At 39.8% G+C, this 144,179-nt stretch overlaps 2 protein-coding genes across 3 annotated transcripts; one reads left to right on the forward strand and one right to left on the reverse strand.

Moving 5' to 3' along the window:
* Nucleotides 1-23,858: 23,858 nt before the first annotated feature.
* Nucleotides 23,859-97,482, reverse strand: LOC114644865 (uncharacterized). Of its 2 annotated transcripts, none has more exons than XM_028792847.2 (6): nucleotides 97,314-97,482; nucleotides 43,800-43,872; nucleotides 28,765-28,794; nucleotides 28,513-28,650; nucleotides 24,377-24,531; nucleotides 23,859-24,297 (listed from the first exon to the last, which is right to left on the reverse strand). In XM_028792847.2, the coding sequence occupies exons 2-6, from the start codon at nucleotides 43,864-43,866 to the stop codon at nucleotides 24,049-24,051; spliced, it is 639 nt and encodes a 212-aa protein (XP_028648680.1). In that variant the 5' UTR covers nucleotides 43,867-43,872; nucleotides 97,314-97,482; the 3' UTR covers nucleotides 23,859-24,048. The 2 variants fall into 2 exon arrangements, with proteins under 2 accessions (XP_028648680.1, XP_028648679.1); XM_028792846.2 differs by having other exon boundaries at nucleotides 23,859-24,300; nucleotides 97,314-97,472.
* LOC127529230 (paraneoplastic antigen Ma1 homolog) lies at nucleotides 61,134-63,417 on the forward strand (the record flags this gene model as incomplete). The annotated part of the gene is made up of 3 exons (XM_051932242.1): nucleotides 61,134-62,007; nucleotides 62,102-62,174; nucleotides 63,387-63,417. Coding segments are annotated over exons 1-3 (978 nt in total), but the record flags the coding sequence as incomplete, so codon positions are not given.
* Nucleotides 97,483-144,179: the final 46,697 nt, after the last annotated feature.

Below are 144,179 nucleotides of genomic sequence, written 5' to 3' on the forward strand. Positions count from 1 at the left end.
TTGGCTTATTGTTTTTTGATTTCTTAAGTACTGTTTTCTCAGCAGCTTCTCTGTTGGTTTGTATGAAGGAGTTGATCAATCCTGTAGCTGGCGGTGCTTCTCCTGCTGAAATCAGTGCTGCCAATCTGTTTCTGACTTCTACTGAATACTGATTTCAGAAGTCTTTGTTATTTATGAGCCCAGACCAATCATAGCTGTTGACTTTGCACGTTGATTTGTTTTTGTGCAAACCTCGCCTAATCTCAGTGGTCACAGTCCTGTGGTCAGATCCAATACAGCTAAACGTGTTATAAGCTTCAAAGTTTGTTGCACTGTTGTTCTGCTTTTTGTTAAGAATGATGTAGTGCCGGGGTCCCCAACTCCATTCCTGGAGGGCCGCAGTGGCTGCAGGCTTTCATTGTAACCCTTTTCTTAATTAGTGACCTGTTTTTGCTGCTCAGTAACATCTTTTGAACTAATTTGAATTGACTTGCTCTTGAAGACTCAGACCCCTTAATTGTTTCTTTTTCCTTAAATAGCAGCAAAACAATAATGAGGTACAGAATGAGCCAAAACATGACCAGCAAATTGTGTCTCTCATATAATATCTGAAAATAAAGAAAGGTGAAGGTCTCAGGAATGTTCATCTGCGCAGGTCCACAAAACATTTTACCAGTGCTCTTAGAAAATCAACAGGTAGCAGTCCGGTGCTGCTCAGATTCACACCACTGTAGGGACGGTGATTTGTTTTTGTTTTTGTTTTTGGTGGGGGATCGCAAGCACACACGCAGCCTTGGCCTGACTCGCACCACTCACACACACAGACACGAAATAACAGCAAATCAAATAAATAGCTATGGTGTATTAAACAAAAACATAAGCAACAAATAAACAGATAACCCTCCCTACTCCCCTACGGTGACAACACAACAAACACCTAACAATAAACGCCAACAACCAAGGCCATAAACCATCCAAGTGCAGCAGTAGTGGATGAAGTGAAATTGGAGGAAAAGATGACGATCAAGAAAACAACTTTCTGTAAGTAATATATTAAACAGTCCTACCTGTAGTCCTGGTGCAGTGAGGAGTGATCAGATTTGGGGAGCATGCCCTCCTATGATGCACGATGACCAATCCAACACTACTCACATGACAGGCAGGCACGAGACCATCAATACATTCTTACAGGTTTGACAATCCAGGATAGAAACGATATTCCACGGGTGGTACTGCAGACGAGACAGATGAGTGAACATGAGCACAAAACAATAGGACTTATTTCACTGTTTAGCCAGCTCCCTTTTAAAGTTCCCGTCGGCCCTTCTTGTCTCCATCAGCCCCAGCACCCGTTGTAGACATCCAATCAGGGCAGCTAGGAAATGGAGTCCTTTTAATCCGTAGCACTGCTACATTCAATTTCGGAAATGTATGCTATTGCACAATGACAGCAGTACCAAGTCAAGGAATTAAAGAACGGGTTTAATTAACAACAAGAATCAATGCCTAATTAAGCAGCTGGTTGGAGTTTTAGGCCCGACTTAGTTGGTCTTCTGTTGGCTCACTCACTTCACATTTCATTTCTGTTTGGGTGCCATTTAAGGAAAGAAATGAAGAAATTCGGGGGAACAAATATTTAAAAAAAAGTAAATTAAAATGAATTCAAAAGAAATTAATTAGCAGCAAAAACAGGTCACTAATTAAAAAAAATGTTAGAATGAAAACCATCGGCAACTGTGGTCCTCCAGAACCAGAGTTTGGGACCCCTAATGTTTTCAGTCTGTGACATGTTGCCATCAGGATTCCTGGAAGTCCATAGCTTGCCCTTCCACTTTCAGAATCTTTGATTAAGTTACGTCACATTTTGCATCAGTGTTACTGTTAAACTTAGATCTTTTACGATTGCTTTTGTGATAGAAATTTAACATCTTATTAAAGAAAGAAAACATCCTCTAACAGGACAATTTAGTAATCGGGCTGTTCATTGTATCTTTTAATTACTCCTCAGCAAAATGCCTTAGTGGGAGCATTCTTCAAAAGCAGTCTGTTACAGAGAAACAAAGAATTTACATACAGTGTCGATCAATGCACACATTTTACTTTGGTTGGTTTGTTGGTTTACACCAAATTATTTATATAAAATAAAAGTCTATTATGTTATATTCTGGTTCTTCTTATACCTTTTGAGGTGAGCCACCACCCTTGAAATTTCTGTGCATATAACAACTGTCCATTTTCGTTTATAAGACATTTCCTGGTTTCTTATTCATCTCTTAGTCATCCTTCAGTACATTTTGTATATTACATCAACCTTTCTTCTGGTACATTCTTTATTTACTTGACCATCTCATTACGTTTCCTAAACCAATTCTTATATTTCAGCGTACATTTTTTGTTATTCACTTAACCTTTATCTGGTTTCCTGGTGTGTCTGAACAGGTTTCTGACATTTATTAACCCTTTATGCTGTTTCTTTAAGATGAGTGCTATGTTACCCTAAAATTATTCTTCAATACTTTGTGCAATTTTTTTGTTCATATTTCCTCCAATGACTTTAACATTATGAACTGGGGTACCCTGATAACATTAGCCACATCATCATAGAACTGTCACCTCATATCTTCTACATTCACATTTGTTGGACTATAGCAGGAGATAATGGTCTTGGGATTGCCATTGAAAATGATTCTTGAGTTTACACTTTCATCCAACTTTAGACATCGATTAGAAATAGACTCATCAGTATGCCCACATCACTGAAGGATGCATTTGCAGCGTTTCTCTCTGCAGATCCCGTGATGAACATCCACTTGTTTGTAGAACCATGATATTGAATCTCTTGGTTCAACCCTACTGCACCACAATTATTATACTCCTGTACAGGTATAGTCCAAACCTGCTTAGTCTAATGTATGATCTTGAGCAGCCTATCCTGGTCATCACCACTGCAAATCTAATCAGCCTAGTATAAAGATGAACCACACTGCCTAACGTGACCTGCTTTGAAATACAGGAGGAAAACTTGCTTTCCAATATACCAGAAATGTAAGTATCCCACTTTTTGCCTTACTCTAACTCCAAAAGGTTTATTTCCATAGTGAAGTATGCTTAAAAAAAACTCCGCCTCAGTTTAGTATGTTGTATCAGCTAGAAATGAAGAGTGTTTCTTGTCAGAAGTAGAAGAGAGATTCATGTCCACCTTGAAGAAGGGCTTTACAAAGTACTTCATCTGCCAATTTTTAATTTGATCCTCAACTCTCTAGATTATTGTTGCAAGAAGCTGCTAGGAACCATTTCTGGACAGGATGGCAGTCCAAAGATGAAGATACTTTAAGACTTTCCATACTCATTTGGAGAGCAGGGATGTGAGGGATTTACGTCCATTTCTCAACCACGGGTCATGTGTTTAGGCAAACTGCAAACAGCCCTATGGTAGACATTTAATTAGAACTCAGTGGCTTGGTGGTGCAGTAGGTAGTGTTGTTGTCTGTTCTCCCTATGTCTTTTCTGCATGCTCTGTTATTTTTTCCTCTCCCACATCATAAAGCCAGATGTATTAGATTATTTGGAGAATCCAGATTGTCCACATTGTGGAAGTGTGTGTTTGTGTGTGTGTGTGTGTGTGTCTGAATGAGTCTTTCTATTGACTAGCATTCCTCCCATGGTTGACTATTGCTTTGTGCCTACTGTTGCTCCATCTATGTGAATTTGAGCGAGTCTGAGGATGTGATACATGAATCAGGAGTGGCAGCTCTTTCCAGGAGCTCCAGTTTCCTTCCAAAATCCAGACATGTGGTTACTAAATTATCATAGTGTAATCCCAGCTACAAAGTTGAGTTCTTTGCTAGGCTGGATTGATATTTCAGTTCATGAGAACTCTGAACTGAACTCTGAAAATAAAGAGATGATAGAATATATGATTTTGACACATTCTTGGAATATGAACAACCGTTCTTGGTCATCTAGACCAGGGGTCACCAACTGGTCCTGGAGAACCACTGTGGCTGCAGGTTTTCATTCTAACCCTTTTTTTAATGCGTGTCCTGCTTGTCTTATTAATTAACTTCTTGAATTCATTTTAATTGAATTTCTTTTTGAAGATACTGTATGTTCCCCTGAATTTCTTCATCGTTCATCTTTATTGCTTCATTTCTTTCCTTAAATGAAATCTAATCAGAAAGGAAATATGAAGTGAGTGAGGCAACAGAAGAACAACTAAGTCAGGGCCTCAAACTCCAACCAATTTCACTCCAACCAGCTGCTTAATTAGGTGCCAATTCTTGTCGTTAATTAAACCCGTTCTTTAATTCCGTGGCTTGTTGCTGCTCTCTTGGTGCATTAGCAGACATTTCTGAAATTGTTGATTTTCTCTTTTTAAGAGCACTGTTAAAATGTTTTGGGGACCTGAGTAGGCCAACATTCCTGAGACCTTCATCTTTCTTTATTTTCAGATATTGTATGATGGACACCAGTTGTTTTGGCTCATTTTGTATCTCATTATTGTTTGGCTACTAATTAAAGAAAAAACAATTAAGGGGTCTAAGCCTTCAAGAGCAAATCAATTAAAATTAGATCAAAAAGTTAATTAGCAGCAAAAACAGGTCACTAATTAAGGAAAAGGGTTAGAATGAAAACCTGCAGTCACGGTGGTCCTCCAGGACCAGAGTTGGTGACCCCTGCTCTAGACAAGTGGTTTCCAAACTCAGTCCTGGGGACCCCCACTGTGGCTGCAGGTTTTTGTTCCAACCAGATTCACAATAGTTGTTTACGATTGATCTCATTTAGTTAGCTGATCTTTTTTCTCTCATTCTGCATTCAGAAAAGCACAGCAGTATGATTTTTACATTTTTAAGACATACAGAAATATTTAAATTTTTTGTTTTCCTATTATTTTCCCTTATTCTGTGTAGTCTGCTCCAGGTTGAGGAGACCCTGGAGAGGTGGAGATGTGCTCTAGAGAGGAGAGGAATGAAGGTCAGTAGGAACAAGAAAGAATACACGTGTGTAAATGAGAGGGAGGTCAGTGGAATGGTGAGGATGCAGGGAGTAGAGTTGGCGAAGGTGGATGAGTTTAAATACTTGGGATCAACAGTACAGAGTAATGGGAATTGTGGAAGAGAGGTGAAAAAGAGAGTGCAGGGAGGGTGGAATGGGCGGAGAAGAGTGTCAGGAGTAATTTGTGACAGACGGGTATCAGCAAGAGTGAAAGGGAAGGTCTACAGGACGGTAGTGAGACCAGCTATGTTATATGGGTTGGAGACGGTGGCACTGACCAGAAAGCAGGAGACAGAGCTGGAGGTAGCAGTGTTAAAGATGCTAAGATTTGCACTGGGTGTGGCGAGGATGGATAGGATTAGAAATGAGTACATTAGAGGGTCAGTTCAAGTTGGACGGTTGGGAGACAGAGGTGAGATTGTGTTGGTTTGGACATGTGCAGAGGAGAGATGCTGGATATATTGGCAGAAGGATGCTAAGGATAGAGCTGCCAGGGAAGAGAAAAAGGGAAAGGCCTAAGCGAAGGTTTATGGATGTGGTGAGAGAGGACATGCAGGTGATGGGTGTAACAGAGCAAGATGCAGAGGACAGAAAGATATGGAAGAAGATGATCCGCTGTGACGACCCCTAATAGGAGCAGCCAAAAGAAGATTCTGTATTGTCTGCTCCTTTCCTTGTATCCTAATAATGACCATTAAAAACAAGTAAAGCAGACACCAGGGTGAACAGCACTAAATGATGAAAGTCGCCAACTCATGACTCGGGCGCTGCCGCGAGTGGCAGCCTTTCCAGCAGCTTCGTGTACGACTTTATTTTTCTACCTTTTTCTCTATTTCTCTGATCGCTCCTACCACTTTCTTTTATGTGGACTCATTTCCTGGACACTTTTTACTACTTGGACATGGATTTTTCCTCGCCGAGACTCGTCTATTCAGGTAGTCAACTTCAAACGCTGAGAACAAAGGCCCGTGCAGGTATGGTTCCCTATTTACCCGATGAGGTAAGAAGGTCGTATCGTGGCAGCAGAGCCGGAGCTAAGCTAAAGGCTAAGCGGCTAGAGAAAAAGTGGTGATACAAACCTTCGGTGTCTTCTGTGATCCTGGGAAATGTGAACTCACTACCAAATAAGATCGACGAACTGGCTGCGCTGGTGAAAAATGTCAGGACCTACAGAGAACGCAGTTTGTTGTGTTTTTGTGAAACGTGGCTAACAACTAACATCCCAGATGCTAACGTGAAGCTACCCAGGTTTAGCACAGTTAGAGCGGACAGAGACGCAAATACCTGCGGAAAGGAGGAGGACTCCCTCTCTATGTGAATACAAGGTGGTGCAACTCTGGACATGTAAATGTCAATCTCAACTTGCTGCAGGGACATCGAACTGTTGGCTGTAAGTCTGCGTCCCTATTACTTGCCCAGAGAGTTTGGACACGTCATTATTTTTATTGTTTACATCCCTCCTCGGGTGGACGTGGATTTAGTGGGTGACATCATCCACTCCGCTGTTGCTAAACTACAAACACAGCACCCCGAGGCGCTTGTGCTAATCTCTGGAGACTTTAACCATGTAACGCTGGACAAAACATTACCTGCCTTCTTCCAGCATGTGGATTGTAACACCTGGAGAAATAGGACTATTGATCTACTGTATGCAAACGTTAAAGACGCAATACAGTGCCACCCCGCTACCTGCGCTTTGGAAAGCACATCATAACCTGGTTCTGCTTCAGCCTCATTATAAACCAAGAGTGAGGGTCCTACCTACAACCACACACTCATTCAGGAAGTGGTCCCCTGAGGCAGAGCAGGCTCTGAGAGACTGCTTTGGAACTATGGACTGGGATATCCTGCAGGGATCTTATACTGAGAACATTGAGGAGGTTGTTGACTACACTACTGACTACATCAACTTCTGTATGTACATTGTAGTTCCAGTAAGAACAGTACGCTACTATGCTAACAACAAGCCATGGATTACAAGTGACATCAAGGGCCTTTTGAACCAGAAGAAAAGGGCTTTTAAAGGCGGTGATCAGCATGAGCTCAAGCGCGTGCAGAAGGAACTCTGAGTCCAGCTCAGGGTGGCGAAGGAGCAGTACAAGAGAAAGCTGGAGCAGAAGTTGAAGAATAACAGCACGAAGGAAGTGTGGGATGGGACGAAGATCATCACTGGATGCAGCTCGAAGCGGGGTGCCACCATTGACAGAGACGTGGAGAGAGCAAACCAGATGAACAACTTCTTTAACAGTTTTGACCACCCTAACCCACTCTCGCCTCAGAGTACTGCACCCTCCACCCATCCTTCTGCTGATACCAGCATAGGATAGAGTTTCCCCCCACCCCCAATTATAGCAGCCCCGGTAAGCAGAGAGCTGAGGAGACCTCGTTCGAGCAAAGCAGCGGGTCCAGATGGAGTATCGCCACAACTGCTGAAGGCCTGTGTGTTGGAACCGGGGAGTCCTCTACAGAGAGTCCCGAGGCTTTGGAAAACCTCTTGCATCACCCCAGTCCCAAAGGTATCATGTCCTAGTGAGCTGAATGACTTCCGGCCTGTTGCTCTGACATCACGTGATGAAGACCATGGAGCAGCTGCTGCTTCACCACCTGAGGCCACAGGTCTGCCATGCCCTTGACCCTCTGCAGTTCACATACCAGGAGAAGATGGGAGCGGAGGATGCCATCTATATGCTACACCGATCCCTCTCCCACTTGGACTGAGGCAGTGGTGCAGTAAGAATTATGTTTCTGGACTTCTCTAGCACCTTCAACACCATCCAACCTCTGCTCCTTAGGGACAAGCTGACAGAGATGGAAGTAGATTCATACCTGATGGCATGGATCTTGGACTATCTTACAGTCGGACCTCAGTATGTGCGTCTCAGGAACTGCAGGTCCAACATTGTGGTCAGGAGCACCGCAGGGGACTGTACTTTCTCCGGTCCTGTTCAGCCTGTATACATTGGACTTCCAATACAACTCGGAGTCCTGCCACGTGCAAAAGTTCGTTGACGACACTGCTATCATGGGCTGCATCAGGAGTGGGCAGAAGGAGTAGTATAGGAACCTAATCAAGGACTTTCTTAAATGGTGCGACTCAAACCACTTACAACTGAACACTAGCAAAACCAAGGAGCTGGTGGTAGATTTTAGGAGGACCAAGACCCTCCTGGACCCCGTGATCATCAGAGGTGACTGTGTGCCGAGGGTGCAGACCTATAAATACCTAGGAGTGCAGCTGGATGATAAATTGGACCAGACTGCCAATACTGATGCTCTGTGCAAGAGTGGACAGAGCCGACTATACTTCCTTAGAAGGCTGGCGTCCTTCAACATCTGCAATAAGATGCTGCAGATGTTCTATCAGACGGTTGTGGCGAGAGCCCTCTTCTATGGGAAGGCAGCATAAAGAAGAGGGACGCCTCACACCTGGACAAACTGGTGAGGAAGGCAGGCTCTATTGTAGGCATGGAGCTGGACAGATTGACATCTGTGGCAGAGCAACGGGCGCTCAGCAGGCTCCTGTCAATCATGGAGAATCCACTGCATCCACTAAACAGTTTCATCTCCAGACAGAACAGCAGCTTCAGCGACAGACTGCTGTAACTGTCCTGCTCCACGGACAGACTGAGGAGATCGTTCCTCCCCCACACTATGCGACTCTTCAATTCCACTCTCGGGGGTAAACGTTAACATTATTCAGTTATTGTCTGTTACACCTGCATTTTTATCACTCTTTAATTTTAATATTGTTTTTTATCAGTATGATGCTGCTGGAGTATGTGAATTTCCGCTTGGGATTAATAAAGTATCTATTTTCTTTTTAGGGAACCACTGATCTAGACTGAATGTGAACATGGCCAAAGTCACACTTTTTTAAAAAAGAGACGGTGAGCTCCTTTTGTATTCAAGTACCACTAACCTCTTATTCCTGTCTTAGTTTAAATATTCATTTTGTTTTATTTTGTGTGAATGTAAAGGAACTTTTCAGTTCGTTCTTTTCCTTTTTATAAAGGAAAGGCTGCAAAAGTACTATTGCAGCTGCTTGGTGAATAAGGCAGGATCAGGCATGGGCCAAACGTGCACCAAAATAAACTCCTCATATCTCTTCAGCGACAGACTGCTGTCACTGTCCTGCTCCACTGACAGATTGAGGAGATCGTTCCTCCCCCAAACTGTGACTCTTCAATTCCACCCGGGGGGGTAAACGTTAACATTATACAAAGTTATTGTCTGTTTTTTTACCTTCATTATTATCAATCTTTAATTTAATATTGTTTATTGTATCCGTATGCTGCTGCTGGAGAATGTGAATTTCCCATTGGGATTAATAAAGTATCTATCTATCTAAAAGAAATCTCAGTACAAAAAAGTTCATTTGAAAAAGGTTTGGTGAAATTTCAAAGCAAACAGTCCACACAAGAATAGAGAAGTTGTTGCACACGCAGAATAAATGGCAACAAAAAGAAAAAATGTTTCTTCTTGTTAAACTTCAATTGTTTCTACAATTAAGGATGAGTTATTTCTCTATACTTTACGTCCTACACGTACGGCCCTGCACATATCACTGAGCGTGTTAAGGCACATTTTGAAACCGTGTGCCCTTCATGCCTTACTCACAGCAAAGTAGATCACTAACTGAGACTAATCTGCAATCAGAGGGACATGAAACCGAATATTCCATTTCAATTCAGCTTGTGCGGGTTATAAGAACCTCCCATATACTATGCACTAATTTATAGGCAAACATTTAACATAACTAAGAAAATACTTCTATCAACTTAACATGACCTAAATAATTGGCAAATGGCTGTTAGTCACAGCCTGTTACAAATATGAAGTTGCGCCACTGTAGGAAGTGGTCAGACTTCTGCTTGCCATCTGCTTTGATGGGCTTTATTTCTAAACAATGGAGGTTACCATCTTAAAGAAGAAGGTGTTTTAAGTTGAGTAACTAACAAATGAGGCTTTTTTCAATAGATTAGGAAAACCACTTAACCATCTTCCCACGCTAAGACTGATAGGTAACCATTTTGTAATAATATTTAAGTTTACTGTATTTCTCTGAGTGCTGAAAATCTGCACAGCATACCTCCCCATATCTCTTCAGGGTACATAAAGCCAAGGTCATCATGTACATTTGCTCCTAAAGCCAATCAACATCATATTATTTGCCCCAGGTGTCTTTACAAGCTACCCTAAGATCCTTCTATTTCTTCACAGTGGGAGGCTTCACTTTAAGGAGTTCACATTCAGAAAATACTTCAGCATTTTAAAGTCATTGAAGACACAATAAACCTTATATGACATTGTGTGTGTGGTCACTTTGATAGAAGTTCCTTTGTGGTGCAGATGGATGCTTCATTGTATCGGCTAAGCCTCCCACTTCTGGACATGTTGGTGCATCTCTTCTGTCCCATATGCCGTGAAGTCCATTTTACGATTGTGCTGCCCTCCTTCTTTTCTGCATTCTTTTGTTTGATGTACATCATGAGCAGCACTTTCATGTTACTGTAATGGAAGGAAAGATGGAGTGCAATTCATAAATTCCAAGTACAACACTGATTACATCTTGCCTGAAGAAGGGGCCTCAGTTGTCTCGAAAGCTTGCATATTGTAATCTTTTTAGTTAACTAATAAAAGATGTCATTTTGCTTGACTTTTCACTAAGTACAAAATGAAAAAGTCAAGCAGCAGAACATATGCCACTACCTAAGTGGTCAATTTCAATGCATGGGACCTTAGCCATGATTTGACTGCAAGTAACTGTGGGGTTTCAAAAATGGACGGAAGAAAGTCGGGACACCAAAGAGATACCTGGAGTCTTGTGTCAAGTTTTAGGGTACCAAATCCAAATGTTTTCATTTGGCTTACTGGTTTACATGGGAACAAGAGGCCTACACAAGTTCTTTCTGGGGTTGGATTTGAGAGGTTTGGCAATGAGAAGCAGGCTTGAACCTGGGGTAGAGTAGCCAACAGTAGGTTTGTCTTCTCATTTTACATGCCCAGCTATGGTGCCATTTTAAGACTTGCTTTTCCTGCTCCTTTATGGATTTGCAGGACATAACCCACAGGAAGAGAGTCTGCTTGTGGAGAGCAGACATCACTACTCGTCAATGTTGGGGTCTGTGACCCCCCGCCTTCTCCCCATACCTGGGAATGGTTCGACTTGGGACATTAGATAGTAGTCACACCGATGATGAACCACAGAGTGAGTGAGTGAGGCACAGACAAGATGTTGCAAAAATAGACAGTTCCTTATTTAAAAAAGCAAAAACACAAGTGATACAAAAAGATCAAGTGTGTCCAGTTTGTTTACAGAGTGAGAGCGAGAGAGATACTTATGAACGAGTGAAATCATTTCCAGATTATTTGTTAAGTGATACAAAAAAAACAAAACGTAAAAGAACACCAGAACTCTAGTCTGTCTCTCTTCTTTCTTTTTAAATAATGCAGAAATGACTACCCAGGATTTTCAGAGTCCCCAAAAACAACATGTACTAGAAGTCCCACACATACCCCCTTCACCATGTGTCAGGCTCCTCCAGGGACCCTCAAGGACTTCCTCCACCCAGACACAACTAGAAATAAAACGAACATCCAGTGCATCCCTTTGTTTATCTCCACTCTCTCAGCAGTTCTAGGGGATAAAACCAAGAGTATGTGTGCTGCCTCCGGAGTCACTACGGTACACCCCTCCACTTGACAGACTCGACCTCAGAATTCTCCTCTCCTCTTCTCCTCCAGTGCCCATTCTCTCATCTTCTCCACCCCATGGCATTCCGTCCCCCAGTCATATTAACCATCTCACCAAGCTCCTTGTGTTACTTGCCTCTGTCTCCGGCACCACTTTGTGTTGTGATTCACTTTTTTTTCTTTTTAGTTGTAAGACGAAGGCCACACAATCATTTTATGACCAAGGCACAGTTTGCTAGAATTTTACACTTGTAGAAGAGATTGGGGTGTTACTGAAACTCTAATTCCTAGCTAAGCTTTTATTTTGAAAAGACTGCCAGCCGTAATGTGAACACAGGAAGGACTTTTATGTTGACGCAAAGTGTAACGGGAAGCTCATCATCCTGAGGAAGGTAGGAAAAAAAAAAAGAAAAACTGGAAAAGAATAAAAGAGAGAGGAGATCCGCCATCTTGGAGAAAACAGGCCTGGAAAGTAGGCTGTTGGGACTGGTGTTAAGGTTTACAAAGCACTACAAAGTGTCCAGATAATTAATTTAATGGATTATGTTTACTGGATGTTCCCTGACTCTTGAAAAAGTAAAAAAAAAACAGCCAACATTGCGTGAAGTTAAGAAGGTCCACATGGAATGGGTGAGATCAATCCTACTTTGTAAATAAAACAGAGACTATTCCCTCGTTTGGTGGAAAAGTTGAAAATAAGACTCATTTTTCTTGAGTTTATTCTAACATTTTATGTCTGTATACAAAGATATGTATGTTCCAGTATCTGTAGTTGTTGATGAGAAATCTTAATTCTAAATATATTTTGTTTTTTTCACACCGTAAATTAAAGTGGTATAGTTTTTTTTTTTTTGAAAAGTCTAGAATTCAATCTTGGTGTGTTAGTAACTCAGCTTGGTGATAGTTGATTGTTACAATTTGTCCCCCTCTCCTATTAGTTTACTTCTCTGGCTGTAGCATAAAATGAAAAAAGGGTCTTAGCATTTGGATATCCTTACAGTGACCATTACAGAACTGCTTTTCATTTTAAGGAAACGTAAAAGGTTTTTAACTAACATACCTGGAACATAAAATGTAAAAAAGGGTCTCGGCATTTGGATACCCTGTAATACAAAATATGTACATTTGATATTAAAATATGAGGGGATGAAACACTATATGGGGAAAAAAAACTAAAAGAAAAGAAAAACCTCACCTCACAGTGGCCATCACAGAACTGAGAGTATGCCCAATCTAACCAGCTTTTTCTTTCTTTTGGAAAGGTCCTTTTACATGGCTGGGGTGTCTGTGTTAATTATCTCTCAAATTAAACTTAAAGAAAATATCACTGGGCTTTTTTTATTAGCCAATAAAATCAAAGAAAAACAATATATATATCCTGTAAATAAATTGGATTAAACTCTGTTACACTTGCATCCACCTAAGCACACCATGTCGTGACCTGCATAAAGCTTTGCTGACCTTGGACCAGCACGGACACTCTGTATCGGACCACCCTTCGGTAAGTAGCCTATTCTAATTTGTGGGTCCTCCTAGTTCACGATGAAACTTTTTTTATTTTTCCTTCACAGCACAGCATCTGTTGCTTAGATGCTCCCGCATGTCCTGGCCTGGTTTGAGTGGAGTAGCACTCCTCCACTCGCCCCCATATCCCCGCCATGGTCATGTGCGCTCACACAGCTGGATCACCATTTCCCGCTCCACTGGAGACCTGTAGGCAGTTGCCAGATGTCCCGATTTAAGCAGGACTGTCCCAAGTTCAACAGACAAATCCCGAGTCCCACATTGCCTCTGAAAATCCCGACTGAAAAAAAATTGTATGTAGAAAAAAATCTTAATTCAGTTTTTAAATTGAATATCCAGTTAAACACGCTTGCCAAATTTTTGTAGAAAGTTTGGCTTTCATGAATAAAATTTGTAACTGTCAGCTGAATCCCAGTGTTTGAATCGTGTGTGTTCATGTGCTCGTGTCGCTGTACGTTTGCTGTGAATGACCATTCAAAGTGTACAGTTTTGGCAGTGACAGAAATGTTGTGTTTTGCAAAATTTGCGGTTTCAGTTTTTGTGGTGGCAATTCACATTGCTTTTATATTATTGTGCAGAGTGACCAGATATATATTAATTAATTTCAAACAGCTTTATTAGAATAAAAAGTTATCACAAAAACCCACTTTCACTTCTTTTGGCGCTGGCACAAAATGATCAGCTAAAAAGTGTCCAGCAAGCACCAGGACTATTGCCTCCTGAGGAGTCAGCTACACAGTCGTGCAAAGCTTGCTTAGTATTGACAACGGGTGGGAGTGAGTGTAATCCAAATCATATTATGTGATATCAGTCAGTCAGTCATCATCCAACCCGCTATATCCTAACACAGGGTCACGGGGGTCTGCTAGAGCCAATCCCAGCCAATACAAGGCGCAAGGCAGAAACAAACCCAGGGCAGGGCGCCAGCCCACCACAGGACACACACACACACCAAGTACACACTAGGGACAATTTAGGATGCACCTAACCTGCATGTCTTTGGACTGTGGGAGGAAACCCACGCAGACACGGGGAGAACATGCAAACTCCACGCAGGGAGGACCCGGGAAGTGAACCCAGGTCTCCTAACTGCGAGGCAGCAGCACTTCCCACTGCGCCACCGTGCTGCCCTATGTGATATCATCTACTGTTAAATTCTGCTTTGTACTGTACTTGTAATGTTTTTATTTTACTATCATACTGTAATGCATCCATGTCTCGCAAGACAAGAAGCACCAGGACTCTAAAGCCTCGGACCTTCATCCTTTTGCAGAGATATGGGGAGCGCCACCCACCCGTTTCCTACGACATCATGACACCCCATGCTCTCCCAATCTATCTATTGACTTCATAGGAAGAGTCACCAGAGACATGAATGTCACTGCCAAGGTAAGCAAACCTCTCGACAACATCGACACTCTCTCCGAAGACAGACAAACTGCTGATGGCTGTGTTTAAGAGGTATTTAAAGGCCTGGATCTTGGTTTTTATCCAGGACACTCGCAAGCCCAGACACTCAGACTCCTTGCTCAGTCTCTCGAGTGACCCGATCAGAGCCCCCATGGACTCTACGAAGATCACAGCATCGTCGGCAAAGCCAAGATCCGTGAATCTTTCTTTGCCAACAGATACCCCACAGCCACTGGACCCCACGACCTTGCCCAACACCAGTCCATGCAAGCATTGAACAAAGTAGGAGCAAGAACACATCCCTGAAAAACCCCAGACTCAACTTGGAAAAACGCAGAGGTTCTGCCTCCATTCTGCACAGCACTCACAGTACCAGTGCACAGTCCAGCCATGATATCCTGCAACCTTGAGGGGATCCCATGAAGTCTCAGGATGTCCCACAGCGCAGCTCAATAAACTGAATCGAACGTTTTATGAAGATTGACAAAGGCTGCAAAGAAACTCTGCCGATATTTACATTTGCGCTCCATGAGAACCCTCAGTGCCAGGATGCGGTTGATGGTAGACTTGTTATGTATAAAACCAGACTGCTCTGGTCGCTGGTAGGTGAACAAGTGATCATGAATCCTATTGAGAACGACCCTAACAAGGACCTTACCCAGCACCAAGAGCAGTGTTATGCCCCTATAGTTGCCACAATCCAGGCAATCACCCTTCCCTTTCCAGGTAGTGATGACAAGTCCTGTTTTCCAGTCAGTTGGAATGACGCCAAATGGAAGCAAAGATTGCTTGCAATGCCATGAGGACAGCCTTACCACCAGCCTGCAAAAGTTCGCCCCAGATGCCACAGATCCCTGCAGTCTTCCCTACCCTAAGCTGTTTCACCACCTGTGCAATCTCAGTGAGATTGGGTGGTTCACAGCTAACTGGAGAATCAGCCTCAAGAACTGTGGACCCGGAGATGCCCAACGTCCTTGCCAGTGGATCAGCTTTGAACAGCTACTCAAAGTAGCCAGCCCAGCGGGTCACAACTGCAGTGTCACCCGTAAGGATCGTTCCATCAGAACTGGTGGTTATTTTTTCGGATGAATCCTTCTTCCGACTGTTTGGGACATCTGGAAAATTGATTGTCCGGATAAGGAAAAGGAGAGGGGTTCCATGAGTCCTGTGTCGTGCCAACACTGAAGCATGTGGAGACAATCCATGTGTGGGGTTGTTTATTATTCAAGGGAGTGAGCCCACTCACAATTCTGCCCAAGAACATTGCCTTAAATAAAGAAAAAACATCCTCCAAGAGCAACTTCTCCCAACAATCCAGGAGCAATTTGATGATGATCTGTGCATTTTCCATGGAGCACCATGTCATAAGGCAAAAGTGATAACGAAATGGCTCGGAGATCATAACATTGAAAGTTTGGACCCTTGGCCAGGAAAATCCCCAGATCATAATCCCATTGAAAACCTGTGTTCAGTTCTCAAAAAGCAAGTGTGCAACAGAAGCCCACAAATTGTGATCAACTCCAAGCACTAAAAAGGCAAGAATGGATCACCACCATCAGGATTTGGCCCAGAAGGTGATACCAAGCATGCCAGAGTGAAATGCAAAAGTTATGAACAAGTTTTCCCTAGGAAAATTTTATGTCCGTCCTATACACCTACTTTAAAGATACTTTACTTTAAAGAGTAACACACAGACGACCCCAAAACAGGAATGGTTTAACAGGTGGAGGCCACTGACATTTCTCCTTCCTCATCTTTTTTGACTGTTTTTTCACTAGTTTTGCATTTGGCTACGGTCCGTGTCACTACTGGTAGAATGAGGTGATACCTGGACCCTACAGAGGTTACACAGGTAGTCCAACTTCTCCAGGATGGCACATCGATATGTGCCATTGCCAGAAGGTTTGCTGTGTCTCCCAACACAGTCTCAAGGGCATGGCAGAGATTCCAGGAGACAGGCAGTTACTCTCGGAGAGCTGGACAGGGCCATAGAAGGTCCTTAACCCGACCGGTATCTGCTCCTTTGGGCAAGGAGGAACAGGATGTGCACTGCCAGAGTCCTACAAAATGACCTCCAGCAGGCCACTGGTGTGAATGTCTCTAACCAAACAATCAGAAACAGACTTCATGAGGGTGGCCTGAGGGCCTGATGTCCTCTAGTGGGCACTGTGCTCACTGCCCGACACCATGGATGTGATGTGATGTGTGTACTAAGGAAAAATTTGTCAACAACAAAAATAAGAAACCTGATGCTAAAGCTTGTGTGCCCTTAGCGTTGGTACATACTGATTTAGCAGGTCCAATTGATCTAGTTGCTACAGGTGGATTTAGATATATATTTACAGATGACTTCTCAGGGGTAGTGTTTGTCTACTTCCTTAAAAACACATCAGAAACAGTGTTGGCAGCAAAGAGATTCCTGGCAGATTGTGCACCCTATGGTGAAGTCAAATGTATAAGGTCAGATAATGGTACTGAGTACATGGGAGAAACGTTTCAATCACTCTTGAGGAATAAAGGAATTAGACACGAGACCTCATCCCTTTATTCTCCCCCATCAGAATGGCACAGCAGAACGATACAGGAGAATCCTTATTGCTAGCAAAGGGTTTACCTAAAACTTTGTTGGCCATATGATGTCCAGAATGCTGCACACATCCGTAATCAGTGCTACAATGACAAAACTAAAAATACACCCTCCTTCATGCTGACAGGGAAAAAGCTTGACCTGTCTAAAATGTGGATATTTGGGTCATATTATTAGGCATACAAGCACAATCACAACAAACTGGATTCCAGATGTGTAAATGGTATATTCCTGAGGTATGACAAGAACAGTCTGGCATATCTAGTTTATTACCCAACCAAACAAAGTATTTAGACACAAACTGATTGTTTTGCAGAAATTCAAGAATACGTATATAGTCAAGAAAGTAACAGAAACCAAAACGGGGAGAGCCAAGGAGAGGACTGATGACTTAAAACAAAATGTGATGGGGGAAAAACAGTCCAAAATGTGGGGGAGAATTGTGACCCAAATCTGAATCACATTCAAAACTATCGCTACCCAAGAAGGGGGAGAAAGGCTCTAAAACATTTAAATGGTTATGTAGTTGATTTTGAAGAAGACTCGGTTAATATCACAATTGACTACTGCTATGGGATGATATATGGTACTCCCCAAACTTACAGGGAAGCCCTAAATTCTTCCGAATCACCAGGGTGGGTATGTGCAATGGAGGAAGAATTCCACTCACTTAAAGAAAATGACACATTCAAGTTAACCACCTTACCTGAAGGTAGAGACGCAGTTTGGAGGGTACATGGGTTTATGCCATAAAAGAAAATGGACAGAGGGCAAAAAATCTTTAATCTTTTTGTTGCTAAAGTCAAGTGGAGGGATTAGATTATCAAGAAACTTTCTCGCCTATAGCCAGCATCACATCAGTTCAAGCATTAATGCAGTTAGCAATGCAGAATGACCTTACAGTTCACCAAATTGACATTAAAACAGCATACTTGCATGCCCCAACAGATGCTAAAATTTACTTAGAACAACCTGAAGGCTTCATGATTGAATCTAAGACTGGAGAAAAACTTGTGTACAGGTTAAAGAAATCTCTCTATGGTCTGAAACAGTCTGGCAGAAACCGATACATGGTTTTGAATGATCACCTAGTATAAAAGAACTTCCAGAAAAATCAAGCAGATTATTGTGTGTATAACAAATTGGAAATTAACTAATCATATTGATCATTTGGGTTGATGACATAATCATAGAAGTAAGTAGTAACAAACTACTTAGTGAATTCAAAAAGAACATGAAATGTCAGTTCAGCATGAAAGATTTAGGAAAGATGTTGAGCAAAAGGACAGAGAGATCAAGATGACTCAGAAGAACTATATCCTTGAAATGCTTGAAAGGTTTGGTATGACAAATTGCAAGCCAAGGTTTACCCCATGCGAGTGAAAGATAGATGACGACGTCCAGGGTACCGTTAATCACAATGAATACCAAGAAATTGTGGGGATCCTAATATATGCAATGATGTGTACCAGACCTGACATTTGCTGAATACACAATCATTAGAAAGTCCCCAAACATGTGCTAAGTAGGGGTCCCCAACCCCCGGTCCGTGGCCCACTACCGGGCCGCAGCCGTCTGACAGCCGAGCCGCGAGAGAACTGCCGGCAACAGTGACTCACTCAGACTTTTCAGAACGCTTGGCGGGCGGGGCTTTGCAGTGGCGCAGATAGAGGAGAGAGACCGAGGTGAGAGACTATTACAACAAAGTATTTTTATGGTCCCGACAAATTCCCCATATGACACGAGTCTATAGAAATCACGTTACTACGAAGTACATTCAGCAGATACTTTCATTACAACGAAGTGACCTTGAAATGCTTGAACGAATCATCCACAGAGCAGTTAGATCTGTGGTCGCAGCTCAGTTGTACACATTTGCACAACGATCCCCAAACAGAAACATTGTAAAAAAAAAGACTCTTTCTTCGAACTTTCCTCGTACTGATTTTTTTTTTTTGCTGTTTTTGTTTTCTGTTGTTTTCAGTGATACCTTTTGCTTATTGCTTGTCAACATTTGAAAAACATCCATTGGAATTTAACTCAGTCACCCTCCTATAGAAACGGCAGACATGAAAAAGTGATAACAGTGTTAATGTTTGTGATGTGCAATCTGTTGGAATGACAAATGCAAAGCATATGTCTTTGTTATATGCAAAAAAAGAAGAAAAATCTCGGGTTGCAAACGTATTCGAACTGCTTAATAACTTAATAATAATAGAAATGTTATGTAAATTGTGTATAAAACTGCACAACCTCCCCCCCGACCGGTCTAATAAAGTGTTCCTTGCTGTCAAAAAGGTTGGGGACCACTGTGCTAAGGTATCTAAAGTGTACTATAGACTATGAGCTTTGTTTCAGGAAATCTGAGGAAAACTTGGTTCTAATTACTTTCAGCGAGTCCGATATAGTGCAGACACAGCACTACTGGTTATTGTTTCACTCTGACCAATCATGGCCTTCTTATTTCATGGAAGTCCAAGAAACAAGCCACTGTAGCACTGTCTACATGTAAGGCTGAATACAAAGGATTATCATCCACATCCCAAGAAAGCATATATTTAATCCATCCATTCTCCAACCCGCTATATCCTAACTACAGGGTCACAGGGGTCTGCTTGAGCCAATCCCAGCCAACACAGGGCGCAAGGCAGGAAACAAACCCCGGGCAGGGCGCCAGCCCACCGCAGGGCACACACACCAAGCACACACTAGGGACAATTTAGAATTGCCAATGCACCTAACCTGCAAGTCTTTGGACTGTGTGAGGAAACCCACGCAGACACGGGGAGAACCAGCATATATTTAATCCAGCTGTTAAATAGGTATGGACAGGAAAAGTTACGACAAAAGCTGCACGAAAATCAATGGTGACAATCAAGGAGCTATTTAATAGGTAAGAACCCAGTGAACAGACAAAGGTACAAGCACACAGATATTAGGTATTACTTTATTTGTAACATGAATAATGAGGGGCAAATAGAAATTTGACTCTCTTATGTACACGACAGACTTGTTCATTTTTCCTTATATTTATTTTTTGTTTGTGAAATGGAAACTGGAGTAACAGATATTCATGACATTAAAAAATGCTGAAATCAAATTGAGTGGCAGCCAGCTAAAGACACTCTCTTGGTGGAATTTTTGGAACCAGACATTAAATGTTTTTATCATAGTTAAAAAATATGCTCCAGTGAGGGTTTGCATTTATACATGAAAATGAGACAGCTACTGGTTAGTAATTCAATATTTATTACAGGATACAAGTATAAAAAAGTAATTATTAAGACTAAAAACAGCTTAAACACAAAGCTCATTTGAAATGGACCGAGATAAAGTGGAAAACTGTTCTCTGGTCAGCTGAATCAAAATTTGAAATTATTCTTGAAAAACACATGCCACATCCTTAGGACTAAAGAGTAGAGTGTCCATCTGGCTTCTCAGTTCAAAAGTGTGCACCTCTGATGGTATGGGGGTGAATTGGCAGCTTGCACATCTGGAAAGGCACCATCAATGCTGAAATGTATATACAGGTTTTAAAGGAACATATGCTCCCATCCAGACGACGTCTTTTTCAGGGAAGGCCTGGCATATTTCAGCAAGACAATGCTAAACCACATACTGCATTTATTACAACAGCATGGCTTTGTGGTAGAAAAATCCGGGAGTTGAATTGGTCTGCCTGCAGTAAAGACCTTTCACTAATTGAAAACATTTGGAGAATCATTAAATGAAAAATAGGACAAAGCAGACCTAGGACTGTTGAGCAGCTAGAATTCAATTTCAAACAAGAATAGGACAGCATTCCTCTCCCAAAAGTCCATCAACTGTTCTCCTCATTTCCCAGATGTTGTTAAAAAGGGGATGCTACACAGTGGTAAACTTGGCCCTGTCCCAACTTTTGAGAGACATGTTGCTGCCATCAAATGACCTTTTTCTTTTCTTAAAAATGGTATATTTTCTCAGTTTAAACATTTGATATGTTTTCTGTGTTTTATTGTGTATTGTTTTTATTTATATTTTACACAGCATCCCAACTTTTTAGAAACTGGGGTCATAAGTCACAATCAATTACTGTATTTCTCAAATTTTACACCAAACTTTCAACACCTTCACAATAAGTGAAGTAATATGCAGATTAATACATATTCCTACCATTTCATGTGGAGTAATGTTAAAGCAAGTTGCAGTTATGCAAATCAACACACACATAAAATCATTGCCCCAAGTGTGGATGAGCAAGTGATATGACAGTAACAACACACAGGTGGTCATAGATGCAAGCAGTACTGCTGTAGGCAGCATGTTACCCTGAAGAAAGACAGGTCAGGATAGGGGATTGAAAGATGAAATGTCACACAAGTATGCGGAGCTCAGCTTTCCATGAAGCCCTAGAACAGGGGTACTCAATCACAGTCCTGGAGGTCCGCAGTGGCTGCAGGTTTTTGTTCTAACCCGGTTGCTTAATTAGAAAGCAATTCTTGCCAATAATTTAATTCCATGGCTCGTTAGTGCTTTTACTCTGCTATGTCAGGTCATTCTCATATCCTGGATTTTCTTCCTCTTTCTAAGGATATCATCCGAATGATTTGAACGCTAAAATGGATGAGTGATTCTTAGTCCTTCACTTTTTTCTCTTCACTTTCCTTCCAAATATTTAATTAAACCAATTAGTGCACGATAAATACAGAGGTGTAAATGGTAACAAGCTAAATGGAGATATGCTGGTCTCTTTTGTCATTTGCATGTTACTGCTAATAAGGAGCAATTAAAAACCAAGACTAGAGCTGTTTAGGACTAAAATAAGCAATAAGGGTTCAAAATCTTAACGAGCAAGACAACTAAAGTGAAGCAGAAGTGTTACTTGAGCAGTAAGTGCTTCTTATTAAGCAATTGCGTTGGAGCAAAAACCTGCAGCCACTGCGGACCTCCAGGACCGGGATTGAGTACCCCTGCCCTAGAACATTCACATTACACTTTATAAAATTGTCAAAGAAGACAGGCAGAAAGTCCCAGAGCACTGGACAAATTGAGCCTCACAGAAGATAAGGAGGGGATCATGGAAAGGCACAGCACAGCAGAAGACAACTGGAAACACTGAAAAAGTGAACATGACTTCAGAAACTGCGGCATGGCTAGTTTCTGTACAATTTATTTTTTATGAGGCATTGCCTATGACCATAAAAGCTGAAAGGCAATTCTTCAGAAAGTACAGCTGTGGATCATCTTAATATATAATTCGCCTGCCTCCTCCCTCACTCACTCACTCACGTCCGTCCGAAGCCGAATGCGCAGTCGCCTTCTGCGCACGTCCGAAGCCGAATGCGCAGTCGCCTTCTGCGCAGCTGCCCAAAAAAACCTTACGAGACCGACATCCAACCCCAACATCACGGCAGGCAGCGGATTTACGGCCGCAAAAATTCAAAGAGAAAGGCGACTTCGATTAAAGCTCTAGAGGCCTGAAAGGCGATTTCGACTACAGCTCGAGGCCTAATTACGCATTCATTCAATACACCTATATCAGGTTTGTGGTGCTTATACTTATTACTATTCCATATTGTACTGGAACATTCATCATTCAATATTATACTATAGGCCTGGAAAATTCATCAACTAACAGTACAAGACTGTACAGTAATGAGTAAAGCGGTCTACAATCATTACAAAACAACTTCTTCGTTACTTATCATTTGTTCTTCATACACTGCAGACACAACTCGTGCCCGTTTCATCTTACGTTGTCGAAACGGGCTCTTTGTCTAGTTTATTAAATAAATGTGCACATTATTAGGTTTTACTGCTATTTGATGTGTGTCCACCTTGGTGCTTCATATGGTATTATTCTTGATGGTGTTGTGAAGTGGAAACAATTACATGCAGGTTAGCGCAATAACCAACTTTATTATGTTTTCATCCTTCTTTGAATATTATTATTATTATTTGTGTGGTGAAGCTTAGCCTAAGTATCTATATAAATAAAATGTAGTATTATTATCATTATCTGAAAACTATAAAGCATCCTCATGACGTCCAAGGAAACTACAAAATATCATCATGAGTACCACTTGGAAGCACGGGTGCGTAATAATAATAAGCGTAGTGGTAGTGCTGCTGCTTTGCAGTAAGGAGATTGTGGGTTCGCTTCCCAGGTCCTCCGTGTGGAGAGCACTTTGAATAGTGAGAAAAGCGCTATATAAATGTAAAGCAATATTATCATTATTATTATTAAACTTGAACTCCTAATGGGAGTGAAAGTATAAATACTTCTCATGTCTTACTCTAGGGTAGGACAAATCCTTATCGTAGTCAGAATTTTAGTGCAATATTCTTAAGAGTAATTTTGAGATGCTTCATAGATATGGGCACTGATCTATATTACTGTATCCTCAACTCCTAAAAGAGAGTATAATTTGGATTCATCTAATTTTGACTGACAGCAACACTTTGTTAGACCTGACAATTGTGCCCTCTCTCTGTTTTTCAGTATGAATAAGCACAATGGAATGATTGAGAAGCAATCAGATGTGACCACATTCAGGTTATACTGATAAAAGGAAGGATTTTTGTTCTCCTCTGGTTTTTCCTTTTTATATACCCCTACTGCATTTACTCATTAATACTCCTAACAAATGCCCTAATGATGTCCTCATCTGGAGGTATGAAACACAATAGCACAAAAGTGTCATTTCTTAAACCATTTTCACGTCTACTGAATGTCAGTCTGGGTCCAGGTAGATGAGGAGGGACAGGCGATTATCCTCAGCCTACTGGAAATAATCCTGCATGTAAAGGAAAAGTAGGTAAACGATGTACTAGAAAGCTGAAACAATGTGAATTTTGCTCAAGCATTTGACAGTAGCAATCTAGGAAGTGTTGCCTGTTTCATCTTCTATTGTCAAGTGGCTGTATTCTTTGTTTGAGTCTACCTCATCTGTCCCTATTTGTTTTACTGTCAGCTTGTAGAGTTCAGGGTTGGTTTGCTTCTCACAAGCTAAGAACCACCGATCCCACTTTGCAGATTCAAACTGGTAAGTGCCGACCAAGTGAGAAACTGATTTTAGATGGAAGATAACATCATAGGAATCACTCTTGATGCTGGTGGGGATGCTCTCCTTCTGAAACAGAACAGAGGAATTAGACATGATCACAGGTATCTGGTCCTTCTACTGTTTGTCTCAGCTATAGGCATACCTTCAACGAGACTTTTTTATTGTTACCATCTTCAACACAGGCAATGGTGTATGTGATGCAGTCTTTGGTCACCTGAACTGTCACTGGTATGCCTTTGTGTTTTGTGGGAGAGCTATCCGTGGATCGGTACTTCTGAATCTTGAATTTGTTTGTTTCTGCAAATGTAAAGAATAAGATACCAGTTTCTAAAATCAATTTATCTCTCTGACATGACATACTGCATCTTCTGCTTTTGGAAATTTATAAATCCCAAATACACAATTGTAGAGTAAGAGATTGGCATCATATTGTATATAGCATTAGCTTACATTATAACTGAGCACGAACATAGTCCCACAAACCTATGAAAACAAAAAAAGAGAATGTAGCCGACACATCTGTGCTGAAATATAAAGTGTTTTTGTACATTTGCTTAGATATTAGAAGTAATACACTTTTGAGATTTAAGCAACTACACTTTAATTAGGTGATCCATTAATTGTGGCAGAATTCAAGCCAACAGCCATTTTAGCAGTGATTAGTGTGTTTGTACTACCATGGTGGAAGTTCATGCTATTTTTGTTAAACAAATAAATATGCTAGTGAACAACATCTCAAAGAGCAGCATATCCAAGAATGTACTGTATGTTTTATTTTTTATAAAGTCATTACATAAGCATCAACTCCAGCATATCATTTTAGGAAAGAAAAAAAAATATCAGTCACTTTCAAGAGTACTAGAATATTTCTTCTTATCTATTGAAGACATTGGCTATCTAAAGCATTCACTTATTTACCTACTCACTTATTTCCTGTTTTCTCATTATGCCTTATGGTTTTTGGATCTTGAACCATTGATAATACAGGTATTTTATTACATCATTCGCCAGGGTCTCCATTTGTTCCATGGTCATCCTTCCCTTTCTGGCTGCTTCTTTGACATTTTCTTCTCATACTCTTCTAGGTCTTCCCCAAAGTCTTTTTCCCTTCAAACTTAATTTCAAACACCTTCCTGGGATGTTTAGTTTCAATCATCTTTATTAAATGTCCATAGCAGTGTAGCTGTTTTAACTCTAGAAATTTCACAAGTGAGTGTGTTTCCAATTCTTCATGGATTCTATTATTTCTTATCCTGCCTCTTTATGTTTTACCTACCATTCACCTAAAATAGTTAATTTTAATTGCTGTTACTTTAAATCTTTCTTTGCCAGTATAACCCAAGCTTCTACAGTGTATAATCTTTTTGGTGACTATACACAATTGGTCAAAAGTTTAATTTCAGCCAGAACTTTTCATGTTTGAAATAGAAATTGATACCCTTTTAATCAGGATAGCATTAAACTTATTTAAGAATACAACCAATGCAATGATAGTGTTTATAATGGCTATTACAGCTTGAAATTATTGATTTTTAATGTATTTTTCATATATGCCTGCAAAGCCCTATTTTCAGCAGCAATTCCTTCAGTGTCCAAATGGTCAAATCCTTTAGCTTATCCTTAATTTGTCATATTTACAAGCTAATTGGTTATTAGAGAAACTTTTGCAATAGCATTTGCTATTCACTTGCACTGCAAGGTACTGGCATTCCTTACGTTCAGTTCTGGGTTCAAAAATGGCCAAAATTGAACAACTTTCTCAAGAGACAGTCAGTCTGTTTTTTTTTTTTTTTTTTTTGCAGACTAAAGGCTATTCCATGTGACAGATTGCCAAAAAACTGAAGATTTCATACAAAGGAGTCAATTACTGTCCTGAGAAATGAGGGTGAACTGATCTAACCAGGACAGAAAAAGAAAGGGCAAGCCCAAATGGACAACTGCGTAAGAGGATAAGGACATTGGAGTCTATAATTTGAGAAACAAACACCTTACAGGTCCTCTGTTGACTTCTTCACTAAATACAAACCAGATACCGGTGTCATCTGCAACACACAAAAGACGACTCCAGGATTCTGAAGATAAAACATATTTTCATTCTTCTTCTATTCTATGGCTGGGTTCATTTGCCGATTTTTGTCCTTCCTTTCTATTTGCCAGTTTCACATATGGCATTTTCTTTAAAACTCTGCTTCTAAGGCCAGTATCCTAGAATCGTCTTTTTCTCTAGCTTGGAAAATGTCAACTATTTAAAATGTACTATTTTATTACTGTTTCTTTGTTTCTTGCTCATCTTCACTTTTGTAAAGTACTATTTTATTACAATTTTTGTTTCTTGCTCCTCTTCCTTTTCTCCATTATGAGATAAAAAAATATATCCAATCCTATAAAGTTTACCTTTTTAAACATATAGGCTTGTGCTCTGTATACACTGAAGTAGAGTAAAATTTCCTAATGCACTTTTAATAGGACATCCTTTGTTTTTTGATGATGTACTTCTGTATTAGGAAAAAAAGGTTAAAGGTTACTTCCATGCTGAAAAGAATGTTAAAGACTCAACATTTTGGAAGTATAGGCTTCATCAGGAGTTCAGCTGAAAAGGAAAACCAGGTGGAAGGCAAGAACAATGTCAGTACCGATGAAAGGAGAAAGAGTGAGAATAGGTGAGAAAAAGCTGCCATCAGAGAAGATGACGGGAGAGACTTTTTATTTGAAAAGTGTCTTTTAATCCTTGAGAAAGAGCACAAATAGTCAGTGTGGAGGAGATTGAGGAAATGTGAAGTGTTCTATAATAGGCTTTATAAAGTCTTTAAATTTTAATGGCTGGCATGTGTTCCCTAAAACTGTCTGCTAGCCACCTCCCTGTTTCCCCTATGTAGATTGCAAGAGACCTTTTGTTTAATATCTGATTTACCCAAGGGACCAGATACAAGGGTATAGTTGGGGACATATTCGTAAGTGACACAGTGGCTCCTGTTACAGCTCAAAGTGCCTAGTAAGGAACATGGCTTTCCTCTGAAGTGAGCTGCAGACAAGAAGTTATGTGGTTGAATGAAAGATCAAGGGAGGGTTAGGAGAAAAAAAAACCTCCTGTGGAACAATCAGTGTGCAAAATGGGGGAATTTTGTTTGACAACCTGTAGGAGAGACAGAGCATTAGGATGGAATAGGAGGACAAGTGGGATGTAGGTTTCACTATTGGGATTCCTCTTACAGAGTGGATGTTACTCCTCATTCCGAGTACTTCGGAGTCTAAGGAAAACTGAAAGAGGTACAGAGTTTTTAGTATGCCTTTGACGGAAGACACTGGAGGGAACTTATGTTTTGAGTCAGTTCGCTTGTAATAAACAGAGATTTTAAGTCCTTAAAAATAGTAAAGTTGTAGTGGAATTGTTGACTGTAAATCTGAGAAATGGTTGAAAAATCATTAATGAATTCCTGCAGTTGGCTTCTGGAGCAAGAGGCAGCACCAAAACAATTGTCGGTACAGTACATCTTTTGTACAGGTTTGACTCAAAGTCTAAGCAGGAAGAAAAGAAATGCTCTTCAATTAGGCCGACAAAAATGTTTGTATAGATTGGTCCCATTCTAGTACTCACTGTAGCTCCAGTCGTAGTGAAAAAAATTGTTAACAAAAGAGAAAGTATTAAGGGTAAGAACCAGTTCTTCCAGTATGATGATCCTGGTCTGGACATCTGTTGACTGCCTCTCTGAGGGCAATGAGACCTTAATCATAAATAACAATTTTGTACAAAGAGGTGTGATATCCATGTTAAAGATAAAGCAATCAAGACTGTGAAAGCTGTCAATCGACTGGAAAACTGTTGTTTTAAATTAGTCACACACACAGCTACAAGTGACATTTCATTATCTGATTCTCGGTTTAAATAAATGAAATGCTCTGCAAATACACATACATATTATGTATTTATTAAACACAATTTTCTTTCACCCATGAAAGTTGAATATTTGCTTAGCAGGTTCAATTACCCAAAGTAAATTACAGAATATAATCAAGGAAACATCAGTCTAGGGGACTGTTTAGGATCAAGTGTTACAGAACAATGTTACAAAATTGATCACCAGTGAAGTAACTTAGAACAAAATGCAAGCAAGCAAGTTATAATTCTACAATCCTATTACTGAAATCAGTTAGTCAGAAACAACAGAGTCTTCAAACACTTAGCAGTCAACAAATGTTTCCTCATTATATGCACTTAAGATAGCCTAAATTTGGACGTATTCATAATTTTGAATGTAAAATCTGCTCTAGATTTCTTACCCGATTTAGATTCCATAACAGTCCTGTCCTGGAAAATTAGATCTGCATTATCAAGCATCAGAATTTGTTCTCTTCCATTTCTAATTATTTTGCAAACTGGACCCGAGTCACACCTATTGAAGTCATCTGGTTGCAGTTCTGGTTAAAAACATTAATTCAGGACATTAAAATGATATACTGTATCCACTCTCACCTTACACAAATAATAAAAGTAAGAATTAGACTCATTATGTTCACTATTGTTTCTCTTACCATAATCTTCGTCATCACCACAAGGTGTTTCTATAAAAAGAAAAAATAAACAAAACAGCAAATTGATGAATACATTTTATATTTTTAGAGGATATAAAATTTTACTTAAGTTACAATGCATTATAAATAAAATAGTATACTCCTTCAGCTCCAGCTCTATAATGGGTTTAAGCAAGTGAAGCCAGAATTAAGTACCAGTATGGTAAGTATATGCAATGGCATAAAAAAATAAGCCATATAAACATATTAATGTTCAAAACTAACAATACTGAAATGTCCTTTAATCAATGCAAAAAAATTAAAAAATGGACTGGAAAAAACTCAGAATGTGAACTGTGGGAACAAACACTAATTAACTTGGGATAAAAGAATCCAGAGATTAAAATTGTGTTCATACTAATGACAAGGTTAAACACACACTGTGTATATTTTTAAAGAACTGCCACAGATTGATTTTAAATTCTGTATCTTTACTGACTCGATCCTTTGTTAAAAAAGGAAGAAAGAAAGGAAGAGCAGAGCAGGAGAGAGAAAAGCAAGGAGAGACGAGAAGGAGAAGAGTCCAAAGAAATTGACAGGACCTCTTCAGGCTTAATATCAAGGTGAAGCAACTCTTCACCCAGACTTTAAGACTCCTCTTCCATCACCTTAATTTTCTGCATAAGTATTTTTAAGAAGACTTTTTCAAATACATTTCATAATCTTTAAAATCTCTTTTCAAATACATTTCCTACTTTACTGTGTTTTTATTAATGTTGCTTTATAATATTAATTTTATACTGTTTGATTGTGTCAAGGTACAGTATATTGTTAAGGGCATCTGGTGTGGGTGATTGCCATATTCCCACAGGGGTTAGCAGCTGATAAGAGATGTCTTTAAAGCAGCTCTGGTGTAGCTCTGGTCTGAAGACAATCGTTTGCTCTGCTTGTGCATAGCCAGTAAGTCTCTTTGCTTGATGCTGTTGTCCATATGCAGGTAAGGCTGTAAACATGGGGCAGTATAAAGTAGATACCTAATATTCATATAAACCAGGGGGCTCTGCCCCATGCTCACTTCGCTCGCCAACCCCTGGGCGGGTGCTATGCGGTAGCCACTATGAGGCCTCTACCGCTCGCGTATGGGGAAGTGGGTGTACAATTTAAACAGATTGTTATTTTCATGGGAACTGTTACATATGCATAATAGAACTATTTTACATTACAGCAAGTAATTAACCATAGTAAAAAAAATAAAACGTAATAAATTGAAGGAAAATTGTTTCATGTTGCATTAGAGGTATTCATTGCGTTACATATATTCCTTCTGTTAAACATTTTAACAGTAAAACTTCAGTAAAAACAATATTTGGAATTAACTTTTCTTCAATATTGCAATGAATTTTGATTCCGTTTTTGGACTTTCATTGTGACAATGCAACGTATAACTGCCCGTGAGCGAATATCGTTTCTTTCTCTTTTTCAAATGTTTGTCTCTGTGATTTGTTAATTGTCATGGCAAAAGCTATTCTAACGGGAAACTGTAAACGTTTTAATATGAATGGCATATCAAGATCTTTTGGTGTCTAATGTTATCCCTGGAATACCTGTATGTACTACATTACCTTTCTTGTTGCCTGTTAAAATTTTACGTTAGAATTGTTCGACCAATTTTCAAAACAACTAATCTTGTCCAACTGCATAGCCCATCACTCATACATAAACATTACGATACATCCTTCTTTCAACAGTAATTCGGCCGATGGAAGATCAGACGGTGTGAACAGTTGTAGATATTCTACGAGATCTTGTAAGTTGACGTCTTCATCTTCCGCACAATCATCACCAACTTTTTCAGCATAGTCTATTGATACATTTTTAACCAATTTGCCATTTACCGATCAACAATTTTCTCGTTAACTCATTTGACCATCATTTCTCGGTGCTAGCATTGGCCATGTACTCATTTCTTCTGTTGATAAACCTTCAGGATGACCTTCTTCAATAATATTTGGACATAATAATCCTTCTGGTACCGTGTTTCCCCGAAAATAGGACCGGGTCTTATATTAATTTTTGCTCCAAAAGATGCACTAGGGCTTATATTCAGGGTATAGCTTATATTTATTCGTGTACAACAATATTCTTCTGGAATATCGTCATAACTCTCTACATTCAAACCCTGAATTCCAGCCTGAATTACCTGCTACCCCAGCCGCTTTTAGGATCCTACAGGATCAATCTGCCTGCTTCAGTGTTTGATAAATGGTTCGATGTGGTGAAGCAAAATGGTGCTTTTATATTCAAGCATCACATATTCCCCAAAGTAATGACACGATATATTTTAAAAGTCTCACATACCATCTTCTGTGCAGTCTTTTTTTTTTTTTTTTTTTTGTACCTTGTACCATCAGAATGTACGGCAGAGTATTTGAGCCACAGAGGAAAAAAAAAAATAAGGACATAATGAAAATGTCTATTTTGTGATTAAAGTGGAAATTTCAGCTTTAAACTCGAAATGTCCACTTTATAACCTCGTTTTATCATTAAAGTAGACTGCTGTAAACGTCATCTTAAAACCGACCCAGTTGTTACTCGCTTCTGGTTTTTCCACCTGACCTGACAGCAGCGGCAAGCAGCAATAGATCGCCACACAGAACACATTCAATTTTTGATATTCCAGCTCTCTGCACATTTAGAATTCTTAGATTTATACTTGATATCACTTTCATGATAAAATGCATTAAAAAATGTATGTTACATTTTATAGATAAATCGTTAAATTTGTGTAAATAATGAATACTGTTAATAGTTACACATATGGGGATGGCAAAGTGGTAGTGCTGCTGTCTCGCAGGGAGTCACGTCCCTTGTGATCCCTGCCTGGAGTTTGTTTGTTTTCCTGGTGGTTTCCACAGTGTGCTCGGTTTTCCATCCTAAGACATGAAGGTTTGGGGATTTGGTGAAGCTACAATGACGTTTGTGTATGTGTGTGCTTGTGTTCACCTTGCGATAAGCTGATGCCCCATCCAGGGATTTTGTTTCTGTCTTGTGCCGATGCTGCTGGAATGGGCGCATCCCCTAATTGATAGATGTAATCATAACATCCTTTTCAGAGATAATGTGGCAAGGTGTCCTCGGAATTTAATGGATGTTTCGGGTACACGCGTCACATCGCGTGGCGCCTTACTTTAAGCGGACAATCTTGACGAGGGCTTATTTGTGGGGTAGAGCTTATATTATAGAGCAGCCTGAAAAATTATGCTAGGGCTTATTTTTGGAGTAGGTCTTATTTTCGGGGAAGCACAGTATTGTGAACTTAAAGTGAGGAAAACGTAAAAATTTATAAGAGCTGAGAGCGCAGGAACTGTGTCTGACAAAAGCATTCAAACAAATGAGACATGAGAGGGCCATGGCAATGGGTCGGTAACCGGAAGTGGTTGAGAGGAGGGAGAGACCCGCTCTACCAACTTGAAAAAAATCTCTTGGCAATAGTCTTGTCTCAAGATTTTCTTTTATAATAGAGACACAATATAGTTAACCAAAATAATGAACACAGGAATCTTTATAATAATATATTCAAGGTATAGTGAGAAGAGCACCTGGGGCCTCATGTATAAACGGTGCATACGCACAAAAATGTTGCGTACGCCCATTTCCACGCTCACATTGTGATGTATAAAAACTAAACTTGGCATAAAGCCACACACATTTTCACACCAGCTCAATCCCTGCTGTACGCAAGTTCTCCGCTCGGTTTTGCAACCTGGCAGCACCCAGCGTCAAAGCAGTGCTACTGTTCCAGTGTTTCCCTTCTTTTTTAGATCCACATCCCTGACGTGACTTTATCAAATAAACAATATGTGGTTAATTTCAGTGTATTAGTTTAAGGCATCTCATTGTAATTAACCTGCAACAATATAATGGTCCACGGAATGGCCAAACTATTCCAAATACCATAGTTGCTTTAGGCCCTCCAACCTGCAGGGAAAAACTTGGGGGTTGGTGGCAGAATTGGCACTCCAGCCACCATAAAAAAACCTCACACTGTTCCACGCCATCTGAACTAGTGTGCTGCTGAGATGTCACCCATTGCATGGTTGCACTCGGGTCCTAATCTGGGATCCTGAGTTCGTTTGTCGTGTGGTGTGTGCGGCAATGTGCTGTATCAACGCATGCTCCTAACCTCTCTCCTCTCTCTACTTCAGTGTGGAATCGCAGCTCTATGGCAGCTGATCAGAAAGAGAATTATCAGTATACAGCATCAAGCACACGCGGCCTCAGCCATGTGCTATTTGAACTGCTCCCTTACGGCAAACACTTCAGAGCCTTTCCTGTAGGGCCATCGTGGTTCAGAAACAGTTTCATCCCAAGAACTATAAACACACTCAATCAGTCCATGAAGTGCTCCTTGTAGAACTGTTTGTACTTGTTAGTACAATCACCTCACTGTAAACTTGCACTACAGTTATACTATTGCATAACCTGAGCCACTTTATAAAGCACGTATTTACATATCATGACGATATCATTTTTAAGATGAAATGCAGCAAAATATGTTTATTACATTATAAAATGTTAACATTTAAATTATCTATATTGTTAATAATTAAACATGTGAGGACACAGTGTCGCAGCGCTGGCGGCGAGCTGGCGCCCTGTTCAGGGATTGTTCCTGCCTCACGCTGTATTCTTGCTGGGGCTGACATGACACTGGATGGATAGATGAATAGAATAATTAAACATGTACTACAAAGATATTTCAATGTTCCTTAAAAGTTTTGAAGAATCAGCGTTCTAAGCTTACAGATGGCTTGACATGTATTACGGAGCTAATTGTGTGGCGATTGGGTACTTGGAGAAGGAAAAGGAAGGACAGGAATTGGGGGTTCATACGTTCAAAAGAGACAGTACTGCTGCAATAAGTTATTTCATCGAAGGTCGTGCACAGTGCAGCAAGCATCTTGCGGAAGGCAGGAACATCTCTGGATGGGGGTGCCAGCTCGTCACTATCACTGTGCCACTGTGTCTCCATGTTTAAGAACATGCTTTAATTCCTATCATCATGAAAATGATATCAAGTATACATCTCAGTATTTAAATTATTCAGAGAGCCGTAATATCATGAATGTAATGGATTCTGTGTCCTGTTGGAGGAAGAGAAAGCCCGTTTAAGAAGCACGTAGTGATTCACACACACAGAGCACATAGAAGAACACATACAATACAAAGCATTTAATGTGATACTTTAGTTACGATGGTATTTGAGAAACTTGTAAATTAAACGATTTTAAGATGAGGTTTATGATGTTCTACTTTAATGACAAACTAAACTACGTGATTAAAGTGGAAATTTCAAGATTAAAAGTTGACATTTCAAGCTTTTTTTCTCCACTGTGTGCCTATTTTCTCCTTTTCTCTGCGCCCTAATAAGCTTCCATATGACTCAGACAGTGGGCTACGACTCGCCTTTTCACGGTGACTTTGATATCTGACAACTTCTTTTTAATTTCGGGCACTGTGCGACTTTGTGAACTTGAGCTTTCGAGTTTCTCCAACCCTCAATGTCACTCGATCAACTTCCTTTTGTTGTTTATACCACTGTTTAAACCTACAAATAGTACGTTTTTCCTTTCCCCAACTTGGTATTTGCTGAAATTCTTCTATTTTCCCCCCGTTCTTTTGCCATTGTCTTTTCACAAGAACGCGGAGTTTAAGGCCTATTTATATTGATTTGCATATTCAAAGAGGCGTAATTCTGGGAGGAGTTGGGGAGTGGCAGAAGAGGGCGTGCACGTGTGTTACTTTTCATGTTGACCGTGATATGTAGCGGATGAATGTGGAAGTTGGCGTATGCACAGATTTATGCATCTACCTTTTGAGTACGCACATTTCCGCTTTTGTCCATACACCATGTTTTGGTGTGAATTCTACGCACAGCATTATGCATGAGGCCCCTGGTGTGGGTGACTGCCATATTCCTACAGGGGTAGCAACCGAGTTAAAGACTTTGTTTTCCAACAGTAGCAGCACGGTGAGTGGGCACCTGCTTTGGCAATTGGCACAGGTGTTGCTTAGCTGTTTGGTCTTCTTATGCTGAGCCATTAAGTCTCTTTGCTTAAAGCAGATAAGACTTTACATGTGAGGCACTATAAAGCAGCCATATTATAACAAAATTCCATGATAAAACAACATAACAAACAAAAATTTCGGAAACATGACAAAGCTTACCATTCTTCATACTCTTCACATATAAAATTAATTTCATAAGAATGTTTCAAACCAGTTAGAAACTCCATATTGTTACAAAATAAAATGTTTGAACTACAATTAGGAATGTTTACTTAAACTTGATGCTCCAGTCTAAACATCTTGATACTGATCCTGAGTATTATTAACAGTTAAGGTTGGTGCAAAGCACTGATGGGAATAATTTTATTAAAAAGAAAACAGACTTCCAACAGCAGCAATAGAAAAAGACGACAATAATTTCTTGTTAAATAAGATGTATGTTTTGTGTAAAATTACTGCAAAATTACATTTTATTAACTATACTAGCCAACGCCCGCCGTAGCATATGGCTGTGTAAGAATAGGAACGGAAAACGGGGAGAAAGGAATTCAGAAATCAAAAAGATATAAATACTTCTTGAAAGACGCAGTGTGCATGTAGAATTTCCGGCCAAGTAGGATTACATGTGAAAGTGATAAATAAATCAGGCTTTCCGAATTTACGTACTATGGCCATGGCATCGTGATATTTTTGTTGCATGTATCTTGGACTTCCTGGAAATGTGGACAGTAATATGATCATTTTGCCTAGAAGTACGTTGTTATTTTCAGCGTTTGCTTGCAGTGCGTCCGATAGTTCCACGCGCAGATCTTGTAGACGTAATCTGAGATAGTTGAGACACGCGCCCTCTGTTTTAATGTACGCATCTACGATGTACTGTTGGAACAGTTTGCCGCTGGAGTGCAAAATACTAAATGTATTCATCATTGCTAATCTGTTGCCTATGGCAGGGGGTGGGCAGATTCAGTCCTGGAGGGCCGCAGTGGCTACAGGTTTTTGTTCCAACCCAATTGCTTAATAAGAAGCACTTATTGCTCAAGTAATACTTCTGCTTCACTTTAGTCATCTCGCTTGTTAAGATTTTGAACCCTTATTGCTTATTTAGTCTTAAACAGCTGTAGTCTCAGTTTTTAATTGCTCCTTATTAGCAATAAGATGCAAATTACAAAAGAAACCAGCATTTCTCCATTTAGCTTGTTTCCATTTACACCTGTGTGTATTTATCATGCACTGTTGGGTTTAATTAAATACTTGGAAGGAAACTGAAAAGGAAAAAGTGAAGCACTGAGAATAACTCGTCTGTTTTAGACTTCAAATCATTTGGATGATATCCTTAGAAAGGAAAAAAAATCTAGGATATGAGAATGACCTGACATGGCAGAGTTAAAGCACTAGCAAGCCATGAAATTACATAATTGACAAGGATTGTATTTTAATTAAGCAACTGGGTTGGAACAAAAACCTGCAACCCCTGCGGCCCTCCAGGACTGAATCTGCCCACCCCTGGCCTATGGGATAGATGCAAATGTCCCTTTCGGAAGGCGTTTCGCAATCTTCTACGACGAAAATCGCTGCAACATCGATGTGACATGGTCGGGGCATTGTATCACTGTAAATCTTGCCTAGGGTTTTCCTTGAAAACCATTCGTACAGATGCTGTTGGATTGGACTGAGCGATTTCAAGCATGTGTTTGTATGATTTAGTGAAGGGGCTGATGGTTCTGAGCATGGAATCTAGCTGGAGAAGTACATTTTCACTGCATGCAGAGTTTGCTTTACTTTCTAAGCGTACTTCAGTAGCTTGCGCTGTGTCAAAAACATACAACTGGCCATATCCTGGAAAGGTAGAAGTGTTAGCGGATAGTGGAAAGATTTGGTGATAAATTTGCCCGTGCATTTTAAAACAGTATGGTCTGTGGCCAGGAGGTTGAATTATCTGTGCACCCATGGAAGCAAACACTAGAGAAGAGTTGTATTCTCGAATGTGTTCACAATAATTTGCTGTGTAAGAAGCTGTTGTAAAGACACAGGTGGCTCTCACAAAGGTGGTAAAGCTACTTTACCATTGTGGCAGCACCTCGAGTACTTGTTGGATGTATTACGCCCAGCAGGCCAGTATAGTGCATGACATGGAAGAGGACGAACAGGAATCAAAAATGCTGTGTCGGCTGCGTGTGGGCGGGACCGGTTTTGAAGTGGAAGCAGGACGAACCAGAAGAGAAATATATATAAGAGATATTCATCAATATTTTCAGTTTATAAAAAAGGCAGGCTCAGTTAATGGGATGCATTCTGGACCCCCAGGAGGTAGTCGTAAAGAAGAGAATAAAAACAAAACTGACAGCCATTATGAACAATACTACACATCTGTCTCTGACACACTAACACAGTACTTTCAGCCAAGGAATAATTCAGTAGAATTGTGTCAGAAAACTTAACTGGGACTTCTGTATACCAACAGAAATACACCAACACCTGCATAATAGGTCCACTCTTGAACTTCACAGTTGAATACATGTTTTTTTTCCTTCAAATGCTTCTTGTTTTTTTCTCCAAATAAACCTTTTGTGGTTCAATTTAAACTTCATCAGTCTGTAACATGTGCTTCAAAATGCCTCTGCGTTATGTAGATGTTGTTCTGCATACCTAAGTTATCATTTTTTGTGATAATATTGCAGATAAGGGTTCCTCTTGATGGCTCTTCACACAGGCCATGTCTATGTAAGTAATGCTGCACAGCACAGCATCACCACTGCTTTCTCAGATCAACCAGCCTACAGGCCCTTCACATAAGGGGGTTTTGCTGTGCCTTTCTGCACAATCTGTCATTTTCCTTCTAGATCCTGCCTTGACCTTCATGGTTCCCAGTATGTGCCATTTCTTAATGACATTTTGGACAGTGGATATTGCTAGCTGACAGCAGTTTGATTATCTTTTTATAGCTGTTTCATAGGCATCAGTTTAATTTTCAGAAACTCAGAAGAGCTCACAGTTTGTGAACGTTGAGTTTGAAGAGTCATACAATTTATTAGGCTCTGAAACGGTCATCATCAGATAATTTCTCATGACAATTCTTAACCAGACTAACGTCCCAATGAGTTTTGAGACCTTACAGCTGAAAGGGTGCCCAAACATTTGCAAATGCTACATTCACTGTTTTATTTTTTAAGATTTGTCTCAGTTAATCAAATAAATTGTTACTGTACATTACATTTTTGCATATATGCTACTGTTTAGTTTGTTTGCTGTTGAAGTTACATTTATACCATTTTTTTTTTACCTCAAATGTCAGCAAAAATATGTAACTTGGTCTGGGGTGTCCAAACTCTTAAATGGAACTGCATGACCATGACAGAATAACTAAATCTAAATCTATTGTCTATCTGACATTTTAATTCCAATGCTTAATCAGTTCTGTAAAATTTGACACATGAACCAGTAAACAGTATTTAGGATGCTTAAATTTGCACAAAAAAAAAAAAAATGTAAAGCTGCATTTTATGCAAACGCTAAGTCAAGTTTGTCATTTTTTATTAAAAAAAAAAAATAGGTGATTAATAAAGGTTAAGGAGGTCTCTGTTTTTCAATCCATTACTTAAGAACCTCCGCCAACACTGACTTTCTTTATTTGTTCTCAAAGCATCTCACATTAGGTGATCAGATGTTCTGCTACTACTTATGCCTATGCACTTATAGAGAATTTCCCCTATAACTGGACTGACTTTTCAATTTATAGTGGAAAACACAAATACAACATGTTCGGCAGACAAATCGTGCAATTCACAACTCAACCCCCACCTGACTCAGACTAAGTTAAACTGAGCCTCATCTAAATTACAACAAATAAAAGGTAACAAGTTTAAAGCATAGGTCTGTAGTGCTTACTTTTTAATTACATTAATGAATTCCTCTCAAAATTCAGAAAAAATTCTGAACAGATTTTCATGAAGAGACTTAAGACTGTTTATCCTATTAAATAAAGAATGTACAGTATCTAACTTCAAATTATATAAAGTGGATTAGGATTCTTCCAATTGAGCAATATATGCCTTTGTGAAAGTAGTGTGTTTTGGGATATCACAACAGATTTTTCATAACACAGTGTTATCACATCTAGTATTACTCTGAAAATTGCTGTGAAGATTTAGGAGTGATTTCATATCCAAGGCTATCTAAGAAATATATAAAAATATTTGCTCAAAATGGTTTGCGTTAATAATACAGTAATCCCTCGCTATATCGCGCTTCGCCTTTCGCGGCTTCACTCCATCGCGGATTTTATATGTAAGCATATTTAAATATATATCGCGGGATTTTTTGCTGGTTCGCGGAATTTCTGCGGACAATGGGTCTTTTAATTTCTGGTCCATGCTTCCTCAGTTGTTTTGCTTAGTTGATTTCATACAAGGGACGCTATTGGCAGATGGCTGAGAAGCTACCCAACTTACTTTTCTCTCTCTCTTGCGCTGACTTTCTCTGATCCTGACGTAGGGGGATTGAGCAGGGGGGCTGTTCGCACACCTAGACGATACGGACGCTCGTCTAAAAATGCTGAAAGATTATCTTCACGTTGCTACCTTCTGTGCAGCTGCTTCCTGAAGTGACATGCTGGACGGTGCTTCGCATACTTAAAAGCTCGAAGGGCACGTATTGATTTTGATTGAAAAACAAACTCTGTCTCTCTCTATCTCTCTTTCTCTGTTCCTGATGGAGGGGGTGTGAGCTGCCGCCTTCAACAGCTTTGTGCCGCGGTGCTTCGCATACTTAAAAGCCAAACAGCCCTATTGATTTGTTTGCTTTTCTCTATCTCTCTGACAGTCACTGCTCCTGACGCGCACTCTTTGAAGAGGAAGATATGTTTGCATTCTTTTAATTGTGAGACAGAACTATCATCTCTGTCTTGTCATGGAGCACAGTTTAAACTTTTGAAAAAGAGACAAATGTTTGTTTGCAGTGTTTGAATAACGTTCCTGTCTCTCTACAACCTCCTGTGTTTCTGCGCAAATCTGTGACCCAAGCATGACAATATAAAAATAACCATATAAACATATGGTTTCTACTTCGCGGATTTTCTTATTTCGCGGGTGGCTCTGGAACGCAACCCCCGCGATGGAGGAGGGATTACTGTATTCCGAAAGCACATAATTTCATTGGATCATGCGCTGTGTATATAAATTATACATGCTTTAAAATTATATGATATACATGATTATACATGATATAAATTAAACATGAGTTTTCTGTTGATTTATTGCATGGTACATATTGAACTAGAATGTACTTTGTGAATGGTTGAATTCTATTCCTTCTCTTATAATATAGACGTCTAGTATTCCCAAAATGTGTTAGTTATTTCTTTATGATCCATAATAGGACTGGCTTAACTGCATTGACAAACTGCCCATCTATATATACTTGTCGTATCAGTCAGCATCTAAGTTGCTCCTACACTACTCAAATATCTTACCAGCCATCATCACATTTCAGTTGTGCTTACAGACACTGCATGGTCTTCAACAACCCATAAATTCAGATTTATTTCTAGCACTAAAGTAGTCCATTTTAGTAGCCCAATTAAATGTAAATCACTATGAGGAAGAGTATGACCTAAGAGTGTCTGGCCGGCCTGGAAAGTTTTAAACCAATTGTAAGTTTCTTTTGGATTGAGACTGCTGATACAGCAATGATACTTTCCATAGTAGGGTAAAAAATTTGCCTCAATTTTTATTTTCTATAAATATAGATCCATTACATTCATAAGATAAATTACACATTCTGTATTCTTACCTTGGTAAAATGATTGCCATAAAATCCTGGATGCTTCCAACTGATCAATTGGTCACGTAATAAAACACTCAAACCATGTGCAAAAATATGCATTTTTATTTCTGAACTTTAATTGTGAGTGGATAATATTACAAATAACTTTAGGATTTTACTGCAATTTTTGTCTTGTAAGAGAGCAGCAAGATATTATCTATTTTAGTAGCTGAGCTATGATCCTCGCAATTCCACATTTTAATTCAAGCCCATTAAATGTCTTAACATTTACCCTACTTTGGATACAAATTTTCCTAACAAAAAGTACATTTCAAAAAGCCCAATAGTAAATTTTAGTTAAATTCCATCAAAATAAAAACACTACGTAACTGACAAGATCAGAACATATAGTACATCAGAGCATTCTCAGGTGCAAAATGAATAATCAAAATAAATATTAATAAATTACCTGCTGTGCATCCTCTGTGGAAATATACTGAAGCAGGAGTATGTTCTGAAGCCATTTTGACATAGCATAATGTATCTATCTTTACTAATAACATTAAAAAAATAAAATGGACAAACTATCCCCATAAGCACATGCAAAGTGCTTCTCTACCCTGGATTGTAAGGCCAAAGACTTTTTCTCCCTAAAATAATCTAAAAAAGTGAGAGGTCACTGATAAACACTTAATATTTTGATTTTTGCATCACATTTTAAATTAAACCAGCTCATCCTCAGAGCAGCACACCACTATAGCCAGCAGGATTGAAATTTATCTACACTTCTCTCGCACTGAGTACCTTTACATGCACACACATAACCAGATTAAGGTGAATAACCTGGTTAACACAGAAAACTGGCTTCTTCTAAATCAGCACTTACATGCACAAGTAATCTTCTTGACTTCTCCTTTGTCAACATGCCCCAATGTCATTAAAAAGCACAAAAAACTATTAAAGCATCATCATCAGCCACCATGAGTACATTAATATGCATGACGCCCGTGACAGTTTTCTTGTATTTTATAAATATGTTTAGTCAAATTGAGGCTTTATTTATAGGTTTCTGTTCAGGATTGCATGCAGCAGACTCTTTTCTCTTTGGTTGTGAGATTAAGCCTTGCAAAGGACCTGGAAAGTATGTTTCTTGCTTTATACCCAGAGCTGGTAGAATAACAATGATGCAGGTATTTTTTACTTCAGTAAGATACATGTTTGATTACTTTTTAAAGTAGCAAGTAACCTAACTATGTAACACACATCATTTTGAATATGTTACCCTAGATCTTCGAGTTTGTATTGATGAGTTTAGCAGTATGATTTCAGCTAATAAACATACAATTAGCAATTTCTGAAAAATTGAGACCAATTATTTCAGCCTAGAGAGAGAATAATGTGATTGCCCAAACATTTGCCTCTGGAAATGTATTTTGTGGATGCTTCTACCCTTGGCCGCTAAAGCATGGGCGAAGCAAATACATGAGCAAGGACATGCGCAGACTACAATGTCCTTAACAATAACCTGGTTAAGAGTTTACATGGTCACAAAAATCGGATTATTCTTGGAGGAATCCACCTCTATTAATCAGGTTTCTCAGAGAACAATGGCCTGGTTTCTGTAACCGGAATAAGGGTTTACATGGCACTTTAGATACCAGGTTTCTATGAATAACCAGGTTATTGAGCATGTAAATGTGCCTATTGTCTAAAGACATGCAGTTAGAGTTACTAATACTTCTAGTTTGGATTACTATAACTCAGTATCCTAGGTAATTGGCTAGTACCCTGTCTGAAGTTGGTTTCTGTATCAGCTCGGGCTTCCTTATTAATGCATTGAATAAGCAGATTAGGAAAACAGCAATACTGTAGAATGGAATCGGAGTAAACAACCTACCAGTGTATCAAAACTGACAGCTTAATTAAATACTAAGCTACATTTACAGTTATTCACCATAACATTCTGTGCTTCTTTGTAATTTTCATTCACATTATTCTAATAAAACAATACTTAAAGTTTTAAATCTTGTACAACACAGAAAGAAGTATTCATGTTCCTGTCTCTGATTTTTTCTTGCCTTTCTAGCTCTTTTTAGTGAAGTGTAACATTATGACACTACTGTTCATGCTGCTGACCAAATCTCATAAACTGCAAGATTCCTGTAATCAAAGTTAGTAGCATGTTGTATTTGTTAAACAAATTGCACTTAATCCAGAGCTTTGGTGAGTCTAATGTAAATGAAAAAAAATTATATACTGTATTATATATATATAAAAAAAACAGATGTCTTATGTAATATGTATATTTACATACTGCACACAAATTGCCTCCTGGAAAGAGGTTAGCTAAATTGAGGTCACTAGGCTGACCCAAGATGGTGGAAGTTCCAGCAGAAATCTCCAATGACACAGAGAGAACCACACTGGCAGCATGTATATCATTTGATGATAGTGGCGAAAAATATACATTAAGAAGTAATGCATATCTTGTTAATGGAGCCTTGAAAGTACAACCTCTGAGAATACAAGAGAAAGAAGAGGTCTTGACAGCCCAATGGAAGAAACTGTAAAGATTTTCCTAACATGCTAGCAGTCAAGCAAACTAACAAAAAGTGTGAGACCATAAAGGGCAAGAGAAGGCAGCAAAGACTTTTTATCTAATGGCGTTTACACAGGGAAGCTAGTCATTCAGAGTCAGAAGACAGACACAGACAGAATGAATGAAAAGAGTGTTTGTTTTTTTGAGAGGTGGCTCCCATGGTTATTTACTTTTATTTCTTTTAGTACATCATGTTTGCATTTTTATCCTTTGTGTGCTTTATGTTCAATCAACAAACATATAAGAGAGAATCTTTTTGTCATGACATTATTCTAGGTGTATAGATACATCAGGAAGAAACTCTCGTTAGAAAATTATTAAAATACACCTATATACAGTATATATTCTGTGTAAGAAATATAAATGGGATTTTCCCAGCTTACTTTGTAAAAATTCTGTTTGCCTAGAATTACATTCCTCATTTATTATTTTCTTTAAAAACCTCTCAAACAAACATTAATTGACTACTTATAAATCAGACACAGGTAGAAAAGGCAGTGTTATGTACAACAGATTTAATTGAAACCAGGCACTTCTTTCCTTTTTTTTTTTTTTATGAAAACCCAATGTATTAATCCCTTTTCTGTAGATCCTGTGTGCATATACAGTAATGCGTTTGAAAACTTACCTTCAAAGATTAACTCATTGTCTTCTGTCACATCAACAAACTTAAGGCAGATCTGTTCTTCCGACATTGTTACCTGTGCACAAAAAAATAAACCTGTGATTTTACAGATTTTGTATACTTGGAATATAAGAAAAGGTGTGAAAAAGCATCAAACGTCTGGTTGATCTTAAAACAACATCAAGAAAACTGCAGGCCTCCTTCACTTCAGACAGGTATAAGGTCCACATGCCAACCATCAAGTATTCTATTAGGATAGTGTGGCAGGTTCCAAAATGATCACTGCATGCTTGAAAACCGAGAAATGTAATAGAACTGAAACAGTTATGCAAGGAGGGGTATACTGTCGTAAATGATGGGGATCATTACTGTTCATAATGCTCAAACAATACAAAAAACCTGGAGAAGTGGGTCCAAGTTCCAAAATGCAACAAGGGGAAATCAATAAGGTTAAGTTATTTTAACACAACACAATGCATCAGAAATGCTTGAATTTCATATGTTGCTTTTAAATATGATTGCAGTTGCATGACCGTTAAGTTAATGGTAAGACTAAAATCTGGCTTCAACTCTAAGGGATTATGTACAGTATGTTATCATAAAATGAGTGAAGAAGCCACAACATCCCTTTTTCCTGGCAGCTGTAATTACACACATGAACATACTGCTCATTATTTAATGGACCAGAGCCATAACACCTGGCAATAATACGAAATTTAAGTCAAAGCTATCATACGTAAAAATATACTACCTTAAGGCTACAAAATGTAAGCCAAACTTCAGAAGTCATGTTTTTATGACCAAACAGTGAACTTTGTGAGCGGGAATGTCAAAAGTCTCAATCACAAATTAAAGAGAAAGAAAGTATTCACTCACTTAACAAGTTTGAATGCCATGATTATATTTTTACAGGAGACTCACATAAGTAGTAAAGACCAATTTTGGTTGCAAATGGACTGGATTGGCCAAATTTTTCACTCCAGCTATTCAATGAAAACTAGGAGTGTGGGAATCTTAATACACAGAATTATCCCATTTGTAGTGTCAGACATAATATGTGATCCTGAAGGACCATATGTCATGGTGATGGGCAATTTATTTTATTATAATGATAAATTTTATTATAAAGTGATTCTGATAAATAAATATGCACATAACGTGGATGACAGAGATTTCATCCAAAATGTTTTCACATCTATTCCTGATGTCAACACTCATAAAATTATAATGAATGGAAACTTTGTGTTTTAAATATAGACCTGGATAGGTCTTCAGCTATAGCGGCAATAACATCTAATACTACTTAAATAATTACAAAGTTTGTAATGGATCAGAACTTATCAGACCCATGGAAGTTTTTAAATCCTAACCTTAGAGCATATTCCTTCTTCACTCAAGTTTATCATTGTTAATCAAGAATTGATTATTTCTTCATAGCCAATAATTTTTTGCACATTAACAAATCGTTTAAAGTAGGACGTAATTGTTATCTTTGATCATGCCCCTCTGATCATGGAGCTTAACTTACTAACCCCTACACACTCATCTTGTAGCTGGCATCTTAAGCCCCTGTCATTAGCTGATGAGCTCTGTACAGAATTCATATCCAAGCAAATTGATTATTTTCTGGAGACAAGAGGTATCTGCAATACTCTGGGAAACTCTGAAGGCATTTTTAAGAGGACAAATTATTTCATATCGTGCTCACAAACATAAATTAGAAACCAAGAAGGCATCTGAGTTAATCAGCAAAATTATCAGAATAGATCAAGAATACACCAGGTTTCCAAATGAGGCACTTTAAAGGAAAAGACAGGTTTTGCAATCACAATTTAACCTCTTGACTACTAAAGAAACAGAACAGCTCATCTTTAAATTACATCATAATTATGAACACAGAGAAAAGAACAATAAGATTTTAGATCAATAAATCCACAAGCAGGAATTCCACAATGCAATAACAGTAATTACCAAAACAGATGATGATAAAAATCATACACCATAAAAAAATAACCCACACATTTAGAACGTACTAAAAATCCTTATATACTGTACTACTCATTAGAGGTGGGCGGTATGACCAAAATTCTATATCACGGTATTTTTCTAAATTCTGCCGGTTTCACAGTATTAGACAGTATTTTTTTCCCCATGCATGAGTGGATGTTAACCACATTTTCCACTGCAATTACTGCAGCAGACTGGCTAAGAATAACCTATTAGACTGTTATGAGAATTGTACATCGTACAAAAAGACATTTTAATGTGCACACAAGTATTAATCCAGGTTTGCATGGCTCCATAAAGTGATAGTTTTCAAGGGGGTGGCACTAAAGAGAAGGAAGGACATTGCATGACAGATGCAGTCAAAATATAGAACCTTTAATTGAACAAAATTTTGCAAAAGCTTAAACTATGATTTTGACAACATATTTTCAACCATCCAAAGAGGCATTTAGACTTAGTAAAATATCCAGAGGTGTTTGTCAAAAGTTGGATTGCACTGAACACATCTTAGAAAAGGAATAAATAGAAAATATTTTTTGTAAACCAACTACACTTTCTGTTAATGTTAACAATCTCTGTCCACTGACACGTTAAAGTGACTTTTTAAACAATTTTACCATCATTAAACTGCATAATATTTAAACTAATAAATAATAACAATAAAATACATAATAGTATTACTGATAGTTGCACCATTACTTCAAAGCTTCAAGCCCAGGTGCATTACACAGTATTCACCAAATTAAAATAAAATAAAACAAGTGGAACTTGGTGATGACATCTTACCAACTGTACCATCATTTAGGCAAACTGCATTAATATGGACCTTGCTTCAAGCTAAGCTATATACATAAATAATAAAAACTGCAACTTGCATTTATAATGCTGTTTGTGGTATAGCCCTATGGAAGCGCATTAGGGCCACTGTGAAGAAAAAAAAATATGGACACGGAAGAAAAAAACAAACTATGTCGAGAATAAATTCGACATGTTGACTATGTCAAGATTAAAGTCGACATTTCCACTTTATTCTCATAGTTTATTGTATAATTAAAGTAGAATGTTGTAAACTAAACTTCATCCTAAAATCAATGTTTAATTTACTAGATTTTCTCAAACCCCGTCACAAGTTAATGCAGCACATCAAATACTTTGTGTTAAGTGTTCCCCGACCCAGTCGTTAATCACTACGCTTCTTAAACTGACTTCCTCCGCACTAAGAGCAGGCGCCTGCAGCAATCACCGCACAGAATCCATTCACTTCATGATATTCCTGCTCTCTACCAAAACCCCAGTTCCTATCTTTCCTTTTTCTTTCTCCACATTACCAATCACCACACGATAAACGTCTTTGTGAAATTAAAACTAGTTATTAACTTAGCCGACGGAGTGTTCAGAACTTAAAAAATATCTTCGTTATACATGTTTAATTATGCCATCCATTCAGAGTTGCGCCCATCTCTGAACGAGTCGCCAGCACAGGATGAATACAAGCAAAACATACACTAGCAAGTACAAAAACAAGTACAACTTGGCTTGCAGTATTATCCAGTAGTATAGAAACAGTATTTACACATCTGACCTTTTAAAACTAAAGTATCTCCAGGCGACGGACGTGACTCCTTTTTTTCGGGAAAAGTTCTTCTGTTCAACTTTTAGTTCAGTTTTGGAATGCTCTCTGTCCATTTTCACCGCGCGGAATACCTATGCTACCACCCACTATTTGGTGGTGTAGCAGTGAAAAAGAGCCCTAGTGCAACAAATCTGTGTTTAGCGGTGTAGCAGTGAAAAAGGTCCCCACTTGAACTGTTTCCCGCTGCGCCATGTTCCGAACGTCGTTTAGGCAATTTAAACCGGTGTTGCGGTATAAGAAAAATCCATATCATAAAAAAAATAAAAAACGGTTTTTGGTATGAACCGGCATACCGCCCAGCACTACTACTCATCCTAAAGACGACATAGTCTAATGTATTCTTTGACTCATTACACATACCACAGCTAGAATCTCTTAGTTGTGGAACTGGATAAGCCTATGGCACTCTCAGACTTACTAGACACTATAAACTCACTTCAAAGTGAGAAAGCAGCAGACCCTGATGGCTACCCAGTGGAATTTTATTAAACAAATTTAAATAAGTTAGCTCCACGATTATTAGCAACATTTATATAAGCTAAACACTTTTCACCAAGCATTAATTTCCATCTTTCCTAAGAAAAACAAGGACTGACTACTATGTGTATCACAGACCAATCTCAGTCCTGAATAATGAGGTTATGATACTCTCCGAAGTTCTAGCTAAAAGGATTGAGAAAGTGCCTTCTTCTATAATATCACAAGACCAAACCAGATTTATTGAAGGAAGACACTTAGCTTCTAATCTTTGACGTTTGTTTAATATAATATATTCACCAGTTAAATCTAACATTCCAGAGGTCTTACTATCTTTGGATCCAGATAATGCATTTGATATGGACTACCTATTCACCATATTGCACAAATTTAGGTTTGGCACAAACATATGTGCATGGATGAAACTACTCTATACTAGTTCAGAAGCCTCAGTTCCTAATAACAACATTATTTCAGAGAACTTCAAACTATATTGCGGTACTTGACGAGGATGTCCCCTATCACCTTTTTACTTTCTAAATGCATCAGAGATAAAGGGGATTTTTCAGAGAAGGACTTGAACAGAAATTATCACTATATTCAAATGATATGGTACTGTATACAGTATATCTTACCCACAACATTCTGTCCCAGCAGTCCTGAAAGCACTAGCAAATTTTCAAAAGATATGTAGACTCAAAATTAATTTGAATATAAGTGTGCTTTTTCCAGTGAACTATCTAGCACACTACTAGATTGGATGTCTGTCCATTTATCTTAGCAGATCAGTTTAAATATCTAGAGTTAAATATCACATGTAAATATAAAGCTCTTTTTCAACAAAAATTTTCTGTCTGCATGGAAAGACTTAAAACAAGATGTGACTAGATGGTCTACCTTTCATTTCACATTAGCAGGGGGAATCCACACTATCAAGATCAACATCCTTCCCAAGCTTCTTTTTCTAAATCAAACCATCCCCATATACATTAACAAACCTTTTTTTAAGAAATTATTGATACAATAATTTATTTGGAATTCGGAACATCCAATCATCCAGAGAGCGATTCTACAATGACCTAAAGCTGTAGGGAGCACTGGTGTCATAATCACTCCTAACCCATTAACAGCTGTGTTTGGTGTACTCCCAAAAATGTAATTAAACTGTCTGATGCTGTGAGCTGGATGGGTTTAAAAATGGATGAATAGGTGAAATAAATTTAGAACTTTCTGAAGTACCCAGCATTAGCTTGGTATACAGTATATGTATAATTAAAAGCAAGACATTGTGTTTTTTTTTTTTAATATTGACCCTTCTATTTTAGCTAGCAGTGACAGAAGTATCCAATCTTTCATCCACACTGCCTCTCTGATAACTATAAAATTTCTCTACTCTCATGAATTAAGAATTTGTGTAGGTTTGGATTCCATAATTGTGGTACCTACAGTGGTGTGAAAAACTATTTGCCCCCTTCCTGATTTCTTATTCTTTTGCATGTTTGTCACACAAAATGTTTCTGATCATCAAACACATTTAACCATTAGTCAAATATAACACAAGTAAACACAAAATGCAGTTTTTAAATGATGGTTTTTTATTATTTAGGGAGAAAAAAAATCCAAACCTACATGGCCCTGTGTGAAAAAGTAATTGCCCCCCTGTTAAAAAATAACCTAACTGTGGTGTATCACACCTGAGTTCAATTTCCGTAGCCACCCCCAGGCCTGATTACTGCCACACCTGTTTCAATCAAGAAATCACTTAAACAGGAGCTGCCTGACACAGGGAAGTAGACCAAAAGCACCTCAAAAGCTAGACATCATGCCAAGATCCAAAGAAATTCAGGAACAAATGAGAACAGAAGTAATTGAGATCTATCAGTCTGGTAAAGGTTATAAAGCCATTTCTAAAGCTTTGGGACTCCAGCGAACCACAGTGAGAGCCATTATCCACAAATGGCAAAAACATGGAACAGTGGTGAACCTTCCCAGGAGTGGCCGGCCGACCAAAATTACCCCAAGAGCGCAGAGACGACTCATCCGAGAGGTCACAAAAGACCCCAGGACAACGTCTAAAGAACTGCAGGCCTCACTTGCCGCAATTAAGGTCAGTGTTCACGACTCCACCATAAGAAAGAGACTGGGCAAAAACGGCCTGCATGGCAGATTTCCAAGACGCAAACCACTGTTAAGCAAAAAGAACATTAGGGCTCGTCTCAATTTTGCTAAGAAACATCTCAATGATTGCCACGACTTTTGGGAAAATACCTTGTGGACTGATGAGACAAAAGTTGAACTTTTTGGAAGGCAAATGTCCCGTTACATCTGGCGTAAAAGGAACACAGCATTTCAGAAAAAGAACATCATACCAACAGTAAAATATGGTGGTGGTAGTGTGATGGTCTGGGGTTGTTTTGCTGCTTCAGGACCTGGAAGGCTTGCTGTGATAGATGGAACCATGAATTCTACTGTCTACCAAAAAATCCTGAAGGAGAATGTCCGGCCATCTGTTCGTCAACTCAAGCTGAAGCGATCTTGGGTGCTGCAACAGGACAATGACCCAAAACACACCAGCAAATCCACCTCTGAATGGCTGAAGAAAAACAAAATGAAGACTTGAGTGGCCTAGTCAAAGTCCTGACCTGAATCCAATTGAGATGCTATGGCATGACCTTAAAAAGGCGGTTCATGCTAGAAAACCCTCAAATAAAGCTGAATTACAACAATTTTGCAAAGATGAGTGGGCCAAAATTCCTCCAGAGCGCTGTAATAGACTCATTGCAAGTTATCGCAAACGCTTGATTGCAGTTATTGCTGCTAAGGGTGGCCCAACCAGTTATTAGGTTCAGGGGGCAATTACTTTTTCACACAGGGCCATGTAGGTTTGGATTTTTTTTTCTCCCTAAATAATAAAAACCACCATTTACAAACTGCATTTTGTGTTTACTTGTGTTATATCTGACTAATGGTTAAATGTGTTTGATGATCAGAAACATTTTGTGTGACAAACATGCAAAAGAATAAGAAATCAGGAAGGGGGCAAATAGTTTTTCACACCACTGTACTTGCTGGTTTGGAAATATGAACTTGACTTTGTATCTCCTTGTTTACAACAACAGATGTTTAATCCCACATTGAGAAACTGAATAGCTTTTTGAATATTTGAAATACTGATACGGCATGTAAGTCTGGTAAAACAACCGTTTTTTATGTTGTTCCCTCTATCAAGCTCCTATTCATGATGAAACCTCAGAAACTGTGTTAAGTTGGGTTAATTGTAATATACATGCGAAATTTCATAAACATCCATTCAGCTGTGGTTTTTATGGAGTTGGCCTTCCCATTTTGACTCCCAAAAAAATTCTTGAAACGCCACTAAAGCTTTATTTTAAATCACATGAACAATAATTTATTATATTTTGTGAAAGTAGACATAGTCATTTTTAAGCAATGTGTGATTTTTTTGCATTGGTTCTCAATTACACCACAACCAACATCATTTCCACTGAGTCACTAATGTGGAATCAGCCTTCACTGTAAGCCGGGTGAAACCTAAACAACATGCCAGATTCATTACCATTAGCTGAACAGCGTATGTGATGAAATTTCTGAAATGCTAGGTAGCCATGATTTTAAGTTTCTTCAGCTTTATGATGCATGCAAAATTTTATTAAAATCGACTTTGGAATAATGCATAATTTTTAAGTCCCAAACCCCCAATAAAAATTTTAATGATGGACCAATGGCAACCTACATGCAAAACTACATAATTTTGTAAAAATCAGTTCAGCCATTTTGTGATTAGAGTACAGTAATTCTAATTGGTTGGTTGCCGAATGCCCTCTCTATCAATCACATTGGTCGTTAACTGTGGTGAGTAGTTTCAGACTCCGGACATTTGGAGCCGTAACAACGAGGGCATGGGAGAATTGAGACACAGGCAATGATAACTGTTCAAAAAAATATATTTACGGTAATCTCTTGCAAATATATACAGTTCAATGTCAGAATGTTAACAAAAACAAGGCAAATAAGTGCAGGTGTTATATATAATAATTAGTGACTCTAAAACAAAATGTGATGAGAAAAAAAAAATCCAACAAAAATAAGCAAAAGGACAATCAGAAAATTAAAGAAGAACAAAAAGTGAAAAAAATATGCACAAAGACCCTGATGAAAACAATGAGTACCCACAAACACAGATTACTTCCACCCAATAATATATACAAACTGGAAGTAAACTGTCCTCACTAATATATACAAACTTAAAACCTCTTCTCTCTGCTCTACCAGCTCAACAGCAAAGAAGTGTCTGCAAGCCCAAAACACAACCCCTGGTGGTCTGGACATTGGTTTTATACTTCTGTCTAGCCCATCATAATTTACGTCTCCCAGGGTCCTTCAATAGCAAGCAAGGTCAAGTCACACACCCTCCGTTCTCTGATAAGGTGCAGCGTTACTATTTTAAACCTTCCCTTCCCTACAGACGCATAAGTATTTGTAACCATGTTGCACTGTGTACTCAATCAACTCTACCAGTAAGTTACACGGTGAACCTTCACCTACTTTCCCTCTCTGCACATGTATTCTCTTTTAAATCGCAGAGCTCTGTTCTTTGCCTTCTAGTGGTGGCTTCTGGCATGCGCCTTGGCGTGGTGCTAGTTCAAACCCAAAGAATGATGACTTGCAGGCCTTCAAGTCAGGGGACAGCTCGGAAGAGGGCACTAAACACAGGTGCGGCATTGCCCCACCACCCCATTCTCACTTGCTAAAGAGCTAAAAACCGTGATAAACTATAATAATCTCTACCTTTCAACTGTCCTCGAACTTGGCTTATCACAGTATCATACCAACGAGGTACATGCGCTTCATGTGATTTCCTCTGGCTGCTTACTAGCTGCATATATTTTCTTGCATGTGCTTCCAATATTTGTATCCCAGCATAAGATCACAAGGTTTGCAGCAAGCTGCATCACCAATAATCCCAAGTGGATGTAAAGTATGTGTAGCGTGCTTCATTTTCACTGAATGCATCTATTCAGATCTACTGTAAAACAATCTGACATGAAGCTGAAATATTGCCAATATACATTTATTTAAAATAAAGTAATTTAAATTAATTCTGATAAGATTATTTGATTTAAACTCTTACTGTAAATTAATCAAGTAACCATTAATCATTAACATCCTATTAGCAATTCCTTCTGGTCCTCTGTAATTGTTATGTCAATCATACTTCCATACACTCCAAGAGGATATTTCCATTCTCTACTCATATAAGCCAAAATGCAAGAGTAATGTTAAATTGTTACCCAGTTGCTTTCATTCCATTCTCTTAGCTACCTCCATAACTATGTTTTCAACCAATCAGAATCCTCCTGCTACACTTAATTAGACCTTAAGTGATTTGGCTGGCTTAGTTTTACTCAGTTACAGCTCCTTCTACAAGACTCAGTTAAAAAGCCTTATGATTTACTTTCAAATACAGTAATCCCTCCTCCATCGCGGGGGTTGCGTTCCAGAGCCACCCGTGAAATAAGAAAATCCGCGAAGTAGAAACCATATGTTTATATGGTTATTTTTATATTGTCATGCTTGGGTCACAGATTTGCGCAGAAACACAGGAGGTTGTAGAGAGACAGGAACGTTATTTAAACACTGCAAACAAACATTTGTCTCTTTTTCAAAAGTTTAAACTGTGCTCCATGACAAGACAGAGATGACACTTCAGTCTCACAATTAAAAGAATGCAAACATATCTTCCTCTTCAAAAGAGCAAACAAATCAATAGGGCTGTTTGGCTTTTAAGTATGCGAAGCACCGCGGCACAAAGCTGTTGAAGGTGGCAGCTCACACCCCCTCCGTCAGGAGCAGAGAGAGAGAGAGAGACAGATAAAAAAATCAATACGTGCCCTTCGTGCTTTTAAGTATGCGAAGCACAGTGCAGCACGTCGCTTCACGAAGCAGCTGCACAGAAGGTAGCCAACGTGAAGATAATCTTTCAGCATTTTTTGACAAGCGTCCGTATCGTCTAGGTGTGCGAACAGCCCCCCTGCTCAATCCCCCTACGTCAGGATCAGAAAAAGTCAGCGCAAGAGAGAGAGAGAGAGAGAGAGAGAGAGAGAAAGTAAGTTGGGTAGCTTCTCAGCCATCTGCCAATAGCGTCCCTTGTATGAAATCAACTGGGCAAACCAACTGAGGAAGCATGTACCAGAAGTAAAAAGACCCATTGTCAGCAGAAATCCGTGAACCAGCAAAAAATCCGCAATATATATTTAAATATGCTTACATATAAAATCCGCGATAGAGTGAAGCCGCGAAAGGCGAAGCGCGATATAGCGAGGGATCACTGTAAATTACTTTTTGCACCTCAAATGTATTTTGTATAAATTAATTACAGTACCTCCCTCACTTAATTCTCTTTGTACTTTTAATTATTGTACTTTACTGTTTAAGCATATAAATATGTACAGATCATTTTAAACACTTTACATATATAAAAGACATAAAAACAGTACATACAATGTATTCAGACCCCTTCATTTTCTGCACGCTTGAATGTGTTTTACATTTAATTTTAAATAAATTTTGCCATTTTTACCCAATAATCTATACTCAGTAGCCCATAATGACAATGTGAAAACAAGATTTCAAAACACAAAATTATTAAAAGATAAAAAAACAGAAATCTCTCATTCATATAAGTATTCAGACCCTTAATTTAGTTATCTGTAGAAGCCCCTTTGGCAGCAATTACAGTTTTGCAATTTCTTGGGATAAGTGTCCTCAAGCTTTGCACACCTGGATTTGGGCATTTTATCCCATTCTTACTGGCAGAGCCTATTAATGAATCAGACACTGTGTTTAACTATAGTGACTACAGCAACTATTTCTATGTCTACAAATTCTTGCCTTTAGTGATTGGTAATGCTTCCTCAATGGTCATAACTGATAGAGATGCTTGCTCTGGTGAGTGTAGTCTTTGATTATATTTCCAGCCCGTTGCCAGACCTATGATGTATACAAGACCTCAGTGAAGTCCAATTTAAGGCCTATAATCTTTTCTGCTGTCTGAATATCTTGCTGAAGTTTATGTTTCAAGATAGCAGGCACATTGCAATACCAGACTGTTATGAATAAAGTGATGATGCTTTCAATAACAGCTCTATAAAGCTGTACCATAACTCATTGGGACAGGTTAAAGTTTTAAGATGATGGAGATAAAACATTCACTGCTGAGCTTTTTTGATAAAGGTCAGTGATATTTTCATCCTAGACTGAATGATATTTTCCCAAGAAATTTAAATGATTTCACTCTGTTGACAGTGACATCATTGCTAATTAAGGGAGTACGTGAAGAGTGCTCCTAAAATCCATAATATTTTTTACTGTTTCCAGGGAATTCAAGTTAAGATTTATCATGGACACCAAGCATGGGCTGGCATTCCAGCCAGAATGGTTTAAGGTCACTTACCTGCTTGGGAGGCCTGTATAATGGAGGGACAGGCGGAGACCACCCACATGGACTATTTGCTCCCACGATACAATAGGTAGCAGTTTCTTAGGGCTACAATGCCTGCATGGATACCTGCAGGGCAGGCTGGGAATTGCAGTCCTGTGAGAAAGCCCTGCTGGGTTTCATGGGCGCTGACAGGGGGAGCTGCAGGGACACAACGCCCCTACTTCTGCCTGACTCGGAAGTGCTTCCAATGGGCAGCCCTGACACACTGGAAGTACTCCCGGGTCTGGCATAAAAGGGGTCAGATGCCTCACCTCAGGGAGTCAGAGTCAGAAGGAAGTGTACGAAGCTCACCTGGAGGAATGGAAGGAGAGGAAGAAAGAGAGGGAGAGAAGAGATTTATGTTTGGGAGCTTTTGTATGCTATAAAAGAAATCATTGGTGAAGGTATTTACTAAAGTAATTTATAATTTGAACCTGGGACTTGTGTTGGTGGTGATGTGTTGGAGGGCTTGGGGCTCACTGGTGCTCACCTACAGGTCACAGATTGTTGATGGTGCACCAGCTGGCCAGCTGATCCAATATCTGACCCATCTGTGATCAGGCCAATCAGGGTGGTGTCATCAGTAAACTTTAGCTGTTCCACCAATAAGTCACTGGTGATTCAACTCCTTTTCTTTCTGTACACAATTGAGTGCGACAGAACACAGCCCTGAGGGATCTGTGATTGATATTCCTCCACTATTCTGCACTGTCTGATGTCTGTTCCTTAGAAACCCAGAGATCCAGAGACATGTAGCGTAGTGAAGGTGGCACTATAGTGTCCTATTTTCTTTACTGCTGTTTTGCAAACAGATTCTGTCCGTGCTTTTTCCTTGCCAAAAACACATATAAAAGGATATCTGAAAGTGTATGGGGCTTACTGCCCAGCAATAGGTGGAATGTAGAATCAGTCTTAGATGAAACAATGGTCATCTTCAGAGTGCCAATATACTAGCATCTGCAATCAGAGATAACAGTTAATATAAAAGCACATGCATGAATCATGAAAGAAAGCAAAGGTTCCCAGAAGAAACCAAAAGGGATATGTTTAGAAAATTATAGACTAGAAGGTTTCTTAGTAAGGAATGGGGCAAAAAATTGTTTGAATCCAAACTGATGATCTTAACATCAGATCTATACAAAACAGGGGATTCATGCTGAAGTACATCACTTCTAAGATTTGCAACCTCTCCTTGGTGGTTAACAATTTATCATATTTTATAAATGCATTTCCAGTACTGAACGGTTACTATCTACACAGTTTAGAAATGTCACTCCCTACTTAATCCAACTCAGGGTTGCATGGGTCCAAAGTCTTTCTAAGCAGCACTGGGAGAATGACTCACCAAGGCATACACTCACACTGAAACAATTCTGACTTGCAAATTAACCTATGCTGTATGTCCTTTGGGGATGTTGGAGAGACACATGAAAAACATGCAACTCCATGCAGGCAACCCTTTAATGACCCAGCATGAGATTCAAATCTAAGGTGCTGGACTAATGAACTAAAAAAAAAAAGAAAAACAAAGAGTAGGTGAACCACTGTGTTACCATGCTATCCTGCCTGGTCACAGTTAATCTACATCAACCAAAAAGTATCTAACTTTTCCTAGATGTCAGTTGCAAAAAACTGAATTATTCAATTACAATGTTAACTTTGAGACTATGATCTTAAATGTAACACTGATGCAGGCTGTGCAATTTATTCTATACTAGTTGTGCTGCTCTTTTAAGATGGGTTGAAATTTAAGTAATCAACGCAGACCTCAGCATTAATGTTTGCAGTGTACCATGCAATGCATATTTGCCTTCTGTTATGAGATTTGTGATGCACCATCTATTGAAAGGATAAGTGCAATGCATTTTATTACAAAACTGTTTGTGAAGCACCATTTTCTATAATGACAGATGCAATGCATTACTAAACCATTTTTATGATGCATCATCTGTTACAATGGCAGAGACATTCAGCAACATAAATCAGCCTATAACAATAAAAGATTGCCTTACAAGCAAAAATGGACTTGCAGTCCTCTATAAACAATTGGATTAAATAAAGTGCACTTGTTTACAGATGACATAAACATTTTCCTTTGATACTTGATCAGTTTTCAGAGTTGGTACATTCATATTTTGTGTCAATGCAAGACTCTCTTCCATCTCTCTGGTTATTAATTTTGCACAGTTTAGCTGGCCATGTAATGTTATTCCACACTTAATGGATTTTATAGATTAACAGTACATTACTGGATTTAAAAAAATCCACATATCTTGATATTTTCAGTGGCAATTTTCCTTTTTCAGTTGGATGCAATGTTATTTCATGTAATTCAACATCCAAAAATCTAATCTATATGGCATGGTTTCCAGTTACTGACCATTATCAGGAGTGACATAACTTCTAGGATACAGCAGTGAGTGAAACTGAGCTCATAACAGGCAGAAGCAAATAATATTAAAAACAATACAGTACAGCTAATTCCCAATATAACAGGAAGTGCTATTTGGATGCATTAACTATAAACAGCAAAACAGAGCTGAGGAGACAGCGCGACAAATTCTGTCAAGCAATTTGGAATTTTTAATCATTCAGGTGAATACAGAATATGACTTTTTTCCTGAGTTTTTCAGAGGCATAAAAGTTGGTGCTTCCCTGATTAAAAGTAATGTTTTTAATTTTCATTAACAACATGACATATTAGCACAGCTGGGGAACATTACTTTTAAAAGTAACTCATTACTCACAAAAAGTAACTATATCTGTTATATAGTTAGTAATAAAATGTAATGAGTTTGTGTGTTTCTTTTGCATAACTTTCTTCTATTGTATGAAAAACTGCACATTTCACTGGTCAGCATTTGTTAATAAATCCTGAGCCCATATATGAACCTTAAGGAAACTGAACTGTTACACAGCCAAACTTGATCATTTTCTTGTGTTTTATAATTATGTTTAGTCATTCATGTGGTGTGAAGTACAAAACATCCATCCCTTTTTCCCCATCCCCAACGCAGATCCCAAAGACGTGTGGTATGAACACTACCCACTGATGTACCACCAGATCACAATGTCTCAACATATCTCTATCAAATAGCTGGATGACACTTTATTAATAGGCTTCTGTTACTGGATTTCATGTATCACACGCTTTTCTGCTTGGCTGTGCTGTTAAGCCCTACAAAGGACCGCCAGATCGTCTGCAATATTTGCTTCTTACCCTACACCCAGTGCTTCTGAGTGTCACTGGATCCCAATGACCGTAAACTGGACTGATGAAAGTTTACCCCTCAGCACATGCAGGATTAAATTTATACCTACTAGGGGGCTCTGCCCCTTGCTCGCTTCGCTCGCCCACCCCCAGGTTTGGTTAACCAGATATACATCAATATGCAGACAACAATACAAATTTCCATACTGGATCGGTTGAGCCCCGGGTTAACAACGACCTCCACTAGTACTGTTAGCCAACAGGGTACTGGCAGAAATAGGGCTACTGTTGGCCGAAGAAGAAGGAGAAGAAGAGGGGGGAGATATGTCCGGAGGCAGGAGGAGAGGAGGAAAGTAAAGAGAGTGGAACTGAGGGTAGGAACTTTGAATGTTGGCAGTATGACTGGTAAGGGGAGAGACTTAGCAGATATGATGGAGAGAAGAAAGGTTGATATATTGTGCGTGCAAGAGACTAAATGGAAGGGGAGTAAGGCCAGGTGGATCACAGGTAGATTCAAATTGTTCTATCATGGTTTAGATGGGAGGAGAAATGGGGTAGGAGTTATTCTGAAGGAACAGTATGTGTTTTGGAGGTGAAAAGAGTGTCAGGCAGAGTAATGATTATGAAGCTGGAAATTGGAGGTGTGATGAAGAATGTTGTTAGTGCATATGCACCACAAGTTGGGTGTGCAATGGGTGAGAAAGATTTTTGGCGTGAGTTGGATGAAGTGATGAACAGTGTACCCAAGGGACAGAAAGTGGTGATTGGAGTGGATTTCAATGGACAAGTTGGTGAAGGGAACAGAGGAGACGAGGAGGTGATGGGTAGGTATGGTGTCAAGGAGAGGAATGAAGAAGGTCAGAGGATAGTGGATTTTGCCAAAAGGATGGACATGGCTGTGGTGAATATGTATTTTAAGAAGAGGGAGGAACACAGGGTTACGTACAAGAGTGGAGGAAGATGCACACAGGTAGATTACATCTTATGCAGAAGAGATGACCTGAAGGAGATTGAAGACTGCAAAGTGGTTTCAGGGGAGAGTGTAGTTAAGCAGCATAGGATGGTGGTCTGTAGGATGACGTTGGCGATCACAAAGAGGAAGAGAGTGAGGGCAGAGCCAAGTGTAACCTGGGTCAGGTTTCAAAAGGAATATATATAACTGCGAGTTTTGTGTAAATAAAGTTTATTGAAGTTGAGTATATATGTAGGTGTCCTCAGATTGGTTGGGATGGGAGACGCCATGTAAGAGAGATGTAAGATAGTTAAACAAGAGATGTAAGATAGTTCGGAAGAGTTGCGGTACGAAGAGGAGAAGACGGGAGTGGTGAGAGAGAAAGAACAAAGAAAAGAGAGCTTCAGGCAAAACGCCGAAGCGAGAAGAAAGAGAGAGCTTCAGGCAAAACGCCGAGGCCAGAAGAAAGAAAGTTTCAGGCAAAACGCCGAGACCAGAAGAAAGAAAGTTTCAGGCAAAACGCCGAGACCAGAAGAAAGAGAGTTTTAGGCAGCACGCTGAAACAAGACGGAGAAAGAACTAGAACGAGAGTCGCTGTTGAGGTAGCACGCCGAAGCAAGACTGACAGAACGAAAGAGGAAGTTGTAGTTGAGGCAGCACGTCGAAGAAAGACGGACTGAAAGAGAATCGCAGTTGAAGCAAAACGCCGATGCAAGACAGAGAGAAAGAAAGAAGGACTAAATGTAGCAAGCGGATAAAACAAAAAGAAGAGTTGTTGGATAAAGAGAAAGAGGGCAGGCAGGACACAAGTGCAGAAATGGTGATCAGTGAGTAAAGAGAGTGGTTGAGAAAGAAGGAGAAGGAAGAATATACAAAACAAGGTCGGTGTGTTTTTTTTGTTTATTTGTTTTAAAGTGGCTTGAGTAAATTCTCAAGTGAAGGGGCCAGTTTCTGTTTTGTTTGTTTGGCCACTACGCACCCGAGCTACGTTTGGGGCCCCCAACGGAGTGAGTAATATTCATTGACTGGAAATATGTCCGGGTGAGCTCACCAATAGTGTCGGGACCAAAATATATATATCGGGTTATAAATAAGTTACTGCTTGTATTTTATGTATAGTGTATATATTGTAAATTAAAAAAAAAAGAAAAAGAACTTCACTTTCAATTTAGTAAAGAGAGGTTTTGTTTATATATTGGAGTAACTGAGTTGATTATTGATTATAAGGCTGAAGGTGGGCGACAATGTACATTCCCACAATAGAGGTGGCGACACCATTATAAAAGAGCTCAGGACCTTGCATACCGATAACGGAAGGGTGTTGCAAGGGGGTTACACATGGAGGCACCGCTGGGATATTTTATTTAAGATTTACGTTGGATACCTAAGGGTTCACTTTAAGTTTTCTTTCTTTCTATTTAAAGTATATGTTCTGTGATATTATTGTGAAACTTGTATATTGTGTAATGTTCAAATTTTGAATTTTATGCTGGTCTGATTCTTGAGTGGTTTAATACATTGCTAGGTGAGACACAGGATTGTTTGTGTGTGTAAGCATGGAGGATGCAGAAGGGAGTAATCTCTTGTCGGTTGACTTGCGCAACTGGTGCAGAGGCGAAGGTATAGACCCTGCTCATGCTGTAATGTTAACTGGTATAAGAGAAGACACTGAGATAGCACATATTGAGGAAGCCTTGCATGGTATTAAAGTTTTAGGATGTGTCCAAGTAAGGGGCAAAATGTACAGCCCTACACAGAGGAGTTTAAAGGTGCTTTGCGAATGCCAAGCTGAGGTGGATACAGAAGCACTCCCCCCAGAAGTCTTACCTAATGGTGGGGAGGGGGGTGTTTGGAAACTAGTGACTACCAATAGAGTGGGTGGTAGCCCAGAAAGTTTCGCTGAAAAATTTGAAAAACTACTTAAAGATGAAGGGATGACTATGGACAATGTACAAGCTCTGTACATGCGTGATAAGTCTGGTCAAAGTAACCCAGAGTCTATTATTCGGGCTGTTGGGGAGCTGATAGGAAAGACAGTCAGGCCCTCAAATGAAAATAATGCCTATAGGCGTTTAAGGGTTTTTTCTGGTGTGAGTCCCACACCTGCAGGTGAAGAAGGCTTAGATGTTTGGGCTGATCAAGCAAGGCTTATGGTGGAGGAATGTGACTGCTCCGATAGAGAAAAACGGAGGAGGTTGATTGAGAGTCTGAAAGGGCCAGCTTTAGAAGTCATTCAAGCCGTAAGAGTGGCTAATCCTGATGCTCGGCCTGCAGAATATATTGAGGCTGTAGAAAATATATTTGGGACAACTGAGTCAGGGGAAGACTTGTACATTGCATTTAGGATGCTACGTCAGCAACGAGGGGAACTATTGTCCGCGTTCCTTAGGAGGTTAGAGAAGTTGCTTGCTAAAGCAGTGCGGAAAGGAGGTCTTTCGGCTGATCTAGCAGATAAAGCCCGGGTGGAACAGTTATTAAGAGGGGCTACTGAGTCTGAAATTATGCTGTTACATCTCAGGCTAAGGGAGAGAAAGCCAAACCCCCCCATCTTTTTTGAAGCTGCTCACCGAAATTCGTGAGGAGGAGGAATGGGAAGAGCGTAGACAACAGTCCAGTTGGAGCATAAAGCAACCCCGAGTTCGCTCAGCTCGTGTGCAGGAAGAGGTTAATCCTGGGTCATTTGACTTTAACAGATTAAAAGCGGAAATTTCCGATTTGAAAGTACAGTTAGCGAAGACTCCTAGATTGGCACAGTCCCATGCTGCAAGTGTCCCTACTGAGGCAAAAAAAAAAGACAAAAAACATGAAGTTTGAGAAAGATGCTGAACTGCAGGCATTACAGAAACAAGTGTTGGACCTGCAGAGGGAGCTAAAAGTGTTAACTGTACGACAATTTAGAGAGGGGAGCTGTTCCTAGTATGAGTGATTCACGGGAAGGGGCAGGAACTGTGACTGCCCATTATCCGTCTAACTTACGACCGTATGGGGGAGCCAACTGATGTGCCTTTGACTGTGATACACCAGGGAATAGTTTTACAGATTGGAGGTGAACCAGAGGTTCAGGAGGTTGAGAAATACAAAGGTTCATCTCACTATGTAAATTCATGTGCTACTTGTTGTGCTAGGTTTGTGCCTTACCCCCTTAGTGGAATTGGGGAAAGGAGTCTGATGAGGACATCTAGACTTTAGATGGGGGAGGGTGTAACCTGGGTCAGGTTTCAAAAGGAATATATATAACTGCGAGTTTTGTGTAAATAAAGTTTATTGAAGTTGAGTATATATGTAGGTGTCCTCGGATTGGTTGGGGTGGGAGACGCCATGTAAGAGAGATGTAAGATAGTTAAACAAGAGATGTAAGATAGTTCGGAAGAGTTGCGGTACGAAGAGGAGAAGACGGGAGTGGTGAGAGAGAAAGAACAAAGAAAAGAGAGCTTCAGGCAAAACGCCGAAGCGAGAAGAAAGAGAGAGCTTCAGGCAAAACGCCGAGGCCAGAAGAAAGAAAGTTTCAGGCAAAACGCCAAGACCAGAAGAAAGAAAGTTTCAGGCAAAACGCCGAGACCAGAAGAAAGAGAGTTTTAGGCAGCACGCCGAAACAAGACGGAGAAAGAACTAGAACGAGAGTCGCTGTTGAGGTAGCACGCCGAAGCAAGACGGACAGAACGAAAGAGGAAGTTGTAGTTGAGGCAGCACGTCGAAGAAAGACGGACTGAAAGAGAAAAGAGAATCGCAGTTGAAGCAAAACGCCGATGCAAGACAGAGAGAAAGAAAGAAGGACTAAATGTAGCAAGCGGATAAAACAAAAAGAAGAGTTGTTGGATAAAGAGAAAGAGGGCAGGCAGGACACAAGTGCAGAAATGGTGATCAGTGAGTAAAGAGAGTGGTTGAGAAAGAAGGAGAAGGAAGAATATACAAAACAAGGTCGGTGTGTTTTTTTTGTTTATTTGTTTTAAAGTGGCTTGAGTAAATTCTCAAGTGAAGGGGCCAGTTTCTGTTTGGTTTGTTTGGCCACTACGCACCCGAGCTACGTTTGGGGCCCCCAACGGAGTGAGTAATATTCATTGACTGGAAATATGTCCGGGTGAGCTCACCAATAGTGTCGGGACCAAAATATATATATCGGGTTATAAATAAGTTACTGCTTGTATTTTATGTATAGTGTATATATTGTAAATTAAAAAAAAAAGAAAAAGAACTTCACTTTCAATTTAGTAAAGAGAGGTTTTGTTTATATATTGGAGCAACTGAGTTGATTATTAATTATAAGGCTGAAGGTGGGCGACAATGTACATTCCCACAATAGAGGTGGCGACACCATTATAAAAGAGCTCAGGACCTTGCATACCGATAACGGAAGGGTGTTGCAAGGGGGTTACACAAGGATCAAATGGTGGAAGTTGAAAAAGGAAGACTGCAAGGTTGAGTTTAGGGAGAAGGTGAGACAAGCACTGGGTGGCAGTGAAGAGTTACCAGACAGCTGGGAAACTACAGCAGATGTAGTAAGGGTGACAGCAAGAAAGGTGCTTGGCGTGACATCTGGAAAGAGGAAGGAGGAAAAGGAAACCTGGTGGTGGAATGAGGAAATACAGGAGAGTATACAGAGGAAGAGGATGGCAAAGAAGAAGTGGGATAGTCAGAGAGATGCAGAAAGTAGACACGAGTATAAGGAGATAAGGCGTAAGGTGAAGAGAGAGGTGGTGAAGGCTAAGGAAAAGTCGTATGATGAGTTGTACGAGAGGTTGGACACTAAGGAGGTAGAAAAGGACCTGTACCGATTGGCTAGACAGATGGACCAAGCTGGGAATGATGTGCAGCAGGTTAGGGTGATAAAGGATAAAGATGGAAATGTACTCACAAGCAAGGAGAGTGTGTTGAGCAGATGGAAAGAGTACTTTGAGAGGCTGATGAATGAAGAGAACGAGAGAGAGAAGAGGTTGAATGATGTGGAGATAGTGAATCAGGAATTGCAACGGATTTGCAAGGAGGAAGTAAGGACAGCTATAAAGAGGATGAAAAATGGAAAGGCTGTTGGTCCATATGGCATACCTATGGAAGCATGGAGGTGTTTAGGAGAGATGGCAGTGGAGTTTTTAAAAGGATTGTTTAATGGAATCTTGGAAAGTGAGAGGATGCCTGAGGATTGAAGAAGAAGTGTACTGGTCCCGATATTTAAGAATAAGGGGGATGTGCAAGACTGCAATAACTACAGGGGAATAAAACTGATGAGCCACAACATGAAGTTATGGGGAAGAGTAGTGGCAGCTAGGTTAAGAAGTGAGGTGATGATTAGTGAGCAGCAGTATGGTTTCATTCCAAGAAAAAGCACCACAGATGCAATGTTTGCTCGGAGGAGGTTGATAGAGAAGTTTAGAGAAGGCCAGAAGGAGTTGCATTGCGTCTTTGTGGACCTGGAGAAAGCAGCTGTGGTATTGTATGAGGAAGTTGGGAGTAGCAGAGAAGTATGTAAGAGTTGGATATGTATGAGGGAAGTTTGACAGTGGTGAGGTCTGCTGTAGGAGTGACGGATGCATTCAAGGTGGAGGTGGGATTACATCAGGGATCAGCTCTGAGCCCTTTCTTATTTGCAATGGTGATGGACAGGTTGACAGACGAGATTAGACAGGAGTCCCCATAGACTATGATGTTTGCTGATGACATTGTGATCTGTAGCGATAGTAGGGAGCAGGTTGAGGAGACCCTGGAGAGGTGGAGATATGCTCTAGAGAGGAGAGGAATGAAGGTCAGAAGGAACAAGACAGAATACATGTGTGTAAATGAGAGGGAGGTCATTGGAATGGTGAGGATACAGGGAGTAGAGTTGGCGAAGGTGGATAAGTTTAAATACTTGGGATCAACAGTACAGGGTAATGGGGATTGTGGAAGAGAGGTGAAAAAGAGAGTGCAGGCAGGGTGGAATGGGTGGTGAAGAGTGTCAGGAGTAATTTGTGACAGACGGGTATCAGCAAGAGTAAAAGGGAAGGTCTGCAGGACGGTAGTGAGACCAGCTATGTTATATGGGTTGGAGACGGTGGCACTGACCAGAAAGCAGGAGACAGAGCTGGAGGTAGCAGAGTTAAAGATGTTAAGATTTGCACTGGGTATGACGAGGATGGATAGGATTAGAAATGAGTACATTAGAGGGTCAGCCCAAGTTGGACAGTTGGGATACAAAGTCAGACAGGCGAGATTGCATTTGTTTGGACATGTGCAGAGGAGAGATGCTAGGTATATTGGGAGAAGGATGCTAAGGATTGAGCTGCCAGGGAAGAGGAAAAGAGGAAGGCCTAAGCGAAGGTTTATGGATGTGGTGAGAGGACATGCAGGTGATGGGTGTAACAGAGCAAGATGCAGAGGACAGAAAGATATGGAAGAAGATGATCTGCTGTGGCAACCCCTAACGGGAGCAGCCGAAAGAAGAAGAAGAGTTATTTTCATGGAAATTGTTACATATGCATTATTTTCACTTTTACTTTAAAACTTTAGTAAAAACAATATTTGGAATTAAATTTTCTTCAAGATCGCATTGAATTTTGATTCCATGTTTGGACTTGCATCATGACAACGCAACATATAACTGCCAGTGAGTAAGTATCGTTTCTTTCTCTCTAATAAATAAAAACTTTTTTGAATGTTTGTCCATGCTTTTTCTTCTTCATTTAGTTGTTGACGTGTCATCTAGAACGTATAAAATTATTGTCCTGATAAAACTCCGTCTCAAGGGACTTCACACCACACCAACGTTTATGGAATCTTTTCATTCTCACTGGCAACACGAATTAGACAATCTACAAGTCTCTGACTTAAAGTTTGAATCCGAACAATATATTTGATTTCATTTTGCTGTTCCGTTATTTCACCAAGTAATAATTTCCGTTTGTTTGCGCTAATGCGAGCTTTCCTATCCTTTTTTTGAGACTTTCAAATTGTCGGACTTCCACTATCTCTAACCTGCTCTGCATGTGTACCACACCAACATTTTTGAATTCTTTACAACGCTCTACTTTGTCATCTACTCTTTGTCCTCTATTTCTGGCCCCGTGTGTGGACTCGTCTCGCGGGATGTATAAGTGTCTCTACAAGAAAATCAAGTCTCGTCTCCTTCCAAGATTTTTTTTTTTTTTTTTTTTTATAAGAGAGAGATCACGTTTGTTCAGTTATTTTAGCTTGATTACATGCTATGCACATGTTTAACCCCTTCCTCTCAAGTCACACACATTCCTGTCAACAAGATGATGTTCTTCCGGGGCCAAATATAATTCCCAAATGAGAATACATTCTCATTACATCTGGAACCTACCGGTTAAAAAAATTGAAGTGAATATCCGTGAAATCCACCACTACGCTCACAGGGTTCACCCTAAAACACCTGCCCCCAATTCCTTCAGTCTACATATTAAACTGTTGGGGTTCAGAGAGAGAGAGAGAGAGAGAGCAAAAAGAAACTGAATAAAAGACTTGACGCTGAAAGGATATATAAAGCTATAACTGCTGTTAACCACTCAAGAGATCAGTAACACAAGGTAACTGAAGGTTAATGATTAATTTGTATGTTGTAATGACATTATATATTTTATTATATCATTTTGACTATTGCATCACTATGTGAAATAACAACAGCAAACACAGTTTAGATAAGCATTATGGTCTACAGATATACAACGGTTATAATGCTGCTGCTATTCTGGCATGAAATGTTTGCATTTCCAATAAGACATTAATGTTAACTGCTACTATAGTTTAGATACTTCAGTTATTTGTTGAGACAGTGCAGTCAAAAGGTGAATGTTGTGCAGCCTTGTCTGTGTTTTACTGGCATCATTAGGCAGATTTGTTGATTTTATTGGGATGGGGTGTGACACAACAGTTTCCAAATGAATATTTCGCAGTTCACATTTTCATTAATATAGCTGCCAATTCTTTCAAACTCACATTGAATCCTAAACTATCAGTGTAACATTGAACAACAGAGAGAATACACAGCACACACAACAACATATCATTCACGTTTATCACTCAACCATTGAGGTCTTCGAATGCCAATGTATAAACTGATGTTACAGAAAAGTTTTCTGCTTGCAACATGTTATGTTTAACATGTGAAACATGCTCTCTGTATACATGACATACATTTATATATGTCTAATACATTTTTTTAAAAGCCTTTTCAACTTCGACAGCAAGTTTCTCTTTACAATGAACTGTCTGTCAGACCACGTTAACAAGAGAAACTCTGATCTTTGCAGTTTGAATTTACCAGCCCTACTGCAAGTGTCATCTTCATGAGACACTATATTGGTTTGAAAATATGACACTCTGAGAGCCATCTCATTGTTCCCAACCTGTTTTAAGCAAAATTCTCTAATGGTTGCCTTCAGACATATATATTGTACATCCGATTTAGTGAGACTATCAAGAAGATAACAATGTTAATTAACGGGTACGGTACATTAGAAATTCTAACCACAATCACACTGGAAAGTCTGACACATTCCCTATACTCATATGTTCATTGACTTCAAAGTTGCAGTTTTAACCTCATCAGATGTAAAATACATTAATTTAGGATAGCTAACCTTTATATATCCACCTTATATATAGGTGAAATTACAGATGGAATCACTTCCACACCCTGTTTGCTTTGTATTTTTATGTTGCACCCTGATATCCAAAATGTAGAGGTTGCTAAATTTATGATGTTCTATGCGAGCAGGTAAATGAAACCATGCTTATGACCCTCATTGTTCTATCCCCTTGGTGGCTATGGGACATCAGTTTTTAAAATCAGAAGAAAACAGGGAACTGAATATTTTAGAAACATCAGTGGCCTCACAAATTCAGAAGCCTATTATGTTGCTACCTCTCGGATTCAGGAAAACAGCTTCAGATCTGAGCTTTGTCACTGTGTGTGTGTGTGTGTGTGTGTGTGTGTGTGTGTGTGTAGGCTGCATGTCTCACCGTGTCTGTGCTTTATTTATTTCTTTTAAGTTGCTTTGATCGTACAGACCACATTACAGTAAAAAAAAAATAATAATAACCAGTCATAAATGCAATCAGTACAACATTCCAAAAATGTTTAAAATTAAGATACATTAAATCACAATCAACAATTAGCACTTCTCTTTTACCCAGTGTGGAGAGCTACATGAAAAGACCACCCATATATGAGACTTCTCCTAATGTACACTGAACCATCAAAATAAAATCAGAACAGAGACTCTGCAGACTTATTTTGGAATAGCTTCAATAAATTCATACCAAATTTAGAAGTATCTTTAATTTTCCTCACAAGAAATGATGCAGATTGTTTTCTAGTTTTAGAAAATATAACTCACTTTTTCAATGAGTTATCAGTGGTGTGCTAGGACTCTTCCAGTTGAGTAAGGTTAGATGATGCATGAGCAATGTTGCACAGAATATCACAACAATCTTACTCCATCTTTTCTTACCCCAAATAATGCTATTTAAAGGTTAGGAGAAGCTATAAACATTATATATAATTATTATATATTATAAATATAAATAACATTGTTGTTATTGTCTACATCCCTTCTCGGGTGGACGTGAAGATAGCGGGTGACTCCATCCATTCTGATGTTGCTAAACTGCAAACGCAGCACCCCAAGGCGCTTCTGTTAATTGCTGGAGACTTCAACCCTGTGACGCTGGACAAAACATTACCTGCCTTCTCCCAGTATGTGGACTGCAACACCCGGGGAAATAGAACTACAGTAATCCCTCCTCGATCGCGGGGGTTGCGTTCCAGAACCCCCCGCGAAAGGTGAAAATCCGCGAAGTAGAAACCATCTGTTTATATGGTTATTTTTATATTGTCATGCTTGGGTCACAGATTTGCACAGAAACACAGGAGGTTGTAGAGAGACAGGAACTTTATTCAAACACTGCAAACAAACATTTGTCTCTTTTTCAAAAGTTTAAACTGTGCTCCATGACAAGACAGAGATGACAGTTCCGTCTCACAATTAAGAGTGTAAACATATCTTCCTCTTCAAAGGACTGCGCGTCAGGAGCAGAGAATGTCAGAGAGAGAGAGAGAGAAAGAAGAGCAAACAAAAATCGATAGGGCTGTTTGGCTTTTAAGTATGCAAAGCACCGCCACACAAAGCAGTTGCAAGGAAGGCAGCGGCTCACACCCCCTCCGTCAGGAGCAGAGAATGTCAGAGAGAAAATCAATACGTGCCCTTCGAGCTTTTAAGTATGCGAAGCACCGTGCGGGAAGCCTGTCGCTTCACGAAGCAGCTGCACAGGAGGGAGCAACATGAAGGTAATCTTTCAGCATTTTTAGACGAGCGTCCGTATCGTCTAGGTGTGCGAACAGCCCCCCTGCTCACACCCCCTCCGTCAGGAGCAGAGAATGTCAGAACGAGAGAGAGAGAAAAAAGTAAAAATCAAAAATCAATACGTGCTGTTTGATCTTTTAAGTATGCGAAGCACCGTGCAGGAAGCATATCGCTTGATAAAGCAGCCATATGTAAGCCCAGCAAAGGAGAGAGCAATGTGAAGGTAATCTTTTAGCGTTTTTTGAGGAGCGGCCGTATCCTCTAGGGGTGCGAACAGCCCCCGTGCTCACAATATATTTGAGGAGTTTTATTTAAAACGTAATACGCGCTCTGGTTGGGTAGCTTCTCAGCCATCTGCCAATAGCGTCCCTTGTATGAAATCAACTGGGCAAACCAACTGAGGAAGCATGTACCAGAAGTAAAAAGACCCATTGTCCGCAGAAATCCGCGAACCAGCAAAAAATCCGCGATATATATTTAAATATGCTTACATCCGCGGTAAAGTGAAGCCGCGAAAGTCGAAGCTCGATATAGCGAGGGATTACTGTATTGATCTACTGTATGCAAACGTTAAAGACGCATACAGCTCCACCCCGCTGCCTGCGCTTGGGAATGCAGATCATAACCTGGTTCTCCTTCAGCCTCACTATAAACCCAGAGTGAGGGAGCTACCTACAACCACACGCTCATTCAGGAAGTGGTCCCCCGAGGCAGAGCAGGCTCCGAGAGACTGCTTTGGAACTACGGACTGGGATATCCTGCAGGGATCTTATAGTGAGAACATTGAGGAGGTTGTTGACTGCACAACGGACTACATCAACTTCTGTATGAACATTGTAGTTCCAGTAAGAACAGTACGCTGCTATTCTAACAACAAGCCATGGATTACAAGTGACATCAATGGCCTTATGAACCAGAAGAAAAGGGCTTTTAAAGGCGGCAATCAGCATGAGCTTAAGCGTGTGCAGAAGGAACTCCAAGTCCAGCTCAGGGCAGTGAAGGAGCAGTACAGGAGAAAGCTGGAGCAGAAGATGCAGAATAACAGCATGAAAGAAGTGTGGGATGGGATGAAGATCATCACTGGCTGCAGCTCGAAGCGGGGGTGCCACCATTGAGAGAGATGTGGAGAGAGCAAAAAAGATGAACAACTTCTTTAACAGGTTTGACCACCCTAACCCACTCTCACTCTCACCTCAGAGTACTGCACCCTCCACCCATCCTTCTGCTGATACCAGCATAGGACAGAGTTTCCCCCAACCCAAAATTACAGCAGCCCAAGTATGCAGAGAGCTGAGAAGACTTTGTGCCAGCAAAGCAGCAGGTCCAGATGGAGTATCACCATGACTGCTTAAGGCCTGTGCATTGGAGCTGGAGAGTCCTCTACAGCGCATCTTCAACCTGAGCCTGGAACAGGGGAGAGTCCCAAGTCTTTGGAAAACATCTTGCATCACCCCAGTCCCAAAGGTATCACGTCCTAGTGAGCCGAATGACTTCCAGCCTGTTGCTCCGACGTCGCATGTGATGAAAAACCATGGAGCGGCTGCTGCTTCACCACCTGAGGCCACAGGTCCACCACACCCTCGACCCTCTGCAGTTCGCATACCAGGAGAAGGTGGGAGCGGAGGATGCCATCATCTACATGCTACACCAATCCCTCTCCCACTTGGAGAGCGGCAGTGGTGCAGTAAGAATTATGTTTCTGGACTTCTCTAGCGCCTTCAACACCATCCAACCTCTGCTCCTTAGGGACAAGCTGACAGAGATGGGAGTAGATGCATACCTGGTGGCATGGATCGTGGACTGTCTTAAAGACAGACCTCAGTATGTGCGTCTCGGGAACTGCAGGTCTGACATTGTGGTCAGCAACACAGGAGCACCCGCACGGGACTGTACTTTCTCCGGTCCTGTTCAGCCTATATACATCAGACTTCCAATACAACTCAGAGTCATGCCACGTGCAAAAGTTCACTGACGACACCGCTATCGTGGGCTGCATCAGGTGTGGGCAGGAGGAGGAGTATAGGAACCTAATCAAGGACTTTGTTAAATGGTGCGACTCAAATCACCTACACCTGAACACCAGCAAAACCAAGGAGCTGGTGGTGGATTTTAGGAGGCCCAGGCCCCTCATGGACCTCGTGATCATCAGAGGTGACTGTGTGCAGAGAGTGCAGACCTATAAATACCTGGGAGTGCAGCAGGATGATAAATTGGACTGGACTGCCAATAGTGATGCTCTGTGTAAGAAAGGACAGAGCCGACTATACTTCCTTAGAAGGCTGGCGTCCTTCAACATCTGCAATAAGATGCTGCAGATGTTCTATCAGACGGTTGTGGCGAGCGCCCTCTTCTACGCGGTGGTGTGCTGGGAAGGCAGTATAAAGAAGAGGGATGCCTCACGCCTGGACAAACTGGTGAGGAAGGCAGGCTCTATTGTAGGCACAGAGCTGGACAGCTTGACATCCATGACAGAGCGACGAGCACTGAGCAGGCTCGTGTCAATCATGGAGAATCCACTGCATCCACTGAACAGTATCCTCTCCAGACAGAGGAGCAGCTTCAGCAACAGACTGCTGTCACTTTCCTGCTTCACTGACAGACTGAGGAGATTGTTCCTCCCCCACACCATGCGACTCTTCCAATTCCACCCAGGGGGTAAATGTTAACATTATTCAAAGCTATTGTCTGTCTGTATACCTGCATTGTTATCACTCTTTAATTTAATATTTTCTTTATCAGTATGCTGCTGCTGCTGGAGTATGTGAATTTCCCCTTGGGATTAATAAAGTATCTATCTATCTACAGTGCATCCAGAAAGTATTCACAGCGCATCACTTTTTCCACATTTTGTTATGTTACAGCCTTATTCCAAAATTGATTAAATTCATTTTTTTCCTCAGAATTCTACACACAACACCCCATAATGACAATGTGAAAAAGGTTTACTTGAGATTTTTGCAAATTTATTAAAAATAAAAAAATTGAGAAAGCACATGTACATAAGTATTCACAGCCTTTGCCACAAAGCTCAAAATTGAGCTCAGGTGCATCCTGTTTCCCCTGATCATCCTTGAGATGTTTCTGCAGCTTAACTGGAGTCCACCTGTGGTAAATTCAGTTGATTGGACTTGACTTGGAAAGGCACACACCTGTCTATATAAGGTCCCACAATTGACAGTTCATGTCAGAGCACAAACCAAGCATGAAGTCAAAGGAATTGTCTGTAGACCTCCGAGACAGGATTGTCTCAAGGCACAAATCTGGGGAAGGTTACAGAAAAATTTCTGCTGCTTTGAAGGTCCCAATGAGCACAATGGCCTCCATCATCCGTAAGTGGGAGAAGTTCGAAACCACCAGGACTCTTCCTAGAGCTGGCTAGCCATCTAAACTGAGCAATCGGGGGAGAAGGGCCTTAGTCAGGGAGGTGATCAAGAACCCGATGGTCACTCTGTCAGAGGTCCTCCGTGGAGAGAGGGGAACCTTCCAGAAGGAGAACCATCTCTGCAGCAATCCACCAATCAGGCCTGTATGGTAGAGTAGCCAGACAGAAGCCACTCCTTAGTAAAAGGCACATGCCCGCCTGCAGTTTGCCAAAAGGCACCTGAAGGACTCTCAGACCATGAGAAAGAAAATTCTCTGGTCTGATGAGACAAAGATTGAACTCTTTGGTGTGAATGCCAGGCGTCACATTTGGAGGAAACCAGGCACCGCTCATCACCAGGCCAATACCATCCCTACAGTGAAGCATGGTGGTGGCAGCATCATGCTGTGGGGATGTTTTTCAGCGGCAGAGACTGGGATACTAGTCAGGATAAAGGGAAAGATGACTGCAACAATGTACAGAGACATCCTGGATGAAAACCTGCTCCAGAGCGCTCTTGACCTCAGACTGGGGCGACGGTTCATCTTTCAGCAGGACAACGACCCTAAGCACACAGCCAAGATATCAAAGGAGTGGCTTCAGGACAACTCTGTGAATGTCCTTGAGTGGCCCAGCCAGAGCCCAGACTCGAATCCGATTGAACATCTCTGGAGAGATCTTAAAATGGCTGTGCACCGACGCTTCCCATTCAACCTGATGGAGCTTGAGAGGTGCTGCAAAGAGGAATGGGCCAAGCTTGTGGCATCAAATTCAAAAAGACTTGAGGCTCTAATTGCTGCCAAAGGTGCATCGACAAAGTATTCAGCAAATGCTGTGAATACTTATGTACATGTGATTTCTCTTTTTTTTTTTTTTTTTTTTTAATAAATTTGCAAAAACCTCAAGTAAACTTTTTTCACGTTGTCATTATGGGGTGTTGTGTGTAGAATTCTGAGGAAAAAAATGAATTTAATCCATTTTGGAATAAGGCTATAACATAACAAAATGTGGAAAAAATGATGCGCTGTGAATACTTTCCGGATGCACTGTATCTATCTATCTATGTATCTATCTATCTAAATCTAACACGATCTGTCAACTAAGCAAATATTTCACATAGTTACATTTCTGTCCCAAATAGAGTTTAGATAATTTATTCAAGAGAGTTATTTTCAATGTACAATTTTGTCCTAAATTTCACCATACTTTGCACAGACTGAAACAGAATCTATGTTGTGAATGGCTAAATTCCATTCTTTTTTTGAGATTCCAATTGAGATGTAATTTTTTATTGATTTTATGAGATATATCTTTCTAATCGTTGCCTAAAATCGTCTTGGGTCACACACCTTCAAAGTAATTGATCGAATCTAGAAATACTCCTAATATTTTCATTATTATAAGCTGCCATATATTCAGGCGAAAATAATGATAGAAGATCAGGGAAGCCAAGCAGGTTCCTTTTGACAAAGTGTGTGTAGAAAATCTTGTGTGTTACTAAAAGTTTATCTTTGAATCGTAATTATTCAAAGCATGTGCACACTGTCAATACAGAGGTCTCTGAAAGTCTACTTACCTAAGGATTTCCATAGGATATATGATCATCGTGTACTGGAGAAGGTAAAAACAGCATTTGCATTATGTCTTAAAGTGTCTCCTATATTGATTCCAGATGTATTGAAAATGATGCACAACTGGATAGCTTGTAAATTGTCAATAGTTATTAATGAATGCAGTGCAGTGCATAGCAAAGCATAGCAAATTAAATTCTGTTAGTACCCAGAACTGAAAAAATAATTTTCTATAATGAAATTTGATTATAGCATGGTCTTTCAGCACATACAGTTGATAAAACTGATTGAGGAATGCCAAGCTCAATGGCAACATCTACTTTCTTCTTAGCAAGAAGTTCCAAATTTTTCTGCACAGTAAATTGCTTTAGTTACATAAACGGTGGCCCCTCAGCGTTCATAGCACACAGTATTATTAGACTTCAAGGACCAGAGGGAGGGGAGTCAGGAGTCCTACTTGGTGTCTGGAGCATGCACCCCTTGAGTTACACAAATGGACCCCCCCGTGACCATAATGCACAGACCTTAAGTTTCATAAGTGTCACCCAATGGATTGGTTGGCTCTCTCTAGCCGTCATCTTTTTTTTTTGTTTAACCTGGAAGTTTTACATAAAAAGATTGTTATAAATAGTTTGAGGAAATGAAGGTCACATTTGTAAATAAGAATCGTTGGACGTTTAAAATTTAAGAGCACAAAATTCAAAAGACAAATTCAAATGGAACCTTTTTTTGTGTTTAAGATTACAGTGTGCAAGTGTTCAAAGGGTAAAATCTCTGCAAATTTATAAAACATGATGAAAACTGGTTCAGTAGCATAAACACAAGGGAAAATCAGCAGTCTTTACTTTTGCATACATACTGCAAAATGGCACACTCACAAAGCTGTGCACTTTACTTAGTTTTCTTACTTCGTCCTCCTCAGCAACGACCATTCAATACAAGGACATGGACTCACCTCAGAAAGTAATCGCCAAGCATCATAATTGACATTATCGAATGCTGATGTTCAAATGTGAACTGCTGTCTGTGTTGCCAACAACTAGGACAAGAATAACTGAAAAAGTCACATTATGCTCACTTATATTCTTTCACTATACAAAAATCGTATTTCATCTATCAATCCATTTTCATTATTTCACTAAGACATGCTGCTGCTGGATTGCTAACAGACACATGTGCTGCAGTGAGACAGAATGTGGAGAAAGCTCTAGCATAAAATAAGAGCTGAACCGTTATAGGCAGAGTATAAAATGGAGCCAAATTAAAGGCTATACTCTGTATTGGAAGCTGTAGTAGTGAAATACTAATTTTATATGACATTTAATTTCAAAACCCCCAGTTTAATAAAATTATAGGATATCTAAGAGATTTGGGTGTCCCCCTTAGTGATCACAGCATGTCATAGTACAAAGTGGCTGTACACACTAGTAAACCCACTTCAAGCCCTGGTAATAGGCATAACTCTATACTCATTACGACGGCTGTGGGCATAAAGGCGAACAGGAAATGTACTTTTACCCCAAGAAAAATAGGACCACGAAACTGTGATAAAATAATTATTGCTAATGTCACAAGGATGCATTATAAACACAGAAGGCTTGTTTTCGTAAATCAAATTTCTTTGCTGCCTTAAACTGGTTGAATTCTTAAGGCTTTATTACTTAGCTATTGACCATTTTTCTCATTAGCCCTACTGTAAGCTGCAAGAACAGACATGAGTATTTTTAAAATTTATATATTTAAAAAAAAAAAAAAAAAAAAAACAACTTCATTTTAGAACATAATTTTATGTGGCAAATGAATATACAGTAATCCCTCCTCCATCGCGGGGGTTGCGTTCCAGAGCCACCCGCGAAATAAGAAAATCCGCGAAGTAGAAACCATATGTTTATATGGTTATTTTTATATTGTCATGCTTGGGTCACAGATTTGCGCAGAAACACAGGAGGTTGTAGAGAGACAGGAACGTTATTCAAACACTGCAAACAAACATTTGTCTCTTTTTCAAAAGTTTAAACTGTGCTCTATGACAAGACAGAGATGACAGTTCCATCTCACAATTAAAAGAATGCAAACATATCTTCCTCTTCAAAGCCTGTGCTCCTGACACGCACTCCTGTCAGACAGATAGAGAGAAAAAAGCAAACAAATCAATAGGTCTGTTTGGCTGTTAAGTATGCAAAGCACCGCGGCACAAAGCTGTTGAAGGCAGCAGCTCACACCCCCTCCGTCAGGAGCAGGGAGAGAGAGAGAGAGAGAGAGAGAGAGAGAGAGAGAGAGAGAGAGACAAACAAAAATCAATATGTGCCCTTCGAGCTTTTAAGTATGCGAAGCACCGTGCAGCATGTTGTTTCAGGAAGCAGCTGCACAAAAGATAGCAACGTGAAGATAATCTTTCAGCATTTTTAGACGAGCGTCCGTATCGTCTAGGTGTGCGAACAGCCCCCCTGCTCAATCCCCCTACGTCAGGATCAGAGAAAGTCAGCGCAAGAGAAAGAGAAATGTAAGCTGGGTAGCTTCTCAGCCATCTGCCAATAGCGTCCCTTGTATGAAATCAACTGGGCAAACCAACTGAGGAAGCATGTACCAGAAGTAAAAAGACCCATTGTCCGCAGAAACCCGCGAAGCAGCGAAAAATCCGCGATATATATTTAAATATGCTTACATATAAAATCCGCGATGGAGTGAAGCCGCGAAAGGCGAAGCGCGATATAGCGAGGGATTACTGTATACGATTGTGAAGAAATATCTGACTTTAAAAAAGAATGAACTTATCCTGTAACAGCAACTGCAAAAAAACAATGGTGATAATAAACAGTCCACAAGGTTTCCACATTCTAGAATGAAATTGTCAAAATTTACATTGTTAACATGAACCAAAGCTTCTGGGCTAGACTGTATTGAACTGATCCAAGTACATACTAGTGTTGGGTGCTATACCAGTTCATACTGAAAACAATTTTTTATTTTTGTTATGATATGGATTTTTCTTATACCGCAATACTGGTGTAAATCGCCTAAACAATGTTCGGAACATGGCGCAGCGGGAAAGTTTAAGGGGGGACCTTTTCATTGCTACACTGCTAAACACACATGCAACGGAGTACATGCGGTAGTGGAAGTATTGCGCGGTGAAAATGGACAGAACATTCCAAAACTGAAGCTGTAGCAGACAAAACATGTTGACTTTATTCTCGTAATTTGTCATTAAAGTAGAACATCGTAAACTAAACTTCATCTTAAAATGAATATTTAATTTACTAGATTTTCTCAAACCCCGTCATAAGTTATGTAGCACATTAAATGCTTTGTGTTAAATATTCCCGGAGCCATGTTAATCGCTATGTACTTCTTAAACTGACTTCCTCTTGCACTAAGAGGAGGCGGAGGCAGCACACAGAATATATTAATTTCATGATATTCCTGCTCCCTGAACATTTAGAATGCTAAGATAAATACTTGATATAATTTTCATGATGAAATGCATTAAAGCATGTATTAATCATGTGGGGGGCACGGTGGCATGGAGGCTGCACTGCTGCCTCTCAGCAAAGGGGTCCCAGGTATTCCCTGCTTTGAATTTGCATGTTTTTCTGGTGGGTTTACTCAGCGTGCTTTAGTTTCCTTTCAAAGTCATGTAGGATGTGGGGTTTTGTTATTCTATATTAACCCTGCTAGCGTATGTATTGCTCATATTCACCCTGTGATGTGCTGGTGCACCCGATCAGGATTTGCTCCTGCCTCGCACACAATGCTTGCTGGGATGGGTGCAACCCTAAATGGATGGCATAATTAAACATGTATAACGAAGATTTTTTTTAAAGTTCTGAACACTCCGTGGTCTAAGTTTATAACTAATTTTAATTTCACAAAGACGGTTATTCTGTGGTGATTGGTTATCTGGAGAAAGAAAAAGGAAGGATAGGAACTGGGGGTTTGATACGTCAGACAGAGACAGCACGCATGCAATAAAGAAAGCCTGCTCAGATGAACATCCATTGAATTCTGTGTTCGTGTCTCCGACCACCAGATAACGAACCTAACATTTACACAATATTTAAGTTAAACCTGTGCAATACCCATTTATACATCCAGTTTTTTGGAGCCTTGTCACACCTGCCATAAAGTTCTCTACACTGAACATACATCTGGGGACCCCTTACTGTGAGACAGCAGCACTACCACCACACTACCGTGCATGTTTAATACCTGCTTTAATGCATTTCATCCTGAAAATGATATCAAGTATTTATCTTAGCATTCTAAATTTTCAGAGAGCAGGAATATCATGAAGTGAATGTAGCATTTAATGTGATACATTAACTTATGACGGGGTTTGAGAAAATCTAGTAAATTAAACATTGATTTTAGGATGAAGTTTAGTTTAGACATTCTACTTTAATTACAAAATAAACTAGGAGAATAAGGAGGAAATGTCGACTTTAATCTCGACATAAGCGTCGAGATTAAAGTGGAAATGTCAGGAATAAAGTCAACATGTCGACTTTATTCTCAACATATAGTTTTTTTTTTTCTTCCCGGTGTTCGTATTTTTTTTCTCTTCACTACGGTCCTAATATGATTCCGTATGGCTATACCACAAATTTTATTTATGTATATAGCTTAGCTTGAAGCAAGGTCCATATTAATGCAATTTGCCTTAATGATGGTTCAGTTGGTAAAGATGTCATCACCAAGTTGCACTTGTTTTATTTTATTTTATTTTTAAATTGGTGAATACTGTGTAACGCACCTGGGCTTGAAGTCTTGAAGTAATAGTATTATTACTGGAAGTTGGACTATTATTTAGTTTATTGTTATTATTAATTAGTTTAAAAACTATGCAGTTTAATGATGGTTACCGTATATACTCGAACATAAGCCGAGTTTTTCAGCGCATGCGGCGCGAGAGAGACACACACACACGCTCCACCATTTAGCAGGGATGTCATAATTTCAATGTTTATGACTGAAGTGCAATTTAGTTTATGTACAAGAAAAAAATTACTATTTAGTTGTTTTTTTGTTACTATTTTTCATTAATGTTTTTTTACTTCTTATCTTTTTACTATACATGATAATTAGTACATCGTGTTATTTCAGTCACTTCATAGTCACAGTTGTCAGAATTCTTCATGACATATTAGGGGACAGGAAACTTGGAAATGCTGATCTGGAAATATATCATTTGGGGAAGCAAGTGAAACACAGAAAGACAAACATCTAACTTTATGTGTTTCTTTCCCACAAAGACATGCATGTTAGGTCAACTGAAAACTCTAAACTGGACTAGTACACTTACAGTACTGGTTCCCACCTCACACTGACACTGGCAGGTTATGCTCTGCCTCCTTAAATTAAATGGGTTTGAAAATAAATGGATATAGCAGAATAATATAAGTATTTAGGATATTGTTCTTCTGGAGTGGTTCAGTTCTTAACAGTAGAATTACACTGCTTCACTAAGAGCTACTATTTTTCTGTTTATACAATAACTAACTCATGGCATTGTTAGAGATAACTGTGGTGCCTGATAGCAGGGTAAATCCCTGAAAACTGGAACATCTTGCAACAAAACAAAAATATGAATGTAATTGTTTTTCTGGGCAAATCAGCCAGAATGAGTTGCCTAGTTCTGAAACTCAGTTACGTTCCTATTCAAAACAACAGCTCATGGTTTCACATATTCATTTAGTGATTTCCTGTCCTGGTTTATTATTAGTGCAATGAGAAAAAAAAAAACACAGAAAAAGTACACTTGAGGTCACAAAGGTCAAGTCAAAAAATGGAAAATGCAGGAAAATGATACATAGATTGAACATACACTACATAATTTGAACGTGTTGCAAAGAAAACAAAAACATTTCTATACTCCTGCAAATATAAACCAATGTAGCACTTTGAAAAAAGATGGGAAATATACTGTGTACTTTTTGCCAGTTCGTAAATGTCAGCTTCAGGTGAAAAGTTGAAAAATTGAACAACTTTTTATACTTTTTCATAATAAATATACAGAACATATGATTTAAATAATTGTTTAAAGCTAGTAGTTCATTTAACTTAAGTAATTTATTTTAATTAATAACCCAGCCACAGGGGATGCACAAACCGGTGTGTTTCTTTGTGGCCAGTCACAAGCCCAGACAAATGGGTAGGGTTACATCAAAAAGGGCATCCGGAGGTGAAAAGAGTGTCAGACAAAGTGATGATTTTAAAGCTGGAAACTGCAGGTGTGATGATGAATATTGTTAGTGCATATGCCCTGCAAGGAGAGTGTGTGATGGATGGGTGAAGTTATGGACAGTGTACCCAAGGGACAGAGAGTGGTGATTGAAGTGGATTTCAATGGACATGCTGGTGAACAGAACACAGGAGATGAGGAGGTGATGGGTAGGTATGGTGTCAAGGAGAGGAATGAAGAAGGTGAGATGATGGTGCATTTTGCAAAAAGGATGGACATGGCTGTGGTTAATATGTATTTTAAGAAGAGGGAGAAACACAGGGTGAAAAATGCACACAGGCAGACTGAGGGTCAATCTAAAGAAGACTGAAGACTGCAAAGTGGTGACAAGGAAAAGTGTAGTTAGTCAGCATAGGATGGTGGTCTGGAGGATGTTAGAGATCAAGAACAGGAAGAGAGTGAGGGCAGAGCCAAGGATCAAATCGTGGAAGCTGAAAAAGGAAGACTGCAAGGAGGTAAGACAGGCACTGGGTGGCAGTGAAGAGTCGCCAGATAGCTGGGAAACTACAGCAGAAATAGTAAGGGTGACAGCAAGAAGGGTACTGGCATGACTTCTGGATAAAGGATGGAGGAAAAGGAAACCTGGTGGTGGAATGGGGAAGTACAGGGGAGTATACAGAGGAAGAGGTTGGCAAAGAAGAAGTGGAATAGTCAGAGACATGCAGAAAGTAGACAAGAGTACAAGGAGATAAGGCATAAGGTGAAGACAGAGGTGGCGAAGGCTACAGAGAAGGTGTATGATGAGTTGTATGAGAGGTTGGACACTGAGGGAGAAAAGGACCTGTATCGATTGGCTAGACAGTGACTGAGCTGAAAAAATGTGCAGCAGGTTAGGGTGATAAAGGATAAAGATGGAAACATACTCACAAACAAGGAGAGTATGTTGAGCAGATGGAAAGAGTATTTTGAGAGGCTGATGAATGAAGAGAATGAGAGAAAAGGTTGGATGATATGGAGATAATGAATCAGGAAGTGCAACGGTTTAGCAAGAAGGAAGTAAGGACAGCTATGAAGAGGATGAAAAATGTAAAGGCCGTTGGTCCAGATGACATACCTATGGAAGCATGGAGGTGTTTAGGAGAGATGGCAGTGGAGTTTTTAGCCAGATTTTTTTAATCGAATCTTGGAAAGTGAGAGGATGCCTGAGGAGTGGAGAAGGAGTGTAGTGGTACCTATTTTTAAGAATAAGGGGGATGTGCAGAGCTATAGTAACTACAGGGGGATAAAATTGATGAGCCACAGCATGAAGTTATCAGAAAGAGTAGTGGGAGCTAAGTTAAGAAGGGAGGTGATGATTAGTGAGCAGCAGTGTGGTTTAATGCCAGGAAAGAGCACCAGAGATGCAATGTTTGCTCTGAGGCTTGATGGAGAAGTATAGAGAAGGCCAGAAGGAGCTACACTACATCTTTGTGGACCTGGAGAAAGCATATGACAGGGTGCCTTTAGAGGAGTTATGATATTGTATGAGGAAGTCGGGAGTGGCAGAGATGTAAGAGTTGTACACGATATGTACGAGGGAAGTGTGACAGTAATGGGTCTGCGTTAGGAGTGACAGATGCATTTAACGTGGACGTGGGATTACATCACGGATCAGCTCTGAGCCCTTTGGTTAACAGACGACATTAGACAGGAGTCTCCGTGCACTATGACGTTTGCCAATGACATTGTGATCTGTAGAGAGAGTAGGGAGCAGGTTGAGGGGACCCTGGAGAGGTGGAGATATGCTCTAGAGAGGACAGGAACGAGGTTCAGTAGGAACAAGACAGAATACATGTTTGTAAATGAGAGGGAGGTCAGTGGAATGGTGAGGATGCAGGAAGTAGAGATGGAGAAGGTGGATGAGTGAAAAAGAGTGCAGGCAGGGTGGAATGGGTGGAGAAGAGTGTCAGGAGTAATTTCGGACAGACAGGTACCAGCAAGAGTGAAAGGGAAGGTCTGAAGGATGGTAGTGAGACCAGCTATGTTATATGGGTTGGAGACGGTAGCACTGACGAGAAAACAGGCAACAGAGCTGGAGATGGCAGAGTTAAAGATGTTAAGATTTGCATTGGGTGAGACAAGGATTGACAGGATTAGAAATGAGTACATTAGACTGTCAGCTCAGGTTGGATGGTTTGGAAACAAAGTCAGAGAGGCGAGATTATGTTGTTTTGGACATGTGCAGAGGAGAAATGCTGGGTATATTGAGAAAAGGATGCTAATGATAGAGCTACCAGGCAAGAGGAAAAGAGGAAGGCCTAAGAGAAGGTTTATGGATGTGGTGAGAGAGTACATGTACGTGATGAGTGTAACAGAGCAAGATGCAGAGGACATGAAGATATGGAAAAAGATGATCCACTGTGGCAACCCCTAACGGTAGCAGCCGAAAGAAGAATTTCTTTTAATTAATAAATTCAATGAACACTAAACCCAGAATCATGTAACGTCCTTGAGGACCACAACATCTTGGATTGTTCCAATGTGGCATTCATGTGTTTTATCAAAGAAGTGACTGCTAAAATTACTTTAGTGGTAAATTCTGGAATGGATGTTTGCAGAAGTGATATCACAATACAAGATTTGAAGTGTGATAAGATTCAAATTAAATTATATGAAACTCCTTTCTTCTTTGATACCACAGTAAAAAAGGAAAAGGAAGACTGTTAGAACATAAAACAGCACAGGGCATTTTTACTGAAAAGTAGAATACAAATTAACAAATCAAATAGGTTTTAACTGGAGTTCCAACTAACAAATGCTCTTGATCTCACAGGTTAAAGCAGAAATAATTCCTTTGCCTAAAACTTCGGATTTAAGTTATTACAATACAACACATTACAATAAACTAAAGCAACATGAGAACAAATTTAATCAAAGTTTCTGTATTATATAAATACGAGTAATACAATATAAATAACACATTTCAATGAACACACTCAAGTAGCATATTTAAAATGACAAATCAATATTTAACTAGGGCATTAACTGAAAAATAAAAGAAAGCTGAAACATACAACAGTACCTTTTGTCATTAACTTGTCTGTCTGTATGAAACAACTTCGCTCCCAAAGAACACTTTCCGTGGCAATTTGGTATATTTATTCTTCAAGAAAATTTGTCAGGAAAGGTCAATTTTCCTTAAGGTATCTGGATTACAGCATGCTATTAAATTTCCTATATACAGAATCTATTAATCCATACCAATTCTGAAATTTCAAAAAAATCTATTTAAAAAGCAGTGTTGAATTTCTGAAAATTTCTACCTTCAAAACACAGCAGAGTTCAGTTTTTGATTAAATGTACAGTTTTAAGCTTCCCTTGGTTGCTTATTTCAACTTGAACATTCTCCTTTTTTTACATGTCTAATAGCCACTAGTGACAGCAAAACGATACCCCAATATATTTTAGTGAAATGGAAGCAGAATGACATATGTTCAAATTTATGCTGAAGTCAGCACACAAGGGTGCTAGGAACTCACCAGCACCTCATCTCTTTGCACGCTTGTGGGTGGACTTCAACACAGATTTTAACTTTCTATTATTTAACAAATATAAACTAAACTAAAATTAGCTACAGCCCCTGCACCACCAAAATTGAAAAATGCTGTACTAAATCAAAGAATGCTATTTTTATATCACATTATTATGAATTGGTATGGTGGCAACTGTAGGAATGAAGACAGATGGAAGACAACAGGAGGACGTAAATCAAGACTGTTTACACAAATCTGTGTACCCAAGATGGTAGAACAATTAATGGACTGTTAATTTAATGATGGCTTTAATGTGCCTTTTTAAAGTTCTTATTTTGTTAAAATTCTGGGTCTTTAAAGACGCTTAGGATAGTTTTAATTGCTGGGTATTTTGTGTACTTGTGCTTTTAGTAGTGATTTTAGTGCAGGTGCATGAAGGCCACACCATGGACCTTGGCAATGAGCAGTTTTAAATAAATAAAAGGAGCGCTTTGGTTTAGGACAGGTGCAAGTGCACATGGAAGCGACTCCAAAATGGCAATAGAGACATACAGGAAATTAGTTAAACAGCAGTTATTTCCTTGTTAGCACTCTGGGGCTCTGTGATTGCGGCACCTGTGCCTGAAAGTAGTATAGAGGGAGCCTGGGTGAAAAGTAGGACAGACAGAGGAATAAGAAAATAGCAGAAAGATACATCAGAGAAGAGAAGAACTGAGTTAAAATGAAAGTTAAAGAGAAGGAGAAAGGCAGGATCATGGCTGGGAATGTGGCCCCAAGAGAAATGTGTGCCCAGTGCTCAAGGTGCAGAGGTCGCTCTTGTTGGATGCACTATGGAGCATGAGCTTCCTACCACTTTGGACGTTTCCTGGCTGAAGACCGAAGAGCAGTAGAGGTGCCACGAGTGGTGGCAAGGACAATAGGAGAATTTACAAAGGTTTACTGTGCCAGTTTGCTAAGAAGACCTGGGCAGGTGAAGTGGCAGAGGCGTCGCTTTAGAAGGAAGCACCGTGGTTCGTGGTTGTCTTTTTAAAGGATGGATTTCTGTCTGTTAATTTAAGTTTGTTTTTATGGATGTATTTATTTATTGTGATTTTCACGTAAACTTCTGTTTTAATTGGAATTACTTTTTAATTTAACCTAACATAAGCAGCACTGCACCGTGTTCGCTCTTATATGGAATAAAATGAAAAAAAAATTGTTGGTTTCTAGGTTCTCATTGCCTGGCTCTTCTTAGATATGACAATCAACAGACCTGGGTTCAAGGGAGTATGGCAGCTGCAGTGAACCCAGGCCATCACAATTGGGTGTCTATGAAAGTTATTTAATCCATTAGCATCATGTTTAGGCTCAATTTTTTTTTTCGTGGCAATACTGCACTGTAGAGAGAGAACAGGAAACAACCGTAGAGGAAAACGAGGCTTGGGATGGTGAAAATAGCCAATCCGAGAGCGTACTCTACTAAAATTTGAAACTGTAACTCCCAGCAGTCCCTGCAGTGACTCTGATTGATCTTCTGCTGAGGGTGCAGGGGCTGTTGGGGTCAAAGGATGTCAGCACAGCTTTTAAAAAGGGGGCCGGTGACCAAAAGACAAAAAAAGTTTCTGTAATTTGTGTTTCAAGCTCCTGTCTCTTTGCCTGCCTTCTGTTGGGTTACCTGTACTTATTCGTTTTGTCCTGGATCGTTTCGTGGTTGGGGTCTGGATTGTCTGCCTGTGTACATGAAGACTATAAGTGGATTCATTGCCATCCTGCGAAGAAAGGTGCGCTCCTGAACCCATCCAACCATCTGCACCATTTCAGGAACTACCGGTAGGACTATCTTTACATTCCCATTCAACGTGCGGATCTCTGGATTATCTATCTTCATCATTACACTTCATCCGTTGCCGTTTTTCATGGACTTTAATGTGTGTGTTTTGTTGGTGCTTTGTTGTATTTAATGTATAATCACCATAAGGGGAACAGGGTGGTATCGTTGTTTTCATTACATTCTTTATTTGCCGTTTGACTACCGGTTTGCTTTGTTTTTGTCTGTTTGTAAGTGCGTGCGGGTCGGGTCAAAGCTGGGTGCGTCCCTGGAATCTCCACCATAAAAATATCACCATCTTCTTGACGGTGTGAATCTTAGTGGCACCGGACCGCTACCGTGTTATTCATTTCTCCTTGCTGCTGACTGACTGCTGCGCTGTGACGCATCTCCAGCTGAGTGTTCTCGTGTTTTCCATTTTGTTCTTCTTAATCCTTAAACTGCCGTAACCGGCTATAGTTGTTTCCCAGTGCCATTTGCCAGCACACAGGACACGAGTATATTCGGCAATGTAACATTCATTGAATGCCACAACCGGCTATTGTCGGTTCCCAGTGCAATTTACCAGTACACCGGAGCTGATCAGTCAGTGCCGTACATTCGTTGAGCAGCCAGCTCATGACCACTGCTGGCCCCTGCGGCACTGCAGCCTTACTGTCTCTGGGATTCAGCCGCTGCACTAGAGTAGCCTGCAAGTATCAACATTTACCTCTGTGTGCCAGTTCAAGCGCAGTTGGCTCGGTGGCGTCAGTTGCACCTTGTACATTTTGTTGCAGTAGTTTTTAGAATAGTTTTTACAGTTCATTAGCAGTGTGTAAAATGACCTTTCATGTTCTTTGCATGAAAAAAATGTGTTCCATTTAAAATTTCACTTTCTTTGTGAATTGTGACGTTTACTTAAGTACAGCAAAAAAGTATTTGGCATCCAGGGATGCATTAACCCCCAAGTATGTGGCAGTTTAAGGGTTAAAGCCCCAAGATGCCACCAAAACGCCCTGCACCTTCTAAGGCTTCTGGCAATGAAAACACGCTTGCATGAATCACAGTACATATAGCGGTAACATCGGTATTTTACATTCTAGCACTGCGGGTGACATGTCAGTACAGTACTGTACAGCAGGGGTCCCCAACCCCCGGTCCACAGCCCACTACCGGCAACAGAGACTCACTCAGACTTGGCGGGCGGGGCTTTGCAGCTGCACAGAGAGAGGAGAGACCGAGGTGAGAGAGTATTACAACAAAGTATTTTTATGATCCCGAAAGTTTCCCCATATGACACGAGTCTATAGAAATCTCGTTACTACGAAGTACATTCAGCAGATACTTTCATTACAATGAAGTGACCTTGAAATGCTTGAATGAATCATCCACAGAGCAGTTAGATCTGTGGCGCAGCTCAGTTGTGCACATTTCCACAACGATCCCCAAACAGAAACATTGTAAAAAAAAAAAAAATTCTTTCTCCGAGCTTTCCTCGTACTGTTTTTTGTTTTTTTTTTGCTGTTTTTGTTTTCTGTGGTTTTCAGCGATACCTTTTGCTTATTGCTCATCAACATCCATTGGAATTTAACTCATTGTCACCCTCCCATAGAAATGGCAGACACGAAAAAACAATAACAGTGTTAAATGTTTGTGATGTGCAATGTGTTGGAATGACAAATGCAATGCATACAGTATGTCTTTTGTTATATGCAAAAAAAAAAAAAAAAAAAATCTTGGGTTACAAACGTATGCAAACTGCTACATTTGAAGACAGTTTTTATACGGTTCAGTGATGCTCATTCAAGAAACATTCCTATTAATGCGGCATTCATTTAAGAAAATGTGAGGTTTTTAAACTCTCTTAGGACCTCCGTCAACGAGACAACACGCCGAAGAGCATCCCAAAGTGCGATCACCCCGTCTGTTTAATGTTTATCTGTTGCCGGGGCAACAGCAGGCTCACAGCTCTACTGTGAAGCAATCGCACTTCAGGACGCAATTCAGCATGATGTTCCCGTTGGGTTGGGGATCCCAAAAGAGTTCAGAAACCTCACAATATGAACTGGCATTCAGGCACTAGGGCATCCCACCTTTACCCACTCTGCAGACTCAGTATCTAGCCAGGCTAGAAGAGTGCTGGAGGTGCCCGAGGAGGAAAATCTGAGGCAGCAATGGAGCAGCAGCACGTGGGGCAGAGGCAGAAGATACCCATTGTTCAAGTTGGCAGATAAAGTGGCTGCATTCAAAGCCAAACTTGATTTATGGGGCCGACTAGTGAACATTGGGATTTTTGATATGTTTCAAACGTTAGCAGAGGTTGTTAAAGATACCAAGCCAGGGCCTTCTTTCTCCTAGCTGGTGTATGATCACCTCTCTCAGCTTTCCATAGAATTTGTGCATTATTCCCAACTACAAAAAGACTCCCAAAATGGGAAGGAATGGATCTGTGACCCATTTGTGAATAAGCCAGGTGAATCAACTTTGTCTGTGCTTGAAGAGGATCAACTGCTTGTGGTTGCAAATGATGGTGGCCTTAAAAGTACAGTATGTTTGAGACAACTTCAAATCTCCATATGTTTTGGATTAAAGTCAAGGCGGAATATCCTGAGGTTGCCACAAAAGCACTGAAAAGTCTGCTTCCATTTCCAACATCCTATCTTTGTAAGGCAGTGTTTTCTGCAGTGACAGCAACCTAAACGAAATTACGGAGTTGACTGAACATAAGCAACATACTTCGTGTGTCACTGTCTTCCATCGTCCCCAAATGGGATCGTCTGGTTGCAGGAACACAAGCTCAGGGCTCCCACTGATTCTGCATTATGGTAAGTTGTATAATTTCTATTACGATATTATAACTTAATAATAGAAATGTAAATTGTGTATAAAACTGCCCTACGAACCTGCCCCGAATCCTCAAAACCCACCGGTCCCTGGAAAAATTTGCTTCTAGTAAAGTGGTCCTTGCAGTCAAAGGTTGGGGACCACTGCTGTACAGTATATGGGTTAACCTTTACATTTTTTTTTTTTTTTTTTAGGTAATGTATTAAGCTGAGGTTGAAATGAAATTAAAGTGTTTTGGGGGCATACAGTTCGGTCCATAAATATTTGGACAGAGACAACTTTTTCTAATTTTGGTTCTGTACATTTCCACAATGAATTTTAATGAAACAAGTCAGATGCAGTTGAAGTGCAGACTTTCAGCTTTAATTCAGTGTGAACAAAACGATTGCATAAAAATGTGAGGCAACTAAAGCATTTTTTTTTTTTAAACACAATCCCGTCATTTCATGGGCTCAACAGCAATTGGACAATTGACTCAAAGGCTATTTCATGGGCAGGTGTGGGCAAGTCCGTCGTTATGTCATTATCAATTAAGCAGATAAAAGGCCAGGGGCCTCATGTACAAATGGTGCGTACGCACAGAAATCTTGTGTACGAACATTTCCACGCTCAAATCGTGATGTATAAAACCTAAACTTGGCGTAAAGCCACGCACTTTTCCACAGTACCTCATACCCTGTCGTACGCAAGTTCTCCGTTAGGTTTTGCAGACTGGCGGCACCCAGCGTCAAAGCAGTGCTACTGTTCCTGTGTGGTCACCCTTTCTTTCTCAGACCCACGTTCCTGACACGGCTTTATAAATACACTGAAATTAACTGCATATTGTTCATTAGTGTAATGCATCTGATTGTAATTAACCTGTACCAATATAATGGTCCAGGGAATAGCCATAGTATTCCAAATACCATAACTGCTTTAGCGTTGTTACTCTCAGTGCATCTTCTTCTTTCAGCTGCTCCCATTAAGGGTTGCCACAGCGGATCATCTTTTTCCATATTACTCTCACTGCACCACTCGGAGTATTTATATCACTGTATCTAGGTGGGGAATCACAGCAGCAGCTGATCGAAAAGAGAATTATCAGCATACAGTATCAAGCACGCTGCCTCAGCCACAAAAGGGTTCAAAGCCTTACCTGTACAGAACTCGTGGTTCAGAAACAGTTTCATCCCAAGAACTATAAACGCACTCAATCAAGTGCTCCTTGTAGAACTGTTTGTACTTATAAGTACAATTACCCCACTGTAAATTTGCAGAACAGTTATAAAATTGCACAACCCGCGCCACTTTATAAAGCGCGTATGATAACGATATCATTTTTAAGATGAAATGCAGCAAAATATGTTGATTATATTATACAGATAAAACATTAACTTCATTTAAATAATCTGTATCGTTAATAATTAAACATGTGAGGACACGGTGCCGCAGCGCTAGCTAGTTCACGGATTGCTCCTGCCTTGCACTGTATTTTTGCTGGTGCTGACACAACACTGGAAGGATAGACGGATAGAATAATTAAACATGTACTATGAAGATATTTCAATGTTCCTTAAACGTTTTGAAGAATCGGCGTTCTAAGCTTACAGATGACTTAACGTCTAATACAGAGCTGATTTTGTGGCGATTTGGGTATTTGGAGAAAGAAAAGGACAGGAATTGGAGGTTAGTACGTTTGAAAAAGACAGTACTTCTGCAATAAAGCATTTCATCGAAGGTCGCGCATGGTGCAGCAAGCCTCTTGCGTGAGATATGAACAATCACTGCACCACCGTGTTCCCATGTTTAATAACATGATTTCATTCCTATCATCATGAAAAAGATATCACGTATACATCTCAGTATTTTAAATTATTCAGAGAGCTGTAATATCACGAATGTAATGGATTCTGTGTCCTGTCGGAGAAAGAGAAAGAACGGAAGCATGTAGTGATTCACACACAGACCACATAGAAGATCAAACACAGAACAAAGCATTTAACATGCTACTTTAGCTACAATGGGATTTGAGAAACTAGTAAAATAAACTATTTTAAGATGAAGTTTATGATGGTCTATTTTATTGACAAAATAAACTACGTGATTAAAGTGGAAATTTCAAGAGTAAAGTTGACATTTCGTGCTTTTTTCCACTGTGTGCCTATTTTTTTTCTCTGTACCCTAATAAGCTTTCATATGACACTCAGACGGTGGGCTACAAGTCGCCTTTTCATGCTGACTTTGATATGTGACATCTTTTTTATTTCAGGAACTGTGTGACTTTGTGAATTTGAGCTTTCGAGTTTCTCTGACACTATGTCACTCGATCAACTTCCTTTTGTTGATTATACCACTATTTAAACCAACAAATTGTACGTTTTTCTTTGCCTCCACTTGGTATTCGCTGAAATTCTTCTATTTTCCCCCGTGCTTTTCCCATTGTCTTTTCACAGAAGGCTGAGCTTAAGGGCTATTTACATTGATTTGCATATTCACAGAGGCGTAATTCTGGGAGGAGTTGGGGCGGGACAAAAGGCGCATGCATGTGCGTTACTTTTCACGCTGATCAGGATTTATGAGGCAGAAGAACGTGGAAGTTTGCATACGTACAGATTCCTGCATCTGGATTTTTTCTGTGCGTATGCACATTCCCGCTTTTGTGCTTACGCCATATTATAGTGTGAGTTCTACGCACGGCATTATACATGAGGCCCCTGGAGTTGATTTGAGGTGTGGTGCTTGCATGTGGAAGATTTTACTGTGAACAGACAACATGCGGTCAAAGGAGCTCACCATGCAGGTGAAAGAAGCCATCCTTAAGCTGCGAAAACAGAAAAAATCCATCCGTGAAATTGCTACAATATTACAAGTGGCAAAATCTACAGCTTGGTACATCCTGAGAAAGAAAGCAAGCACTGGTGAACTCAGCAACGCAAAAAGACCTGGACGTCCACGGAAGACAACAGTGGTGGATGATCACAGAATCATTTCCATGGTGAAGAGAAACCCCTTCACAACAGCCAACCAAGTGAACAACACTCTCCAGGGGGTAGGCGTATCGATACCCAAGTCTACCATAAAGAGAAGACTGCATGAAAGTAAATACAGAGGGTGCACTGCAAGGTGCAAGCCACTCCTAAGCCTCAAGAATAGAAAGGATGAATTGGACTTTGCTAAAAAACATCTAAAAAAGCCAGCACAGTTCTGGAAAAACATTCTTTGGACAGATGAAACCAAGATCAACCTCTACCAGAATGATGGCAAGAAAAAAGTATGGAGAAGGCATGGAACAGCTCATTATCCAAAGCATAACACATCATCTGTAAAACATGGTGGAGGCAGTGTGATGGCTTGGGCATGCATAGCTGCCAGTGGCACTGGGACACTAGTGTTTATTGATGATGTGACACAGGACAAGAGCAGGCGAATGAATTCTGAGGTGTTCAGAGACATACTGTCTGCTCAAATCCAGCTACATGCAGTCAAATTGATTGGGCGGTGTTTCATGATACAGATGGACAATGACCCAAAACATTCAGCCAAATCAACCCAGGAGTTTATTAATGCAAAGAAGTGGAAAATTATTGAATGACCAAGTCAGTCACCTGATCTTAACCCAATTGAGCATGCATTTCACTTGTTGAAGACTAAACTTCAAACAGAAAGGCCCACAAACAAACAGCAACTGAAAGCCGCTGCAGTAAAGGCCTGACAGCACATTAAAAAGGAGGAAACCCAGCATCTGGTGATGTCAATGAGTTCAAGACTTCAGGCTGTCATTGCCAGCAAAGGGTTTTCAACCAAGTATTAGAAATGAACATTTTATTTCCAATTATTTAATTTGTCCAATTACTTTTGAGCCCCTGAAATAAAGGGACTGTGTTAAAAAAATGCTTTAGTTCCCTTACATTTTTATGCAATCTTTTTGTTCAACCCATTGAATTAAAGCTGAAAGTCTGCACTTCAACTGCATCCGAGTTGTTTCATTTAAAATTCATTGTGGTAATGTACAGAACCAAAATTAGAAAGAAAGTTGTCTCTGTCCAAATATTTATGGACCTAACTGTATGTCTCAGCATTCACAAACATCTGAAGTGGAGGCTCAGAATTGTACTCTTGGTATGCTCACGAGAATACATTTACACAACTTGTTAAAATGCATTCAAAATAAAAACCTGCACTGTTGTTTTTTAATGTGATTATTGCTGTTTTAATAAAATGGTGCAGTAAACAGTTAACATTTGTATCACTGAAAAACAGCCATACACTGGAAATCTGGCATGTTATGGGAACTTTTTAGGCCTTGTTAACGAACAATTCACACAAAAGTAGGAGTATTATAGCAGACTTTAGAAACAACATCATTGTGTCACATAGATGTCAGCTGCTCCATTTCTGTCAAAAGGATTATTGTGTAGGAGTAAAACCTCTGCATGGATCCCTTGAACATCAGAATATGTTAGGCTGAAATTATCAAAACAAGTGCTTAATACCCGCCTGGATTAAAATATTTCCCATTGTGAAAACTGTAACCCAACCCCCAAACAATAATTCTAGCATTTCTCTGTTCTGCCTTCTTGCCTTATTTGAAGAACTACCATATTTATTGTGCTTCTATGTAACATCAGACATAGAAGTTTATGTCAAGCACCATTCAGAGCTTTTCCTCAAACTATGTAACAAAAATAAAGTGAAATATGTATAAATATATTGCACTTTACATATTGCAGTTATTAACTTTACCAAATTATTTATTAAACTCGATAGCTATGGTCTATCAAACTAAATCTTAATTAATTAAATGCATAACTTTTGCATAACATAACATTAACTCCATTAAGGCACAACATAATTTAGGTCAAATTCAGTTTTTGGCATATTTCCTCACACTGATCGCTCACAATGTCTATGGATTGTAGCTCATCTTAATTTAGTTCATTTAATCAAAAGGCATTCCATCTTATTAATTACCTAATTTTCTCTTGAAAACTAAAACCTACCATTACCTCAAATTAATAAATGGAGTTAAAGAACATGGCTCATCATGGTACCAACAGAGTGCTATACACCAGGGGTTGCCAACTCCAGTCCTGGAGGATCACCGTGGCTGCAGATTTTCATTCTAACCCTTTTTTTAATGAGTGCCCGGTTTGCACAGCTAATTAACTTCTTGTGAATTCATTTTAATTGAATTGCTTTTTTAAGATTTGTTCCCCTGAATTGCTTCATTTCTTTCCCCAAATGGCAACCAAACAGAAATGAAATGTAAAGTGAGGGAGCCAACAGAAGACCAACTAAGTCAGGGCCTCAAACCCCAACCAATTTCACTCCAACCAGCTGCTTGATGAGGCGGCAATTCTTATTGTTAATTAAACCCGTTCTTTAATTCCATGGCTTGTTGCTGCTCTCGTGGTGCATTAGCAGACATTTCTTAAATTGTTGATTTTCTCTTTTTAAGAGCACTCTTAAAATGTTTTGGGGACCCAAGCAGATCGACATTCCTGAGACCGTCATCTTTCTTTATTTTCAGATATTGCATGATGGACACCAGTTGTTTTGGCTGATTTTGTATCATTATCATTTGGCCGCTAATTAATAAAAAAGAAACATTTAAGGGCTCCGAGTCTTCAAGAGCAAGTCAATTAAAATTAGTTCAAATGAAGTTCATTAGCAGCAAAAAACAGTTCACTCATTAAGAAAAGGGTTAGGATGAAAACCTGCTGCCACAGTGGTCCTCCAGGACCGGAGTTGATGACCCCTGTAAACTAAATGTGCCTCCTTGTATCCAATTTACAACTTACTAATAATAAAAACATATTAAAAGATGTGGCAATTTGAGATGCAACTTATAATAACAGATAATTTCTTTCAAAAGTAATAGAAAGAATGAGCTGCATGTAATGTCTTTTTAGGTTTCTTTTTTTTTTTATGTAATAGCTGTATTCACAGCATCCACCATACCTTTCTCTGCTACAAAATGTTGAAAAGGCTCAGCCAATCAGCCAAAAAATTTAGAGGAAGAACTGGCTTTTCATTTACTGTTTGTGGACAGTATTAACAAATTATCAAAGACTACTGTAAACTTACCGTTAGTAGAAATTAATACATAAAACCATTTGAACCATGTGTTGAAAGCTCACTCCCTACAGCTAGATCACTGTTCACCAAGAGCGAGTTAATTTACCTGCCAGAGCGACAACTGTAGTAATACTGCAACAACTGTGCTGTGCACTTAAAATTTTTAAGTGTCTGCTGAATAAATCGTGCATTTTTTTAAACTTCTATTCCTCTAATGATCGGTTATTCTACACCTAGATTTGTAGTTCTACTCAGACTTGCATTAACATATTTATCATTTTTTTAGTATGTAAAAGAGGCAAGCAAGCAGTGGTTTATTAATTTCCAAACTCAGCTACTCCAGTATAGTGTTGCAGAAGGCCGAGCCCATTCAAGCATGATCAGACATGAGGCATGAAACTACCCTTAATCACTTGCTAGACCAGCTCATGGCACACAGACATACAGATTGGAAATGTGCAAGTTAGGTTGATTGACCCAGCTTGTGACAGCACATTGCAGTACTTTTAATAAGAAATATTTAATTTACATGTAAAAATACACTACATAAACAAGATCAGTAGTAGCTAATGAGACAATCCACCCTAAGCGAGATGGGGCCTGAGTGAATGTGGCATCTATTCCTGAATTTACTTATAAACTAGTCTCCTACGCAAAGCACCATTTTATTCTGGGAAGAGTTCTTTGCATATGAAGTTAGTTCTTTATGCTTTGAATTTTTCCTAATGAGTGGGAAAAAAAAAACCTTAACGTATGGTAAGGTAAGATATCTACCAAGACAATAACAAATTAAGAAAATCTGAATTTTGCCAATGACAGTGTATGTAGCAGGAGTCCTTTTAAAATCATGACCCATTGGTATTTTACAGGTGTGTTAGCATTCATAGTTATTTTACTGTATGGAGCCGGTTACAGGATCTAAATAAATAAATACTCTTTCTGGAACCTTCATGTGGATGGATCTGTTAGGAGCCAAAAATGCATCGCTCTGAAGAACCATTCTGGCCCATTTATTTTTAAGAGTGAAGATCTGTTCTTGTGATTCCAGGGCTGCTGTTAATCCCAACACCAAGGTTAGGCGTTTTCAGCCATTCATATAACCACTTAATCTTTAAGGGTATGAAATTTCAGCAGTACTTTGTGGCAAACTATGTGTTTCCACCGACACGCTCTCACATATATGAATTCAAGTTAAAATCATCTTTGAACTAAGGAAAAAATAAACATACAGATAACAAAAAAAGGTTCAAGTCTCATACCTTTATATCGCTTATGAGTAACGATGTTCTACTAAATCTTGCTTTATCATCTCAATATTAATTTATTGTAAACTTTACTACACTAAATTTCAATGCACATGTCGCTTTGTTTCTTTTGTTCTTTTTTATTCCTTATATAGTCCAGTTAACGCACCAAGAGGTAACGCGCATTCCTTCATTATCGAGCCTCAATGTATTAATTCCCAGATTTCAGAGTATTTTGTTTCACAGGGCACAACATACTCCTCTGCTGTTACTACATGGTACTCTGTGTTCCTGTGCTGTGAACCTGATTTCAGAAAATGGATGGATCGACAACTTCAGTTTCACGACTCGATTTATCTCAGTTTTGTGGGACAGGCGTAGCTTAAAATGTCTATAGTTTTCCCCGGTTTTACTGAACTGTTAAAGCAAAGTGTGTACAATAAACAAAAAAATGTCGTTAAGTCCATGCCTTGGTTCTGTATGTGTTTTATCCTTATTGTTTACGCTCCGTGTTTATACTGCTACATTCAAGATCTTTGACAAAATACAATTTAATAAAAACATGCTGGTAAAAAGATGGAAACGTTTCCAGCGAGCTAGACGCTCTGATTTATTATAAAGCCTTTCGAGTGTGCACAGAATGTTTACATTTATCGCTTTGGCAGTGCAAAAACCACTGTAGCATTTGCCAGGCCACTAATCTCGGAGCACCGACATGTCAAAATAAACGACAAATGATTGAAAAGTAGCCGCTCCAACACGTGTACAACTCAGAAAAAGCATGCAAAATAGTATAGGTTTACGCATGCACAAGAAATATTTTTAAAAGCTATTATAGACTTAGCTTTAAGTGGCAATGCTTAAATACATACTGAGCAAACTTACCTGTAGACTGTCAAAGTTTGCCTGGTCCTTTCCAGTTCGTTATAATGCGCTGATTACTGCTCACTTCGACTTTACAAACACTTCCTCAAGTAATCGCTTCAGAACCGCCTACTTAAAGGTACACGCAAGACTTCGGCGGACGCGACTTGCAACATGTAGGTGACACCCAATAAATGTTAAAAGACGAGGAGAAAATTACAGTTAGTGCAGTTGTGCTGCTGAAATGGAAAACATCGTCAATCCTGCTAAGAGTAAGGCTTGGCATTTTAGCGCGCCACACACCAGAGGGGGACCACGCCCATTCTGGCCGACAACTAATCAGGATGCTAGAAGATTCGACACATGAGGCAAGTCAGGCTGCTAGCCTGCCATATTCATGAATTGATCGTCAATAGCAGAAATGGAACAAATACGTGTCGTTTTCTTGGCACACTAATTAAACCTCGTAATATATTGGGCATAATTTGAACGCCATAGCATATCTAAACATTGTTATCAAAAAAAATTAAGTGAGCTGTTCTGAACTCCTAGGGTAAAGAATAAATCCTTTCTGCTGGCTGAATTGAATCTGAAAGATACCCAAAGTATTTCAAAGAAGCAGGTACCAAAGAAACTGCAGGATAATATCACTGAAATGTACAGATGGTAGGTAACTGTAAAATAACTGTAAATGAAAACTCCATTGTGTTTCTTTAGCTTGCACCAAGGACATCAATGATATCCCCACAACCTTTTTATGTTAGCCTACATATGTTTTGTTAAGACGTTTTTGTTAACGTCAGACCCATTTTGTCTTAGATTTCTAAAGTGGCAACCTTCACAGAAACTCTGTATTTGGTACTTACAGGACATTTGTACTCATAGCTCTTTAAATATAGAAATGATAGAAACACAAAAAAGTTCCCTGCCAGTGAACAATGTTAAAAAAAACACCCAGCTTTTCAGCATAATATCAAGCCCATTTTTGCATCATGTTTTTCCATGATACTGGATTGATTGGGCTGTTCTAGTAAAGTTACCAGATATGAGTAACGGAAATGTCAGAGGGAAATTTGCAATCAGAACTTAGATTACTTTCAAAGAGCTCAAGTGGCCTTTTGACTGAGACAGGGGAAACTGTTGATTAATCATTAATTCCATGCTTTCTCTATAATAGTGACTTCATTGGGGAGGCTTCAGGGACAAGCCCCTGATTTTCAAGAGACCCACAGGTGCCTTCCCACTCTTCACTCTGATATCCAAGTACGACACGCAATACCCCAGAGCTGTTCGATCTGATCTCAAAATACGACTGAGCTAACCTTGCAAAATGTCACAGGATACAAGCCCCTTCTAGCTTTCGATCTCACCATTATGTGAGTCATGTAATATGTGGGGGGGGGCCGCATGACAAAAGCTAAAACTACCAATACACCTACTCTATAGTCAAAGGCATTGTGGGTCTTGCTCTTTTCCAATTATACCTTGTAGTGTGGAGGTCTTAATCCAATGATTATATTTTATTCACTCTTTTGCCGAAAGCTTTGTTTGTTCCCTGATCATTCCACTCTTTCTGGCTACTTCATTGATGCTTTCTTCCTACACACTTCTAAATATTCCCCTAGGTATATTACCTTCAAACTTTATTTCAAACATTTTTTTTTGGATATCTTGTTTCATTTGTCCTTATTATATGTCCATTCTACTGTAGTTTCATTTCTATGATTTCCATGAGTGGTTGCGTGCTCCAGTTCTGCACAGATGCTTTTATTTCTTACCCTGTCTTTTTTGTTTTAGTTAGCACGCATCTTAAATACAGTCATTAGCCCACTTATGGCTCCATTTGGCAATATTTCATATTGTCACAAAGTGTACACACAGGTCATTACAACTGAGGCTGTGTGAATCTGATATGGGTCACTGGTATGCATATTTTAACTGCCAGTACAGAGCACAAAGCAGTCTTCAAATATTGGTGGCTGCATGCCTTGTCCATCTAAGGGAAGGTGGTGTGGATTAAATGCATAAGCATAAGGCACTCATCAAAATAAAACTTACAGGGCCCTCCAACTGTCAGAAAACATATGGGATCCTGTGAAATAATAATAACAAAATATTTATTAGTATTTACAAGGCATTTCTATCTTCTTGATGAAAAAAAATGCAAACCATCTGCACAGATCAGAAACAGAAAAGATGTGCTAGCTGCATGTAGCACAACTCTGTGAGAGCAATATCTCTTTTTTTTTTTTTTTACTTATTGTTAGTTTGTGGCCATTGGTTGCTTGCAGTATCATTACAGAAAGGAAGACAGTTAGGAGGCTGCTACCTCTGCAGCTCCACTGCTGCTTTTCTTACAGATTTTATGCAAAGTGTATCATTATATGGATTACTTCGCTGCTGCAAGTATGTGATGAAGAAAAGGCAAACAGCCTTTGCAACCTGTAGCATCTAGTTTAGGCAGTTTCTAGAACGTTACTACCTCATTGTTTTTTTGTGGCTCTTGGCCGTAAGTACAAACGGACTCAACTTGGCTGTCAATAAATCAGTGAATTACTACACTTCATTTCAACTTATATTGTTGTTTATCTAATATAGTCTAAGATTCTGCTGCATATAATATTATTGGCACATATATTCTTTTACATAGATGCGTCTTCACTTTTATACTTTATTGTTATTCCCATTTAGGCTGTAGTCAATTTATTAGAACACTTTATTGTCCTTGTTTACTCTCAATACAAACTTACATCACAAAGGAATCTGCCAATCAGACAACCCACACACGCACACACACACACACACACACATACATATATACAAAACACTCAAAATGGACTTTATCTTCCCAAAAATTCCGACACTGGCGTCCAATATTGTAGTGTCTGTGAGGAGCAGGAAAAACGTAGGCAGATGGAAGGCAGATTGTTTTGTGAATGAATTAAGATGGCACTATCCCAAAAGCAAAAAGGGTTTTAAATCTCACTGTCTGAAAATTGGTTAGCTAGGGTATCATGGCAATCTTAAAAAGGCAGGCAGGTGGCCATATCACTAACCTTGTCCATGCAGACAGCGAGAGGGTCGTTTCTACCTTTTTTTGGTTAGCATTGATTGCATCTGTCTTTCCAGTCTTTGCCTTAATGGTGCTTGCTACTCAGATTGGCCATTCCTCTTGATTACGTTCTCCCCCAGTTTAATTTTGCCGGTCACACCTGTCATTGGCCAGTGACCAGAACAGTTTCAAACAGACCCTTACAGATCCAACCCACAAAGGGCAACACTGTCAATCATTGTCTTGCAGTTCACATTCCTGTCCTGCAATATGCTCCCTCTCCTGTATATAGATGTGTGGGAGCTCCGGCAGTGACAAGCAGCACATAAAAAAGAACAAAGTACAAAACAACGCTCATAAATAAAATATTATTACAATATACTCCTTATGTGGCAGTGTTACAATTCTGTTTCTATTTTCTTCATATATCTTTCTATCGTCACTTATTATTATTCCTAGTGTTATGTTGCAGCAGCCAACAAATGGCAAAAAGGTGAGACCTTCAAAAAAGACCCACAAAATACATTGCAGAATCCTAACTGACAGGCCCAAGAAAATTGGGAGGCTTAAAGCCTGATTGGGCCTAAAAAAGGGATAAGGCTTTAAATTAAAAAAGAATAGCAAAGAGTCACAAAAAACAAAGTATATTTCTCCTGGGGTAACTGCTGCTCTGGCTGGGAGTAAAGACAAGTCCACAAAAATACTCACAAGAAAGGCCAAACCTGGGCACATACAATGTACTACAAAGGACTTCAATATGCTTGAAAATTTATAAGAGACTGACTGGTGCCTCCACCTCTTGGGAAACCACTCACAAAACACAAGGTACAAGACAGCATGAACACAGATACATAAAAAATAAAGAAAAATGCAAATTATAAACAAAAAGAATAAAAAATGAACAAAAAAGACAAAATACAAGAACATGAAGACCAGCTGAGGCTGAATCCTACATGAAGCATAACATCAAGGTATTCATATATTAATGTGTTTTGTAGTTTTATCTGTATCGACATTTGCCATTTCTCTTATTGTCCTTCCCTTTTTGTTTTCATTACTTTACTTTTCTTTATATATATTGTGTTCATAAGAATTACCTATGCTATCAATGCTCTTTTCCATTTCAACGCTTACAATTATTCCTACTGTTGTTACCAAAATACTTCCGATTGCACATCACAAAAATCCAAGGCTATACCCTTTGTCTATTTTCATGATTCCACTTCCCTTCTTTTTTATTTCTGACCTTTGGTCCATGGCTGCTTATTATGACTATTCACAACAATCTTTTTCCAAGCCGTACTCCATCTGCTGTCCCAAGGACATGCTGTCTAGGAGTGTAGTCTACTGAGAGGGGCTCAAAAAATATGGCACTACTAAAGAAACGGCAGTGAAATCTTGTAGACAGATATATACTAGATGCTGCAAGATGTCCCTCTGAAATCTGAACCATCCTTAGTGACCTACTACTTCTGTCCAATCTTTTAATATCTTCTAACTTGCATCTACTGTACATTGGATGTCTTTCAGGGATTAGCTTGGGACTGACATGGCACCAAGATGGAATAGAACAGTGTGGTTCTAATATGGTCCATAGAGGTAGAGTCTGCACAGCAAACTGAACACATTTCATTCAGGTTTTGTGTTTTATTTATTTATTTATTTTTGTTTTTGCATTGTTTTTCTAACAGTAGAGAACAGAGCTGTTCTAGACCTAATAGCTGTCAGAATATCTCAGATATTCAACAAAACAGAACCCATATTCTGAGTGAGATAATGAGGCAGTGTTGTCCTTTCAAATGAAAAAGAGGTCTAATAGCTAAGTCCTAGCCATTATGAGGACTAAAAAGCGTTCACTCTATCTTGGTGGCCACAATCACGCTGCCACTGAGACTCTAAGATAAATCCTGAAATTATTTCCAGTGTAAGGCTTCTAGGTCGTATCAGTAAAAAAATAAGTCTGGAGTCAGGGGTTGATTTTTGCTTTCATGCATTTGAAGCTACTATTTATCATGTAGAAACCTAAATGTGAGCAACGCACACCTTTCAACTATACTAATAAAATGTAAACTTATCACCACAATCACTATCAATTTGCTATTTTTATTTCTAGTTGAATCAATTGTACAAATGTGAAATTTCTGTAAATAACAATATTTTCCTTTTTTGCGTGTTATTTGCCTTGGTGGCTCATTATTATAACATTATTGCTTTCAACAGTTTATTTTTCAGTATACTAAAACTCCCCATTACCAAGCTGCCTTTGCTGCACAACGTACTGTACATAGATTTATTTATCACATTTGAAAAGTTGCTGATCCCAGTTTATGTTCCATGTGGTCAGTACCTGAAGGCCTTGACAGACCGCACACAAAAACACTCCATTAACCTGATCATTGGAACTGAAATCATAACGGATAAAAGCACACTATTCATGTGAGGGATTCACACATTGTATCATGAATGCATCTAACAGTCTCAGGGTTTTACTGCTGGGCTTCAGCATAAATAAAAATAAATTATTATTAATTGAAAGATTATGTTTTCACTCATGTAGAGTGATAGGGTGCTCAAGCCTATTTTGGCGGTAAAGAGCACAAGATGAACTATCGCTGGATGGAAGGCCAATGCATACTAAAATGTACTCATAAACTTCCACTCATTCATATCAGGCCAGTTGAGAGTCACCAGCTATTCTAAGCCCCTTGTGTCAGGCTAACTTTGTCATTCTACCACATAGGATATTTTTGGACTCAGAGGAAAAAACTAATTATTTTCAGTAAACTCAAATAAACACCGGAGAATCACTTTAACTCCACACAGAAGGCATCTTAACCAAGAATCCAATCAGAGTTTAAGCAATGGTAAAGACTGCCTTCAAAGAGCATAGCTGCTTTAATTGTAACATTCCTTCACTGTCACTACATGTGGGTTGCAGAAATGACTGAGGGTATTACTTTTAAGGCTTTGAATACTTTGAAATAATTAAGAGGGGTCTGAATGAGATTGGGAAAGTATTCATTATTCAACAGCTCCAAAGTTACTCAACAATCATGCCATTCATGGGAGGGAGACAAAAAGAAGCCATTGCCCAAAATAGGGTGAATAGCTTTTACAGTCAACTGTTTAGTGGGCAAGGAAAATGCATGAACGTTTTTTTTGTAGTTTGCTGGGACTAAAATGCTACTTTTTGTAATAACTGCAAAATGGTATGTTACAGTCACATTGAAGTAATTTAATACAGTAGTAATACAGTAGAAGACTTATCCCTAATTTTGTCCACATGTGCTGTTCATTCAGGTTTACTTATATGCTTACTACATTACTTGAACACAAATTTGTATTTCTAGATTGTGTGTTTATTGCACGCATACTCTTTCTATACATTTTCACTTGCAATATAAAAAAATGGAAACACTTTATCTTAGGTCAGGGGTTCTTAACCTGAGGTCTGTGGAGTGTCCATGGATGGGTTTCAGGGGGGGTCCATGAGGGTCAGATAAAAATTAACATTTATATTTGCTATACAGCCCAGTACTGTACTGTTGATTTAGAGTAGATGTAGTAGTAGTAGTAGCAGTAGTAGTAGTAGTAGTAATGGTTGTAGAAAATGTAGTACTAGTACTAGTAGATCTGTTTTAATTTGCACAAGAGGATTGTATTTCATAATTATAATGAGTGGCCATTACACTTTTCATAAAAAAGGAGTGTATTTTTTAGATTGTTTACTTTAAAGTTTAATAATACTTTGTGTATGTCATATTTGTATGAGACAATCAAATCTCAATAAAGTACATTATTTTCATTGCATGCCAAGTTTTGTTTATGTGAATATTTCTGGGGAAGGGGGGTCCATAGCTTTCATTAGATTCTTAAAGGGGTCCGTGATTCAAAAAAGGTTGCATCAAAAATGCATCTTTTACTCATTTACTCTTATGTAACATGACTTTAACAAAGGCTTCTTTTGGTCTTCATAACACTTATAAGACATAAGTAGATAGGTTATTCATCTCTGTGTAGTGTAGCATACTGATATGATAGCAAAATGACTTTTTAATATGAGGGATTCACAGGTCTTAAACTAAATATGTAATATCAAGATAAATGTGCCTCTATTAAACCACCTCAGACCACTCCGAAGTAAAGATTTGTCAGTAGGTCACATTGCAGAAATCAATAAACACTTTGCTGATACTTTGCAAGTGTTATGAAGACCCAAAGAAGTTTTTGTTAAGGTCTTGTTACATAATAGTACTTGAGTAATTGATGCAGTACCTAAACAAATGTGTTACCAAAGAAATATATGCTAAAAGCAAATATTTGTCTTAGTTTTGTCAGCTACCAAACTATCATCAGTTGTTTAAAATGTAAATTATATGAATAAAAGCTCTCTCTTTTTTTTTTTTTTCAGTGCTCTGCTCCAGCTCACAGTATTACAACTGAAAAGTTTGATTGTGAGGTGTGAATAGGTAGATGGCCTAAAGAACAATAGATTTTTAACCACACAATATGTTGTTAATAAAGACTGGGAAGTCTGCCTTTCTGTTTCTGTTGCATATATTCTTTGATGAATTAATCTTTACACTCATTCAGGAGCTACTACCTCCTTGCTTTGGTAATCTACAAATAGACTTCTAATTCCACTTACAAGATTAAGTAAACATTACAGATGCTTGCATGCTTATTTTGTACTCAGGGAGGTCAGAAGGGTGTATAGCAATGTTTTTCTGTTTTTGTCATAGTTCATTCTCAAGGTTTAACATATCATTTTATAAAATAATGCAAAAAAGTAGATAGGCAATGTTATTAAATAATGAATAAGATAGAACGTACATTGTGTGTGGGTGGGAGAAACACAGGATGATTGTATGAAGTGCTGGGGTTCCAGCCTGTTCTCGCCTTTAATTGTAGTGGCAAACAGCAAACAAAATAATCACTCGAGTGCATAAAATCTAACATAAATAGCCCTCTTGACTATCATTCAGGAGCGCCAGGTTCTTACAGCTCTCAAGCCAGAAAGGTCAGGGTTTCTTTGCCCTCAAGAGGCATCATCTCTCTGCTGTAGAGGAGATAAAAGATGACACTGTTAGCGGCAGTGCCCTTTTTTGTCCTGGTGGGGTATTGAAGATCTTGGATGAGCTCTAAAGGTGTCCCTCTAACACGCATGCGTCACACATTCGGAGGCCAAAGGCAAATATCTTAACCAGTCTGCCACACTATGAAATTGGAATAATACAGTATGTTTAAGTTTTCTTGTTTTCATTAAAATTGGATATTTTGCAATATGTGTTAACAGTGAATTGTAATCATTCATCAAGTGACGGAAAACAAAGACAAATGTCCATTTCCAAGGATGTATCCCAATAAATTCCTGCAATTTCCATATTTGTGGGAAATACATTAGTGCCACATCCTGTTTTTATGTAACTTTTACGATCATGTTTATCAAAGTCCATGATAAGAATGGTATGGCATATGCTCAATTAATCAAGTGAAGAAAAGCAGTCAGACAGGTTTACCATCTGAAAAAGTCAAACAAGCGCACTACCATGAGCTTGATCTACAGTTTGACTTGTACTTCTTAGTGTCCTGTTTTGCCTTTTTTCTGTTTACTCCAAAAATAAAACTTTCTCTAAATTAAACAGTTAATTTAATATGGCTGTTAATAAGCAATTTCAATCATTATAACTTTAGGTATTTAAAATATGTTGAGGCATTTATTTCCTGAAGTGTATATCTTAACTTCTTAAAAAATGTATGTTTCAGATAACCTTACTAATAACTACACTTAGTATTGACTGATTTAAAAACATTTAAATTCATAAAATTCTCTACAAATTCTTTCTCTTTATATATTTTTTCCTCCATCCATCCATTTTCCAACCCGCTGAATCCGAACACAGGTTCACGGGGGTCTGCTGGAGCCAATCCCAGCGCACAAGGCAGGAAACAATCCCGGGCAGGGTGCCAACCCACCGCAGGACACACACAAACACACCCACACACCAAGCACACACTAGGGCCAATTTAGAATCGCCAATCCACCTAACCTGCATGTCTTTGGACTGTGGGAGGAAACCGGAGCGCCCGGAGGAAACCCACGCAGACACAGGGAGAACATGCAAACTCCACGCAGGGAGGACCCGGGAATCGAACCCAGGTCCCCAGATCTCCCAACTGCGAGGCAGCAGCGCTACCCACTGCGCCACCGTGCCGCCCCATATTTTTTCCTTGTAAATATAAAATGAATACAATGATTTTTTTTTACCTCATAACTGTGTTTTAATTGGAAATTGTTTAAACGTTTTTAAAGCCAGTCTAATTTTTGATTTTTACTTTTTTGTGTTCAGGAAATGCAGTAAGCATTATGGCACACTTCTATTGAAAGTCCATCATCAATCCCTTTTACTTCTATGCAAATGGAAACTTGGTGATGATGTCAAAAATTTGCAATCCAGTTATGTTCAGATTCCAATTCTACAGTGTCTGTAAGTTTCTGTGGAAAAGCTAAACTGATTTTTGTCACAGAATGAGGGGAATATGAGCAACAGTTTGTGATATGCGTAGCTGCGTGGAAATGAATGTCAGAATATGTGAGGGAGAATTGTTAGAGAGACAGCGGATTGAATAGCTTGTACACTGTTGTTATATTTGTTGAGTCAAGTTAATAAAGAAACATTTGGAACCCTGCATACAATATAATTACAATTTTCACATCTTATAATTACAATTTTTTTTTGCAGAATTATGCATTTTTGTGTTGTGCAGTGCTCCTGGATGACTGCATCCTAGAAAGGAAAAGAAAAGAAAATGTACTGTAGAACAAGTGGTATATCCATAATGAACACTGAGACCGATGTACAACGATAACTTGTATAAAAATGGACCTTTCTTTTTCAAACAAGTTGCATCATGTTTGCTTTGTTACAGGTTCCATGCCTATCTCTTTCAGTGCAGTATTTACCTCCATATCTTTCCAAAATCATTTCAACTATGTCCAATGATAATGACTGTAGAAATTGCTTAATTTTAAAGAGATTTTTGCAGTTTTCTCCATTAGTCATGGGACCTGGCCACTAAGGGTATCACAGATCCCAAAACCTCAGATCAGACCTGCCCATCAACAGTCTCAATTTCAAAGGGACCTCTCTATTAAACAAAATACTTGGTACAGGTCACTTTTTTTCCACATTTTCAACACAATACAATTATTTTCATTTCCTTTACATGTCTACTCACTTCTCCAGTCAAGTGGTGCCTTCCTCCTCCCAACTCTGACTCTTCAAATGATATGAGGCAGCTCCTTTTCTACAGTACTCAGGAAAGGGAGCCATTCCCTTCAGCTCCTCCTAGTGGCCCTCATGGAACCCAGCAGGGCTTCCCAACAGGACTACAGTTCCCAATTCACCCTGTGGGTGTGTGTATGCATGGGTACACCAGCCATGGAATGCTTCCACCCAGTGCACTGGGGTAGCATACAGTCTTGGAAGGCTACCTACCCCTGTCCATCCACCACATTGCCTCCCCAGGCCAGGCAATGGTCTTCTTTCCCGCCCCGCCAGGCTGTCTGTTCATCCACTCGTCCTTCCATTTTGGCATTCCATGCCAGTCTCCTGGTGGAACATCTTGCCTCTGACCACCCATTACACTGGCAACCCAGCCAGGCAAGTGAACAGGGGTCCATCCTGGCCAGGATATCAATCCATCCCAGCTGTCCATCACAGTTGTTTTTGAAACCCATAATTTATTTACATTGTAAATATAGTGCACACACTCAGAGAAATAACAGAGCTTGATTTATCATGGTATGTTACAGTGAGAGCTGAGAAGGTTAGGAAAAATATGAATATATCCTGGTGGAAAAGCCTTAATACCTTGAGGGTTGTATACAAATCTTTACAGATAGCATTTATAGTTGGATCACACATAAGTTAAATGACTTGCTAAGGGACACACAGCAATGCAGAGATGGGAACAGAACCAAAAGGCATGTGGTTTAAAGTCTATTGCTTTAGCTCCATTAACATACTACCTACTAGAATACATACAGTACATGTATGCTTGTTCAAGCATTCCTTTCTTTATATAAAGAAGCCAGAGAAAATACATAGAAACACAGGGAAGACATGCAAACCTTGTGTACAGAGACTTAACAGACTAAACATAACCCCTTTAAATCAGATATCATGGTTTTCTTTCAGAAAATAATTTTGTGGTGGTGGAGACTGTGACCCCAAATCTTGGACATTAAATGCCTCAGAGCTTTGGTTGTAAATAAATGTAGAAATTATTGCGAAATTGACTAGTTTATTGATGCTGCAATGTCAGGAATGTTATGTTCTGGGTATCATGACTGTTATGGTTCTAATTGTTTTTGCAAACCTTTGTAATCCTAATATAAAAATCCTAATGCTACTGCTGCAAGCAGGAAGCCATGTGACAGGAGGCAGGAAGTAGGAAGTGAGTGCAGCAGCAGTAAGCATGGTGTGTTTATTACCTCTGTGTTTGTACTCTCAAACAATCCTTCGCCATCCTGCTTAGTTAGCCCTTGTGAAGGCATTCCCTGTAAGTTCTCTTTTTTCTAGTTTTATAGTCTTTGTTTAAGTAACTTTGGTTAAGGAGTGTCAAAGTAAATGTTGTATTTCATTACATAAATTTACTGAGCCTTTGGCTGTTAAGCTCTTAGTTATAAATGCTGCTGTATTTACTCTATGTTACTTATACATGTACTTATTAGTGTTTGTTTGTATTTGTATTTACAGTTTCACACCATTTTTGTAATTAAACATCTCTACATCACTTCGTGGTTCCGGGAATTATTGCATGAAGGTGTTTAGCTTGCTGGATAATTGAACAGGAGATTCAGTGAGGCCAGTACAGTGAAAAGGGAGACCTACAAGCAAGATTGCTCAGTGGCTCTGACTCCATTGTCTTATAAGGCATCTTAAGGCAGAAATAACAGCGCAGTAATTTGCTCAAGAATTGCTAGAGGAGTTACAGTTACTACATTGTCCAGTTGTCCATGTAAAATGGAGCTTCAAGAATTGGAAGTTAGATCTGTTGCTTGTCGTTCGACTAAATCTTCTGCTGTTTCAAATGTCAGTGTAGCAGCAGCCAAAGCACGTGCTAAGGCAGAAGCTGCCCAAGCTAGAGCTGCCTTTTCAAAGAAGGAGATTGAACTTAGAATGGAAAAGGCCCGTCTAGAAGCCATGTTAGATGCTCTGGAGAAAGAGAGAGAGGCAGAGGCTGCGCTGGCTGAAGCAGCTGTGATGGAGGCTGCAGTTGCAAACTTAGAGGCCGCAGAAATTGAACTCGGATCCCAGTTACTGCCAGCACAGAGCCCACAGCAGCGTACTGAACAGTATGTAAATGAGCATAGCGGCAGGCATTCATTCAGGGAAGGATGTTTGAATAATGGCCCCATTCCGGACATGTGTGTCCTCAACCTGGTAGCAGATGAAAATATAGCCCGAGAAGAAGCAAGCTATCTGGCATCAGGTCATCCTGCAGATACTACTGTACACAATAAAGAGTCTCCTTTAAGGCAAAGGAGCCATCCTACCCTTTTAAGTAATCAGCCAAGCAGTGCTCGGAGCCTGCCTGTGCTAACACCTTGCCCCAGTCGTTATAACCACCACATGGATGAAACTGCTGGACACTCTCGTGACCATGCCTCATCAGATTTAGCAAGGTATCTGGTACGAAGCCAACTGATATCATCCGGACTAAATAAGTTTGATGACCGGCCCGAGAATTATTTGGCCTGGAAATTCACATTCCTTAATGCCATAGAGACATTGGGTCTTACAGCGGGAGAAGAGATAGATTTATTGATTAAATGGCTTGGGACAGAATCTGCAGAACATGCGCGTCGCATCAAGTCAGCGAATGTGCGGAACTTGTCTATTGGGCTGCAGCGCATTTGGGAGAGATTGGAGGAGATTTATGGGTCGCCAGAAGCCATAGAAAGTGCTCTGCTTGCAAAACTGGACAATTTTCCTAAAATATTACCAAAAGAACACCAAAAGCTTAGGGAACTGAGTGATTTACTGTCTGAGGTTGAGGCTGCAAAACGAGATGGTTTTTTAGCAGGGCTTTCCTACTTGGACACTGCTAGAGGTGTTAACCCAATAGTAGAAAAGCTCCCATATGCGCTTCAGGAGAAGTGGATGATGCACGGCTCCCGCTATAAGCAAGAACACAAGGTCACCTTTCCCCCATTTTCCTTCTTTTTGCAGTTCATACGCGGTGAAGCTAAGGCACGTAATGACCCCAGCTTTACTCTCCCCACCTCCACTGTTAACCCAAACAAGAGAGAGAGATTCGTCGAGAGTCACAGTAATGCCCGTAAGCCAGTGTCTGTACACAACACAGATATTACTCCCTGTTCCAATTCCCCAGCCAATGATGACCCAGATAGACAATGTCCAGTTCATCGCAACCTCACCCCCTGAGAAAGTGCAGAGGCTTTAGAGAGAAGCCCCTCGATGAACGGAAAAGAATATTAAAAACACATAACATCTGTTTCAAATGCTGCGCATCAACCAAACATGTTGCCAGATGTTGTGAAACAAGTGTCAAATGTTCTGAATGTGAGAGTGACAGGCATTCAGCTGCCCTCCATCCAGGCCCAGCTCCTTGGCTGTCCAAGTCCCCTTCTCCCCTCGCACAGCATGGCGGGGAGAAGAAAGAAGCAGCAGATGACGCTATTACATCCAAATGCACTGAGGTGTGTGGTGAAGGCTTTAGTGGGAAATCCTGTGCAAAAATATGCCTTGTGAATGTTTATCCAGCCAGTGACCGCAGCAAAAGCAGAAGGATGTATGCCATGCTGGATGACCAAAGCAATAGGTCCCTAGCTCGGCCAGATTTTTTTGACATTTTCAACATAGATGGACCTTCAGCTGCATATACATTGAAAACCTGCTCTGGAATAGCTGAGACTACTGGCAGGCGAGCGGTTGGTTATATCATAGAGTCATTAGATGAAAAAAGTAAGTCTTCCTTTGCCCACACTCCTAGAATGCTATATGATCCCTGACAACAGGGATGAAATTCCTACTCCAGAAGCTGCTCACAATCACCATCACCTCAAGGCAATCGCCAATGAAATACCACCTCGTGATAGAGAAGCAGCAATTCTGCTGTTGCTGGGAAGGGACATGTTAAGGGTGCATAAAGTCCGTAAGCAGATCAATGGGCCCCATGATGCAGCATATGCCCAAAAAATTGGACTTGGGCTGGGTAATAATTGGTGATGTGTGCCTGGGTGGTACACACAGGCCTTCAGAGGTCACTAGCATGAAAACTTACATCCTGGATAATGGCAGGCCAAGTCTCTTTCACCCATGCGAGAGCCATATGATGGTCAAAGAGAGGTTCATCCCTTCTGAGCAGCACCAACTCTTCTGCCGCATTCCCAGTGAAAGCCATCTGACTGGAGCAAATGGGGAGAAACTTGGACAATCGGTTTTCTACCAGACAAAAGGTGATCACAAACCTGCACCTTCTATGGAAGATCTTTTGTTTCTCAAAACTATGTTGAATGAATTCTTCCAAGACTCCAGCAACAGCTGGGTGGCCCCACTTCCTTTTCGCAAAGCACGTAGGCAATTGCCTAATAATCGTGTATATGCTATGAATCGTTTTAGATCTCTAAGCCGCACCCTTGAGAAACATCCAGAGATGAAAGCTCATTTTCTAGAATTCATGAAAAGGATGTTGGATAGCTGTCATGCAGAACTTGCGCCTCCGGTTCAAGAAGGTAAGGAGTACTGGTATTTGCCCTTCTTCGGAGTGTACCACACACAAAAGCCCACCCAAATACGTGTGGTTTTTGATTCTAGTGCTCAATTTGAAGGGGTTTCCCTTAACAATGTGCTGCTCTCTGGGCCAGACTTGAATAATAGCCTGTTGGGTATCCTTATAAGATTTAGGAAGAACCCCGTTGCACTTACGGCTGACATTCAGCAAATGTTTCATTGTTTTCTAGTGCGAGAAGATTGTAGGGATGTTTTGCGCTTTCTATGGTATGAGGACAGTGACCAGGACAAAAGGGTTGTTGACCATAGAATGAGGGTGCATGTTTTTGGTAATAGTCCCTCACCTGCTGTGGCCATTTATGGTCTGAGGCGAGTTGCACAAGAAGGAGAAAAAGAGTATGGCAGTGATGTGTGCCGCTTTATTCAAAGAGACTTTTATATGGATGATGCTTTAAAGTCTGTCCCCACTGTGGAGGAAGCAATTGATCTCCTTAAGAGAACACAGGAAATGTTAGCAGCTTCAAATCTTAGGCTCCACAAAGTGGCCTCTAACAAAGCTGAGGTGATGGATGCGTTCTTAATGGAAGATCGAGCTAAGGATCTACAAAATCTTGACTTGTTTGTGGATGACCTACCTGATCAGCGAAGTCTTGGGGTAAGATGGAATATTATGTCAGACATTTTTACATTTTATGCACCTGAAACTGAGAGACCATATACCCGCAGAGGAGTACTCTCCACGGTCAATAGTCTTTTTGACCCGCTGGGTTTCCTGGCACCAGTGACTATCCGGGGGCGCTTACTACTTAGAGAACTCTCGAGACACGGCAGTGATTGGGACACCAACCTTCCAGAAGGCATGCATGAACAATGGGTGCAATGGCAGAGTTCAATGCAGTGCCTCAGAGGCATTCAAATACCCCGTATATATTCTGCTATTCCACCTTCTAATGCCCTGCACATTGAGCTGTGCATTTTTTCAGATGCCTCTGTTAATGCCATTGCTGCTGTGGCTTATCTCAAATTTCTAAGCCATGACAAGCAAATAGATGTGGGCTTTGTCCTCGGCAAGGCAAGACTTGCCCCCCGACCTGAACTTACAGTGCCCAGGCTGGAGCTATGTGCTGCGGTGCTAGCTGTGGAGATTGCGGAAGTTGTCAGTGAGGAAATAGATCTCCAGCTAAACTCCACTAGTTTTTATACAGATAGTAAAGTGGTTTGGGTTATATTCACAATCAATCCAGATGCTTTAGTGTCTATGTAAATAATCGGGTGCAACGAATCCGGCAGTCTTCTAAACCTGAACAGTGGCATTATGTGCCAACAGATCAAAATCCTGCTGATCATGGTTCCCGCTCCATTTCAGCCTCCATGCTTTCCAGTTCAACATGGATTACTGGACCTCCCTTCCTTCGCCTTCCACTAAAGAAAATTCCAGAAGAACAAAATAAAAGGCCTGACATCAAAGAAGGTGATGTTGTCCTTCTGAAGGAAAAGTAAGTCAGGAGGAATGAGTGGCCTATGGGAATAATAATGAAGGCTGTTCCTAGCAAAGATGGATTAATAAGGAAGGTCGAGATAAAGATAGTTCAGCAAGGAGCAACAAAAATCCTTTACAGGCCTATTTCAGAACTGGTTTTTCTTTTATCACCAGATTAAAGTATTTGGCTCAGTTTTTGGTGGTATCTTAAAGATACCAGACGGGGAGTGTTATGGTTCTAATTGTTTTTGCAAACCTTTGTAATCCTAATATAAAAATCCTAATGCTACTGCTGCAAGCAGGAAGCCATGTGACAGGAGGCAGGAAGTAGGAAGTGAGTGCAGCAGCAGTAAGCATGGTGTGTTTATTACCTCTGTGTTTGTACTCTCAAACAATCCTTCGCCATCCTGCTTAGTTAGCCCTTGTGAAGGCATTCCCTGTAAGTTCTCTTTTTTCTAGTTTTATAGTCTTTGTTTAAGTAACTTTGGTTAAGGAGTGTCAAAGTAAATGTTGTATTTCATTACATAAATTTACTGAGCCTTTGGCTGTTAAGCTCTTAGTTATAAATGCTGCTGTATTTACTCTATGTTACTTATACAAGTACTTATTAGTGTTTGTTTGTATTTGTATTTACAGTTTCACACCATTTTTGTAATTAAACATTCTCTACATCACTTCGTGGTTCCGGGAATTATTGCATGAAGGTGTTTAGCTTGCTGGATAATTGAACAGGAGATTCAGTGAGGCCAGTACAATGACATTTAAAAAGAGAATGACACTATTAAAACATCTATCTATATTACTAAATGACAGTTTAATTTATGCACGGCGGACGCACCGAAGCACATGTGCACTGCGCTGCAGCGCCCCAGAGTCAAACGCAGCAGCTTCCCAGAGTCAGTAGGTGGCGCCCAAACAACACAACCTGTAAACTAAACTTGCTCTAATCCACTGTACCAGCAGTCTGTGTGGCATGTTTGAATCACATAACGGTATTATGCACAGCGGACGCACCGAAGCGCATGCGCACTGCGCCGCAGCGTCCCAGAGTCAAACGCAGCGGCTTCCCAGAGTCAGTAGGTGGCACCCAAACAACACAACTTGTAAACTAAACTTGCTCTAATCCACTGTGCCAGCAGTCTGTGTGGCATGTTTGAATCACATAACGGTAATTCAGTAACAAAGAAACAAAAACGAGACCACATGGATAAAAACAATAAACGGAGGCTCCTACAATGCATTTCACAAACACCAGAAGCAAAGAAGTCACTGCTCCAAAACGAAACACCTCAAGTAACAGAAATACAAAAATGAGCCCGTATGGATAAAGACAATGAACGAAGGCGCCTACAACATGCCTCTGAAACAGCAGACGCAATGGGGTCATGGCTCCAGAAACAAAGAGCTTGACGATTACAAATACAAAACCAAGCCCGTATGCATGAAAACAATAAAAGCTTTATGGAATGCATTACATCCTACAATAGTTCATTGCCTTTGCATCTACTGGGGTAAATATCAAGCCATCACCTGGGAATGGCCCATACTGCTTTCGAGTGTGTGGACAAATATTGCATTGGATTGGAACAGTGCACCCTGAAAACAAGTAATGCACAGAGCTAATAATGAGAAACGTAGCTGGAGTCATAAACAATCACCCATTAGCAAACTCTATACAAATGCTACATGAGGTTGAAGAGGAAGCCAATACAAAAGCAGAGGCGGACGGTATGGCTCCAACTAAAATTGCCTTAGTGCTAATAATCTGACAAAGAACAGGATCCAAGACGATACAATATTCCCATCGTTAATGAAATGGTGATTGTGTTTCAAAGTAAAGACGGTGAGCCTCCGTTTCACCGCCATATTGTCATGCATTTACGTCCTGATGGAACCAACCAACCTAAATTCCAACACGTGGGCATTTGTTTTCCTAAACGTGATACTTTGACATACCCCATTTTGTTTCCAACTCGCCAGGAAGGATGGAGTGCTGGAATTTGCAGATATAAAAAAATCAAGCACAAAAAAGATCACGGGTATCAATGAAAGAATATTTTTCCTACAGACTCTCAGTAAGAGACGAGTTTAATCCATTAGTCAATGCAGGAAAGCTAACTCAACAATACATACTGTATGTGATGCTTACGTTCGAGCAGAATCAAATAATCTCCAATGGATTAATAACAACTAACCTACACTGAGGGCCGATAACTACAAGTCGCTGATGGAGTACATAAATCGTGATGCGGACATGGTAAGTCACCCTGCTGGAAAAGTGGTTATTATGAGTGCAGCATGCACGCCGGGTTGTACAGTATATATGCACAGATGCCAGAAGCAACAGACAGATCGTTCACACTACCACCGCTGCCAAAGGCGAGACTGCATGGATAAAACCAATACACGAAGGCGCCTACAACGCCCTTCTGAAACACACCTCATGGCTAGCAGAATCGTACATCAATGTCGCCGCCATACTGTGAGTGGCACTGTGGACACACCCACCCTCCATGATATTTCATCCCTACAAATATCGGAGGGAACAGAAAGTGATTACCATTCTTGGATTTGCGATTCTTTCGAGAATTGTGGGGTTGCTGGTGATTTAATAATGCAGAGAAGAATTATTACCAGAAGAAAGCCTAATTGAACACATTATTTACAGTTCAAATGCAAAGTAATTCAAAATAGAAGCTGTCTCATACACACAAATGAGATAGGTAATGCAGGGGACAATAGCAGATTATGTTCTTGATTTAACAGCAAATCATATCTTCATCCTTACCTGCGGCTTTGTGGTTTGGGAATCATCCAAAACCTATACTCTATGCGTGAGCTATAAAATATGGTTGCTCCAAGGGGTTGCTAGACTCACTCTTTTCCTGACTCAGTGAGAGGCTTGACAGTTTGCAAGAATCATGGAGTAAAGACATTGCTGCTCCAGACTGAAAACCTCCAATTTTACTTGTTTATATTCCTAGTGAGGTATCCCAGTAATCCATCACTGGTGGCACATTTTCTGTAAATTGCAATATATTATGCTTGCCCTCATTCCATCCTGAATAAAGATAACTCATGAAACATGTCTTGGCTACCTAAAATAAGAATTCTAGTGCCTAGTTTTAGATGGTGGTTAACCATCTAGATAACAACTGGTACAACATCTTTTCCAAATTTTTTGCATCCTGTGTATTTTGTTTATGGTACATGTGCCACAAAGATAAAATCAGCACAGTGTGGTATTTTGATTAATCGTCTACTGCACTTTTCAGGAATCTGGTGTCCTTTGAAGCAGTGCTTGAATAATTGATGTATATTTTCATAGTGCAACTCTGTTCCTTCTGCGAACTATCTTTCATGCTCCAGAAACTATGCAGAACACGGACATTATTTCATTTTTTTTTTTTTACGAATGGTGCAATTGTTATTGCTAAATAACAGATACACATAAAGTGCTGCTGAATAATGCTGTCATTTTGCAAAATACAGATTTTATTTTCATTGTGCATTAAGATAGTTTTGATTATGATTATATTAATGTTTATTTTGTTTTGGCCACATTGTCATTTTGCATTTCAGAATAGCAGGGTGGTCCAGATCTAATTATGCAACTTTTAATGCAATTCAGGAAAGCACCCGCTGTTCGACTGACAACCGTCTCTCCGCCATTTTGAAATGCAGGGCAGGTGCTGCCATCTATCGTTAACAAAAAGAATTTTTTTGTGAATTCTCTATGTAGTAAACGTAAAAAGTTATAGTGTAATGAAAATTGCATAATTAGATCTGGACCACCCTATATGGCTGGGGCTGATCTTTCTTGATTACAGGGAGACTTGGGCATAAAACTCCCTCTAGTGCTCCCTCAGATCTCTGCACCCAGAACTAATAAAAATTTTAAAAAGGAGCAGAGAGACATTTGCTGTTCCCCTGTTTGCCTGTGGATCTTATGCTGGTCCACTGTTAGTCCCTCATGTGGTCAACTGTCTTGGATAGGCTGTCAATCACTCTTCATGCAATTTCCTATCCTTTAGTTTTCTCCTTTTGCTCTCTGTGACCAAAATGTTCTGGCAGGTTCTTGCTTGTACTTTATACAATATTTTGTACCTAACCTTCAGTTCTGTCTTGTTTTGAAGTTTGTCTCTGGATGTTTACATCTGAAAGTGTCCTGCCTGATAGCTCACATAGCCTGTGCACTAAACAGACGTAGACAATCAAAACACATTATACGTTTCTGAATTCAAAATATCCACTAATGTGTCTGTTTTGTTGGTTTAACTATTTCTATAAAAACTGTAGATCTATTTAAAAAAATCCCTTTCTTTCTTAATTTATATATACCTATATAACATTAAATTTGTATTTGAACTGTGTTAATGTTTGACTGACAGTTTTGTTTGTAAAGTCTCATTTGGAAAAGGAAGACTCCAGAAGTAAGACCAACACTTCACTAGTAGTGCTTGTTGAACTTGGAACAGGAGAGTGGTGACATGCTGCATCACAGTCAGCCATCCAAGAAAGAAGTTTAATGTACTTTGTACTGATGAGAATAATTTTTTTTTTTTTTTTACTTGGGTGCTCTGCCCCTGCTTGCTTCGCTCGCCAACCCCCCGGGCGGGTGCTACGCACTAGCCATTTCGCAGATCTGCCATTCGCGTATGGGGATGCGGATGTACAATTTAAACAGATTGTTATTTGCATGGGTATGGATTGTTATTTTCATGAGAATTGTTACACATGCATAATAGAACTAACTCTTTTACATTGCAGTGAGTAATTAACCATAGTAAAAAATAGTAAAACGTAATAAATTGAAAGAAAATTCTGTTTCATGTTGTATTAGAGGTATTCGTTGCATTATAAATTTTCGTTTCGGCTTTGAAAGTAACATGCAAATACTTTTTAAACTTACACTTTTACTGTAAAACTTCAGTAAAAACAATTTTTTGAATTAACTATTCGTAAATATCGCATTGAATTTTGATTCTGTGTTAAGACTTACATCATGACAACGCAATGTGTAACTGACTTTTTTGAATATTTGTCCCTGGGATTTGTTAATTGTCATAGCAAAAGCTATTCTAACAGGAAACTGTAAACGTCTTAATACAAATGGCATATCAAGCTCTCCTTTGGTCTCTAATGTTATCCGCGGAAGATGTACTACATTACCTTTCTTGTCACCTGTTAAAATTTCAGAATGTCAGAATTATTTGACCAATTTTGAATACCATAGATCCCGGAATATAAGCCGACTCGGTATATAAGCCAACCCCCTTCTCCAAGCAAAATTTTCTAAATTTCCTTAAAAGTGTCTTTTCAGGTATACAGTAATCCCTCATCCATCGCGGGGGTTGCGTTCCAGAGCCACCCGCGAAATAAGAAAATCCACAAAGTAGAAACCATATGTTTATATGGTTATTTTTATATTGTCATGCTTGGGTCACAGATTTGCGCAGAAACACAGGAGGTTGTAGAGAGACAGGAACGTTTTTCAAACACTGCAAACAAACATTTGTCTCTTTTTCAAAAGTTTAAACTGTGCTCCATGACAAGACAGAGATGACAGTTCAGTCTCACAATTAAAAGAATGCAAACATATCTTCCTCTTCAAAGGAGCAAACAAATCAATAGGGCTGTTTGCTTTTAAGTATGCGAAGCACCGCGGCACAAAGCTGTTGAAGGCGGCAGCTCACACACCCTCCGTCAGGAGCAGAGAGAGAGAGAGACAGAGACAGATAAAAAAATCAATACGTGCCCTTCGAGCTTTTAAGTATGCGAAGCACTGTGCAGCATGTCGCTTCACGAAGCAGCTGCACAGAAGGTAGCCAACGTGAAGATAATCTTTCAGCATTTTTAGACGAGCGTCCGTATCGTCTAGGTGTGCGAACAGCCCCCCTGCTCAACCCCCCTACGTCAGGATCAGAAAAAGTCAGTGCAAGAGAGAGAGAGAGAGAGAGAAAGAGAAAAGTAAGCTGGGTAGCTTCTCAGCCATCTGCCAATAGCGTCCCTTGTATGAAATCAACTGGGCAAACCAACTGAGGAAGCATGTACCAGAAATTAAAAGACCCATTGTCTGCAGAAATCCGCGAACCAGCAAAAAATCTGCGATATATATTTAAATATGCTTACACATAAAATCCGCGATGGAGTGAAGCCGCGAAAGGCGAAGCGCAATATAGCGAGGGATCACTGTATTTATCATGTTTATCGGCGAGAATTTGAGACTGCCGGCATTTTTGATGGAAACCAGGAAGTGATTGCGGAGAAGTTTGGTAAAATGAAAACTTTGTGTTGAAACTATGCAAATATGGTACATCGGCGGGTGGATTCCCGGAGACTCGTTATAAATTTGATTAACTTAAATACGCAATAAATGTTTATGAATATTATATTTTTAAAAACATTATTGGTGAATAAAAATATACCTGGTAATACATAAAATTTTTTGTTAAAAAAAAAGATGACTACACCTATGAAAAAACGTATGAAATATGACAGCACATTTAAGTTGAAAGTTGTAAAGTTTGCTAATGAATCAAATAACAGTGCAGCAGCTCGTCACTTTGGCATCAATGAGAAACAAGTATGAGAATGGAAGAAGGCTGAAACATCTTTAAAAGCCATGCCGAGAACTAAATGCGCCAACCGTGGTCGATCCTGTAAATGGCCAACACTGGAAGAAGAACTGGTCACTTGGGTTAACGAACATCTTTTTTTTTTATAGTGACATTTACTGTCGGTATTTTATTTTAAACTTCACAATAATTTATTATAAATTTTATTAATAAAATCAACAACTAAAACACTTTTTTGAATAAATTCTTTATTTAATTTAAAGTACCGGCATGCAAAATTACTTCTTCATCTGAAAGATGGCGCTGTGGTTTCATCATTAATTACTTCCGTATTCATTGGCAAAACCGGCATTGCACTGGAAATCTTGAATCTGAAACGATACTCGTTGTATAAGCCGACCCCCAAACTCCAAGCCAAAAATCTAGGACGAAATTTTCGGCTTATATTCCGGAATCTACAGTACAACTAATCTTGTCCTATTACATAGCCCATCACTCAGACATAAATTATGCAATAACATTACCATACATCTTTCTTTCAACAGCAATTCGGCCTGTGTTAGACCAGACAGCGTTAACGGTTGTAGATATTCTACGGGATATTGTAAGTTGATGTTTTCATCTTCCACAACATCATCACCAACTGTTTTGAGCATAGTCTATTGATATGCATTTAACCAATTTGCCATGTAACCAAAGGACAATTTTTGCATTAATTTGTTTGACTTCATTGTTTGTCAGTGCTAGGATTGCCCGTGTACTCATTTCTTCTGTTGATAACCCTTTGGGATGAAATTCTTCAATAACCTTTGAACATAATAAGTCTTCTTTTATTGGGAACTTAAAGTGAGGAAAACCTAAAAATTTATAAGAACTGAGAGTGTAGGAACTGTGTTTGACAAAAGCATTCACATGAATGAGAGGTGAGAGGACCGTGGCTGAAATGGTTTAGAGGAGGGCGGGACATGAAAAAATCTCTTGGCAAAAGTCTTGTCTCAAGATTTTCTTTTATAACAGAGAGATATTTTATTTTACTAAATCAAAAAACATTCCATACATGCAAGTCAAGTTTAACAAAACTGGTTTGAAACAAATCGAACCCCAACCATAAGAAAGAGAGCTAGGTCAGCAGAGTATTTATCAGATCCTGACAGGTTTTGAAAAAGTTTTGTAAATATCCTCTAAGTAAGAATTTGATTTTTTCCAATTTTAGATAATATATAACATCACTTATCCACTGACTTAAAAGAGATGAGTTAGGATTCTTCCAGTTGAGCAAGATAAGTCTACGTGCCAATAATGTAGTAAAGGCAATTACAATTTGTTTGGTGGGCTTAAAGTGGAGAAGGACAAACACAGCTGTTAGTGGATTAAGGGGGATTGTGACGCCCAGCCTGTCTGAGAGGCATTTAAAAAATTTTGTCCAAAATTATGTTAATTTGGTGCACGCCCAAAACATGTGGTCCAGTGAGGGTGGAATTTGATTGCAACGTTTGCAGGTTGGATCTTTCCCGGGAAACATTTTGGACAATTTTAAATGAGAGAGATGCGCTTGATATATAATTTTAAGTTGAATAATTGTATGCTTTGTGCACATGGAGCTTGAGTGAATTCTGTGCATTACTACCTTCCATTCCTTTTCTGAGATGTTGAGTGAGAGATCCTTTTCCCACTGTACTCTGGGATCTTTGAAAGGGAGGGACTTTAAAATGTTTTTATATATTACAGAAATGCTGTTTGAGTCCTCAAGACTGATCAAAATTTCTTCGGGTATAGACATAGATGGGAGGTGAGGGAAATTGGGTAGGTTTTGTTTAACAAAGTTTCTAATTTGAAGGTAGTGAAAGAAATGTGTTGCTGGAAAGTTAAATTTGGAATGTAATTGTTTGTAGGATGTGAAGATATTTTCTATGTACAGATCTCTAAGTGATTTAATCCCAAATGTTTTGTACGTTTGAGAGGGTAGAAAGAAGATGGTTCTCATGCAGATAGTTCCTACTGTAAAGGACAGCCGGGTTCCATGCCCGGCAGGGACGCCTCTCCTACATCTGTTCCGGGGGAGCAGCCATGGACTGTTCAGTACCTCCCCCGGGACGCTTGGTGGCAGCCTCCCTGGCAGCCAATGATTCCCCAGCCCAGCGCATGGCTCCATGGGAGATGGAGTCCTCCACAGCCTGGTTGGGGGCTCGGATGGCCGCCAGGGGGAGCTGCGTGGAGTCAGCAGCCTGGCTGGTCATACCTTCAGCCCCACCCGGAAGGGCAATTAGGACCAGGTGTCCAAGCACCTGGACCGCTTCCGGGTGGGATATAAAAAGGGCCAGCCACCACCACTCAGGAAGCCAGAGTTGGGAGGAAGGAGAACGAAGCCTGAGGAGGAGTGGTGGTGCTGAGAAGAAGTGCGGTTTGTTGTGTGTAATTTTAAGTGCAATTTAAGTGCTTGTGGGACTGTGTTGGGCCAGTGGGACACGGGGAAGGCGTGCCCCACGGCTGAAGATAAAATAAAGAAGCGTGTTTTTAAGACATACGGTGTCTGTCTGTCTGTGCCTGGGGCCTGGTCTTTTACACTACATTGGTTCCATATTCTGAGTAAGTAAAGCACTGTTGGGTCGATAGTATATTGGCGATGACTTGTACTTATTGGGGTACAAACAGAGGTGAGTAGAGTAGCCAAAAATTGTACTCAAGTAAGAGTAGCGTTACTTCAAAATAATATCACTCAAGTAGAAGTAAAAAGTAGTCACCCAAAAAATTACTCAAGTAAGTATTTGGTGAAAAGACTACTGAAGTACTGAGTAACTGTTTGAACATAATAAATTATTTATTTTTTAGAAATGTTGTAATAAGACAGACAAAAATATAAAATAATGTGCACATTCTGCTATTTCCAAATAATGAAATAAAAAATGAGTACAAATAAATAACTTCTTTACAAAATAAAGATGCACAAATAACACAAAGTTCCAAATCTCAATTTTTCACAACAAAGCTTTTGAAGCCAATACCTACAGTAGGTAACATGTATGTTTGAACAGTGCAAACTACTTACAGTGACAAAATATACTGTACACTGATAGTATAATACTGTGTGGAGGATTGCCGGCTTCCCAGTCCGGCCCTCACCCCCAGGCCGCTAGGAGGAGCCCTCCGGACAGCATATTCGTGCCCCGAGTTCCAGCAGGGCCTCATGGACTTTGTAGTGTTGTGACACAGCCCTGCTGGATACCTTGGGGGCTGCCAGGAGTCGCTGTAGGGGGGCTAGTGGGCCCTTACGTCCCTATAACCCGGGAGTGCGTCATCACCACGTGACTGAAAGAAACAACGTGCTCCCGGGCTGAAAAGACTGTTTACCCTGACCCGGAAGGGATAAGGACTTGGGGGTTTGGCCAGGAACCACTTCCGGGTCAGGGGCTATAAAAGGACTCTGGGTAAGCCCAGACATTTGAGCTGAGCTGGGAGGTAGGGTGGCAAGTGACTGGGCGAGGAGGATTGGTGATTTATAGAAGAGTTTATTGGTTATATGAGTGTAGTGTGGAGAGTGCTTGGTGCACTGTATAACAGAAAAATAAAATATTGTTGTACTTTTACCTCGTGTTCAGAATGGTACCTGAGGGTTCAAGAGGTGGACAAAAGCCTTAACTGCTACAACTGTATATTCACTTTGTGTTGTAGCAGGTCCGCAGCTTCAAAAAAAAAAAAAAAAATCCATAAAGCCATGTCACTCTCTCTTGCGCAATTGCACGACCGCGGGGAGTTAATGAGGTGTGATCGTTCTTAGTTGCTTCATTGGCTTTCTGTGGCGTGTGATTAAGGCCTACAGAGACGGGAGTGTATATATACTGTACGGGTCGGTACAAAAAAAAAGAAGGGGGAATCAAAGAAAATGAGAAAAGAAAAGAGTCTGTAGGGGAATGGCATCGTCACACAGTTGCCCTCCAAATAGCACAGCTGATAGAAAATAACATTAGAACAAGGCAGCTTGTGCACATACAAGAAGTCTCACTTTACCATGACTGTGTCTATGCATGTTTGGTTAAAACCTGCTTGTTCTTCACTCAGTGAAGTGATGGTTAATTTTCAGCAGGAGTTGGCTCTCAAGGTTCTTGGAGTGAAGCTGTGACTGTTTAGCAGTGAACAGGAGCCCCGCATGACTAAAAGTCTCTCACAGACTGCATATGCAGGAAGTTTGTGTGTGGTCATGTGACTGCATGACTACGTCTGATTGGTGAAACAGTCATGTGATTATTGTTGCTACGTCTGATTGGTGAAACAGTCATGCAGTAGATCCACTGGCGACTTCTCTCTGGCAAAAATATAGTGTATATAATGGGAAAAAAAGTAATGATTCGAGTGTTGCCCAATGTAGCGGAGTAAGAGTAGCGTTTCTTCTTCACAAATGTACTCAAGCAAAAGTAAAAAAGTATCATGCAGTAACAAGTACAATTTTTTTTAAAAGTTACTCAAGTAAATGTAATGGAGTAAATGTAACTCGTTACTACCCACCTCTGGGTACAAAGCAAGGAATTTAAGAATTACTGCAGGATTTTATTTCTATTGCAGACCAAATCTGTGTCTGCTAACCTATTTGTGTCAATGTCCAAGTTTTTATAGCTTGTATATTCCCCGCCCAGTAATAAAATTGAAAGTTAGGTAAAGCCATGCCACCTTCTGCCTTAGGTCTTTGTAGGGTCGCCTTTTGGTTATGGTTGAATCAAATTTCTTAAAAAATGATTTATTGATGTATATTGGAATGTTGTGAAATAGAAAGAGAAGCTTAGGAAGGATATTCATCTTGACAATGTTAATTCTTCCAGCTAGAGTCATATGAAGAGTGGACCATTGTGAACTTTGGACCCAAGCACAAACAGGCAGACTCAGAATGCTCCAAAGCACACACGTTTTACTTCTACACGTTTTACTTTACTTCTATCTACAATGCACACACAATATACTACCCAGTCCACCCTCAGTTCAACCTCTATTTCTTCTGCTGCCTCAACTCCTCCCGTCACAAACTCCGTCCTCTTCCACCCGACTCCAGCTCCCTGAATGGAGTGAGGCGGCCTCTTTTATAGATCACCTGATTGTGCTCCAAGTGCTTCCTGATGATCTTCTAGCAGCACTTCCTGGTCTGGCAGAAGTGCTGCCTTCCAGGGCTCCATAATTATCCAGGTGCCCCCTGGCAGTGACCACAGGCCCCAAAAGGGATGAGCTTCCAAGGTCTGTTCCCATGGCCCCAACGCAGACCAGGGTGGCTGCCCTCTTGTGGCCTGGGGGAGGTATTGTCCCTCTCCCGGTCCTTCCAGGCATCCTGGCTAGGCTGAATCCCCAGCCATCCACCACACCATCTATGTAAGTCTTGCTTAATTTTTTCCATGCAGACAGCAAAATTTTGTTGATAAAAAGCTTTATTTACTCATGATGTTTACCCCTAGGTATTGCGATGATAAAGGGAAGGTGTCCAATCTAATATTGTGTGTTTGGGATTTCACTGGAAAGAGCACACTTTGCTCAAAATAATTCCGAGACCAGAAATCTTTTGAAATTCTGTAAGTGCTATTAGGACTGCAGGCACAGTATTTTGTGGATCAGATATACACAGTGCCATATTATCTGCATATAGAGAAATTTTCTATTCAAGTCCTTCTCTGATAATCCCCTTTATCTCATAAGCACTTTGACAGTGAACAGCCAGTGGCTTAATGGTGATTGCAAACAGAAGTGGTGACAGGGGACATTCTTGTCTAGTACCCCGTTCTAGTTTGAAGTAGTCTGACTTAATGTTGTTAAAACAAACTGAAGCTTCTGGACAGGTATACAGTAGTTTGATCCATGGCCAAACCAAAATTTCTCCAATATAGTAAAAAGGTAGTTCTATTCAACCATATCAAATGCTATTTCTGCATCTAATTATAATAATATCTCCGGGGTGTTTGACTTTGTGGGTGAATACATCACATTAAGCAGACATCGAAGATTGGAAGCTGTCTACCTTTAATAAACCCCGTTTGGTCTTGAGATATTACTGAAGGAAGCACTTCCGCAATCCTTCTAGCTAAGACTTTGGGAAGTATCTTTACATAATTATTCAAAAGTAAGATTGGTCTGTATGATGCTTAAGAATAGTAAGCCCTAATGCAATAAACCAAGGGTATGATGTTAAACACCCTCTTAAAAAAAAAAAAAAAAAAAAAAAAAAAAGCTACACATACATACATATACATATATGCATGTAATTGTAACTAAAACATAAAACATAAACAAAAAGAATGAGAATAAAATTAAACTAAACTGAACATAACAGTGACAACATGTTGATTAGCATAAGTGAGAATTTTACAGTGTTCTGTACATGTGACAATAATAACCCTTTAAACATACAATATAAACCTAAAACATTTCTAATACAAGCAGAAAATACTTTTATGTGCATGAAGAACTGCTAGCTAAACCTATGTGTAAATGTACAAATGCTAGCTGGGTTTCCTGGTTTTGCCTTGGTGTTATTTAGAAATGTAACTTTAAATTTTACTTTACACTTGTCTGTGACACACATTTGCCTGTTTGACTGGAGATGTCTGGTGGCAAAACTGGGATCTGTAGCTGTTTGAAATGGAGGAATAATTTGATGTGACCTACAATATAAATACAGATACTCCTTTATCACATCCCAATAAGATTATGTTCTACTCCTCAAACCCAAACTGAAATGCTGCAAATTTAAAGTGGGAAAAATGATTGTATTTAGACTAAATATGATTGGAAATTCCAGTTTGCTATTTATTTCAAGGCCAAAATTCTATGTAAAAAACCTGACTTATAATGAGAAGTTCCAATGTACATCCATTCTTACATTTCAGGCCTGCAATGCATTAAAAAAAAGTTGGGATGTGGGCAAATTAGAGCCTGTAATAAGATAAAATAATGAGCAAAGGATTACTTTGGCAAACCTGTGTTAAGCACTACAATACTGAGTTACATTCACAAATGCCACTTACAACTTTACTGTGCATAAAATAAGCCTTATATTAACCAAGTCCAAAAGCAGTGTTGACTTCTTTGGGCTCAGAGGCATCTGGAATGGACCATCAGAGAGTGGAAACATGTATTGTGGCTAAACAAATCAGTATTCCAGATCTTTTTTGTAGGAAATGGACTCTGTGTGTTCCAGACCAAAGACAAAAAAGGCCATTTACCAGTTATCAGCAACACGTCCAAAAGTCAGGGTCTGTTATGGTATAGGGTTGTGTAATTGCCCTTGGCAAAGGTAATTTATACTCCTATGATGGCAACATTAATGCAGAAAAGTACATTGAAATTTTAGAGCAGTATATGCTGTCTTTTCCAGGGCCATCCATGCATTTTTCAGCAAGACAATGCAAAACCATCTGCACACATTACAAAGGCCTCCAGGCCTAACCTTTCCCAAAAATAGAATGTGTGGAGAATTTTGAAATGAAAAATGCAACAATGATTACCCCATACTGTTGAACACCTTAAGACAAGTTTGCAGGAAGAATGAGACAAAATAACACCCAAAACACTTTTATCAGTTGGTATCCTCTGTGCCAGAATGTCTTTTAAGTGTTGTGAGAAGGAATGGCAACATTTCAATGTGTTTTTTTGGAATGTTTTGCAGGCCTGAAATGCAGGAATGGATGTTGTGACCTCCAGGGGTCGCTGTCTCCCCATTAAACCCAACAGACACAGGATAAAAGCACAAAGAAGCTCTTTTAATTGTTTTTCCTTCTTCAAAGTGCCTTATAAGCACTACAGCCACCATAAACAAGTAAATAAACAACAAACCCACACAAATCTCTCCTCCACTCCTCCCAGCAAGCTCTGTCCTACTACCTCCCAACTCCGGCTCGTTTGCTGGGTCTCCACCAGTCTTTTATATAGTCCTTGACCCGGCGAATTGTATTTGTCTTCACAGTACTTCTGTGCTTCCGTCCCCATGACTTTGGAGTACTTCCGGGCTATGTAAACAGTAGGGACTTCCCATTCTCCCTGCAGCATCTCCTGGCGGCACCCATGGTACCCAGCAGGGCTGTGTTACCGAACTCCAAGTCCCATAGTGCCCTGTGAGCATCCGGGGGGAATACTGCAGTCCAGGGAAGCTGCCATCTATCAGGGAGGCAGTGTCCCTGATAAGCTGCCTTCCCCCATTCTTCTGTTACTGGGGCCTCCCGGCCGGGATAAACTGCCAGCCATTCCTTACAATGCATATTAATAAATGAAATGAGACTGACCAGACAATACATGAAATATTTTGGGTTCATACTGTTTGCAATGAAAAAAGTCAAAGTAATTTTAACAATCATTGCATTCTTTGTTATTTGCATTTTCCATACCATCCCAACTTTTTCTGATTTGGGGTTGTCAGTTACATGAAAAGAAAGTATGTGCTTATGTGGACTTAATTGTTCTTATCATCTATCCATTTTCTAACCCACTTACAATAATTCAGGATCAAAAGGGGAAACAAGAGCAAAACCTATCCCAGCAGCAAAGAGCACACTCATACTCTCATCCATGTTCCTTCACACATGGCCAATTTAGAATTGTCACTTAGCATTATGGTAAAAATTTGAGTGTAAATGTAGAAAGCTTCTGTTCAAATTCTAAAATGCAGTAGTGGAGCAGAATTTAAGACCTGAGTTGAAGCATCTATTTTCACATCCAATTAATTCAATGATATATTGTAGTGAAGAGGCTGGCAACTATACAGTATCCCTGTATTATTAGGCACAAAGTATAAACCACCCTTAAATGGGGCAACAGTCCATCACAGGACAGATTTATACTCACTTCAATACTCACTGGGGATTAATTCAGAGTTCTCAACAGTGGTGGTGCTAGATTATGGCTTGCTTTGGTTAGAACCTTAACCAAAAGGCTGTTAGTCAATTACAGGCACACCATGCAAATGTACTTGACAAGCAAGAAATATATCAGGCAACAATGAATAAGGCTTTGATTTTAGAATAAAAATTGCAAATGAATAGAATGCATTTAGCTTATAGCCAGTTTTGTTACAGCCTGTGATTACGTAATTATCTTTCAATAATGCAGGCCTTTGAATAGATTGTTTTGTCTTTAGACGATACAGCAGTAACAGTCTGCATTATATACAAAAGTCTATTACAATAGAAGGATTCATGAGTTTCAGTAAACAATATAAAATAAACAATGATAAAAGTGAAAAAAATCCTTTGTACTCATTGACATTAGTTGAAGAAGAGATCACTAAGAATGTGCTCTTGATGATAATGTGATGCACATGCAATTTGAACAAAAACTGAAATATTTGAGGTTGTTAGTAGTGTCATATCTTCTTGTAACCACAGCTCCGAGAAGATGCCCAATAAGGGCAACTGATCTCATCCCTTTCAGTCAGAGGTGTATAAATATGAGGCACTCCCAGAAGGTGTTGCCTAATTTGGATATACAGTAGTTCAACAGCAGGACAGAGCTCAGAATAGCATCTGTTTATTTAGGGGAGGCACTGCAGCTTTATCATGTATGTGTTTATCTGCAACAACAAGCACTACTTATTTTGTTCCTGAAACCATTATTAAAAGGGTGACCTGGTTATCCTCCTAACATTTATTTTTTGGACTTGTGCTGTACCTCCTTCAACCACACTTAAGTCCAAATTTGAGAAAGTTTTTCTAGTGCTTCCCTTGGTCACCAGTTAATCTAACCAGTGGATATTTGGGGAGAAAAAACAGAGCACCTAGAAAAAGAAAACTTACATAGACACAGGCAGAACATGCAAAGTCACCACAGACAGATGCAGATCAATACTCCTGAAGCTGTGAAGAATGTTAACAATGTTAACAATTGTGCCACAGTGCCATCGATTTATGTCTGGAGTCCCAGCCCTGGACACTTTCTGTGTGCTTTTTGCATGCTCCTCTAATGTCCAAGTGGATTTTCTCCAAGTACTCATTCTAATCATGGAGCAAATAAGTTTTTCTGTTCAGTCTAACCTGTGTATCTGAACAAAGCCAATAGGGAGAAAATGGAAATTTCAGGCAGATTCAAACAAAGGTCCCAAAAACTATGAGGCAGCCATGTTAAAGACTGTGACATCCTGCTGGTATTATCTATATACTGTATATAATTCACTAAGCCGCCGACAAGTAGCCACCCATGGAAAGCACGCAAGACAGCCACGCCCACCAACTCTAAGACCATTGGCTACAACGACAACTCGCAGAGCCACACCCACCCACTCGGACGCGACTCCTCGGAAAACACGCCGTTATTTATGTTTGTCTGTGCTAGAGACCACATGCACCTCTGAGCCACGTTGACTGTTCATAGAGACATGTTTCTCGCGGATGTGAATCGCTGTATGCAGCATCTAAAACAGTTTGCGAGGGGTATCCCATGGGATCCTTAAAACAATCTTTTAAAACTGAGGTTAAAACACAATGAAGGAAGCAGTCGTTAAAAACCAAGAAGCCCTGTGCCTCTTTTTCATTAGCGTCTCACCTGCTTCACCGATGCAGGCCCTGCAACAGTCGAGACGCTCTCTCAGCTCGCCTGATTAAAAATGGCCTTTTCAAGGGGAGCTATGGACCCGCTATACCACAGGAATGCATTGCCTTCGAGCCTGCTTTCTCTCTCTCCTCACTCGCTTGCACACTGCACAGGGGAGAAATGCCCGCAGCACGACTCCACCCGGAAACCATTTCAGCCACACTTCCACGCCCCTCGCTACGCTGTGAGTGTGATGATTATTTAAAAATGGCCTTTTGAAGGGGAGCTGTGGACCCGCTATACCACAGGATCACCTGTGACGTTGCCTTCACATTGTTTTCCTTTTATTTCTGATCCCGTCGAGCAGATCAGACACCCAGGCAAACAACACTGAATAATCAATAGCTGCAACTACTTTGCCCGCCCCAACTCCTCACCTGAGTCAGTTTCGTCTGTGTTCAGCAGTGTTTCCCAAACTCGGTCCTGGTGAACCCCTGTGGCTGCAGGGTTTTGTTCCAACCAGATTCCTAATCATTAATGCCGGTGAAACTCATCCGGGATAAGTCGGTTTTTCAAATGCAGCCGTGTAGCTGGATGTAATAATCCGAGATGAATGCGTGCCCCCGCGCTGAGTGAAAAGCCAATGTATATTGAGTCTAGAATACATGATCAGCAAGTCTTTGATAGGCTGCAACAAAATGATGAAAGTACGTGCGCATTTTTTTCACACAAGCTGTGTGTGTGTGTGGGTGGGTGGGTGTTAGTTAGTTAATTAGTTACTCAAAGGATTTCAAGATTTAATATGCACAAGCGGTAACACTGCAAAAGCAGCCCAAACCAGAAAAGACAGCTGGCAAAACGCGTGTACATTGTACTTACTGAAAGCAGCGTTACGGATTTTGCAAATGTTCATTTTTTTCCCTCTGCTTAAAAAACATTAAAAAAGCGGCGTGATTATGCGGCGTATACTACGCCGCGGGTTGGTATGCAGCATGTTAAACAGTTTGTTTGTCGCAGATAATTTGCTTTTTATTTTACACGAAGACAATTTCCTGTTAGATTGGCCCTTGCGATGACAATTAATATGGCACAGGGCCAAACTTTCAAAAAGATATGCATGTATCTGCCAAAAGCAGTTTTCAGTCACATACAGTTGTATGTTGCTCTCTCCAGAATTCCATCTTTTCATCCACTTACTGTTGTATCCTCAAAACCAACACTTTTAGACAACTGTGTCTTTCCTGAAGTGTTCAGCCATCAATAAATGATTATGCGGCCTATGCCTGCAGGCACATGTGTGAGCGAGCGAGCACACACACACACACACACACACACACACACACACACATACAGGCGCGCGCGCGAGAGAGAGAGCGCTGGACGCATAAGAATAATAATACTTTATTACATTGATATACCGGTATTTTCAGTATTCAAAGCACTATCCATACAGGGAGGAACCGGGAAGCGAACCCAAAATCTTCCACAGTCTCCTTACTGCAAAGCAGCAACACTACTGCTGTGCTACAAAGCAGTTAAAGAATGCACTGGGCTCGATTTTGTTTTCACTTCTGTTTACAGCGATGGGGTCGTAGATAGCATTATTGCAATGTTACTTTTCTTGGTGCCTTATTACATTACGGATGTTTCACATGTTCATTTTTTCCCTGTGCTTAAAAGACATTAAAAAAGTGTTTCTCAACTGTGACTCCGGAACAACTCAGTACGCAAGCTGTATTAAGCGTCAACAACGAAGACTCGCTACACCTTAATGAACAAGTGCTGAAACTTATCCCTACTGACGAAGTAACTTTCACCAGCGTGGCCTCTATCTTCACAGACGATCTCGCTTTCAGTCACGGACAAGTGTATGTTGCTCTCTCCAGAGGTCCATCTTTTCATTCACTCACAGTGGTATCCACAAACCCACCCCCATTTGGACAACTGTGTCGTTCAGGAAGTGTTGACCCATCAATACATAATTATGCGGTGTATGCTACGCCGCGGGTTGGCTAGTTATTATTTTTTTGGCTGATGTCTTTATCCAAGGGGACTTACAACATTTGGGCTACAAATGGTTACATTTCTTTAGTTTTTCTAGTTGAGGCACAGGTAGGTGAAGTGACCTGCTCATGGTCACACAGTTTCAGTAGTGCCATTTGAACCCACAGTCTTAGGATTTGATGTCCAAAGTCTTAAGCACTATTACACACCACCTTCTGGCAAAAACTAAACAAACACAAATCAATAATTCAATTTAATCAAATACTTGGTTTTCTTTTACCAAAGGCACAAGCCCTTTAGCTCTACAGAGCATTTAGTGAAATAACCTGGAAGACATCATTTCCAGCTTCAGTTATATTTGCTGATGGAAACTAGAAATCACACCAGCTGAGGTTTCTATGTTATCAGAAACATCAAGCAATATTCTCCTAGATTGGTTGACAGATTTCTTTTCCTCTGAGAATACATCCAAGGATCAGTGATTACAGTTTGTGTCTTATCTTCTGCACATCAGTTATTGCATCACATTCTAAGGTCTGTTACTTTGAAACTGAAATCTAAACTACCTTTCTTTCTAAGTTTAATTTAGTTTTTATATTTGGGGTAGAAAAAAATGTGTTGGCTTCATACATTGGGTGACATGTTAGCACAGACTCTGCATTCTGTATGCAGTCTAAATACATGTCTGTTTTTTTTTCCTCCAGGGACTCCAGTTTCCCTTCATATTGCAAAATCAGTCAGCTAGTCTCACTGATAAATCTAAATTAGCTAATTTTCAGTAAATGTTTACATGTGTGAGTACATATGCCTTACAATGGACTGGCATTGCATTTATGAATGGGTGTTTCCATTGAAGGCTCTTGTTCAGGGATGTACCAACAACATTTGATCACTGGAGAATATGCTATGGTTTTCAGATATACTGTCTGATAGTTCTTATGCCTACTTGTCATCTAAATGTAAATATCAATTGTAAATTATTATGAGGGTTACCATGGGTTATTGTGTAAGGAACTTTTTTGAATTAAGCACCTACTGGGCGTAATATCATAAAGTACTGCAGAGGATGGCGAAGGTGGAAAAGAATACTACTGGCACCCATCTACCTTTTGTTCAGGACAACATAACACATGCTGCCTTAGAAAGGCAAACAGTATAATTTAAGACTTCAGGCCTATACAGCTGTATTTTCTCACTAAATTCCCTTTGGCAAATGGCACAAAACCATTTGAACCTGCATTATATTTATACCAGTAACAGCGCACTGCACGATAACGTGCAGTGAATACACTTGACTTTCTTTCTCTATATGTTTAGCATTCGTTTGTTCAGAGTTTGATGCCCTTGCTGCTTCCTGAGCAGCTCTTCATTTCTCCACCATAGCAGCCCACTTCTTCTCTTCTTTTGTTAGTATCTTTTTGCATTAAAACTGATTAAGTCAGTTTTTGTGTTGCAATTACTTAGTACGTTTTCCTTAATTTTTCACATAAGCTGGAACTTAAGTCTTCAATCTGCCTCAAGAACGATTTAAGATATGAAGAGGTATGGGAAATGATGGGCGAAGGTGGTAGGGATGAGCACGCCACCCGTACGCATGCGCCACATGCCTCACCTGCTAGCAGCTGCTGAGAGTTGATTCTACAATAAAATAAACTTAAAATTAAAGAGTAATAATTCCAAAACTCTTCACTTTTAATATAAAGCTGTAGTGCAGAGTTTCAGCATAGTGTATGTGTACCAAATTTCAGGCTACAGGTTATTTGATTTTTGACCTTGACCTTCCTGGGTTTACCTTTGACCTTGGAGGTCAATCATCACCCCAAAAGCGGATAGTAGAGGTCACGTAGTATATGTGTACCAAATTTCAGGTCAATAGGTCAAACGGTTTGCAAGCTACAGGTGATTTAAAATCCTGGACAGACAAATAGACAGCCACGGTAGCGTATAATATAAGAAGACTATATATATTGCAAGTAAGGATTGTACACTATGACATTTTTTGTTCCTCTTTTGTTTATATACAGTAATTAAATTCTTATTTTCTAAAATTTCTTTGTGGACTTGTTTCTAAAGACAAAGTTTTTTTTATGGTTTTCCTTTCTCTTGAGATGGCATTTTTATTTATATTGGGATATTTGAACTTTAAAAGCCTGTTCTTCATTTTGCGGAGTTGGGATGTCAGGCTGCCTAAAGAGGAGTATATTCTAGGTAGGCTAAGTAAAACTCTGGCTTGGTTTTGTGAGTCTTTTGGAGGCCTCACATTGCTTTTCTAATTGTGTGCTGCTCCATCATAATGACAATGCTTCAAAGCTACAATCAGAAGGGACTGACAGAACTTTCTTTGACAAGTGTAAGAGGTGACTTGCGAGATTAATTGTGCTGTAAACAGGAGATAGATAGATAGATAGATAGATAGATAGATAGATAGATAGATAGATAGATAGATAGATAGATAGATAGATAGATAGATAGATAGATAGATAGACACTTTATTAATCCCAAGGGGAAATTAATATAGGAAAAAATAGGGGAAAAAAATAGGAGTATGAGTTAGAAAGACCCAGTCTGACAAAACTCATCTGGTTTAAGTTTTCTGATACTTCCTTGCTCAGTTGTCCATTGCCAACATATTTAAAGAGAATTGTTAAAGTAAAATTACTTTTTTCGCACCATCCCAAGAAAAAAACTAAACTGTTAACTTGAATTCATATTTTACTGTTACTTCAACCGCATGCAGTATTATTTTTGCTGCTTTTTGTATTGTTAATATTAAGTATTTACCTATTTATTTACAAGCACTTGGGAGACAGCTGAAGGGCTCTGATGATAATAGTTGCCCACTGAACGAGGGGTTGGCACTGTTTGCTAATGCCTTCTCTCTTCCTCCCACTGCAGATAACAAGACTGACAATCATTTCACCTCTGACAACACTTCTGTTGTCCTCCTTCCTGGACCAGCCTTTCTTATCTGGAAGCCATATGACCAACAATTCGGTCATCTTGAAATTAGTTCTACTCTGAACTCCAGTCTGAAATTGTATGGAGTCACCAAGGTGGTGCCCCAGCTCTTTCACGTTGTTGTGTTTCCTTTTACACTATAAATAATTTCAAAATATCATTTTATAGAAATGAAATGCAAAAGAAAATATTAAAATAATGATTTGCAACAGACAAACTAAATAATTAGACACTGTATCTGGGAGTTGCAATAAATTATTTAACATGTTTACTCATTAATGTGAAATGGTGGTACAGTGGATAACACTGCAGCTTCTTTGTTACAAGGAGGTAGGTTGCATGGAGTTTACATGTGCTCATTGTGACTGCACAGATCAGGTCTGTTGTTACTTCAGTTTTCCTTTCATATCCCACAGACCTTTTTAACTAACATCCAACTCTAAATTGCTTAATTTTAGTTCATATTGGAAAGGAAGTTTGTGGGGGAAACAGGGTTGAGGTGTCAGCCACATGACCTTCTCAATACCACTCACTTTTTGAACATGTAAAGAAGGTATATCCATTTTGATGAAAACTTGTCACCTGCTGCTCAGCCTGCATAATCTCCGATACCTCAAACATACTGACATTACTCTCACAACACCCATTTAATTACTTCTTATCTAAAGCAAAAAGATGAGCTGAAGGAGTAAAAAAAAAGGTTTACTGATGTAAAGTAAGCAAAATGCTGAGGTGCATGAGGCCTTCAAGCTAGACATCACAAACAGATTTGGCAGTTAAAATTAATGCAACATTTGTTTTTTTCTGGTTGCTTGAGTGTTCAGAATATATTATTATACAATACACAAGACAATCAAATCATAAATCAAAAAGCTATCCATTCATTTACCAGACTAATTAATTCCAGTTCAGGGTTACGGCAAAACCAATGCTCATTAAGGCAGGCAGCTGTAAACTTGAAACAAATAATCTACAGAAAAGTGCTGGCCCATTCCCAGACGGAACAAATTCATTGAAAAGCCAGTGCTTGGTGAGGTCATAAACTATAAAAAGCTGTAGAGCCCTTTTTAGCAAGTGACAACAGAGAATAATGCTGTGTAACAACTGAACTTGGCAAAAATGCTGCCATGATGCATACCAATATTGAAGTAAAATTGTAAGAAATGAAAAAACAATCAGAAATTCTGAAAGATCCCTTCAAACTTTGAGGCCCAGGACAATATCGGGAGATGGATGGGGCCAAGAGCAGGATTCGTGTCAGAGTATTGGGGGTTTAAAGAGTCCATTGTTGCGGCTTAAGCATTTCAGGATTCTTTTGTGGAGTGGTGGCAGCAAAATAACGTGATGAAATAGCCATCTACTGTAATTGGCCTATATAGTTGTTGGTAAAAGTATATAGTTGTTGGTAAAGCTATCTGTAATTTTACATGTCTCACTGGCATCCTTGTTGTCGAGATCACCACCTGTGTGCTTTTTTTCTTCATTCCTGGTTTTTACAAGTGCCACATTTGGATCTTCAGTTCTGCTTCCTTTTTATAGCACCGACTTTGGTAATTCTCCCTATATCTGCTTGTATTCACTATTTTCCCAGCAGAAAACTTTTTTTTCTAAGGCTTGTTTAGCTGATGACTGATGTTGACTGATGATGTTTTTATTGTGGGACTGGAGTGCTTCTGGTTTTTAATAATGCATCTGCCCTCTCACAAATTTTAAATTTTATTATTAGTCAAGTCAAGTCAAGTTGGGGAGCATGCACCGGTACAGTGCATTGCCGCACCCACCACACTACGAAACAGCTCAAGATCCCGGTTGGCAACCCCCCAGACAGAGATGCAGTTCAGTTCCACCCTCTGGAAATTACCTTCTATCTGCTGCAGCCAGGTGTTACGTGGACGACTCCTTGGCCTGGTCTAGCCACTCGGATCCCCAACAAGGAGGATACCCAAGGATTCTCTGAAGAGATACAGTATCAAAGGAGTCCAGTCTTCGTCTCAGGTCACTGGACAGCATCCATGTCTCACAACCATATAGCAAGATAGGAAGCACCAGGACTCTAAAAAACTTGGACCTTTGTCCTTTTGCATAGACACCCCTTTCCAGCAACCTCATGACACCCTATGCTCTCCCAATCCGTCTACTGACTTAATAGGAAGAGTCACCAGAGGCAAGAATGTCACTGCCAAGGTAAGTAAACCTCTCGACAAGGTCGATATTTTCTCCGCAGACAGACACACTGCTGATGGCTGTGCCCAAGAGATCATTAAAAGCCTGGATCTTGGTTTTTATCCAGGGCACTTGCAAGCCCAGACCCTCAGACTCCTCACTCAGTCTCTTGAGAGCCCTGCTCAGAGCCTCCATTGACTTCCGAGAAGATTACAGCATCGTCAGCAAAGTCAAGATTAGTGAATCTTTTTTCACCAACAGATGCCCCACAGCCACTGGACCCAACGACCTTGCCTAACACCCAGTCTATACAAGCATTGAACAGAGTATGAGCAAGATTGCAATGCCAGGAGGACAGCCTTACCACCAGCCTGGAGAGGTTCACCCTGGATACCACAGATCCCTGCAACCTTGCCTCCCTTCAGCTGGTTCACCACATGTACAATCTCAGTGAGACTGGGTGGTTCACAGCTAATTGGGGGATCATCCTCAAGAACTATGGATCCAGAGATGTCCAACGTCCTAGCCAGAGGATCAGCTTTAAACAGCTGCTCAAAGTAGCTACCCCTGCAATTCACAACTGCAGCAGCATCATCCATAAGGACAATTTCATCACCTGCCCTGACTGTGACTGCCTGAGAACCAGATTTGGATGTGTGTAATGCTTTGATTCCTCTGTAAGCAGGACGTGGGTCACTAGACCATAGATGGTGTATCATTTGCTCACAGATTCCTCTAACAAATGCCTCCTTATCTGCCCTCAGAGCCCTTGCAGCCATCCTTCTCAGTTCCCAGTACAGACTGGAGTTACCATCAAGTCATCCACTGTGACTCCTCACAATGATATCCAGGATGCCCAGCAAGATGAATCACTTCCTTCTGGGAACACCAGCAACACCAACTCAGCCCTCAGTAACTTTCAGGCTTCTTGTCACGAAGGTCTCCCACATCACATTAGGATCAGCAGTCACACCCAAGTCTCAAGTTCCTCGCACAAACTGCATGCAAGCTCATTAGAAACAGCCTGATCTTGGAGTCTGGCCAGGTCCAGCCTCATTCTCCTAGTACAGCGTTTCTCAGCCTTTAAGTATTTGCAACCCGAGTTTTCATAACAGTTTTAATTGCACCCCCCCTAAGGTTTTTTTGAAAGGAGCCCACTAATACCAATTTGTTCTTTTTTAATTAATGATATATCATAGAAGCATATTTTATTATACCTACTTAACTTTAATCGACATTTATCTAACTCTATATTTATTTTTCTAGTATCAGAATGCAGTTTAAGTAAATTTGTTTTGGTTTCAATAGATGTATTTTTCATATTTTTGATTCTTGTTTTCTTTTTTTCACATCTTCGCGCCCCCCTTTTTGTTACTTCATGCCCCCCTAGGAGGGCCCGTCCCACAGTTTGAGAACTGTGTAGTAGAAGTAGTAGGTGGAAGCCTATTAGACCTAAGCTGGATCTTCAGAGTAGCAACAACAAGTATGTGGTCAGAATTCACAAACTGGGCACTTCTGTAGACCCTTCAGTTCTGTAGGAGCCTCCAGCATCTGCCCACAAGGATATGACCGATCTCCTTCACCGCTCCACCAGTATTGGAGCACCAAGTCCAACAATGTGGCTCAGGGCACTGGAACCAGGATCTAGTGATCTGCAGCCCCTGACCTTTTGCAAAGTCAAAGAAAATGGAGCCACTTTCACCAAGGTTGTCATACCAATGGGAGCCAAAATAATTGCCATTGCCAGCCCTGTCAGTGCCAGTGGTCGCATTGAAGTCACCCATGACCAGAGAAGTGTCATCTCATGGGCATCAATCAACCATCAAATGAAGATGTGAATGGAATGTTTTCCTCATGGAGACAATATTCATCATGGTCGTAGCATACACTTAGGCAACAGACAAGGCACCCAGAGTGTTCCTTAATCTGATCAGAAAAGGTCTCATAATACGCTAATTGAAAGGAGTGACATCGGACATCATCGGAAGAAGCCAATCCGCCACAGCAATAGCTACTCCTCCAAGTATGGCAGCCATCAGAGCGACCAGATCAGTAAAAGGTGTACCCACCTACAGAATCTGGCCAGTCCCAGGTCTGCGTACCTCAGAAAGTGCCACCATTGAAATGCGGAGTTTACAAAGCTCCTCTGACAGCAAAGGAAAATGATCATCATTCTGAAGAGACAAGATGTTCAACGCGTCTACCCGGATGGGCTGCCTCAAATTGGGACCTGAGTGCTTCTGTGCAGAGGGTGATGTCTTTGAGCTTAAAAGAAAGCCCTCTGCCTGTTTTTGGTTGAGTCAGAATTGGAAGGAAGTGGGCAACACTCAGCGAAGGACATGAGGAGGAACAATTATTGTGTATTTTGTGATTGTTTATAATTGAGGCTAATAACTAGATTGAATATTGTGAAGGGGAGCTTTTGTGGAATACAGTAATCCCTCGCTATATCGCGCTTCGCGGCTTCACTCCATCGCGGATTTTATATATAAGCATATTTAAATATATATCGCGGATTTTTCGCTGCTTCGCGGGTTTCTGCGGACAATGGGTCTTTTAATTTCTGGTACATGCTTCCTCAGTTGGTTTGCCCAGTTGATTTCATACAAGGGACGCTATTGGCAGATGGCTGAGAAGCTACCCAGCTTACTTTTCTCTTTCTCTTGCGCTGACTTTCTGTGATCCTGACGTAGGGGGATTGAGCAGGGGGGCTGTTCGCACACCTAGACGATACGGACGCTAGTCTAAAAATGTTGAAAGATTATCTTCATGTTGCTATCTTTTGTGCAGCTGCACGGTGCTTCGCATACTTAAAAGCTCGAAGGGCACGTATTGATTTTTGCTTGAAAAACAAACTCTGTCTCTCTCTATCTCTCTCTCTCTCTCTCTCTCTCTTTGTCTGCTCCTGACGGAGGGGGTGTGAGCTGCCGCCTTCAACAGCTTTGTGCCGCGGTGCTTTGCATACTTAAAAGCCAAACAGCCCTATTGATTTGTTTGCCAGAGATTGTTTTCTCTATCTATGTGACATTCTGTGCTCCTGACACGCACTCCTTTGAAAAGGAAGATATGTTTGCATTCTTTTAATTGTGAGACGGAACTGTCATCTCTGTCTTGTCATGGAGCACAGTTTAAACTTTTGAAAAAGAGACAAATGTTTGTTTGCAGTGTTTGAATAATGTTCCTGTCTCTCTACAACCTCCTGTGTTTCTGCGCAAATCTGTGACCCAAGCATGACAATATAAAAATAACCATATAAACATATGGTTTCTACTTCGCGGATTTTCTTATTTCGCGGGTGGCTCTGGAACGCAACCCCCGCGATGGAGGAGGGATTACTGTAAATATACTTTATTTTATTCTAAAAATGTGTTGGAGATTACTGTGTCTTGAGTTTGGGGGTCACTCAAAATGCAAAGCTGACTCACTCACTCACTCACTCACTCATCAACATCAGATTTTTAGTTAATTGACAGGAAAATTGGCAGGATTGTACATCTAGGGCAATGGGTATCTGCTTAGAAATAACATTTCAATATATCAATATTTAGGGGTAACCCCCCCCCCCCCCCCCCCCACAATAGGAAAAATAAATTCCCCAGAATCTCAAAAATGCTTTGACAGATTTGATTTATTTTTTAGTGCTGGTTGAGAGCATGCACTGATAGCGTGTTCCTACACCCACCACATGATTTGTTTCTATAAAAAAAAAGAAAATTTGCTGTGGAAGAAAGATTAACTTAGGAGTCACATAGTCTATTACAATAAAGTGTTTTAATATGCTTTCATATAAAAATAAGCATTTATCTTAAAGAAATAGCATAAAGGGTTAATAGATGTCAGGGGTGGAGTGGTGGCTCTGAGGCTAAGGATCTGCGCTGGTATCCTGAAGGTTGCCGGTTCGAATCCCCGTCACTGCCAAAAGAGATCCTACTCTGCTGGGTCCTTGAGCAAGGCCCTTAACCTGTAATTGCTCCAGGGGCGCTGTACAATGGCTGACCCTGCGCTCTGACCCCAAGGGGTATGCGAAAACTAACAAATTTCTAATACGAGTAATCGTATAAGACGAAATAAAGAACAACAAAAAAAAAACAACCTGTTCAGACATATCAAGAAACCAGATAAAGGTCAAGTGAACAAGAAATTGTACTGAAAGATGACTAAGAAGTCAGCAGATGTCCTGTAAATAACCAGAATAGACAGCTGTTATATGCACAGAAACGTCAAAAGTGGTGGCTTAACTCAAAGATAGAAGAACCGGAATATAATATAATCGACTTAAATTGATTTTATATAAGTCATTTGGGTGTAACCCAATGAACTATCCAGAGTAAAATGTATGCATTGATTGACACTGTATGTAAATTCAATAGTTTATGAAAGGAACCTCTGTTCTTTGTTTCTCTGATCATTCCGACCATGCTGTAACAGAATGCTTTTGAAGAATGCTCCCTCTAAGGCATTTTGCTGAAGAGTAATTAAAAGATACAATGAACAGCTTTTCTCCTGTCTGATTACTGATTTTTCCTGTTGAGGATAAGTTTCCTTCTTTAACTAAGATGTTAAATTTCTAACGCATAGCCAACCCATGTTTTTTTTATTTGTTGATATTTATTAATATTATGCTAATCTGCATGCTCTACTCTGAGAGGGTGTTTTATGCAAACAAAGGTCATAGCAGAAGCAATTGACAAGCCAAACAGCAGCACAAAGCAATAGGGTGGTTGAATCACAGAAGAAGAGGCAGGAAAAACGAGGCATGTTCATATTTGGCATCTACAGTCAGCTGTGAAATGAAAAGAGATAGTTTAGTAAAGCTTAAGGAAAATGTGAAGGCCAGTGGTTAGCAAGAGTGTTATAAACTTTGAGTGCTGGAGCCAGGCATTGTGGCTGGGAGTAGGTGTTACCTCGCTAAAAGCAAAAATGAATTGAGAGAGAAGCAGAGAAGAAACTGGTGTCCTTTGATCCAAGACCAGCCAGCAGTGACATAGTGACATCAGAAGGTGAGTAGTGGCTTTAGAGGCTTAAACCCCTGATCTACTTTTACCTCAATTATATACTGTACTTGACAATAGTGGTAAGCTCTTGATCATTTTGTCCATTATATACAATTTAGCCTCTGATCTATGTTACACTACTATATTAACATGTGCAAAAGCCCAAAGGGACCACCCATCCCTCTATGCTCTTTGAATCTGTATGTATGTAAGACCACACACATCACAGAGAGGGCTGAAACCCTGATACCAGCAAATTATACAAATGCCCCTGGACTTTTAGTGTCAGTTTAAACTTAATGGGTCCCCCACAAGCTACTCTATTACAATACACATTCGCATCTACAAACTTTGAAAGGGGACCCCTGCCCCGACTACCAAAATTTTTTACATTTAGACGCTCATCTGCTTACTTTGAATGGAGATGTCCCACTCTCCTGCTCACTAAATTTTTTTGCATTGGTGTTTGAAGTGGGCCTGTATTTTCTTTCTTTGCTTTTGATTACCAGCACTCTTAGATATGTACCAGAATTGTTTTCTAGCATACCAGCTCTCATTATGGTTATCCATTCCATTCTGCTCTGTCAAACTCCAGCCCCAAAGCTTGATTTTAGTGCCAACAGTCAGCAAACTGGGAGGAATTAAATCTGCTGATTGTTTTCATTTTATGATTTTAATTTATTTTTACTTTTAATATTTTTTACCTTAATTCATGAAAATACCTAATATTTTGAAAATAAATAGATCCCAGAATGTTTTCAAATATTCTTTTCCCTCTCTTGCTCTTTCTTTCTCAAAATAATTGAAATTGATCATGCTTTGTTTTTTAATATTAATATATAAAACTTATAATCTGAGCTGTTGTTTCTAATATTTTTGCGGCTAGTCGTATACATATTGTACGCTTGTGCACTCCTTGCTTTTCTTATATATTTTGCATGTTTAAGTTCAAGCGACTTCAAGGTTTTTAAATTACATACTTTTTCCGTGGATCTCTCAGAACACCTAGTTGGGGTCCGAGCAACGGATCACGTCTACGCACCCTCCATCCAACGTCTAGCCCTTACATGAATAACGGTGATAGTGGCCTCACCAAAGGACTGCAGTTGAGAGTCGTACAAGTTCAAAGAAGGCGCGCGCCTGCGTCTTCCGCTCGCGCTTGACTTGCGCGCCAAAAAGGTTTGTCTTCTGTGGCGGTGTAGACAGCTTTAGGCGGGTTCCACAGTAATGTAAGCTGTGCCGTTTATAAAAGCAGCACAAGCTGGACAGAATTTTAAGGTAGCCTTCTCTGTATTCTTCACTACGTTTTGTGTAACTTACATAACTTAATGTATGTCGTGTGAGAGGTTAAAACAAATTAAATAAACCGGTAAGTCAAATAAATACAGTTTCTCGTTAAGGTGACGGT

The sequence above is a fragment of the Erpetoichthys calabaricus genome, chromosome 9, assembly GCF_900747795.2.
Source record: "Erpetoichthys calabaricus chromosome 9, fErpCal1.3, whole genome shotgun sequence".
Taxonomy (NCBI): Eukaryota; Metazoa; Chordata; class Cladistia; order Polypteriformes; family Polypteridae; genus Erpetoichthys; species Erpetoichthys calabaricus.

What these genes read in the sequence shown, in the direction of transcription:
- LOC114644865 (XM_028792846.2), bottom strand. Translation starts at nt 43,866, where the DNA reads ATGTCGGAAGAACAGATCTGCCTTAAGTTTGTTGATGTGACAGAAGAC. An exon ending in TGGTGATGACGAAGATTATG is followed by an intron (nt 28,651 to 28,764) that starts GTAAGAGAAACA and finishes GTTTTTAACCAG; the next exon opens with AACTGCAACCAGATGACTTC. An exon ending in ATAAAAAAGTCTCGTTGAAG is followed by an intron (nt 24,301 to 24,376) that starts GTATGCCTATAG and finishes GTTCTGTTTCAG; the next exon opens with AAGGAGAGCATCCCCACCAG.